The 142,450-nt window shown below is 42.7% G+C and overlaps 11 protein-coding genes, 1 long non-coding RNA gene and 1 pseudogene across 16 annotated transcripts; 2 read left to right on the top strand and 11 right to left on the bottom strand.

The window, feature by feature from the left end:
- Positions 1–32,269: 32,269 nt before the first annotated feature.
- On the bottom strand, positions 32,270–37,826 carry mzt2b (mitotic spindle organizing protein 2B). 5 transcript variants are annotated; one of them, XM_030436186.1, is made up of 5 exons: positions 37,718–37,826; positions 37,288–37,479; positions 35,952–36,115; positions 34,540–34,677; positions 32,270–33,393 (listed from the first exon to the last, which is right to left on the bottom strand). In XM_030436186.1, exons 2-5 carry the CDS (start codon positions 37,461–37,463, stop codon positions 33,245–33,247), a joined length of 627 nt encoding a protein of 208 aa, XP_030292046.1. In that variant the 5' UTR covers positions 37,464–37,479; positions 37,718–37,826; the 3' UTR covers positions 32,270–33,244. The 5 variants fall into 5 exon arrangements, with proteins under 5 accessions (XP_030292046.1, XP_030292047.1, XP_030292048.1 ...); XM_030436187.1 differs by having other exon boundaries at positions 32,270–33,390; XM_030436188.1 differs by having other exon boundaries at positions 34,540–34,674.
- A 16,616-nt stretch (positions 37,827–54,442) lies between these two features.
- On the bottom strand, positions 54,443–57,195 carry LOC115592925 (zinc finger protein 37A-like; the record flags this gene model as incomplete). Its single annotated transcript, XM_030436191.1, has 2 exons — positions 56,704–57,195; positions 54,443–54,495 (listed from the first exon to the last, which is right to left on the bottom strand). Coding segments are annotated over exons 1-2 (363 nt in total), but the record flags the coding sequence as incomplete, so codon positions are not given.
- Positions 57,196–65,482: 8,287 nt separating this feature from the next.
- On the bottom strand, positions 65,483–67,387 carry LOC115593000 (gastrula zinc finger protein XlCGF57.1-like; annotated as a pseudogene).
- Positions 67,388–70,157: 2,770 nt separating this feature from the next.
- On the bottom strand, positions 70,158–76,437 carry LOC115592999 (gastrula zinc finger protein XlCGF28.1-like). The gene is made up of 3 exons (XM_030436316.1): positions 76,334–76,437; positions 75,346–75,833; positions 70,158–71,324 (listed from the first exon to the last, which is right to left on the bottom strand). The coding sequence occupies exons 1-3, from the start codon at positions 76,435–76,437 to the stop codon at positions 70,480–70,482; spliced, it is 1,437 nt and encodes a 478-aa protein (XP_030292176.1). The 3' UTR covers positions 70,158–70,479.
- A 14,086-nt stretch (positions 76,438–90,523) lies between these two features.
- On the bottom strand, positions 90,524–93,928 carry LOC115592998 (gastrula zinc finger protein XlCGF8.2DB-like). Its single transcript, XM_030436315.1, has 2 exons — positions 93,915–93,928; positions 90,524–92,505 (listed from the first exon to the last, which is right to left on the bottom strand). Exons 1-2 carry the CDS (start codon positions 93,926–93,928, stop codon positions 91,608–91,610), a joined length of 912 nt encoding a protein of 303 aa, XP_030292175.1. The 3' UTR covers positions 90,524–91,607.
- Positions 93,371–100,583, bottom strand: LOC115592997 (zinc finger protein 239-like). Its single transcript, XM_030436313.1, has 2 exons — positions 100,540–100,583; positions 93,371–95,313 (listed from the first exon to the last, which is right to left on the bottom strand). The coding sequence occupies exons 1-2, from the start codon at positions 100,581–100,583 to the stop codon at positions 94,215–94,217; spliced, it is 1,143 nt and encodes a 380-aa protein (XP_030292173.1). The 3' UTR covers positions 93,371–94,214.
- LOC115592996 (gastrula zinc finger protein XlCGF8.2DB-like) lies at positions 99,560–102,372 on the bottom strand. The gene is made up of 3 exons (XM_030436312.1): positions 102,345–102,372; positions 100,992–101,760; positions 99,560–100,950 (listed from the first exon to the last, which is right to left on the bottom strand). The coding sequence occupies exons 1-3, from the start codon at positions 102,370–102,372 to the stop codon at positions 100,878–100,880; spliced, it is 870 nt and encodes a 289-aa protein (XP_030292172.1). The 3' UTR covers positions 99,560–100,877.
- Positions 102,373–103,170: 798 nt separating this feature from the next.
- Positions 103,171–109,614, bottom strand: LOC115592917 (uncharacterized). The gene is made up of 3 exons (XM_030436180.1): positions 108,454–109,614; positions 106,313–106,381; positions 103,171–105,888 (listed from the first exon to the last, which is right to left on the bottom strand). Exons 1-3 carry the CDS (start codon positions 108,680–108,682, stop codon positions 105,029–105,031), a joined length of 1,158 nt encoding a protein of 385 aa, XP_030292040.1. The 5' UTR covers positions 108,683–109,614; the 3' UTR covers positions 103,171–105,028.
- Positions 109,615–113,202: 3,588 nt separating this feature from the next.
- On the top strand, positions 113,203–118,683 carry LOC115592913 (uncharacterized). Its single transcript, XM_030436175.1, has 7 exons — positions 113,203–113,494; positions 114,115–114,528; positions 117,273–117,535; positions 117,708–117,769; positions 117,862–117,959; positions 118,052–118,170; positions 118,276–118,683. Exons 1-7 carry the CDS (start codon positions 113,305–113,307, stop codon positions 118,582–118,584), a joined length of 1,455 nt encoding a protein of 484 aa, XP_030292035.1. The 5' UTR covers positions 113,203–113,304; the 3' UTR covers positions 118,585–118,683.
- Positions 115,123–117,276, bottom strand: LOC115592930 (uncharacterized). The gene is made up of 2 exons (XR_003986240.1): positions 116,521–117,276; positions 115,123–116,009 (listed from the first exon to the last, which is right to left on the bottom strand). It is a non-coding gene; the product is annotated as an uncharacterized LOC115592930 (long non-coding RNA).
- A 1,765-nt stretch (positions 118,684–120,448) lies between the features above and the next one.
- LOC115592995 (zinc finger protein 30-like) lies at positions 120,449–125,867 on the top strand. Its single transcript, XM_030436311.1, has 2 exons — positions 120,449–121,113; positions 125,125–125,867. The coding sequence occupies exons 1-2, from the start codon at positions 120,668–120,670 to the stop codon at positions 125,516–125,518; spliced, it is 840 nt and encodes a 279-aa protein (XP_030292171.1). The 5' UTR covers positions 120,449–120,667; the 3' UTR covers positions 125,519–125,867.
- Positions 125,868–127,886: 2,019 nt separating this feature from the next.
- LOC115592922 (zinc finger protein 37-like) lies at positions 127,887–129,367 on the bottom strand. Its single transcript, XM_030436185.1, has one exon. The coding sequence runs from the start codon at positions 129,250–129,252 to the stop codon at positions 128,509–128,511; it is 744 nt and encodes a 247-aa protein (XP_030292045.1). The 5' UTR covers positions 129,253–129,367; the 3' UTR covers positions 127,887–128,508.
- A 3,408-nt stretch (positions 129,368–132,775) lies between these two features.
- LOC115592927 (gastrula zinc finger protein XlCGF57.1-like) lies at positions 132,776–141,788 on the bottom strand. The gene is made up of 2 exons (XM_030436193.1): positions 140,763–141,788; positions 132,776–134,235 (listed from the first exon to the last, which is right to left on the bottom strand). Exons 1-2 carry the CDS (start codon positions 141,651–141,653, stop codon positions 133,141–133,143), a joined length of 1,986 nt encoding a protein of 661 aa, XP_030292053.1. The 5' UTR covers positions 141,654–141,788; the 3' UTR covers positions 132,776–133,140.
- Positions 141,789–142,450: the final 662 nt, after the last annotated feature.

Raw genomic sequence — 142,450 nt, 5'->3', positions numbered from 1 at the left:
TAAACTAAATTAAACACGTTCCAGATTAAATCATGGTTTCAAAATGGGTGTTTTGTTCATGTAGATATCTTCTGTTTCCTCAAACAGACGTTGTGAAATAGAAAGTAGCTTCATAAAATACATTCAGACGCATTAACTGGAAAAAAAAAAAAAAAAGGAACTCTGCTGATTGACAATTTTCTCCAGTTGCCCATTTAGCCGGCTGAAGTGTGGAGGGGCCTCGGCTCGGGGTGAGTGATGGCTTCCTTGCCCCCGTCTCTTCTCGCGGCTCACCACTGATGGATTAAAGCTCTGGACAGGTTTCAGCCCTATTGATCTCACCTGCCACGGCTGCTCACATCAGTCGGCGCGAGGGGGGATAAGATGGGATAGCGAGCGCGAGGGAGGGGACAAGAGGGGAGGAGGGGTTAAGGATGTTTTCACCCGTGGCCGGTTTCAACTTTTTTTTTTTTTAAGTGAACTCGAGGTGATTAATCTGCATGTTTATCAGCTTTAATTGTTCAGAAGAACCCTGAACTCTGCAAAACAATCAAAAATCTGAAAACGAGATTGAAAATGGAGAACTTGATGTTAATTACCTCACTGTTTGTAGAGCGAGTGGGTGTGAGCTATTTACTGCTAATTAAACGAGTCAAACTATTTCCACACGAAATTAAAAAACATCTTGTTTGCGTGTGTTTTAAACAAGCAGAGGAGGACTCAATTTAAACTTAATGAGTCTGTTTATCAGCATGATTATCTGCTGCTCTTTGAATCTAATAAAGAAAAAAAAGTCAAACTCTTTATTTAGATGAAGACTTAAAGCTGAATGCTAACAGCACAAAGCTAAAATTCAACACGCTGACATGCTAAAATGCTCAATATGACAATGCTAACATGCTGATGTTTACATGATATAATGTTCATCATGTTAACTATTTTAATTTAGCACATGGTAATGTTTGCGTATCAGCAGGCTAGCATTGGTGATTAGCAGCTAACGCAGAGGCTGATGGGAACTTGGATCAAAGCTCTGGACAAACTAAACTTTAACCTTAAAATAGCGAAAACAAGACGAGTTAAAAGATCCAGAAATGAAAATAAAAGACAATTAATGAATCAAATTTCAGATGTTAGAGTCGCTCGCTGCTGTTTCTGACAGGATCTGTTAGCATGCTAACAGTTAGCTGTTATCCGAAGAGAAAGGAAGGAGTGAGCAACAAAAATGCTGCGTTCAGTGTTTACTAAGAGCTGAAATAATCATCAGCCTTTGTGTTTGTTGTATTAGCTCGTTAACGTGGTCGTACCATGAAACCATGAAAGCAGGTTATCAAAAGCGTTGGTATTTCTTGTTAAGCAGCGCCCTCTGGTGGTCGTCGTAATTATCATGGCGTTAAAGGAGGAAATCAGGTGAAGAAGCATGAAGAGGAAACAGTTTCAGGGTGGACGGTCGGGTTAGATCGCCCTTCATATCGAGTCAACAACAAGTTATTTCAAATCAGAAATGTAGAGAAGTTACGTCACATATGTGCGTCGGACGGTTGCCTTCGCGAAGTCCATTAACTCCTGTTTATGGACACCTCGAAGGGCATTATCCCGCTTATACTGTGGTCACTTGCCAAAGAAAAGAAATTCGGACCATTAATTTACATTTTCATGCGTTTTACAATCAAAATATAAAGTTTTTCACAAGCCATAACTTAGTTTCCCTGGTAACGCCTGAGGGTTTGACTAATACCTGGAACAATCATTAATCTCCCGTAAGATTCTTATGCAACGGAGACGTTGTTCACTCCTCCAGTAAATAGGACGGATCATAGATGCGACTTGGCAACGGGAGATATTCTAGTCCGCTCAGCTGTTAGCCAGAAAGCTAACGCTATGCTAGCAAGATTCAAAGTCAATAACATTGCATACGGTTGACAAACAGTAAATATAATTTGACAGTATGCTAGCTAACACGATTAGCTACCTAACCAGTCAGGTTATTGTCCTCAAATCAATAGCTAGATTTTCACGAACAAATGACCGGCCGTGTGTAACGTCACTGTGGCCGCAGCCTGAAGCAGAGAGCTGAACAGCGAACGGGAGGTGAGATTATTCGTGTATCAGTAAGTTTAGAGGGGAAGTGAACTTTCTGCAGCTTGTGTGTTACAGTCGCCACCCTGTGGTGTTCAGAGGATAAGACACTGAAGGACTGACGGACTGAACTCAGTGCTGGAAATAAAATATTCAGATTTGATACACCAGCTAGTGCATTGATTTACAGTGGTGAACAGTCAATTTGACTGGAACTACTTAGTAGGTGTCCATATATCAGGGGTTAATGTACACCCTGCAGCCAATCAGAATCGAGTATTCCCCCAGACCATGGTATAAGTGCATTTACGTACGTTAATGTAACTTCACCAAACTGTGAGCGCACGACGAAGGTTTCTCAGCAACATGTCGTCATGTTGTTCTGGTGAAGGTGATCCAGGCGTGAGGATCCGCCGCAGTAACCATCTAATTAAAGGATCACTAACAAAAAATGACAATTAATATGTGAACCAAATGTCTGAACCACAGTCTAGGACCGCCAAAACACATCCCAGAAGAACAGAGACGTCACGAGAAGTGAAAACACTCTCAGTCCTCCTCAAAGACGACTTATTTTGTCTGTGCTTGGTGTGTTTCCACAGCTCTCGTAGATAAACCCAGCGTGGTGAGCACGTGAAAAACACCCGGGGGGGATTTTTTTTTGCGTTTGTCACCGTAGGCTCACTTATCGAGACTCATTTTCACGTGGTGGACTATCACCGTCCTGCACGCCGCCTTATCTAACTAACTGATAAATAACACAGTCTGTCACAATGATAACAAGGTCAATTCAATGGGCTGACCAACAGCAATGTTTTCCCTAAAGCGTTGAACAGCCACATCTGACGCCCGCGCTGACCTCCATGCTAATGAACAAAACACAGGGCGAGCGACACAGAGAGAGAGAGAGAGAGAGAGAGAGCAAATGAATATGAATGAAAGGCAAATCTATCAGAAACACGCCTCCTTTAAATAACCCCCTCCCTCGTTCCCCTCCTCCACTCCTTTCCTCACGCTGCCACCCTCCTCCTCCTCCTCCTCCTCCACCCTGTTATATTTTATTCTCCAACGCGTGGTGAATTTAATAAATATATGCAAATGTGTGCTGTGGAACATGACGAGTGTAAATCAGGCGAGGATGTTCTTTGAGCGCTGCCGAGATTGAGGCTGAGAGCTGACCCCGGGTTAATCATTTTTCACTTCCCTATCGCATTCAATTCTGCTGCCTGTGTGTGTGTGTGTGTGTACATATGTGTACTACTATGTGGCACGCGTGTGTGTGTGTGTGTGTGTGTGTGTGTGGAGGCAATACACAATTCATTACAAACTTTTGTACGCGTGATGAGGACAATATTTATTTCACATTTATGCTAAATGTGATGTCTTCACTTCTTTTTTTTAGTTTTTTTACAGAAGTCTGAATTTTGTTTGGTATTTCAGTTTCGCTGCGGATTTATTTATTTTTTCTTCAGCGGTTTTTATTTGCACATTTTAATTGAAGCAACAGCAGGTCTCCTTTAACTGCACTTTGAATTTGATTTTTAAAGCGTCGCGATCAAAGGTTAGGAGATCTGACAGAGTGTGTGTTTGTGTGTGTGTGTGTGTGTGTGTGTGTGTGCCCTCCTTCTAAAAGCTAGAGAAGAAGAAGAAGAAGATGTTTTCGTCGCTGCCTCTGAGCCGGACGTCCTTGCTACAGGTCAGATTCAGAAGCGTGTTGCTCTGATTAAAAACTGTCAGATTTGTTTCGTCCGTCTCTGCTTCCACCCCGTCGCTGCGATTGTTGATTGTGGCGTAAACAATGCTAACACGCTAACAATGCTCTAAATGGTGCAGGTGTGTAATGACGGTGGCCTCCTGCACTAGTGCATAATTACATGTCTTACAGTCTGTAAAATGTTCACACACCAGCGGCCGGTCTGACAGAGCGGCGTGTTAAAGGTATTTCACGCCGCTGCTGCATCAACCTGTTTATGTACGCGTGTTTTAAAAAGCAGCAGCTGGTTCATCATTCGTCTTTATAAATCTAACGACGCAGGATGGAACTCTGACTGTTGCTATGCAGGTCAGAAAATAGCTTTTTAGCACGGCACAGTTTAGCATGCTTTAGCTGCTCATTAATGGTAAGAAAACTGAAATGAAGCTAACGGGAAACCACCGGAGAAGCTGCAGACGGTGATGCTAACACTGCTAACATTAGCCTGCTGCTGACTTGTGTATACGCGGCGCTACAGGCTGATCTACATCTGTAGGCCCGGTTTAATGTGCAACAGAATTTTATACGATATACGTTGTACGGGGTCCCCGGCCTGAAGACCCCTGACAGCAATCATTATTTACAGATTTTAACGTAATTCAGATTCACACGTTTGGAATCTTTTACAATTTTGAGGTCAGGATTGAATTACAAAGCGTCGCTGGTGTTTTTGAGGCTTCAGAGAGGTTTGAAAGACGTGTTGTGTTCAGGTGTCAGTAGTTTTAGTTGTCGCTGAGCGCAGGTCGCTTCCATCTGGGATCCTGCTGCAAATGAATTCCTGTTTTTGCCTTTTCAACTCGATGAAAACATCCGTGAATACCTCACAGACGGACGCCTCGCCGCCGCCTGATCTCTGTCCTGCTTTTTAGCAATTAAAAGAAATGTTTCACGAGTCAACACTTGGTCGACTTTTATTAAGCGATACGTTACTTTGTTGTGGAGCTAACTTTGACACTTAATCTGCAGTTAGCGCTCTTCAGTCGTCGCTCTTTTAAACTATACTTTAACTTGATTTTTAATTGTTGCAGTGAGGTGTCATCGGCTGCACGGCTTCATGTCTTTGCTAAGCTTTTTCTTTTTTTCTTTTACAAAATGTTATCCAGTCCTGACAAATGTTCAACTTTAAATCCTTATTTTGCATTCAAGGCTTCTGACCTGACAGGCCAGTGAGGAACACGGAGCCGTTTCTATTCATCCTCTGTGAAAGATTAGTGGAGTGAATCGACTGGCTGCTCCTTTTAGTTGACTTGTGTGGCATAAAGCTGAGAAACGATGACAACAGCATCATTGTGGGGCTTCAGAAGTAGCACATTACTGTCTGAATTAAAAATGTCCCGCGCTCGTCCCACATATCATGCGTGCAGCATTGTGCGGTCCTTTAAAATGAACATATTTAAGATGGTGTAATACCATTACTGCCTGCTGACGTGCAGGAATGAGCAGCTCGCTCATTCGGTCACATTTCACCGTGGCCGTCCTCGTTTATGGTCTATGACTAAACCAGAACTTCATCAACATTTCAACACGTCGATGCAACACAACCGGAGCTGCTGAAGGATCGGGGAGGACGCAGCTCACAAGATAATCTATTGTTTCCTTGTCTCACAGTCGTCGGTCCAAAACAATTGTGAGTTTGGCTGCATCCAAATGTCCCAAACTTCCAGACTCTGGGATTTTGCGGTCACGTTCACGGGAAGTCTTATTATGAATGTGTTAAACCTTGTATCATGTCGGCTAGAAACATTAGCTGTTTTCACTGGGCAGCAAGCCGCCAATGTGGCGTCCTTTTTGTGGCTAGATCCGTGGTTTTAGACAGAAGGAGGTATATTGGGGGTCTGTTTTGGTCCGCCAATTTGACTCCTCGGAGGGTACACTTATTTCCACCTCCACTGCGATCTAAATCCGAGAAGGTGATGTACCGGCAATCACGTGAGATGGGCGGAGGTGTCGATGACCTGCACTGTTGTGCGACCCACAGCCGGGGAGTTTTAAACCAGGAAACAGCTGATCACAGCAGTCAGTCCATCACTTCATCCGCAGACATCAAGATGAGCAACTGGACAGCCGCTGAGATCCAGGAGATGCTAGCGTCTCCTCGGTCTCTGTAGCTGTCTTCGCTGTCCGCTTGTTGTTGTAGCAGCCAGCTAAGAACGGTCGCTACTTTCAAATTAAAAGCCCCCCGCTAAGAACCCAGCTCTAAACTCCAGTGGGGTGCAATGTAAAGCTCTTATTTTGAAGACAAATTCGACCTGCTTCATTGTTCACGCCCAACTTCTAAACCGCCTACCCCAGTGGCGTTTTTTTGGAAAAGAAGGAATATTACACCTCCCTTTTAAAAAGCCTTTTCCTTGCTGCAAATGTGCCGCTTTTTCTATCTAAAAGGGTCTAATATTCAACCACGTGATGATACAGAAACATGTAGACATGCAGACTGTGACACGCCGTCTCACGCACTCGTACTCGTGAACACGTCACGGTACATATGAGTGAAGCCCACGAGGGCTCCGTCCACGAGTCCAGAGGGCGGAAATTTAGATTCAGCCTTCATCCTGATGACAAATATCCTCAGCCTGATACGTCTTCCTCCTGTGTGCCACGCTGTCGTAACAAAGACCATTAAAAACCCCTGAGTGAGCCGCTGTGATGACATGTTCCTTCATCATGATGAGCAGGACTCTGTAGTTTACCTTGAGTCTGTCCCACATTCACCTTCCTGCCGCCGTGAATGCTCAACAGAAAACACTCGGCTGAAAATAACCCAACAGAAGAACTGATTACATCTTTCTGATTAACATTTACTCTCAGTCTTTTTCAAAACTGAGATAATATATTACATGACCAGTTATGAAAGATGTATTATGTGTTACAGGCAGAGACACTTTATTAAAAATATAACATTTTACCGGCCTCACGCTGAACCTCCTCAGACTCCAGCTGAACAGAATCAAAGAAAACTAAGCAGCATTTTTGAACAAAAAGTAATTTTCTGAAAATAAAAATGATGTCCTCATATGTGGACGATGAAAACAAAGTATAAAACTGTTAAATGAAAGAGAAATATGCCCCGAAACTACATGAAAAAACAACTATTATACCTTTGTACCCTGCTGACTTCTTCCCAGATGTTCCCAAGCTGTCATCTTACTTCTCACCATCACCTGGAGCTGCTTTACTTCATGAACGTAACGTTACGGAGAGGAAACACAGAACCAGAACCAGAACCAGAGTCTCTGCTGAGTGCTGAGTTCAGTCAGAGCTTCACCTCAATTTAAAAACCCATTCAGACACAAACACCCTCAGTGCTGCCAGCTGACGTTACGTTACTTTGTAATAATGTAAGAACACAATACAACAAAATACAATTATTATTTAGAGATATTGCTGCAGAAATGTTCCTTATTTTACCTGTGAAGCATCGACGTGGGCTCTGTGTTTATATTCACGACAGCTTGAAAACATATTTCATACGTACGTTGTCACCTGAGCTAATGTGATAGCACAGCTGCACTTTGAGCGCCATCAGAACCGCGGGCTGTTTGTTATGTGTGACCCGACGCGGGCTGCAGCGGCCCGTGTGTCGCAGTGAAGCGGCTTCCTGTCGAGCTCTCCTCGTCACCTCCGTGTTACGGCGGCGGCACATTTCCTCCTCTCGCCGGCCGCTCGGTGCGTCATCGCCGCTCTTTTCTCCGCTTTTCTCAAATGACTGTGCTTCTAATCAAACATCATTTACTCGCTATCTCGGCCCTCTCTGCAGCCCCTTTCTCACCCGCGCTCGCTCACCCCCTCACCCATCCTCACCCCATCCCGTTAGCCCCCCCGCCCCAGCCCAGGGCCTGTTGCCAAGGCAACCAGCATCTCATTTCTAAAGTGTCAGTTTGCATTATTGTCTTCACGCTTTCCAGCAGCAACCCCTCTCTCTCCCTCTCTCCCTCTCTCTCTCTCTCTCTGGTGTGTCTGTCCCTCGCTCAAAAATACACACAAAAATACTTATACACCACACACACACACACACACACACACACACACCCTCTCCAGCTCTTATTGTGCACACTGCCTCTCCTCCCTCGCTGCCCCCCTGTTCTTTATCCTTTATATTTTCCAGAGCCATCCACTTGTATTTCCCCTCTCTCTCTCTCTCACATACATCACATACATAATGCAACATAAACACAAACAATATCATACACAGTGTATGTCAGTGTGTCTGCTGAACACACAACACACACACACACACACACACACAGCGAGCATGTGTATGTTTTTCCAGGAACACGACAGAGAACTGGAGATGGAATCAGTTTTCTTTTCTCCTGGTTTATATGTTTATTTCTCTGAAGGGGATGGAGCGCACGTCATCTTCAATTTCATTTTCAGTCTTCATCGAACACACGAGCATTTCAAACATGCAACCTTAACCTTTCACTTCTTTACGTATCATATAGGCAGATCGTCTGCACACAAACATAGCTAGCATCTCGTCCACGAGAAGTTGCACTCTTCCCAGAGAGAAAATAGTTCCTCTGTGAAACTGCTCACGACGAGCTCTGTGGATTATCTTCAGTAACCAGGTCAGGATTTCTACTGTCGAGTTTTTCAAATGTATTTTTTTTTTTTTTTTGCCACTTGGAGCACCTCAAGCTGAGTGCTGTCTAGTTTCATTATAATGGAGAGAAAAAGGCCGACATCTGTAAAACTCTGCAACTCACACCGAAACAATCCAGACGGATAAATAACACGACGGGTCAGAGGAAGAATACGTGTTTGACTCCGGGGATGAACTGTCCCGTTTTTTTAAAAATGTGGATGATTTCAAACTGAAGTGGTGCAGCAGCTCAGTCCATGCAGAGACCAGAGGGGTGGCCGGTACAAAGCCCAGCATGCACACAGTGAGGCGAGCGCTGCCCTTGAGCAAAGCACTGAACCTCTAACTACTGCAGGTGCTACGCTGTTTATAGCTCATATGAAATAAGCTAAAAACTGGACTTTATGCACGTAAAATTACAGTTTTATTTTGTCTTCTGAAGCCCAGATTTTCTTGTTTTTACAGCGCAATGTTGTTTTTTAGTTTCGTACTACAGATGCATTCACAAAGAAGCAGCAGAGAAACAATGTTTGCATCTAATTAAACAATTAAAGGACACACACAAGCAATTCAGCGCAATAAAAAAATTACTAAATATAATAATTATGAGAAGAATACGTGTTTGACTCCGGGGATGAACTGTCCCTTTTTTTAAAAATGTGGATGATTTCAAACTGAAGTGGTGCAGCAGCTCAGTCCATGCAGAGACCAGAGGGGTGGCCGGTACAAAGCCCAGCATGCACACAGTGAGGTGAGCGCTGCCCTTGAGCAAAGCACTGAACCTCTAACTGCTGCAGGTGCGACGCTGTTTATAGCTCATATAAAATAAGCTAAAAACTGGACTTTATGCACGTAAAATTACAGTTTTATTAAATTAACGTGTATTATTTTGTCTTCTTGTTTTTACAGCGCGATGTTGTTTTTAGTTTCTTACTACAGATGCATTCACAAGAAGCAGCAGAGAAACATTGGGCCTCATTCATGAACCGTTCTTACGAACAAATTTGTTCTCAAGTCCCACTTCCGAAGATTTTACGAAGATTGTGGCATTCATGAATTTTTTCTTATCTAGGATTTTTTCTTAGGCAAGAACAAATCCTACGAACACTCAGGAGTACTCTTACGCACATTTCAGTGCCGACATGTTGGCATGGTTGTGTTTTCTTCTCTTGTGTAGTTCAATAAAATGCAATATTACAGTGATAATTCTGTCATATTTATTCATTTATTTGTTTATTTCATATTTTTGGTAATTTACAAAGAATTTAAATTCTAAAATAAATTAAATGTGCCAATGATTTAAGATAAATCAAGTAAATTGGAAACATGCCATCAATTAGTGACCCCCCCACCCTATTTATACGTGGCATTTCTCCATCCAAGGACCGCAAAACAATGGCAGATATATTGCTGCTACGGCTTTCATCAATGTAAGAACACAGCTGCGAACAATTCTGAGGCTTACGAACGAGTTGGTGAATCTGACGTAGGGTTTTCTTAAGGAACCTCTTAAGAACAACTTAAGAAAGAATCTAAGAAGATTCTTAAGAAGATATTGGTGAATGAGGCCCAATGTTTGCATCCAATTAAACAATTAAATGATACACACAAGCAATTCGTGAGGTGAGCGCTGCCCTTGAGCAAAGCACTGAACCTCTAACTGCTGCAGGTGCGACGCTGCAGCAGACCCCATCCCCATCATCGCTCTGACGTCTCTCCACACGCTGCATTAATTAGACTGAAACGATGAATTAAAGGATTAATAAAGTAGTTATTACTGTAAACAGGTTCATGGCAGAGAAATGCCAAAAATGCAGGTATGAGCTGAAGTCACGCAGCCGTCGTGTGTAAGTGTCAGCGATGGTAATGATCGAGCGCTCCCCGGGTGGGTGCTTCAACATCCTGAGGTGCTTCCACAAAGTGAGCACCGGTTCATAAAACAGTTATGTAAAGTGGAGTGTTTTTGAAGGTCTTAAGTGAACATTACCTGTGATCTCATTCTCATTAGAAACTGAGAACACTGTGAAGTGTTGATAGTCCCCGCAGTCTGAAGATGTGTGTGAGTACGTGAGAACGCGTCTGATGTCGAGAGAGAAGAAAACCCGTTTCCCCCAAAACATCAGCTGACGGGAGCTGACGGGAGCTGACGGAGCTGACGGATGAGAGGAGGAGCTGCTGGATGAACGACGTGTGAAGCCGCAGATGAACCTCACGTGTTCAGAGAGGGTTGGGAAGTTATACTTACACCTCCGTACCCGCCTGAAGAAGCTTTATATGTTGGAGTTTTCGCTGACTGATTGGCAGCAAGTGTCTAAACACACGAGTGCTTCGACAGACAGCTCGGCGTGACTGTCGACCTTCTCGAGGAAGAACGAAAACTAAAAGTTGACTAAAAAACAAAAACCCTCCATACTTCATGTTATTATTATCTGCAGTGACACAAAAGTCAGACGTGAGAAAAAGTAAAGATATCGTGTTCAAATATTACGTTGGTGACAGTGAAAGTCACACATATAGTAAGAAGTAAAAGTTATTAAATGTACTTAATTATCAAAAGTACATGTCAGAGTGAATTAAACACACATTAACATTAAACTTTATACTCATCGAGCTTGTTGATTGATCAGATCTGGTGTTTTCGCATCATTAGAATCAATGTTTTTTCATCCGATTGAGGATTAATTGAATGTATTTTAAAATGTGCGACTTTGGCTCTTGCAGTGTCAGGGTTCGTACGGGTGCTTGAAATCCTTGAAAGTACTTGAATTTCGATGTTGTGTTTTCAAGGTCTGAAAAGTGCTTGGATTTTAGTTTAAGTGCTTGAAAGTGCTTGACATTATAACTCTCTGTCTTTCACAAAATTGGGATCAGACTGGATAATTAATTTCTGAAGTTTTTGTTATTATGAAACATCATTTTAGATGTTCACAGCATAATACAGCGTACATAATTGTGATAAAAAGTGAAGAAAAAATAATGAGTTTATATATTCCTGTAGATACGTATTTTACCCCAGCAATAAGGTGCTGGAAAATCTTAAAAATGACCCTTAAAAGTGCTTGAAAAGTGCTTGAATTTGACCTTGAAAAATGTGTACGAACCCTGAGTGTGTAATCTGCAAAACAACTAGTAACTAAAGTTATCAAAAAAAACAAGTAGTAGACATTTTCCTCCTGAATACAGAAGAGTGGAAGAATGAAGTAGCAGAAAATTTAAATTATCAAGTAAAGTACCTGAAAGTTGTACTTGCAATAATTGAGTAATTATACTTTATTTTATTATTTGTCACTTTTTCTTCGACTACTTGGAGGAACGAGGTACAAACATCGTTCCTGTGACATGTTTCAGGTATCTGAACTTTCTCCTCCTCACAGCTTCAGAACAGCCTCGTTACTTTAGTTTGATGCATCTGAGGTGAATTATGGATTATTGTTATTTCCCAACATCAGCAGACTGATTTTAAAAGCCGTAAGAAGGCGTAAACAGACAGAGAGGGAGACTGGAATGTGGAGAAAAGGCGTGTTAGTGTCTCGTATCTGCAGAGAGTTTCTGATTTTCTCTCTTTGTTGCTGCTCGGGACGCTTTACCAACCCAACATGTGTCTATTTGACGTCCTGGGAATGAGACTCAACAATCAACTGTCTTTGTGGTGCGTTCAGGAACAGCTGGGACAAATCCTACTGATTCTACCTTTAACTTTAATAGTCTTTGAATTCTATTAATATGACGTGAGCTTCAGTTAGCTTTGAGCACAAATGTCCTTCAGAGGGAGACTTTTTACTCTGATACTCTGAGTACATGTCAGAGCCTGTAATCTATTACTTTACTGGAGTAAACAAGCTGAGTCAGTACTTCTGTTTTTTACATATCTGATATCTGAACTGCAGAATTTGGATTTCAGCACATTTTCTTACTTCTACTTTAACTTGAGTGCTTCTAATTTGAGTTCATCTGCTCCTGTGGATGCATGTTGTGTCCGATCAATAGAAATAATAAATCCACATATTAATGGCAGCAGCTCTGAGCCGGGCCTGACGGTTCTGTATCGTCATTTCCTCTACGAGCTGAGCTCTGCTGGCCCGTCCAGCCCACAGTGCGGCGCTGAGTCGTCCGAGGCCTCCCAGGACCTGGAAGGTTAATATTTGAAGGAAGGATGGCCCATAAATATGAGCAAAGGGACTTTTAATTAAATAAGCACTTCTTAAATATTCTCCTGGGCCTGCTGCTTTTGTTTAAACATGATTGATTGACTACTATCTCTCCAGGCAGGACCATTAGTTTCGCCACTCCCCGCCATACTCCATCCCTCCCCATCTCCTCTCTGTTTCTCCAGCTCTGCCAACATCTCTCCTCCCTTCCTCTCTCAATTACCCTCCTCCTCCTCCTCCTCCTCCTCCCTCCTCTCACTTCTCTTTTTCCTCCCTCCTTTTTCTCTCTCATTCGTCCCTCCTCCTCCCTCCCTCCCTTTCTTTCTCTTTGCGTTCTCCACGCGTCTGCTGTCAGCTCCCCTTCCTTTTCTCTTTCCATCAGTCCACGTCCCTGAGCCTCTCTCAGGAGGCCCATATTTCTCCAAACTCATGACAAGGTAATGAGGCCATGCTAAATCCTACCACACCCTGGAGCTACATCAGAAGGTGGAGGGGCAGGTCGGCGCCCGGCCGGCCCGGCTGCCTCCACGTCTGTTTCAGCCGCGCTGTGATGCATCTGTCGTCGACTGGACTCTAAATAAAACTTTCTCATCTGCAGAGCGACGCGAGCAAAGACGGGAGAGGAAAAAAAAAAGAAAAGAAAAACACTAAAACGTCCCGTTCGTCTGTTTTTATATTCGTCTTCACCTCCTTCAGCTCTTTCTTTCTCTTCCTCTTCCTCCTCTCCCTCCTTCCTCTGTGCTGTAGCAGCAGTCTGCCATGCTCTGCTGATTTCTAGCTGGAAGATGGGGATCGGCAGGGGAGCTCAGTCTGGCTGTGGGCAGCTGAGCCAGGCACAACACACACACACACACACACGCACACACACACACACACACACACACACACACACACTCACACACACACACACACACACAGGTAGAAAGTCTTTGTGAGGTCCAGGTGTGTGAGTGTCGTGCGATTGTGGACATTTGCACATTTAAATGACAGGTGCTGCTCGTGTTTGTGTGAATGAACGCTGTGTAATTACATTACATTATCGCTCTGTGCAACTACTTATTCCACATTTTTAACAAATTTTCAATTTCTCAATGCTGTTTTTTTTCTGTTTGTTTTGTTTCTGTAAAGAGACGCTGCGCCGTCCTCAAAGTCGTCACCTTGAGGTGAAAGAGCGGCTCGCTTTGGTATTCATTCAACACACTTTCATTCAAAACAGAACGTCACATTTATTATATATTTTGTTCTGAAAAGAAAAATACAATCATCAGCGATGTGAAGAGACCTTATGTTTTACCCAAACAGGAACTCTGTGCTGATGAAATGCACACTGTAAAACTAAAATCTGTTCTTTTACAGATCGAATACGTACGGAAGCCCTGAAGGTTTCTTTTCTAATTCTGATCTCATTTATTTTCCCTCCTGTGTTCATCTTCCTTAGTTGGCTATTTTTATTTTCCGTCTGTGAAAACTACAGATTTTTTATGTTTTTTTTAAGATTAAAATTGTCAAATTCAGTCTATTTTTGTAATATTATGGATATTATCATGTATTTATTGAAGACATGAGGGAGATTTTCAGGAGAAATGTTTTCTTCCCACCAGAAATGAAAATAAAAAAAATGCTCTCCTACTTTTTGCTTCCATAAATACACAATAACATCCATAAAATTACAAAAATGAATATTGAATTTAAATGTCTAATAATCTGTAGCTGTGAATAAACATAAACATTTATCTCCTTACATTGAAAATGTTATTCTCAAGTTTAACACTTTAATTACATTTATTAAGATAATATAATAAAACCAAACTAATAACAACATTCTTGTGCAACTTTAAAGTCCAGATATACAATTTTTTAATTCGTCCCTCCTTGTATTTCTCACAGACGGCGTTAGCATCATGGCTACAGCTAGCAGCCTGGTTACTGTCCAAAGCAAAACAACAACCGTAAGAATCCGAGTGCGATCTATAAAACACGATCTCAGCCGGCAGGTTTTGCAGAAAAAATAGCGGTGAGAGGAAACAATGAGGGAACAGACTTTGACGTAACACCGGAGCTTCTCTACATCCACCTTCTTCACCTCCTCCATCAGCTGCTTTGTTTTCTCTCACAGTGTAGAGTTTCCACCGTTACCTGAGGATGGTGACCGGGGAAAACGATGCCTCTTCCTGTTTTGGTTGCTTCCTTTTTGCCATAATTCGACTTTCATTTTCCAGGGAGAATCCAGCCCGGCGGCAAACCGAACAGCATCATGAAAATGACTTTTACAGGGATAAAATCTCTACGCGGACGGTGTCATTTACTCCAGTCGTTGCACTGTGACATCAGTATTTACCTCAGAATGATGAGATAAGGCAAAACAAGTTGTCTGAGGCAAGTTTAAGCCTGAATATTTGTGTTCAGCATCATTTAAAGGTCATTTAAACGTGTAAATATAAAAATAAGAACAAAAAATAAACAGGATCTCATAAAAACTGGATTTTATGCACATAAACTTCCAGTTTTATTAAAGTAACGTGTATTATTTTGTCTTCTGAAGCCCAGATTTTCTTGTTTTTACAGTGCAATGTTCACAAAGAAGCAGCAGAGAAACAATGTTTGCTTCTAATTAAACAATTAAATGATACACACAAGCAATTCAGCGCAATAAAAAAATTTACAAAATACAACAATTATGAGGAGAAAACACGACAGGCGGGAAGCTGAAATCTTCCAACCTGCCACAGGAGCTCATAAAGCTCATTTTCATTAGCGCGTATCGATCGTGCGAGCCGGACAACGTGTTTACCAAACACTTTAATGATACCAACTGCAGACCTGAAATGCAAACAGGGAGATTGACATGGATTGGTCTGTGTGTGGGATGGAGTGACACTCCACAGAGAGGAGGAGAGCAGGGAGAGGAGGCAGGAGAGGTGATGGTGTGATAATGGAGGCGGTGGAGAGAAAACACTCGGAGGGTGCACGGGAGGATATAGAGACGATGGTCGCTCTCCAAGTATCGGACAGAGAAGCAGGTAAAGTAGGCTGCAGGTGAATGGAAGAGGGGGAATGTGTGTGTGTGTGAGAGAGGGAGTGGGGGGGTGGGCAGGCATATTAAAAATGCAGCAGTGGGGAGCAGGCCGGGGATTCACAGTAATTAGATGACAAAACGGCGGCGGGCTGGAGATGAGAGAGAGGGGTCACACACAATGCCACTGCCGCCGGGTAATTTGTAAGTGTCAATCACCAGCCTGCCAGGGGAAAAGCGAGAGGGAGAGAGGGAGTGGGAGGGAGAGGAGAGGAGGGAGGAGAGGAGGGAGGAGGGGGAAGTGTATATAGAGGGAGGGAGGGAGGGAGAATATGAGGGTGCTAGCAGGCTGCAAGAGACGAGAGGGAAGGAAAGTCAGAGGAGACAGGAAGAGAAACTGGAGACAAAGAGGAGAAGTGACGTTTTGTTTCAACATCAAAGATTTGGTTTGATAAATGATGCCACACACACACACACACACACACACACACACCAGGTGTATATGGATTAAAGGGTCAGTTCACCCACAAGGTTTCAGGAAATAGTATGTTTGAAAAACAAAACAATATTCAATGTAGGAATTTAAAATTAAACAAAATGTCTGCGGCCTCGTCGTTGTGCACGCTGGTGTTTCTCTCCACAAAGCGTTTTTTTACAGAGGAGGATTTGGAGCGCTGAAAAAAAAAAAAAAAAAAAAAGGGATTCTGAGTTGTGTCTTTTTTCTTCACAGAATAGAAATGCAGAAAGAAAAGTCAGAATTGTTGGAGACGGTCGGCCACGGAGGACGCGAGGGTCGTAATCTTCACGGCTCGAGATACGAAGGTCGCGTTCGAAAGGAGCCTTTCGAAAACGGGACAACCTTGAATTCTGAGTTTAAAGTCCTGACGCTGTGTCTCAATTCGAGCTCCGCATACCGTCAAAGCTGCGAGGCGCGACAAGGCCGTCCCATTTAAGGCTCCTTCGAACGTGGCCTTCGTTTCCCGCGCTGTGGGACGAGAGGGATGCGACCTCAGCCGGGTTCACTACGGCGGACGCAGCAGCTGAATATGCGTTTAAAAGTACGGAGTTTAAAGTCGCTCGTATAATTAACGATACACATTTTTTTCAAACACACAATGAACCCCAATATCGTGGAGGTTGATGCGTGACCTTTGTGATGTGAGGGAGCCGACGACGTGTTCAGGAAACAGAACTCAGCTCGGCCTTAGTGGTCGAGGAGCTCCGGAAATGAGACGCAGCTTGAGAACAAAGTGACAGTGACCATCATCATCCACATCCTCCGTATGTGTCTACGGATTTTTATAAACGATGACGAGAACACACGGTAATCAGTGTTTGTAGCATTAGCGGCTAACGTGAACTCGGAGTACGTGTGATGATATTGTTTCGTGTAAGAATGTTAGTTTATACGTCGACAGATAACGTTATATTCAGACGGCGAGTGATGGAATCCAAGAAGGTTCTGTGAGGACTCGGTCACGTTTCATCGCCTCCTTCAGAGTATTTTCTGAGGATACAATCAGCTTCCTGTTCAGAGCAGGTGAAAGGTCATGACATGTGTTTTCAGGTGTGTTCGTATGGACGGAGATTTTCCTGCTGGCTATGTCAGGTATCGCAGTTTGGGTGATCAGAATGATCAATAAACAGATCTGTGGTCATTGTTAGGTTTGGCTCTTCTTTCCTTCCCTCACAGGTCAGAACATTTCTCTGTGATATCATCCACAGCTCTGTGTTTTCACAGCGACACACCCCGAGGCTGCGTGTCTGTCTTTGTTTGCCGACCGTCTCCGCAGAATAAAACATGTCGCTGTGATTGAGAGTTGAGATTGAAAGAGTTTGATTTCCTCTTTTGGTTTCGTGGTTTATTCCTGACTGTTAATTAAAATGCAGCTGCCTTCAGTCGAAGCTGATTTGAGGTTTATGGATCCTTTTATACTCCTACAACTTTTTTTAGGCTTTGATTATCTTTGACATCATCAGAAAATGCCCTGAAGGCTGAGTTCAGGTATAAATGGAGAGATATTTGTATGAATGAGGCCTCAGAGGATTGTTTCTGTTTGTCTGACCATCATAAACTAAATTCCTTTCAGCTCCATCTCTCTGGAGAAGAAGCAGAAACCTCAGAGAAACACCGTCAGGGTTTCAGATCTTCACTACACGATTACCTCAAGAATTCACCGTAATAATATCATAGCAATATCTTTAAAAATATGATGCTGTGTGTAACTTAAATAATAACACATGAAATATGAGCAAAACTGTAAGAAAAGATCAGTGGCACTTATGTTCCCTTTGATGGCAGCTTTAAGGTGAGTGACCATCACCTGCGAGGACAGGAAACAGAGATGATGTATCATCAACACAATGTCATTATTGCATTGTCAAATATTATGATAACGATCAGCGCCGGTGTATATAGTGAAACCTCTCGGTCTGATGAAGAGGCAGGAGAGACGAGAGGACGAGTTGCACCGAAGGTCCCTCTACGCTGCAGCTACATTGTTCCTCCCGCGACGCCCTCACCTTCATTAATAAACTGTCAAGGCCCGAATTAATTGCAAACTTCTAAATTCAGGTGCAGCGGCGTGGACACATTCAGATCAGTGAGGCACAAAAGGAGCTGAATGAAAACGGCATTAACCTTAACAGGATCAGCAGTGTATGTAAATATTCATCATGTTATAGGGTAATTGTACGGCGGGTTTGACAGACAGGTGAATGTGTGTGTGCGTGTGTGTGTGTGTGTGTGTGTGAGAGAGAGCTCTTTCATTCTTTTCAGAGTGGGTACAATGGGGGCAGTTGTTGGCATTAATCCAGCGAACCAGTGTGCGAGGAGCCGACACAATGGGCGAGCAGCGCAGCAGTCGGCTGGGTGCACGGCCAACACATGCACAGGAGGACACCAGACAGCGTAACACACACACACACACACACATGCACACACACGGACCAACGCATGTGGCTGAAAAATGTACATAATCTGCCTTTACACATGCAAAATACTCCTGTCAGCGAGTCAGGGCAGTGACACGACACAACATAACGCCGCTGACATGTAATAGATTCATCGGGGGGGCGTCCTGCACGACCACCTTTATCTGTCGTCATGCACACACCTGGAGACAGATACACATCCTACAAACATGCAGGTGCACGATGACACCATCAGATCCCAGGAAAATATGAATAAAAAAGGATGAAGTACACGTTTACATTTTTGTTTACAGGTGTACTTGTAATGTGTAATGCATAATTCTGCGGTAAATAAAGGGGTATTTCAGTGTACTGCCATGAGGATATGTTTTTGTAAGTGTATTAAAGTATACAGGTGTAAAAAATATACTTAAATGCTTATATTGGAAATGTAGAGAAAGTATATTGATTTAGCACACTTTCATAAACAGTGGACTTAAATTGTACATTTGAAAAGAATACTTAATTACAAATACTTACAGCAGTCAGTTAGTTAGTCTGCTCTTGAAAAGTACAATTATTTTCAGATCCCTTGAAAATAAGGATATAAATAAAACTGTTAGTTTACTTTAGTTTCACACCATTGTAAGTGTTTTTAAGTAAACGTACAAACACTTTAACGTTTGTTTAGTAATTAATACTTCTGTAATACAAGTTTATCTTCTCCTTATTTTAAGTGTTTTTAAGTTTTAATGTTTGTTAATTTTAAAAAGTGTACGAATTGCAATTAGTGGCAGGTTATATTATTCTTGAAGAGTTTAATTATATTCAAATCACTGGTGACACGCTGATAATCTGCTTTAGTAAAGTGTGCTTTAACATCACTTCATTATAAGTGTATTGGAGTATACTTACAGAGTGCACTTTGACATTTGTTCATATGAAGCTGTACTTCAGTGTACTTTTTAAAAAATGGCTCCAAATTGCAAATACATATAGAAATCATTTAGTATACTTAATATTTCATGTAATTTGTAGTATGCTTAAATAAAGTGAGCTTTAATTTCACTTCATTTTAAGTGTATTTAAAGCAACATTACGTAGGAGTTCCTATTTTGTGCGATTTGGCAATTTTGCAACAAAACTGTCGGAAATGCAGATTCCAGGTTTCAGCACTGTAATGTTAGATGCTACATGCTACATGCTAACAACAAACAAAACTCAGCACGTTACAACAGTGTTACATCTGGGAAATGACTGTCTTGGATTAAACATGGCGGTTAAAGTTAAGTTCATACAAACGCTGCACACAACTCAAGCAAACGTAACCTGAACCAGAGACGTTAGCACCGGTCCGTAACGTGCTACCAGCGACAGCTCTGTCCAAACGGGCCGACCCGGTTCACCTTCGTTGACAACTTCGCTAACAGCACGACGCCTTCAGGAAACTCTGTAACTCACAGAGAGTCGAGGCAGAGCAGCCGGAGCACATCAGAGAGAAAAACCAGAAAACAGTTTCTCCATAACAAAATATGATCCAGTTCCACCGAAGAATCCCTGACAGCCGGCGCCGTGTGTGATGTGATGATGTGCTGCTGCGCGTTTCATGTGGCATTACTTTCATTCTGTCACATTTCTGAATCGCAGCTGTTCAGAAACTTTTAACTTATTTACATAAACATAAAACATGTTTAAAATATGTCAGACAAATAAGCTCTTAAATACAAAATGCTGCTTCATCGCACACACACACACACGAAGCTAAAGTATCAAAGAAAGTAAGAACAAAACTTCCAGCAGTCGTTCTCAGTCAACAAACAATTAAAAGGAGCACAAAAGAAGAACTAATACATAACAAAGAAAACTTATACGAAGCTCTTAATTGTTGTTTGTTCCTCTAAAACGATTGATTTCCGTCCGACGAGCAAACAAAAGCACAAAAGAAGAAAGAAAAAAGTGAGAAACCGATTTAAACTCAACAGGTTTGAGAGTCTCTAAACTGTAAAACTGAAGGTGTATTAATTAAATACGCATAATTAAAGGCAATTAAAATCTTCACAGTTGAAATACGCAGAATAGAAAAATTCATGAAATACAACCGAGACAAAGATAGACTTGTAACCTCTGTGTCTGCCTTAATTAAAAGGAATTTGGAGCACCGTAACACACACATGCACACAAAACACCTTTGGAAGTGTCTTAATTGGGAAATGATTAAACTCCTTATTTCTCTCCTGTTTATTCTTTAGTCAACAATTAGCAGCTCATAATCCGCGGCGCACTGATTGTTTCTCCTCCTCGCTCTCGCACTTCTTCTTCTTCCTGTTCTAACAAACATTTCAAAAAGGACTTCGTCAAGTAAGCCGCAAACTCCAGAACGAACGGCATGACAGGGTCGGGTTTGGTTTCAGAAGTACTGATGTGTCGTTTTTTAAACAATGTACACGAGCCCAGATGAGGAGACCAGGATGTGTCCATGATTGTTTTTAAAAGACGTGATTTACGTCAGACACGGTTTGCTAGCTCTTGTAGCTCTGCAGGAAAGATTTCATCTTAAAAAAAGGGTGTAAATGAAGTCTGAGGGATCCTGGAGACGAGGAGCCATGTTGTTTGTCACATTTTAAATCAACGCCGTGTTCCGATATCCATACATCCCGTACTTACTATACTTGGTTTGAGTACGTAGGGTGTTCCGATATCGATCGCTGCAAAAATACGTGTACCTAAAGGACCAGATGTTGCCCTTAACGGCAAAAATGTTGAGTGTGCAACGACGTACACTTTACTCACTCGACGGCCGCCATCTTGTCTACGTAGCGGAAAAAGCGGAGCCAGGCAGAGGCGCTCAGCTCGAAAACATTTTTTTTAAATGGCTACTGAGACGACAGCGCCTGTAATTGTTAAAAAGTAAAGTTGCAGATGTCTTTTGTTCACCGGTCAAAGCGGGATGTTTTTGGTGGGTGACGCGATCGTAATTTCCGGTAAGTGCACCACGGAGTATTAGATTTGGAACTGGAGGAGGAGAGGAGGACTTTATATCATCAGGAGGAGGAGAGGAGGACTTTATATCATCAGGAGGAGGAGAGGAGGACTTTATATCATCAGGAGGAGGAGAGGAGGACTTTATATCATCAGGAGGAGGAGAGGAGGACTTTATATCATCAGGAGGAGGAGAGGAGGACTTTATATCATCAGGAGGAGGAGAGGAGACTTTATATCATCAGGAGGAGGAGAGGAGGACTTTATATCATCAGGAGGAGAGGAGGACTTTATATCATCAGGAGGAGGAGGAGGACTTATATCATCAGGAGGAGGAGAGGAGGACTTTATATCATCAGGAGGATGAGAGGAGGACTTATATCATCAGGAGGAGGAGAGGAGGACTTTATATCATCAGGAGAGGAGAGAGGACTTTATATCATCAGGAGGAGGAGGAGGACTTTATATCATCAGGAGGAGGAGAGGAGGACTTTATATCATCAGGAGGAGAGGAGGACTTTATATCATCAGGAGGAGGAGAGGAGGACTTTATATCATCAGGAGAGGAGAGGAGGACTTTATATCATCAGGAGGAGGAGAGATGACTTTATATCATCAGGAGGAGGAGAGGAGGACTTTATATCATCAGGAGGAGGAGGAGGAGGACTTTATTCATCAGGAGTAGGAGAGGAGGACTTTATATCATCAGGAGGAGAGAGGAGGACTTTATATCATCAGGAGGGAGAGGAGGACTTTATATCATCGAGGAGAGGAGGACTTTATAGCATCGGAGGAGGAGAGGAGGACTTTATATCATCAGGAGGAGGAGAGGAGGACTTTATATCATCAGGAGGAGGAGAGGAGGACTTTATATCATCAGGAGGAGGAGAGGAGGACTTTATATCATCAGGAGGAGGAGAGGAGGACTTTATATCATCAGGAGGAGGAGAGGAGAGTTTATATCATCAGGGAGGAGAGGAGAGAGTAGGACTTATATCATCAGGAGGAGAGGAGGACTTTATATCATCAGGAGGAGAGGAGGACTTTATATCATCAGGAGGAGAGGAGGACTTATATCATCAGGAGGAGGAGAGGACTTTATATCATCAGGAGGAGGAGAGGAGGACTTTATATCATCAGGAGGAGAGGAGGAGGACTTTATATCATCAGGAGGAGGAGAGGAGGACTTTATATCATCAGGAGGAGGAAGAGGGAGACTTTATATCATCAGGAGGAGGAGAGGACTTTATATCATCAGGAGGAGAGGAGGACTTTATATCATCAGGAGGAGGAGAGGAGGACTTTATATCATCAGGAGGAGGAGAGGGAGGACTTTATATCATCAGGAGGAGGAGAGGAGGACTTTATATCATCAGGAGGAGGAGAGGAGGACTTTATATCATCAGGAGGAGGAGGGAGGACTTATATCATCAGGAGGAGGAGAGGAGGACTTTATATCATCAGGAGGAGGAGAGGAGGACTTTATATCATCAGGAGGAGGAGAGGAGGACTTTATATCATCAGGAGGAGGAGAGGAGGCTTTATTCATCAGGAGGAGGACGTTATATCATCAGGAGGAGGAGATGAGGAGGACTTTATATCATCAGGAGGACGGAGAGGAGGACTTTATATCATCCGGCGGAGAAGCGGGAGGACTTTATGATCATCAGGAGGAGGTGAGAGGAGGACTTTATCTCCTCAGGCGGAGAGGAGGAGGACTAAGAGTGGAGGCAGGACTTTATCTCATCAGGAGGAGGCGAGGAGGACTTTTCTATCATCAGGAGGAGGAGAGGAGGACTTTATATCATCAGGAGGAGGAGAGGAGGACTGTTATATCATTCAGGAGGAGGAGAGGAGGAACTTTATATCATCAGGAGGAGGAGGTCGGAGGACCTTTATATCAATCAGGAGGAGGAGAGGAGGACTTTATTAATTCATCAGGAGGAGGAGGAGGACTTTTATCATAATCAGGCGGAGGAGAGGAGGACTTTATATCTCAGGAGGAGGAGAGGAGGACTTATATCATCAGGAGGCGAGGAGGGACTTTATCTCATCAGGCGGCGGAGATGCGAGGACTTTATATCATCAGGAGGATGAGAGGGAGGACTTTATATTCATCAGGAGGAGGAGGAGGGGACTTTATATCATCAGGAGGAGAGGAGGACTTTATATCATCAGGAGGAGGAGAGGAGGACTTTATACCATCAGGAGGAGGAGAGGAGGACTTTATATCATCAGGAGGAGGAGAGGAGGACTTTATATCATCAGGAGGAGGAGAGGAGGACTTTATATCATCAGGAGGAGGAGAGGAGGAGTGGATGCTCATTTAGCTCCACTAGGCTCCACAACACAGCCAGTCAAGATTCGGTGAAAAACAACTGCATGAAACAAAATCTGACAGCTGATTCAGAGTCAGGTAAACAGCCGCGTCACACCTCAGAATCAGACAGGTGACGTGACGCAGCTTTCTACTGTAACTCAACGAATCCAGAAAAACTGTTAACTTAAGACACAACTCGCAGGCAGCTGTGCAGAGTGTGGTGCCTTTTGTGTACAAGTGTGTGTGTGTGTGTGTGTGTGTGTAACCTGACAGCCTGCCACACAATAGGAGTCCAAGTGAGTGTGAACTCTATTCGTTCCCACAGCTGCCATTAACAGACGGAATGAACAGCCTCGCGCTAATAAAGTGAATAAATAAATATCGTTTAAGAGGCCATGTTTACCTCCGCCGTGTGTGTCGATCAGAGCCGCTCGACTAAAAGCAGGACGAGCTTTGGCTTTCTGATTCTGCTTTATCCCGTCAGCACAGATAACGTGTATATCATGTTTATGTACTGCGTCTTTGACCTACTTATATACACTCTATTATAGTGATTTTATTATATACACACTTTCTTCTCACTGGCTGGGGTCCCGACCATTCACTCAGTCTTTATTCTTTATTTGTCTGTGTTGTTCTTGTTTCTATCTGTATGTCTATTCATGTGTAAGAGTCCTTGAACTTGCACATATACCTCGCCGACAAAACTGATTCTGGGTCTGATTATACTTTTACCTCGGTGATTCCAGTCTGACACTCAGGCTGTTCAGATGATGGTTAATCTGAATACCTTGAATTAATCAACAGTACAGTGTTTGTTCTTTGAGGCTGAGCAAAAAAAAAAAAAAACATGAACTCTGGTCAGTGTTTAAGCAACAAAATGTAATTTTCTGGAGAAAGATAGTCGGGTCGTCAAACACGAGCACTTCAGGATGAAACTCAACAATCAGCTAACTTTTAAAAGTTAAATAATGTTCGACACGATCGCCAGAATAAATGTTGACAGTGAACATTCCTGCAAACTACAGATATGTTGAAACTTGACATTTCTTTAAAGTTGAATTCAACTTTTATGTCACAGGTACGTCGTGTTCATGGTCTGCTTGGTCAGGAGTTAAATTCCTGCTTCTGTCGGCACAAACGCGGCTTGAAATTGTCCCGACGTCGTTTAAAAAACACCCAGTGGTTTCACTCTTTCAACAAACGTTGAGACAAAGTCCTGAACAGCGGTCTCTGGCTCCCCTCCACTTCAGCTCATATTCAGGAACAAACGACGGCAACATTTTATTAACAAATCAAAACTGACAACGTGTTTCTAACTATGAATAATTTTTGACTTTGTGTGTTTGCGGTCGTGAAGGACGATCATCTGCTGTGTTTACACGCACACAACATTCTGGTTGCTGCTCTTATTCTGAAAAAAAGACAATATTCCAACTAATTTACGGCAAATGAAATGAATATTCCATGTTTACGTGCATCTCTGCATCATCCTGTTTAAACGCAATGGAGTTTAAATTGAATTGACTTCCTTTATAAACCGTCATCATGTTGCTGTTGCCGTCTGTGAGTTTAACAAAACAGCAGAGTCGACTTTGTGTCCTGCGAACGATCCTGAAACACCAGCATGTCTTCATCTGACCAACGCTACATTCACAATAAAGATCAATTATCAAAATGCAAACAGAATATGTGAATGATATCTGAATATTGTCGTTTTATACATGTCAAGAAGATAAATCAGCTGTGAAACACACAACACATTATCTGAGATGGTTATAACTGAAAATGTAACACGTCATCATTTAGAAGCTTCTTCTGAAAACGTTTCTCGTGTGTAACCTCGTTTTTAAACAAATAATAATATAATAACAAAAACACATTTTATTCAGCTTCTGATTTTCATCCACCGGTCGAGACAGACGTCTTTAAAGGAGCAGTTCAGCCCAAAAATAATAAATAATTTATCTCTTACTTGGATATCGTTTTGTGTTTTAGAACGAGACACTGAGATTCTTTCTCTCTTCCAAAATAAAAGAGGTGATTACAGCTATAACTGAGAACACAGGTCATGTCCTCCGTCCTATTTCTTGGAGTTTGGAGCTTCTAGAGAACAGAAATCTGCATCATTGATTACATTCACTCTCAATCATTTTGTTGATTATTCTCTCGATTGATCAGTTTGTTGTTTTCTCTACAGAATGTCAGAAAAAGGTGAAAAGTGTCAATCAGTGTTTTCTCTAAGATGTCTTGTTCAACCACAATTTCATTTTCATTGTTGATTCTTTTTTACCTAAATCAGATTGTTGGTGATTCATTTCATCATCGACATAATTTATTCATCTTCTGCAGCTCTCACGGTGTCTTTTATCTTTTCTCGGCATCACTTCATTTACACGTTTGTAAATTCCTGATAATTTCCGAGGAAGTTACCTGGAGGGAAGAATTCAGTCTATTAATTAAACTAATTGCAGGAAAAAGAGACACAAAGGCATTTTTTCTCCTTTATAATTGGCTGACTTGTGTGTTGTAGTTGATTCATCGATTTAGTTTTTGTATTTATTTCTAAGGACAGCACAGTGTAAATGACCACGTCTGTAAATGTGTCAGTGTTGCAGCTGGAACATTTCTTACTGATGTTTTGAAACCTATACAGTCATAAAATAACACAATAAAGATGACGAGACACAACAAAGACAGAGGGGGAGCTGTGCAGAGCGACAGGAAGCAACACAACAACACAAGAAACAACAACACAAGAAACAACAAGAAGCATCAACACAGCCGAGCAACACGACAACAACAGTGTGTCGACACATGCAGAGCGACAACATGAATCTTTGTGTTCCAATGAAAGATGCATTTATGAGTTAGTAAAACCTAACGTGAATTTAAGACCAGATCAATTTAAATAAAACAGAAAGATCTGTGCAGAATTCATAACAAATAATAAACAAAATATAAACAAATTTAGAGGATTTCTTTGTGGGGATTCTGACTCATGCCCTCAGACTTTAACCCTAAAAACGCTGATTATAGTCCTGCTCACAGATTAAAACTAAAGATATCGTGTTAAAATATGACTTTAGTAAAAGTAATAGACACCCATACAAATAGTACTTGAGTAAAAGTCTTTAAATATCGGATATTAAATGTAATTAAATATCAAAATGCAAGTAAAAGTAAATCACGCACAGAGTCTGATGTGCGTGCAGTATATAATGTATACTAGAGGTCAATATTCAGCATCTTTCCAGTTATCAGAGTCGGTGTTTTGTTTTCAAATGCCTAAATAAATAAAGTAATTAAATTATGTGCAACTTTGGCTCAGATGCATCATGTAATCTGCAAAGTAACTAGTAACTGAAGTTAGCAAATAAGTGTAATGGAGTAAAAAAAAAAAGCGTTATATTCTCCAAAACGTGGTGCAGTGGAAGCAGCAGAAAATGGAAATCCTCGAGTAAAAATATACAAATGTTCTGTTAGTTACATTCCAGTCGTCACAAGTGAATCATCTCAGACGGTTATTTAAAAACCTCACAAGATAAAAACCAGTAAATTCTGATTGGCTTGACACCAGGAACAGTAAGACGGACAACAAAAGAAGACATCTTTTTGTAATTTGAGTGAACTGACCCTTTAACAAACCCACAGTGATGATTCAAAACACTTCTTCTGTCCAACAAACAGTCCAGAAACCTAAAGACTTGTCGTTTACCGTCAAATATGACAGAAAAGAAGCAAATCTTCTCATTTTGATCATTATTTTAAGATAAAAAAAAAGTGATATTTCAAATTTTTGTCCTGTGAAAATACTCAGACCGACCATGTGTTTGTCTGTGGATCAATACTTCCTGACTTCTGTCTGCAGCTCTCAGCTCTCAGCATTCATTCCTACTGAAGATGCAATTAATTAAAAACGAGGTCACAAAAATATAGTTTCTTTTCTCGTTTTAAAGGCCTTATAATTTCCTAAAATAGGAGGTCGCTGTTGTTTTCAATAAATGGTTCTGTTCTTCTATTGAACTGGCAGCAGAAACCTTGAACAAACAGCTGTATTTTTGTAATTTCAGTGAACTGACCCTTTAAAAAAAAATGCTCGCTCCATTATTGCTTTAGAAAGAAATAACAAATATGAAATAAAGTGACAGTTATGGTGTCGGAGATGCTGATCCAGCTGCACGAGGAAGAATGATGGAGGAGGAGGATCAGCGTGAAAGTGTTTAGCTGCCTGGTGGCTGAAAGACTACAGTGTGTAGCAGAGAGTGAATGGAGATGGAGACAGAGGAGGGAGGGAGGGAGGGAGGGTGGAGGAGGAGGAGGAGGAGGTGGTGGAGGGAATGAGGGAAGGAGGAGGGGTGCAACAAGATGGAGAGAGACTGCCTGCACATACTGTCAAGGCAGTTAATATAAGGTGTGGAGATAAGGCCCCACAGACAAACACTGACCAAATCAGGCATTTCAGCAGCGCCGCCCGAACTGTCAGTCAGCCTGAGAGACAGACCAACAATCAGCACTCTACGCCTGATAAGGGCTCTACTGGGCGCGTGCAGGAAATAGCCAATCTGCAGCCGGGCCTGGCAAGGAGGGTGATGGTGGGGAAGTGGAGAGGGGAGGAGGAGGGCGGCGGGCGTGATGATGGAGTGTGAAGGGGTTAGAGGAGAGAGTGAATGTAGAGAGACAACAAGTGAGGCGAAAGTGGCCTATAAACGCAGAGAGAACCGCGGACCGAGAGTTCACAGCCGAGGATGATCCACCGCTCGCACAGTCGAGCGTGACGTAAATCCGCTTCACGTCAAATCTAAAGTGTCGTTACTTTCAACCGCAGTGACGTTAAGTTACTTCACTTCTCAGTTAGCTTTGTGCATATTGATAATATTATTAAATGACAATCAGCCCAGTGTCTTGGATAACTGTCACAACATCAGTGAGTCACCTGAGCAGCAGTTTTCAGAGCTCAGCTAACGCTAGGTCGCTGAGCTGCCAGAAATTAAAGCGACTGAGTGAAGACGGACAGAAGACAAACGTGTAGCTCGTGAAACAAACACGTCACACTTGCCTGCATCGTGCAAGTAGAGAATAATGTGTTAAAAATACAGAAAAGACCTACCGTTACCGTTAGCTAAGATAAGTGGCTAACTAGCTTAGTGTTGCTAGCGGTTATCTAGGATCTGATCACAATGATCAGTTTATACTAAAGCAAAGAGCAAATACTTTTAACAATACGTACACAGTTAACTGTGAAGGTAAATTAACAATAGATGAAAAAGTGCTGATGATTATGAGGGTGGACTTGAAAATAACGTGACGCGCTGGTTATTTTTCACACTTGCTGCTCAGTACGGCTGCCAGAAATTCAGATCAGATACGTTAATATCTCTTTATTCAAAAACAAACTGTAGATAACGTTAACAAAATGTGTAAAGGCTCAGTTATGCTCTTTGTTACATACGTAGGCAGATATGAACGGAGCCCGCTGTGTTCATTTCATTCAGATTTGTGCATGTTTTCTAAAAGCTTTCAGATCAGGACGACTGCAGGGTCACCACAAAGAAAAGACGTTCGTCATCAAATCTTTCTTGTAGGTAGGGTGAAAAGAATTCTTCGTCCACATGTCGCGATGTATTTAATGGCCTCACAGTCCACCGCCATCTCAACACTGCCTCTGCGTTTGCCTCTTTCTTAACATCATCACAACCTTCTCGATCATCTGCCTGCTGGTAGATGCCAACGTGAAGGACACGTGGAAGTCACAGCTACATCATTTGAGATGGATTTATTAATTTTCATACTCACAGGCGACATAAATGGGGCTTAAAGCAAACTTAAGGATGAAAAGGCGCTGTAATCTCTGCAGTTGAAGGTACACATTATGTCAGAGTCGACACAGGAAGTAAACACACCTGCAGAACATACAACAGATGTATGTCACACCGCGTTGTAAAAGTAGCGAATGCCCGAGAGGACGAGGAAAGACGGCGAGAAGGGAAAGACAACACCCCACCCAGGCACTCGCACAGAGAGGAAGAGAGAGATTCAGGATGGAATATAAGTGATGGGGGTAAAAAAAAATAAAGAAAAAAGGAAAGAAAGGTGTGATATCAGCTCCTAAAATAGTGTCTCCCCCCAGTTTTTTGTCACCTGGGAACAGCTTGCACAGAGAGAGTGTGAGAACCAGGTTTAGACCAACACCTTACATTAATGATTTGCCAACAGCTCTGACTAGCTCATTATTCAATGTGCCGTTCGCCTTGCCTCGCACACAATAGCATCATTTCATCGTCTCTATTGATTAATGGTGCATATAGTGTGTGCATGCGCGCGCACACAAATTCTCATGCCTGAGTGTGTGTGTGTGCTGCGCCTGAGTGAAGGATAACACTCTCTATTTAATGGAGGAGTCTTGCAACTGGCTATGAAATTCCCTCATAACAAAATAAACACATCCAAAACGCAGGAGTGGATGCCTATGGAAATCCAAGGTAGAGGAAGGGAGGCCACGCCGGTACCTTGGATCCACACTGGCCCCTGTAGGTCACCTCGGGAAGTGCAGCCTGGCAGCAAGTTTGAGGGAATAAATTCCCAGCCGTTTACCTTTGTCAAACACATTTAGGTTCCTCCAAGCAAAACAGTGGAGAGCACCAACAGCTGGCGAGTATTTATTTTCGGAAGTGGAGTCAGAGGGGTGTCTGAGCTTCCTTGATCATGAACCAAACTGCCATCACCATGACCAGTGATAACAGTAGGAGCCGTAAACAAGCTAATCACCGAGGGCCTATTTGTATTCTCATTTGTATTTGCATGCTGGGGGGGAGGAGGGAGGATGCTGAGACCAGGGAATCAGGCGAGGGTGGGGAGGGACGCGGGCGGAGGGTTGGGGTTTGTGAGCGAAAGGGTTAAGTTCCCTCCCTGGTTGCATGCTGCTTTCCCTTGCTCTGTCAAGCCCCATTAAACCTGCTACACCACAGCAATAAGGTGCCATCAATTACAGGCACGCTGCCATCAATGCAGAGCGCAGAGGAGAGGAGAGGAGAGGCAGGAACACATAAACAGGACAAACGGCCACATAAAAGCGCCTGCAGCGACATAAAGCCCTGCAGCCGGCCTCGCAGACAGCACCACACACACACAGGATGTGTCTCTGTGCATCACCTCTGAGGTGTTTGTGAATGAGAGGATGCTTTGTTTCAGATACGCACAGAATGCATTCATTTCACATTCACTTTCCCATTCATGATGGGGAGCAGCATTTAAGAAAAAAGCTTTGAAAAAAACAAGAAGAAGTGGGCTCTCTGGGTGACGACACTAATTGTGTGCTTCTACTGCCCCCGTGTGACGGCGCCGACACCGCTCAGAACAACACAGCTTCCTAAACTTTTAATAATATATGTTACACCAGCTCTTCTCCTCACAGTCACAGGACAGAACAGAGGAAAAAGAAGAAAATCAATTAGACTATAGCAGGTAGAGCGAGATGAATAGCGGTGAGCATTCTTGAAAATGACGTTCACAAATCTGTGTTTCATCTCCATCACAGAGTAACCTGCACTCCTCAAGGTTTCTGGCTGTATTATCAAGCATTCAGCGAGAGAAAAGACAGGACAGCTGTTCTCCTTCAGCGCCAGACAAAGACGGAACACAGACCAACACTACACTCAGATCTCTGCAGGTAATTGTTGCAAACCTGCGAAGAGAGAGAGAGAGAGAGAAAACGATCTGTCTGTGCCTTTTGCCGTTGCAGCGTCTTTAAAGATCATTGTGTGTGATATCGACTGCAGCAGGATGACGGAGATTCTCTGTGGAAGTCATGAAATAAAAGAAAATCAAACCTGGTTATTTAAAAAAAAAATATTCAGGTCCTATCAGAGTGAATTTTCAGTCTCGTTAGCCATATTTAAATGATTAGAATTAAAGATTTAACTGTTTTCTTCTGTGAAACATCTAATCTGCCAAAGCACATCAGCTGATAAGGCACAGGCATCTTTAAAATGACAGATTTTTGAATGGAGTCTGGTTTGCTCTGTTCTGTGGGGTGTTGCTCGGCTAAATGCCCTTTAAAAGTGTCTTAATCTTAAATATTTCATTGCTTATCAGTAAATGTAGACAGCTAACAGTTTGTTATACATGATGACTTCCTGTTCAGCATGAAATTCTTGTTAATTCAGCATATTCCCTTCTGACAAAGCACATTATTTTGATAAAATGTCTCACATCTTTAAAGTGGAGGATTTTTGAATGGACTTTGGTTTGCTCTGTTCAGCTAAATGCCCTTTAAAAGTAATCATAATTTTATATTTCATTGCTTATCAGTAACAGTTTGTAAAAACATGATGACTCAGCATTAATTTTTGCAAACTCAGCATTTTCTTGTCGGACAGAGCGCCCGTTATTTTAACAAAATATCAACTTTTATGCAAACTTCTAGCCAAACTTGCCTTTTATTCCAACCAGAGAGGAAATCTGACGAGTAATCTGAGCAGGAAAAAGGGTCAGACATGAAGGATGGATTGTTATCAGATTTATTCAAGAATATTTTATAAAAAGATGCACATTGAATACAGACATTTTCATTTTCCAGTTAAAAAAATCTATATTTTTATTTCTTGGCACCCAAACAAAAGGCTTCACTCACTCACAGTCACACCTGGAGACACTTTCTAACATCATGTTAGAATTTTAAAAAGGTTGGTTCACCGAACTTATGATGACACAAACAAAAATACACATTTTCTCACGTAATAGCAGTTTTATCTCCTTAGTCATGCAAATAGCTTTTAGATTTTATTTGCTACTGTTCTGATATCTGTGTCTCATCACAGACCTCATATTGAAACTTTGTGAGGAACAAATAAACTTTAACTTGTCAGACGAACGTCCATTAATCTGCCTTGAGTCATCGAAAGATAGGAGCGTCTCGTAACTGCAGAACTTGCCTGAGAAGCATCATGTTTTTATGTTTTCCTCAGTTTCAGAGTGATTCAGTGATACCTGACTGCATGTCCACGAGCACAGTGTGAGCAGGAAGTGCTAATAGTGAATTCGGCTCACTTTAAACCAAGCAAATATTTTAAAAAAGGGCTCAAGTTGTACAACAAGGAACAATTACTCAAGTAGCATAACAGAGAGTATAATATTTTTTCGCCTCCTGTTCATAAATCAGATATATCAACATATTTTTTTCAGGTTGCACTTTGAGTAAACTGGGTTGTTGCAGTTGAAACCCTCTGATCTAGAGTTACTTAGACATGTTTTTTTGGAATTTTCAGTATGTTGTTTTTCAGTGCTTTCTCTTCCCCTCCATCGTATCGAGATATAATCATTAGTTGTCTCAAAACCAGAGCAAATAAAACCAAAATTCCAGTCATGAGAAAATGTATTTTTGTGTGTAGTTAACGTGAACCAACCCTTTAAAACAAAAAGATAAATTAAGTGTAAAGAAAACAAGATATTTACAGACAGTCTGGTGTTGACCGGAGTCTCATGTGGAGTTGATCTGTGAGGAGGAGCTGCTGCTGCCGGAGCTCTTAGTCTTCTGCCCTCTGGTGGCGCTGGGCTGCCGCTGCACCCGCTGGCTGGACGCCTCGCGGCTCTTCTCGCTGTGGCTCGCTCCGGCTTTACTGCGCACTGCTGACACAAAGCAGCAAAACACACAGAGGTAAAAGACCAGCCAGAAGTTCTTATGATTGTTGCTTCTCATGCTCCAAACGTGAAAAATGGAAATGGGCCATGAGAAGGGACGGATACAGATGAAGGACTGCAGTCACAAACAGAAGAACACCCGGTGTCAGACTTACCTGCTTTGAATTAGTTTACAGCACTTCACACTCAAGAAAGAACCACAGAGTGGCTAGAAAAGAGCTTTTAGCGGCGCGCTGGAGATGCTACTGCTAACATGAGTTGTTCAAAAAGCTTCTTTTTAGTAAACTCTGTGTACACAAACAATGTTCTCAATGCTCGTGTTCATGTGTAGAGACCCTGGTGATGCTACCAGCAAAGTTTCATGTTGTGTCGAGTCTTATTAGTGCTTTAAATATAGAGATTTTTTCCATTGGAAATTAGCTTGCCCGAAAACGAAACTACAGTAAATATTAAAAGTGCCTCTTTCTTCATAATTATACTTTGACACGAAGGTTTGACTCATATTCAAATCACAAATAAAGCCTCGGTTGCTTTTTTGTTTGAGTTTAACTTTAATACCATGTTATGAGGAGAAGAAGAAGAAGAAGATAAATCTTATTAGAGCTATGAAATATCAAATAATCCGTCTTTGTTTTCCTACCCTCAAGTGTGCACAGACGACACGTTAAAAAACTCTTACTATCGTCTATCTTATCGGTATTTGCCATGAGAAGCAGGTAATTAAAGACTATTAAAGGTTACAGGTGATCTAATTTGTATTCCTAATTTCATCACATCAGCATTTCATCTCAAGGTTCACTGGAAAAAAACTGACTCAAAGATCAGTTTGATGTGACATTTGTTGGTTTCTGTACCAAACAAACATGTTTTTTCTTCCGTCTGAAGAAGATGCAGTCGGTCAGGACACTCTGCAGCTCAGCAGGCTTCTTTATAATGCTGTTTGTAGCTTCTATGATGTGGTTATTGCACTTGCATGACACTCACATGCATGACACACACATGCATGCACTTAGTTTCATATTAAAGAACAGAGTTTCCAGTCTGCATAATCATGAAATGAGGGAGGAACAGAATGTTGTTGAACGCAAGCAAGTGCACAGATGGAGGTGAAGGATGAGGTGCAGCAGAGGGGACCTTGAGAGTGAGGAGAGCTAGCGTCTTGGGGGCCGTAGACCACGATCTTAGTGCTGACCCTGGTGGCTCTGGGCCCAGACGCTGAGGGGGGAGCAGCAGGAGGCTTAGGGCTCTTTCCAGAGACCAAAGAGTCTTCTTCTTTGCAGACAAAAACGAATTCAAGGGGGACAGAGAAGAAATTAGACAGGACTGAGACGTGCACACAGTGAAGATCAGCTTCTGTCATCTACTGTAGATTCATCCTCAGTTCACCTCCATCACAGAGCCACAACCTCACTATGGGGTGGAGTGAAGAGTTAGTGAGGGGGTTTATGTGGTGCATGGGGCAGGAAAGAACCTCTGCCACAGTCCGTGCACTTCTTAACTGAAGGAATGTGAAGATTTCACATGCTTTTAAAAGGGATGTGTGAATCAAAGAGCACAGGGAGAATACTGAGAGCAGACCGAAGGCTACAGTCAGTCAGAGAAAAGGGAAAGAACATTTTTTAAATTCTGAAAGTCGTCGCCTTCTCTACACTTTGATCTAAAAACCCGGGAGCCTGTTCTCTGCAGACCTTGAGCTCTCTGAACTTTCACTCTGTAGAAAGGAATCCACACACACAAACACACACACACACACACACACACACACACACACACACACACACACACACACACACTCAGACTCTCCGGCACAAATCTAGTGGCGTTTCCGACCAGACACGGACCTTCATCTCTGCCATAGTTTGTGTTTCATCTCCTGCTTTTTCACATCTTGTAACCAAACATTTCAGAACTCTGACACAGCACGCCGACGGGGTTTATCTGATGCGGCGTTTCAGGTGAGAAGTGTTGTTTGGCCAAATGAATGCAAAAGTCACGGAGTTGCACATCGTTGGTGTAGCAGGTCTAAAAATGTTCTCACACCAGACATTTTCCTAAAGTATAGTTTTAAAGCAGATACTCCAGCGCCTGAACGGAATGCATTTATTATTTAACCTTGTGTAATAAAAGACACAGTTCATCCCAAAAACAAAAACAGATTATTTTTCTTTCCCCTGCAGTTCTATTTCTCCATCTAGATAGGTTGGTGTGCCTTTTTTCGCAGTATAACGGAACCGGACGGCGCTGAGCTTGTGGTGATCAAACCCCTGAAGGAGCTTTCACTGGTTTTACCTGATAAACCTTTTTCACAGCAGATATTCTGACAAGTCATAGCAGGAAAGATCAGAGTTCAGAAAGATAATTTAGCTGCTTCTGATTCAGAGTCCTGATACTGTGCGTGTTAGCTCACTGTCACTCTGTCAGGGGACACCTGAACACAACGTAACCAATATTAATGTTATTATAAAGATAAATAATGGCCTGTTGGACCTCTGCTGTGTGTGTGTATCTGTGATTTAAATCTCATTGTCGGCGCTACAGACACTGACCTCTGGCCTCTGTCGGCGCTGTGGTGATGCTGGTCGTGTGGGAGACGGTTGCAGACTCGGCGGCGCCGCAGCTCTCAGCTACTCTCTGACCTGCACACATCGCCTTCAGAGTCTGGAAGACAGCTTGAGGAGCCACGTTCATCTTTAACAGGTCCACTATGATCCTGGGAGGGCGGGAAGAGGATGTGGAAGAAGTAAAAATACAAATATAATAATGTAAAAGTGCCTAATACAGGTTAAAGTCCTGAATTCATAATCCAACTTAGCTAGAGAAGCGTTGTTCACTAAATATACTCAAAGATTAAAAACTATAAGCACTCATTCTGCAGGAAAATGGCCCTTTAACTGACGTGTTATTATATTTTCATATATTATTACATTGTAAAACTGATGCATCATTGTTTAAGCAGCATTTTACAGATGTAGCTGCTCGTGTGGGGTTATTTATAGCTGCTTTATATTCAGTTAGCTAGTTTAGTCTGATGGTCCAGAGGGTCGGGGCCCTCCTGAAGGAAAACAGGATAAATCTGAATGGTCTTGAGAATATTTATGGTGTAGAAAAGAACAAAAAACAAAGTTCTTCAAGACAGATATTCTTCTTCTGAAGTGTTCTCACATGGGGGAAACAGAGTTTTAATTCCTGTTGTGAGGTTTAGATGCAGTAGCGCAAATAAACGTAAAATCAACATAAAACTACACAAATGGCTCCTTTTTACTACATTCAGTAAGCTTCATCACTTTCTTTGGGTGCTATTAATTATCTGCTTTTCTACTTTTTGTACACACACATGGTTATAATAATGGTCTAAAATTGTGTTTGTTTCTTAAAATAGAAACATGTAAAAAGTCCTCCCAAATCCAGCCAGTGTAGGAAAAAATCAGCTAATGGAGATCTTTCTCTTTCCGATTAACATTTCTTCTACAAAACAGAGTTTACAAAGTGAAGACAAAATAATAAAGTAAACGCTCAACAGTTGAGTCAAACACAAGAGGCTCAGAAAGAGGCGACAGTAACACAAGACGGCCAATAAAACACCAAATATATGTTCATAAACACAAGTGAAAGAATATTAGAAGATGAAACAAACGCAGGTTGATAAAAGTGAGATTTTAAAAGTGATTTAAAGGAAGAGACTGATTCTGAAAGCCTCATCAAGACATTTTCCCCCGGTTCAATTCTTAAATTGTGATTAATCAAGTTTTAATCCTAATGTGATGATAGCTTCCACCTGTATTTCTCCCTCAGGTGAGGTGGAGGAGAAGTATAGAGCAGCATCATAAGGAACAACTCTGAAAACAGTACTTGAGTAAATGTTCTCAGTTACATTGCACTCACTTGAAGACCTCCTGGTCCACGGTGATGCCCGCAGCCTGGGTCAGCTCGAACAGCTCGCTCTCTTCCGCACTCAGCACTTTCTTCTTCTTTATCGCATATTTCTGCACGTTGCTGGTGACCACCAGGGCGGGGGAGTCCGGGGCGGAGGGCACCGTCTGCTGCGGGGGTTGAGACATCACTGATGGAGGACACCTGAAGAAGGACGAGGACGAACCAGAAGACATGAGCTACAGTAAAAAACTGACTCCATCACACAGGCTGTGATGTCCCAACAGCTAGCTAACATCAGTGAAAACATGACCAGAGCTCCTCTCAAGACGTTAGCAAACACAACAGGACTCACACGGACTCACACGGACTCACAAACACAACAGGACTCACGCTGACTTACAAACAACACGACTGTTTGATTAAAATAATAAAAACACACCGTTAAGTTGGCTGCGAAGAGTGTTTGGACGACCGTTAACCACAACAGCTCGGAAGAGGCGAGACGCGCCAAATATACGTCATCGCTATGAGACAACCGTGAACTCGCACGGGATTTGTAGTCTGCGAGAGTGGATTTTCCTTCTACTTGTATTAAACAGAGGGTTTGCTGAAATTAATCCATATATTCAGCGATTCAAATGGTAAAAAGACATTATATGGAAACATTACATGGACTGAAGAACTATAAAGCACTAAAAACTTCAGAAACTTGTAAAGATCTAGGTATTTTTCTTTAATTGTTGCATATATTCTTTAATGTATGTCTAATGTATGTTTTGTATTTCGTATGCTACTGGACACTTCAATTTCCCTCGGGATAAATAAAGTCTCTATCTATCTATCTATCTATCTGAGACATGATACTCCAGTGTTCTGATACGCAGTTTCATATTATTACACTTTTTCTCTCATTGTTATTTGTTCCTATATAGCAGAAGAATTAATACAGTTAAGCAAAATGAAAAAAAAATGCTATCTTTCTAAGGTCTTAGATTAAAGGCATGATAGTCGTAAAATGCATCCAAACTATGTGATTCCTCAAATATATGACACAACATTACATAGTTATTCAAATGAATTAAGTTTTTCTTTGTTTAATTAGTTTATGTTCTGTCTTCATCTCGCAGGCCCAGACTGTTAACGTGTATTCTGGAGAGGGCAAAATATCAGTAACACTGATGAATATAATGCACCGCAGCACAGCAGCATCATGATCACCTTTTTGACAATGTCAGCTAAAACTAGAAATATATACGTTTTATAAATTAAGCATGTATGGCAGAGCAGTTGAACTGGATTGTCTTAGATTTCACAAGTGCGCCTTATGACATGGGTGATGAGTCTATGTATATTAGTAACTGTAATGAATATATAGTTAATTAATAATTTATGTAATAATTTAATTTGATGACAAGGATGTTACATGTCTCTTGTTAATGATTGTTGTTAGCAGAACAGTGATGTTTGCCAGATACAGGTAGGTGGAGGCAGTGGTGTACATGGAGGGGGGGGCAGGCCACGGACGCTGCCCTTCATGGCCCAATTGTTGAAAAATGCGTGCTAAAGTGCCCTCTGGGGAGCCGAAGCGTGTGCGCTAAAGTGCCCTCTTGTGAGCCAAAACGCATGCAAAGTGCCCTCTTAGGAGCCAATGCGTGTGCACTAAAGTGCCCTCTTGTGAGCCAAAATGCATGCTAAAGTGCCCTTTTATGAGCCAAAATGCATGCTAAAGTGCCCTTTTGGGAGCCAAAACGCATGCTAACATGCCCTCTTGGTTGGCAAAACGCAATAAACTGCCCCCTTGGCTGGTTAAAACATGATAAACTGCCCTCTTGGGTGGCAAAAATGCGCCCTAAAGTGCCCTTTTGTGAGCCAAATCGCATGCTAAAGTGCCCTCCTGGGAGCCAAAATGCATACTAACATGCCCTCTTGGTTGGCAAAACGCACTAAACTGCCCCCTTGGCTGGTAAAAACATGATAAACTGCCCTCTGTGGTGACAAAAACGCGCCCTAAAGGGCCCTCTTTGGACCCAAAATGCTCACTAAAGTACCCTATATGCGCTGTATTTTCGCCCCTGCCCTTCAAAAAGTCTGTGCACACCACTCGGTGGAGGGTTAGTTACATTGGCTGGGGAGGAGCAGTGATATAGCCGGGGGCTGGTAGCTGGTGGAGGGGCACAGAAGCCTCAACCTAATAAATCTCCTGATGATCTTTTCTTTTACTCCACAGCATGATGGAAGCCTGCTGGAGAGTGCCAGAGCTTCCTTCTCCAACACCAACTTTTCACCCACTGTGTTTAGAAGCTCCATGAGGGAGGAACCAGTCTTTGTCCTTCATGTGGTGAATGACATGACTTCTTGGGAGAGTTGGCAATTTGCAACTTAACTTCCCTTAGTTTTTGCATTTTTCTTCCTGTTCTGTTCTCTGTTTTTAATGTAAGAAAATCTTTGGCATTTGAAAGTGTCCTAAAGTGCAAATGCATTGTTTGAATGTGATTACCTTACACATGTTTTTGTTGTTAAAATCTTTGTAGGTGGTTAATATGCACCTTCTGACTTTAGCCAGCCATGCTTTTCACCTGTCTCTGTCTTTGGGGAAGCCATACATGTGCACACCTTTCTCTGTGCGATTGTAGCATCCCCATGCAGCAAAGCACACCAAGGTGAAGACTGTATTCAAGGACAACATAGCAAAAAGGACACAAGCAGCTTGACAGGCTGATCTGTTTGACTTCTTTAGATATTGTTTTTGAGGAATTCATTGTGGTATCACTGTGCGATTTGTTAGTTAGCATTAGCATTGATTGATTGATTAGCATCAATGGGTAAAGTAAGTTTGCGATAAGTAAGAATTGTTGACAAATAGTGATAGAATTTCATTTATTTGCAAAGAATTCAAATCAAAATTTAATTAATTTGCCATGGGTTTCCTATTAGAACAGTTATCATCATAATGTTGCTGTGAGCCCAGACTTATTTTTGTAGTCAATTGGCAAATCATTGTTAGTCACCTGTTAGTCTGCCTCACTCAAGTCTGAAAGTAACAAAAACAACAACAAAAACCAGAGAAAATATTACGATTTTATTGTTGTCAACGACCGTACAGGTTTAGCAAAGTTAACAGAGTTCAAAGCAATTAACAAAAGCATATAAATGTGGCAAAGCGAAACCATTACCGTGTATATGTGTGTGCGCAACACGCTTAATCACTTATTAACGGCAACACAAACCTATTTACAGCAGAAATCTCTCCAACACCTCACAGTTATATCAACACTAAACCACACAACATTGAGTAGCACAATATATTAAAGGAAACACAAAACTTTCCAGCAGATTTTTCAACAGTTACCACGCTTAGAAACGACTAACTTGGTAAAATCACATACATTACTTCTCACTTTATTAAACCCCATAAGAATGTTTGAACATTTATGATTGGTTTTACTGAAAGTGTTTTGGCTGGTATTAGTTTTTTGTTAACAACTAACTTTAATTGTTGTTTATTTCGGTTCAAATTGTTCCTTCCTGCAGTTTGACTATCACATGCGTTTTTTACTCTAAGTTCTCTTTGATCTTTTTACCTTAATTCACCTTGATTTTGGCTTATTTATCCAATATTTGCCATCCATGGACTTCAGGCTTTATTTTAACCTCTGTCTCTGTCTTAAAAAACCCTTCTTTAGCCTGAATTGTCTTTAATTTTACAGTCCATGGACTCAAACTTTTACTCTTTTACTTTCCCCGTCTTAGAGCACCTTTTTACTTTAATTATCTCTAATTTGTTCTCTTTTAGAGCTTCAAACCTTTTGTCTTTACACTACTTTCACAGCCTCGGCTCAAAGTTTTCTGCTCTCTCTTACGAGCTCCTTTTCTCTGTCTTAGAGTGTTAAAGAGACAGTTAGTAAGAGTTTTATCTTTAAAGTACTTCTCTCTTTTCCCTTCGCCTTATTCTCACATTTACCTTTTTTGATTCTGATTGTGTGTGATTTGATTCTGGAATTTGCTAAAAAATACAAAAGAACTTCTCTCCCAACTTTTCCTCTCGCTTGGGAGCTTACCTCTCGGGGGAGGCTGTTTGTGTGAGTGAGCCCCCCTCAGCAAACCTCTCTCCAATGACACTTTAATAACAAAAATATACAGCTCCTTTTATGGAGAAATTGTGGAAGCTTACTCACTGCTCTTAGGCGTAGGTGAAATTGGAATTTTTGGAAATACGCTTTGCAATGTCGCCCAGCCCAAGATGCAGATTGTAGAGCTGTCCTTTTCTGCCAATCTTGTTCGTGACACCAATCATGTTGTGGAGAAAAGTCTCAGAAGAATCACCTGGAGACGAGACTTGCAGATAGTAGGTCCCGTTTATTTCTGGACTGACCAAACATTTCATACATCAAATTCTGTCCATCTGGTTTTACAGCGTGTGTGTCCTAAGTCAATATGATGGATTATATTGTTGAAAAACGCACGCTAAAGTGCCCTCCTGGTATGTGTCCTTTTTTTATTTTCGCCCCTGCCCTTCAAAAACTCTGTGCATGCCACTGACTTCCAACATATTTTGCTGATACAAGGCTACTCACCTGTACATGTCATCAAATGTCTCATCAAAGCAGACTGATCAGACCATCTTTCCCCAGGCAAAACTATTGTTTCTCACCTGTGTGAGTTCTCATGTGATATGTCAAGCCACTGGTTTGGTTAAAAGTCTTCCCACATGTTTCGCAAGTAAACAGTTTCTCACCTGTGTGAGTTCTCATGTGAACTATTAAGTGACTGTTTTTAGTAAAAGTCTTCCCACATAGCTTGCAAGTAAACGGTTTCTCACCTGTGTGAGTTCTCATGTGCCTTTTCAAAGCAGATAATTCAGAGAATGTCTTCCCACAGGTGTTGCAAGAATACGGCTTCTCACCTGTGTGAGTTCTCATGTGTTGTTTAAAGGAAGGACGAAATCTGAAATCTTTCCCACATGTTTTGCAGGAATACGGTTTCTCACCTGTGTGGATTCTCATATGTTGTATTAAGTGACTAGAAGACCTGAAAGTCTTCCCACATGTTTTGCAAGGATACGGCTTCTCACCTGTGTGGATTCTCATGTGAGATGTTAAATTAGTACGACTACTGAAATCTTTCCCACATGTTTTACAAGTATAAGGCTTCTCACTGGTGTGGGTTCTCTTGTGTCTACTCAATTGACTATGAGTCTTGAAAGTGTTCCCACATGTGTTGCAAGTAAACGGCCTCTCACCTGTGTGGACTCTCAAATGCTTTTTCAAAGCATAATGAAAAGAGAATGTCTTCTCACATGTGTTGCAAGTAAATGGCCTCTCACCTGTGTGGATTTTCATGTGTTGATTCAATTCGCCAATAGACTTGAAAGCTTTCCCACATGTGTTGCAAGTAAACGGCCTCTCATCTGTGTGGACTCTCATGTGCTTTTTCAAAGCAGACTGAAAACAGAATGTCTTCTCACATGCGTTGCAAGGAAATGACCCCTCCCCCGTGTGGGTATTCATGTGGACACTTAAGTTGCTAATAGTCCTGAAATCTTTCCCACATGTTTGGCAAGAATATGGTTTCATACCTGTGTGGGTTCTCATGTGAGCTGTTAAGTGTGCACGTTTTTTGAAAGCTTTCCCACAGTTTTGGCAAGTGAACGGTCTCTCATTTGTGTGGCTTCTCATGTGTTCATTCAATTCAACATGAGACATGAAAGCTTTCCCACACGTGTTGCAAGTAAACGGTTTCTCACCTGTGTGGATTCTCATGTGATAAGTTAATAGATCACGACGCCTGAAAGCCTTCCCACAAATTTCACAGGAAAAAGGTTTCTCACCTGTGTGGATCATCATGTGTTTCACTTTGTATGAATGTTGGCTGAATGTTTTCCCACATGTGTTGCAAGTAAACGGTTTCTCACCTGTGTGGGTTCTCATGTGAGTTGTTAAGTTTCCACGTTTGCTGAAAGCTTTCCCACAGTCTTTGCAAGTAAATGGCCTCTCACCTTTGTGGGTTCTCATGTGAACTCTTAAGGTACTAATTAGCCTGAAAGTGTTCCCACATGTTTTGCAAGAATACGGTTTCTCACCTGTGTGGGTTCTCATGTGAACTTTTAAGGTACTGTTTAGCGTAAAAGTCTTCCCACATGTTTTGCAAGAATACGGTTTCTCACCTGTGTGGATTTTCATATGACGTGTTAAGTTTGTACTGAAGCTGAAAGCTCTCCCACAGAATTTACAGGTAAAAGGTTTCTCACCTGTGTGGATTCTTATGTGTTTATCAAAAACGGACTTAAACTTAAAAGTCTTTCCACATGTGTCACAGTGGAAAGACTTCTCACCTGGGTGAGTGTCATGTTGAATGTCTGTTGAGGTAGAGTTTTTATTTTTTCCGTGATGTCTTTTCTTTTTCTTCGGCTCTCCATCTCCAGCTGATCCTGAGTCTCCATGTTTTCCTCCTTTCTGGTCTCGGCTCTCAGCTACATGAGAGTTGTTAGAGAGGAGCTGGTGGTCACTTGTTGGTTCTGCTTCACTGTGGTCACTTTCCTCATAAGTTGGAGTCAACATGACGGTATCCGTCTCCACCTTCAGTACAAGCTGCTCTCCCTCCTGACTGGTGCAGAGTTCCTCCTGTTCGTCTTTAATCTCTGGAGGCTCTGGGTCCTCTTGGTCCAGACTGGAGTTCCTCTCCTGGTTACAGAACTGCTGGTCAGCAAGAACCTCCTCCTCCTTACAGACATGTTGCTGTGGGAGCTCTGGAGGGACAGAGAACAAAAGACAGAGAATTAATCATATAAACCACATATGCGATATATATTATCAGTGTTGGGAATGTTCACTTTCTACATGGACTAGTTCAAAGTTCAGTTCACAAATTTTAAAATGAACTAGTTCAGTTCATATTTAAAAATTTTGAACGAAGTTCACAGTTCCAAAAATGAACTAATTCCTTGTTCTTTTTTTTCCACTATGTTGCTACGAGCTATTAATTTTCAAAATGATTGCCACAGCCCATAAAGAACCACAGACAGCTGTGTATTTTTATTTTTTATTCACTCACACATACCTTGAAAGACTAGCCGTTGCTTTAGTTCAATGTGCTGTTTCAGGTTTGGGAAGGGAAGTTTACACAAAAATGTCAGATTTTTCCCACCTGGATCATCACTGACCTTTTCATAAAATTGTTTTAAGTAATCATACATATCATCAGTCTGGGGTATTGCTGCTGCATTCATTTGTTTTTGCTTCCATGTTCTGCATGTTGATGACGCATGTGGCAGTGTGACTCTGTAGTGGCTGGTGTTGTTAGCGTTATGTCCGTTCAGGACAAATTAATCTGTGTTCGTTTGGTAATGCCTCACTGCATGTTTAGTATGCAGCTGTTTCGATCATTGAACGATCGTTCATTGAACGCGTTCAGGCACAACACTGTATATTATATATGGCTAACATCGGTAGTAGGTTCTCTGGGGGACAACAGAGCCTACAGAGAACTTATAAAAGGACTTTGTGGACTGGTGCCATTTTCTAGGGGTGCACGACAATTATCGGGCCAATGACAGGAAATTATTCAAAATTGTTCAATATCATGAGGAATAGCCAATAACATATAAAATTTTGTCAGCACGGCAGAGCCCCACTCCCACTAAGAGACCTGAATGGCCTGCATTGAATGCTGCATTCAAGTGACGTTGGCATAATCAGAGAAACTCTGACTGGGAAAATTCAAGAATACCCCCTCATATCGGAAAAGAACTCGTAAACTAGGTCATAATTTTGGTAGTTGCTGACTTAAATTGATATCCCCAGTATTTTTCCACATGTTACACATAATCAACAGAAACATGAACATAAAAAGGCCAAAAGAACAACTAGCAAATGTGGCAACAGGTAATTTCCATCACACCGTAAATGCAGCACAGCGTGCTTATGTTTAAAAACAGACAACATGGCATTGATTGTGTGGAACTTTTTTAAAGTTTCTGAAGAAGACAGGTCACTTGTTATTTGTAACAAATGTTCCAAGCAAGTCCCACGAGGAGGTAAAAGTAGCACGAGCTTCAATATCTCAAATCTTATAAGTCACCTGAAACATAGCCAACACTTAGACAAGGTTTTCAAAGCATATGAGGATGCCCGGGCTGCTAAAGATGCGAGCAACTTAAAGCCAGCAGCAAAGAAGCCACAGGGACTTACACACATCGGCGAGGCTTTCGAAAAATCCTCGAAAAAAAGAAATGAACCATGGGCTAAAGCTATTGAAGACTTAATCATGGAAATGATGGCACTTGACGACCAGCCCTTCACCTTTGTTGAGGACAGAGGCTTTTCTCTACTTTTATCACTTGGAGCCACGGGTCACATTGTCGAGCCGCCGCCACTTTTCTGATGTGTGCCTTCCAGTCAAGTATGATGTGATCGCCAAATGTATTCCCACTTTGATTGATAACAACATGAAAGACATGAGCTTCACCATGGATATATGGACTTGTGATGTCAGCCCTGTAAGCATGATGAGTCTGACCGCACAGTGGTTAAATACAGACTCTCAACCAAACAGAGTGGTGTTGCAGTCCCAGGAGCTGCCCGGCTCACACACAGGTACAATGATTCACCAGACTTTTGAAGCTATGCTACAGCGGTGGAATATTAAGAAGGAGATGGTGCATGTTGTCTTAGGAGATAATGTGCATAATATGGAAAAGGCAATGAAAGAGTGCAGTGTTGCAAGTCTCGGCTGAATAGCCTACTCTTTACAACTTGCTGTGAACGAGGCTGTGTGCAGTCAAAGAGCTGTGTCTGACTGTGTTGCCATTGGACTCAAGATTGTTGGACATTTTAAACAGTCTGGTCGAAAACATGCTGACCATCCTCGATCCATGTGAACAGCTGACCAGAAACATCAGCAAGACCACAGCCACAGCTGCAGACATTATCCCCTCCATCCAAGCCTTGATGCGTCTGCTTAAGCAAACTGTCCCAACAGACCACGGAGTAAAGACATCAAAGGACACCCTGTTAAAAGCAGTGCAATCACGTTTTGGCCACGTCGAGGAGGAGCCCCTGTACTATCTGGCAACATAACTAGACCCGAGATATAAGGGCCGCTACTTCACCCTCACATCAAAACGGCAAGCAACAAGTATGCTGTGGGAAAAGTTGCTGGAGAATGATGGTGCTGTAGTTAATGACCCTGTGGTCGGGAAGATTGAGTGAGTGATTGTGCGGAGATAATTGAGGTGAGTGACTGCACCTGTGAGGGGAGTGTTTTAGAGGTAAAGGAGTATTGAAAGGAAGAGAGTTTGCGGCTGCTGGTGCGGTTTGCGGCTGCTGGTGTGGGAGCGGAGCTTAGTGAGTGTTACAGGGTGAAAGCCCAGCCGAGCATTGGTTGTTGCACTCGGGATCGGGGGGTGGCCGTTCACATGCCGTTTAAGGCTGCCGGCAGCGAAGATAGGCAGCGGGTTTGGGGATAGGTTCTGGTGTGAGGCAGGGCTGAGATAGCGTCAGGGGGAAACGTAGGAGTACTTTTGTCCGCTCTCCAGCTTGATGGCGAGGCTCTCCTGCTGCTTGTGGAGACGCCTCACTGCGCTGTCCCACAACTGACTCTGACTGAAGCCGGCCACCACCAAAGCTCAGACCCTAAGGGAGGGTCTTGGACCCAGGGATAGTTAAGTGGTTTTAAGATTTATCCATTTTGAGCTGTCTTATTTCGGTGTGCTTTACAGTAAAGAATTTTAATAGAGCAGTGTAGCCACAGTACCGGGATGGGAGGGGCAGCTGGGGATGATAGACAGTTTCCATATTGCCCCAGCGTGTGTGCCCTTATCACGTGTTATTGGAGAATGAGTTTGGTTGCAGTGTAATCCTGTGTGTTGTGCCCTGTGGGGTGTCTAGAGTGTTTTGCTTCGCAGTGTTTGCAGTGTCCTAGGCGGGTGTAATTCCAGTGAGGTGTGGTTTATATTGGCAGTGCCTCGACACCTGTTTTCGGCCCATGAGAGGCATAGAGGGGAGTAGGCTATATGACTCATGCTGTGTCCCATACCTGTGTGCATGGCTATGCACTGTATTTATGAATTTGTGTCAATAAAGATTATTACTTTCTGTATCTTCGGGTTTCCGCCTCCTTAATTGTGTGCACAGTAGAAACATTCTGTGTACTGGCTCTCTACATCTCTTACGACAGAAACAAGGTTTATTACAGTGCCACAGCTGGCACTCCGCAGCCAGAGGAGCCAAGAGGGGCAGGGAAGACAGGAATAACTCATTGTTGGGAATGTTTGAGGCAATATAGAAAACACTGAAGCTGCCATTCACTAGGAAAACAGCAGAGTGGATGCAGAAGTGAGTGTAAGATTTATTTAACATTTTCTAAAGACACAAGCTATAACTCGCGTTAATGGTCAGAACGACATCATAATTAGATTGTATTTTTCTGCTGTGTTTTGTTAACTTTTAGCTCCAGTCATATCTGTCGGAGCCAACACTTCACGTGAGCCTTTGTCCACTGGAATACTGAAGGAGCAACCAGTCCCGTTTTGAGTGCATGGCCCAGCTTGCTTGGAAATATCTGTCAGCGCCTTGTACTAGCATCGACAGCGAGCGCTTGTTTTCTGCTGCTGGACACGTGATAACGTGGGAAAGAAACAGACTTTCATGTGAAAAGGCAGAGATGCTGCTCTTCATTGAGTGTTGAGAATACAGTGCTATATCAGGTCAGAACATGTGGCACCTTTTGAAGTATTTTTTTAATTATATTGTTTATTTTTGCTTTTGGTTTTGTCTTTTGAAATATTCTATTGTTTGGCTGCTGGGACAGACACATTTCCCCACCAACAGGAAATGAAAGGATTTCTGATTATGATTATGATCTGACAAACTTTGCCAAGGTGAACTTGTGGTTTCTCACCTGTGGGTTCTCATGTGAACTGTTAAGGCACTGGTTTGATTAAAAGTCTTCCTACATGTTTTGCAAGAATACGGCCTCTCACCTGTATGGTCACTTGTTGGTTCTGCTTCACTGTGGTCACTTTCCTCATAAGTTGGAGTCAACATGACGGTATCTGTCTCCACCTTCAGTACAAGCAGCTCTCCCTCCCGACTGGTGCAGAGTTCCTCCTGTTCCTCTTTAATCTCTGGAGGCTCTGGGTCCTCCTGGTCCAGACTGGAGTTCCTCTCCTGGTTACAGAGCTGCTGGTCAGTGAGATCCTCCTCCTCCTTACAGACATTTTGCTGTGGGAGCTCTGAAGGAACAGAGAACAAAAGACAGAGAATTAAGAATATAAATCCACACTGCTAGCTAGCTAGCTAGCAGATAGATAGATAGATAGATAGATAAAAGTTTGGACACACCTCATTTAATGGTAAAATATATATTTTTTCCAATAGTTTCCATCTCATCTGATCCACTGATCCAAAATCAATGCCGAAATATCTTCCTAACAGGTTGAATGAGACACACCTCTTTCTGTTGAGTTTTAGAGCTCCTCACATCTTTCGGAACGTTTTGTGTGCGAAATCATCATTTCGCCGCGGTCTTCTATGGAACGGAGCCGAGCCGTGCAGTGGACACTCAGAACCTCCGGAGTCCCGGAGTGGAATGAACCAAAACGAGGGAAACACTTGTATGTTCGCTCCATGCAGGGGCAGAGCTATGGGTGGGCCTGGATGTGCACAGGCCCACCCAGTGAGATTTCTGAAAAAAAAAGAAAAGAAATAAAAGAGGCCTATATTTTTTTTCTCCTCCTTGAACCGGCACATTATCGTGGTGGAGGGGTTTGAGCACCCGAATGATCCTAGGAGCTATGTTGTCTGGGGCTTAATGCCCCTGGTAGGGTCTCCCAAGGCAAACAGGTCCTAGGTGACGGGTCAGACTAAGATCAGTTCAAAAACCCTAATGAAAGACAGAACACCGAGGACGTTCACGTCGCCCGGATTGGCGTCACTGGGGCCCCACCCTGGGGCCAGGCCTGGGGTTGGGGCTCGCAGGTGAGCGCCTGGTGGCCGGGTCTTTGCTCATGGGACGACATGGGCCCGCCCTCCAATGGGCTCACCACTCGCAGGTGGGTTCAGAAGGGTCCAGTGCAATGTGATTTGGGTAGCAGTCGTGGGCGGGGGCCCCGGCGACCCAATCCCTGGACGGTGACTCTAGCCATGGGGACATGGAATGTCACCTCATTGGGGGGGAAAGAGCTGGTGCAGGAGGTTGAGCGGTACCGGCTAGAAATAGTCAGGCTCACCTCCACGCACAGTCTGGGCTCTGGAACCCAACTCCTTGAGAGAGGCTGGACTCTCTTCTACTCTGGAGTTGCCCGCAGTGAGAGGCGGCAAGCTGGTGTGGGCTTGCTTATAGCTCCTCAGCTCAGTTGGACTAAACTTACCCCTGTGGACGAGAGGGTCGCTTCCCTGCGCCTTTGGGTCAGGGATAGGACTCTCACTGTTGTCTCGGCTTATGGGCCGAACAGCAGTGCAGAGTACCCGGCCTTCTTGGAGTCCCTGGGAGGGGTGCTGGAGAGTGCTTCAACTGGGGACTCTGTCGTTCTACTGGGGGACTTCAACACCCATGTGGGCAGCGACAGTGTTACCTGGAGGGGTGTGATTGGGGGGAACGGCCTCCCCAATCTGAACCGGAGTGGTGTTTTGTTACTGGACTTCTGTGCTAGTCACAGTTTGTCCATAACAATCACCATGTTCAAGCATAAAGGTGTCCATATGACACCCTAGGCCGGAGGTCAATGATCGACTTGTGGTCGTGTCATCTGACCTCCGGCCATATGTCTTGGACACTCGGGTGAAGAGAGGGGTTGAGCTGTCAACTGATCACCACCTGGTGGTGAGTCGGATCCGCTGGCAGGGGAGGAAGCTGGACAGACCTGGCAGACCCAAACATATTGTGAGGGTCTGCTGGGAATGTCTGGCGGAACCCTCTGTCAGGGAGATCTTTAACTCCCACCTCCGGGAGAGCTTTGACCAGATCCAGAGGGAGGCTGGGGACATTGAGTCCGAATGGACCATGTTCTCCACTTCCATTGTTGACGCGGCTATCCGGAGCTGTGGCTGTGAGGTCTGTGGGGAGCTGTTGACTTCAACTGGGGACATCGTTGGGTGGTGGAAGGAATACTTCGAGGATGTCCTCAATCCCACTGGCACGCCTTCCATAGAGGAAGCAGAGGCTTGGGACTCATAGGTGGATTCATTCATCACCCAAGCCGAAGTCACTGAGGTAGTCCAGAAGCTCCTCAGTGGCAAAGCACCGGGGGTGGATGAGATCCGCCCTGAGTACCTCAAGTCTCTGGATGTCGTGGGGCTGTCTTGGTTGACACGTCGGCAGCATCGCGTGGCAGTCGGGGACAGTGCCTCTGGACTGGCAGACCGGGGTGGTGGTCCCCCTATTCAAAAAGGGGGACCAGAGGGTGTTCAGGAGGAACAATGTGGTTTTTGTCCGGGCCGCGGAACACTGGACCAGCTTTATACCCTCCGCAGGGTGCTCGAGGGTTCATGGGAGTTTGCCCAACCAGTCCACATGTGTTTTGTGGACTTGGAGAAAGCATTCGTCCGTGTCCCTCATGGCATTCTGTGGGAGGTGCTGCAGGAGTACGGGGTCGGAGGCCCTCTGTTAAGGGCTGTACGGCCCTTGTACGACCGGAGCAGGAGCTTGGCTTGCATTGCCGACAGTAAGTCAGACCTGTTCCCGGTGCATGTTGGACTCTGGCAGGGCTGCCCTTTGTCACCGGTTCTGTTCATTACTTTTATGGACAGAATTTCTAGGCGCAGCCACGGGCAGGAGGGGGTCTGGTTTGGGAGCGACTTGATTTCATCTCTGCTTTTCGCGGATGATGTGATCTTGTTGGCTCCTTCGAGCCAGGACTTCCAGCATGTCCTGGGGTGGTTTGCAACCGAGTGTGAAGCGGCTGGGATGAGAATCAGCACCTCCAAATCTGAGGCCATGATTCTCGACCGGAAAAAGGTGGCTTGCTCCCTCCGGGTAGGGGAAGAGTCCCTGCCTCAAGTGGAGAAGTTTAAGTATCTTGGGGTCTTGTTCACGAGTGAAGGGTGGATGGAACGGGAGATTGACAGGCGGATCGGTGCAGCGGCAGCAGTAACGCGGTCGTTGTATCGGTCTGTCGTGATGAAGAGAGAGCTGTGTCGAAAGGGCGAAGCTCTCTATTTATCGGTCAATCTACGTTCCTACCCTCACCTATGGCCATGAACTTTGGGTCATGACCAAAAGAATAAGATCCCAGATACAAGCGGCTGAAATGAGTTTCCTCCGCAGGGTGGCGGGGTGCTCCCTTAGAGATAGGGTGAGGAGCTCAGAGTAGAGCCGCTGCTCATCCCCGCATGTTTATCTCAGGCTCCTCGCTAGCCTTCTTCCTCCGTCCACCAGGCAGCCTGGCCCTGTTGATGTCCTCCTTGGACAGACGCTGACGCTCAGTTTCTCTCACTCTCTTCTGGTGGACAAAGAAACATCGAGCAGCTGCTTCTCTCGAGTTTTCCTCTGCATATTTTAAGACAGAAAGTTTGAATTTCAAGTGGTACTTTTTTTTTTTTCTGCACCGGAGCAATGGCGATCATTAATGTGATACTGACTGACAGAAAGCAGCACAACATGTGAAAAAGGCGAAGAAGAAAAACGTGCAGTGTCGGTGGCCACGTCTTCTTCCTTGATTTAAATAAATAAATAAAATGCTGGGCATTTATTCGGAACCGGTGGTTATTTACCAAAATATACACCTGCACCTGGCGTTTAAAGGGGGGACCCTGTGGTTAATTGAAACCCGACTATTATTTGGTAATTTACGGTATTCAACTTGTCACACATTTAAATACCTGTGCGCTGATTGTGCGCAGTGAACTGTCCACGGTGCTTAACCCGGAGCAGCGCATGCGCTCTGTCTCCCATGTACAGTAGTGTGAAGTTTTGTGCTATTAACAGAGTAAACAGAGAAAAACATGTCTCTCGTTTCATTGAATAGCAGCAAAACATTAAAGCTAAATCAAACAGCCCACTTAAACTCGATCTCTCTCGTTCTCTCCCTCTTTTTCCCCTTTGTATCTTAACAGTGAAATTTAACGGAACAGTCCAGTTGTGGAGTAGCGGTCTCTACTGTATATCCATAGGTATATTATTCGCACCATAGGCGAATTTACAGTGGCCCGGCAGATTTTACTATAGCCTATCATAAATCGTTTACATACATCTCATATTAGCTTTAATCAGGCCCATTCTGATTTTTCCAGGCCCACCCATTAGCGACGTTCTGGCTCCATGTAGTGAAACGTGGCTGTAATGCATATGTCCCCGTCTGTGGCCACTCCAGGGTTCTGAACATTAGTGTTATTAGAATAAGAAACTTTTACTCACCTATCCTGTGTAACTTTACTTGGGGTTTCCAGCAGATATCCAGCATGACGCGCTGCCGATCGATCTCTTCCTCGTACTGGACGATAGTTGTTTTAAAAACTCTGAATATTTCTTCAGCAGCAGCAGTTAGTCGCTCGTTGACAAACTCTCTCAAACTCTCAACTGAGCTCATTGTTCTTTAATTACTCATTCAATAATGAGCTGCGCTGTGACTCAGTACCGTTTTCACTTCGTTCATTACACACAGCCAGCTAATGCTACTAGCTGCTTCTGTTTACTTCCGCTGGGTGCCACGGTCTAAAGCTCCGACAGGGGACGTGCGGAGGCTTTTAGTTCCGCTTCAGACTGAAGACATTTAATTCAAAACTTGTTTAAAACATATCTAAATACAGTTTTAAAATTGAACAAAATAATTGGAAACAAAAAATGTTTTCCATTTCCTTTACAGACATATATAGACATTTATTTTTTCTATTTCTTACATGTTATTTTAATTCATTTAATTAACCATGTTTAACACCATTTTCATACTCTTTTCACACAGTGTGTTTACACTATGTTTGTGTACTCCTTGTATTAAGGTGTAGATCTACTCTGCTTAATTCCACAAAGAAATGTGGTACTCTTTTCTAAACTGCTACTTTGAACTAACAGCTAACTTTTTGGTTACATACATGGAAGCTACTGTAAAAACTACAAGTATTTAACATATAACTGCATATAAAAGCAGGAAACGAGGAGCGATAATAAGTGGGACACATGAGACAGATTCACTCGACTTTTTAATCATCATGTTAACAAATATGGGCAAATCAGCATGAAGATAGACACAAACATATTTTGACATCTTCTCAAGGGGAAATTGTACACATTTAGCTCAGCTCATCATTTCTCCTGTGTATATTGATCCTCTGAGGATTCTTCAAGTGTGTCATTTAAAGTTATTTCAAAGTCATTTAAAGGTTCTGCAAGTATGCATGAAACACTAGAACTGAACCATCTCCAACATATTTTGCAAATACAAGGCTACTCGCCTGTACGTGTCATCAAATGTCTCATCAAAGCAGACTGATCAGACCATCTTTCCCCAGGTCTTGCAAGGTTACGACTTCTCACCTGTGTGAGTTCTCATGTGATGTGTTAAGGAAGAATAAAACCTAAAATCTTTCCCACATGTTTTGCAAGAATAAGGCTTCTCACCTGTGTGAGTTCTCATGTGATGTGTTAAGGAAGAATGAAACCCAAAATCTTTTCCACATGTTTTGCAAGAATACGGCCTCTCACCTGTGTGGGTCCTCATGTGAGGTGTTAAGTTTGTACGGAGGCAGAATGCTCTCCCACAAATTTCACAGGTAAAAGGTTTCTCACCTGTGTGGGTTCTTAGGTGTGACTTCAATAGGGACTTGCACTTAAAAGTCTTTCCACATGTGTCACATTTTAAAGACTTTTCACTTGGGTGAGTGTCATGTTGAATGTCTGTTGAGGTAGAGTTTTTATTTTTTCTGTGATGTCTTTTCTTTTTCTTCGGCTCTCCACCTCCAGCTGATCCTGAGTCTCCATGTTTTCCTCCTTTCTGGTCTCGGCTCTCAGCTACATGAGAGTTGTTAGAGAGGAGCTGGTGGTCACTTGTTGGTTCTGCTTCACTGTGGTCACTTTCCTCATAAGCTGGAGTCAACATGAAGGTATCCGTCTCCACCTTCAGTACAAGCTGCTCTCCCTCCCGACTGGTGCAGAGTTCCTCCTGTTCCTCTTTAATCTCTGGAGGCTCTGGGTCCTCTTGGTCCAGACTGGAGTTCCTCTCCTGGTTACAGAGCTGCTGGTCAGCGAGAACCTCCTCCTCCTTACAGACATGTTGCTGTCGGAGCTCTGGAGGGACAGAGGACACTGCTGCTTCAGGATGGGTTGCGAGGAGATACACTACTTAATAATAAATGTAATTAATCACTGGCGATTAATATTGCAATTGTAAATGGGGCACCACCTCCATCTATTTGACTAATCCAGAAGAAATCAATCAAATGCAACTGGTCAAGTTTAGCTTGAACAGTTCTAATCAATTCCAAATCAATTTATTCAATTTCAAAATCTATATTCAATCTCATATTCTTAAGCAGTGATTTCTTTACACAGATCTATCAGTTCTCCACATTAGAAGTGACTTGCACAGACAATGACAAACGATAATATATGTTTATTAACTGAAAGATTCAGGGCAAAATAAATGAACTGACAATTTAGTCGAACAACAACAGATAAAAGAAAATGTAGAGATGGTAATGAGTAAAGTAATAAGTTAATGTGATCCTGGGCAGATGGTGAAATTATGGGTCGACTTTTAGATATTAAATAGTACCAGAATAATTTTTAATACTTACGAGACCCTAATCGCAATTCTCCTAAGTTTATGATATAAAAGTCAGAAGTTAAGGCAGGAAGACACTGGCCCAACCGTTGGATGACTGAAGCATTTGGGGAGACTCGGATGAGGTCGGGAACAAATCTGTTCGGTATGTTCAGCTGTGTTGGAAGCTTTCATAGCGGCACGGACACTGTCTGCTCCGATTCAACATGCGAAGTATGAGAAGGTGTGCTGTCGGCCATCTGAGCTATTGGATTCTCTGGTTGGTTGTGTGCCAGCTGTATGACCATTCTGATTGGCGGTGTGCCCAGCGAATCAGCGCGGTGTGTGGGAGGGGCGGAATACTGTGTGGGCTTTGTTTTTCTATGCACTCTGTTCCGTCGTTGCCTGTTTTCATGTAGCACCACCTGCTTATTGCATCTCACGCAAGCACAGAACGTACACGCTACTGTGGAGCTGGCAGCTGACAGCATTCACTTCTTAGATGACATTATAAGTCTAAATTCCTTAAACTTAATTTGGACTAAATTATAGATTTGATGTTTCGAGATTGTGTTTCACCTTTCCCACAATTTCACCATGGCTTAATAGTGGGACTTCGTCTACATGAAGGTATATGACACGATTAAGATCACTAATCATTCAAAAAGAATTCAAACATGATTAAGGCATAAACACACTTGAATATACAATAGACAGGACCAAGGACCTCTTACATATTCCTTGTAGTTCTACTTTAATACCTGTTAATAAAACATGTCAGAGACATTTTACTGTTTACGGCTTCTCTCCTGTGTGGGTTCTCATGTGAACTGTTAAGTTACTGTTTTGTGTGAAAGTCTTCCCACATGTTTTGCAAGTAAACGGCTTCTCACCTGTGTGGGTTCTCATGTGAACTCTTAGGTTCGTGAGTTGGCTGAAAGCCTTCCCACATATCGTGCAGGAATACGGCTTCTCACCTGTGTGGATTCTAATGTGGTGATTCAATTCACCATGAGACTTGAAATCTTTCCCACATGTTTTGCAAAAATAGGGTTTCTCACCTGTGTGGGTTCTCATGTGTGCTGCCAAGTGTGCGTGTTGGTTGAAATCTTTCCCACATGTTTTGCAAGAATACGGTTTCTCACCTGTGTGGGTTCTCATGTGAGCTGCTAAGTGTGCATGTTGGCTGAAAGCTTTCCCACAAATTTCACAGGTAAAAGGCTTCTCACCTGTGTGGGTTCTGATGTGAGCTGTTAAGTTACTGTTTTTATTAAAATTATTCCCACATATTTTGCAAGTATACGTCTTTTCACCTGTGTGGCTTCTCATGTGGACTTTCAAACTGGATGAATCACATAATGTTTTCCCACATGTTTTGCAAGAATAAGGTTTCTCACCTGTGTGGGTCACCATGTGAGCTGTTAAGCTTGTACGATGGCTGAAACCTTTCACACAAATTTCACAGGTAAAAGGTGTCTCACCGGTGTGAGTTCTGATGTGGGCCGCTATGTGTGCATGTTGGCTGAAAGCTTTCCCACATGTTTTGCAAGAATACGGTTTCTTACCTGTGTGGGTTCTCATGTGATCAGTTAATAGAGGATGACTCCCAAAAGCTTTCAGACAAATTTCACAGGTAAAAGGCTTCTCACCTGTGTGGGTTCTAATGTGAACTTTTAAGATACTGTTGAGCGTGAAAGCTTTCCCACATGTTTTGCAAGAATAAGGCCTCTCACCTGTGTGGGTTCTTAGGTGTGGATTCAATTGGGACTTAAACTTAAAAGTCTTTCCACATGTGTCACACTTGAAAGACTTTTCACCTGAGTGAGTGTTATGTTGAATGTCTGATGAGGTAGAATTTTTATTTTTTCTGTGATGTCTTTTCTTTTTCTTCGGCTCTCCATCTCCAGCTGATCCCGAGTCTCCATGTTTTCCTCCTTTCTGGTCTCGGCTCACAGCTACATGAGAGTTGTTAGAGAGGAGCTGGTGGTCACTTGTTGGTTCTGCTTCTCTGTGGTCACTTTGCTCATGAGTTGGACTCAACATGAAGCTATCCGTCTCCACCTTCAATACAAGCTGCTCTAGCTTCTGACTGGTGCAAAGTTCCTCCTGTTCCTCTTTAATCTCTGGAGGCTCTGGGTCCTCTTGGTCCAGACTGGAGTTCCTCTCCTGGTTACAGAGCTGCTGGTCAGTGAGAACCTCCTCCTCCTTACAGACATGTTGCTGTGGGAGCTCTGGAGGGACACACAACAAAAGACGGACCATATTTAGGGGGCCAAGCCCGAGGGGCCGAGGGAACTCGTATGCAAGCATTTACACCAGCGGTGCTAGGAACCCTATTGTAATTGTAAAGATGTTTATTTTTATTTTTCTCCGGCTAAAAGTGGTGCTGCATGCTAAACCGTGCAAGGGAGGGTGGTGCAATTTGGAGGGTTGGTCCGGACACCTGAACGTACCTCAGACACAACAAACTACATATATCTGCCTGCAGGGGGCGCTATAACCTAGGCCAACACGTTTTTGCCTATAACTCCCACACCGTATGTCACACATTCAAAAACCTTGTATCCCCAGATTCCCTGAATAGAGCTGAATCACTTTTCCATGACCACACCCACTTCCGCCTGAATGTTTTTTCGCAAATTCGCAAAAACTGAAAAACCCACTTTTTCGAACTCCTCCTTGGGATTTTGTTTGATCTGCATGAAACTTGGCACGTACACTCTTCCACTGGACCTGATCTAAAGTTACCAAAAGAATTTTGCTCGGTCAAAAAATGCGCAAATTATTAACGAACATATTTCTGTAGCTAGCTATAATAAAGTAAACTGTTTGATATCTCGGTCAAACTAAATGCTGTGAACACCAAATTTGAGATCCTTGGTTGTCATGACACTGGGAAGGGATGAGCCGAATTTGTCGAATTTTGGCCACTGGGGGGTGCTACAAATATGGGAAGTTTATATCTCTTGAACGGCTACACCAATTTTTACGAAATTTGGTCGGTATGATGTAGGGCCAATCCTGACGCCATATCTTGAAGGTGGTCATTACTGGTAATAACCCAAAAGACCTATGAGATTAAATGTAATTCCATAGGTTGAACTTCAACATATACATTAGTGACACTGAAACTCAAAGTTGCACTCTGACTCATTGAGTCATTAACAAAGTTTATTCCACCATTTTAAAAGCTAAATAGTAACAGTCCTTTCGCCTTGGTCACAATTCACAGGCATTCTTACTGGTACCAGACTATGGACACCAAACTAAAAAATATGAAAAATAAAATACATTTAAAAAAAATGAATCAATAAATACATTTATTAAATGGATGAACAATACAATTACATCAGCTGAGAGGAAAGGTTATACTCAAGCCACATCACGCATATGTCTCATGTAAGATCTTGTCCTTGAAGTCTAATAAAGTCAGTCCACCTCAACTATATATTGGTAAATTTATCTTGGTGTGCCATGAGGGAGTATGTCAATTTTTCCATGGCGTATATTTGATGGACTATGTCTATCCAGTCCTTATTTGAGGGAGATTGGGGCTTCAACCACATGCGGGTTATAGCTTTTTTACCTGCAGCCAGCAGAGTTATCATAAGGTACCTGTCCTTCGAGTTTATCCCTTGTGGAATATTACACAGATACAAGACATCAAATCTAAAGGGAACAGAAAAAGGGAAGTTTGATGAATATTCTTCCAGAAAGCGTCCAGCACCGGACAAGACCAAAATATATGATAGTGATATGCGTTGTTGGCCCGACATTGCCTCCAGCAGCCTAAATAAGAAATTCTATGTCGTTCCTGAAAAAGAAACAGACCAGACTCTTTCAACAGAATTCCCTCCAAATGAGGGGACTTATGGTTTTCCACTGTATCTGAAAGATCACACTCCACTCCTCTCCAGAGAGAACCCCATTACTCTCCCCATCCCATTTCTCTTTAATATATAGAGCCCCTTCTGACCTTCTATTTGAGAGACAGCTGTATATCCTAGGAACAATTTTAGCATTGCAGTCAGAGTCATAGGCAGATTTAAAAATGTTCATTATTCCATCCTCCAAGTTTGCCAAGTTCACATCTCTCATGATTGTTCCTAAATAGTGTCGCATTTGGAGGAATCTGTAAAAATCTTGTTGCTCCAAATTAAACTCTTCCCTCAAGGTCTGAAAGCTCAGTTTTGATATTCTCTGTAGATTACACAGTTTTTGAGTGGCCTTCCACATTTTCAGGGACAAAATGATAGATGGGTTCTCTCTGTCCAACAGGTATTTGACTAATGTTTCATCAGAAATAATAGCTTGGAGTGGGATCTTATCAGTCATTGCCAGCTCTACTTCCTTCCAACTAGCCGAGTAGCTTGGGTCACACCAGCATTAAAGAGACCTCAGCTGTGCTGCATAATGATACTACAACAAGCATGGGAGCCCCATACCTCCGTCTTCTTTCTTGAGTTTTAGAGTTTTATATTCAACTCTTGGCTTCTTGCCATTCCATATATATCTGGATAGAAGTCTATCCCACTCCACAACTGTTGAGACTATTTAATAAACCAATCGACCTTTATTTATCCTCCAGAGATCATTGATAGGCAACCCTCATTTATAAGGGCATCAAGGCACACAGAACAAAGGCTGAATAACAACAGGTAGAAATACTCAGAAGGTTTCAATAGCTTCCAGGTTATGTGACCCATTGACTCCAAACCGAAGCCTATTTTTATTAATACACTGGGTGATGAGGACACACCTTGTTATATGGACTTTAGTGCTCCTCATGTTTGTTATTGATGTTTTTAATATAAAATGGGTTTTTTCCAATAGCTTCCATCTCATCTGACCCACTGACCCAAAATCAGTGCCGAAATGTCTTCCCAACAGGTTGAATGAGACACACCTCTTTCTGTTGAGTTTTACATCTCCTCACATTTTCCGGAACGTTTTGTGTGTAAAATCATCATTTTCTGAGCGGAGTTTCGCCGCGGTCTTTAATAGAACGGAGCCCAGCCGTGCAGCGGACACTCAGAACCTCCGGAGTCCCGGAGTGGAATGAACCAAAACGAGGGAAACACTCGTATGTTCGCTCCATGTAGTGAAACGTGGCTGCGATGCATAGGCCTATGTCCCCCTCTGTGGCCACTCCAGGGCTCTGAACATTAGTGTTATTAAAATAAGACACTTTTACTCACCTATCCTGTGTAACTTTACTTGGGGTTTCCAGCAGATATCCAGCATGACGCGCTGCCGATCGATCTCTTCTTCGTACTGGACGATAGTTGTTTTAAAAACTCTGAATATTTCTTCAGCAGCAGCAGTTAGTCGCTCGTTGACAAACTCTCTCAAACTCTCAACTGAACTCATTGTTCTTTAATTACTCATTCAATAATGAGATGCGCTGTGACTCAGTACCGTCTTCACTTCATTCATTACACACAGCCAGCTAATGCTGCTAGCTGCTACTGTTTACTTCCGCTGGGTGTCACGCTCTAAAGCTCCGACAGGGGAAGTGCGGAGGCTTTTCTTCTTCCGCTTCAAACTTACATTTAATTCAGAACTTGTTTAAAACATATCTGACTAGTTTTAAACTTGAACAAAAGAATTTCCAGTTGCTAAACAGTCTCTCATTTCTTACATGTTATTTAAATTAATTTAACTATATTTAACACCATTTATCCTCTTTTCACACACTGTTTACACTATGTTTGTGTACTCCTTGTATTAAGGTGTAGATCTACTCTGCTTAATTCCACAAAGAAATGTGGTACTCTTTTCTAAACTGCTACTTTGAACTAACTTTTGAAGCTAACTTTTTGGTTACACACATGGAAACTACTGTAAAAACTACAAGTATTTAACATATAATTGTTTATATAAAAGCAGGACACGAGGAGCGATAATAAGTGAGACACATGAGACCGATTAACTCAACTTTTTAATCGTCATGTTAACAAATATGATCAAATCAGCATGAAGATAGACACATAAACATATTTTGACATTTTCTCAAGGGGAAATTTTTACACGTTAAGCGTCAGCTCATCATTTCTCCTGTGTATATTGAACCTCTGAGGATTCTTCAAGTATGTCATTTCAAGTTAAAGTTCTGCAATTATCCATGAAACACTAGAACTAGAACTTGGTATGGGGTGGCTGTAGCTCAGTGGGTAGAGCGGGTCAACCAGAAACCAGAAGGTCAGATCCGACCCCGGCTCCCCTGGGGCGGAACTGAGCTACATGTCTAAGTATCCTAAGTATCCTTGAGCAAGACACTGAATCCCAAAATTGCTCATGATGTGCAGTTGGCCCCTTGTGTGGTGGCCTCTGCCATCAGTAAGGGCCCTGCGACGAGCTGGCGACTCATCCAGGGTATACCCTGGCCTTCGCCAATAGAGATAACTGGGATTGGCTCCAGTAACCCCCGCGACCCCTTGAAAAAGGGGGGATAAAGCGGTAACGAGACCCTCACGTATAAATGGAAGAAAATGAGATGAGGGGCACTCCTGACCTCTTTCTATGACTCTGTGGAATCTCATTTTCTATGGAGTAGTCTGCTGGAGCAGCAGCATCTAGCAGCAGACAGGAGGAGATAAACTTATCAGGAAGGCCAGCTCCATCCTGGGATGCCCTCTTGACCCAGTGCAGGTGGTGGGAGAGAGCAGGATGATGCAGGCTCTCATCGCTGCAAATCCCGCCCCCTGCAGGTCACTGTCTCAGCACTGGGCAGCTCCTTCAGCAACAGATTGATAAACCCCAAGTGTGTGAAGGAGAGGTGCTGCTGTGAGACTGTACAACCAGCACTGCTCCCTATAGACGTTTAGAAGTTTTTGCACTATCTGGTCATTTTTATTAACACCCATATTTACTATTTATATTTGGGAATAAATATGTGCTGTTAATTTTGTACTATATCATGTTTATATGTTTATACATCTATTGTATTTCTTACCTTTTTAATGATGTTGTTTATTTTTGCTATTGGTTTTGTCTTTTGAAATATTCTGTCATTTGGCTGCTGGGACAAACAAATTTCCCCACCTGCAGGACATTGAAGGATTTCTGATTCTGCTCAGACAAACTTTGCCCAGGCAAAATTATGGTTTCTCACCTGTGGGTTCTCATGTGAACTGTTAAGGCACTGGGTTGATTAAAAGTCTTCCCACATGTTTTGCGAGAATACGGCCTCTCACCTCTGTGGACTCTCATGTGGCAAGTTAATCGAGTACGACGCCCGAAAGCCTTCCGACATATGTTGCAAGTAAACGGCTTCTCACCTGTGTGGGTTCTCATGTGAACTTTTAAGGTACTGTTGAGCTTAAAAGTATTGCCACATGTTTTACAAGAATACGGTTTCTCACCTGTGTGGACTTTCATGTGACGTGTTAAGTTTGTACAGAGGCTGAAAGCTTTCCCACAAATTTCACAGGTAAAAGGTTTCTCACCTGTGTGGGTTCTTAGGTGTATATTCAATTGAGACTTAAACTTAAAACTCTTTCCACATGTGTCACATTTGAAAGACTTTTCACCTGGGTGAGTGTTATGTTGAATGTCTGTTGAGGTAGAGTTTTTGTTTTTTCCGTGATGTCTTTTCTTTTTCTTCGGCTCTCCATCTCCAGCTGATCCTGAGTCTCCATGTTTTCCTCCTTTCTGGTCTCGGCTCTCAGCTACATGAGAGTTGTTAGAGAGGAGCTGGTGGTCACTTGTTGGTTCTGCTTCACTGTGGTCACTTTCCTCATAAGTTGGAGTCAACATGACGGTATCCATCTCCACCTTCAGTACAAGCTGCTCTCCCTCCTGACTGGTGCAGAGTTCCTCCTGTTCCTCTTTAATCTCTGGAGGCTCTGGGTCCTCTTGGTCCAGACTGGAGTTCCTCTCCTGGTTACAGAGCTGCTGGTCAGTGAGAACCTCCTCCTCCTTACAGACATGTTGCTGTGGAAGCTCTGGAGGGACAGACAACAAAAGACAGAGAATTAATAATATGAACCAATGCACCAAAGATATGTGTGTGGCTATCACTGGCTAACATCTGGAGGTGGTTCTCGGCCTGACAGATGCTGCCCACTGCTGCCTCAGGATGGGTTGAATGCAGAGTACCAACTTCACCTTGTTGTATATTGTATGATACTTGATCAAATAAATACTGAGAAAGTAAAAGCAGTCCCACAACAGGCTGGTAACAAAAGCCATAGCCATTAAAACAAGTTGGGTCACTTGATAAAAACATAAAGTTGAATAATATTCAGCTCCATAAAACAAATCCAATAACACTTTGCAGTGAAGCCAGTTGATTTAATGAATAAAATTAAAAACTCGACAAAAATAAAACCACATCCCGTGTTGGCAGTAAGAGGAAACTCAGGGGTTTCATTTAGGAACATCAATAAATTACTGTCTGACTCAAAAAAACAACAACTATTATTTAACCCATTGACTCCAAACTGATGCCGAATTGTATTAATACACTGGGTGATTAGGACACACCTTGTTATAACGACTTTATTGCTCGTCTTATTTGTTATTAATGATTTTAATGTGAAATGTAATTTTTTTCCAATAGCTTCCATCTCATCTGACCCACTGACTCAAAATCAATGCCGAAATATCTTCCTAACAGGTTGAATGAGACACACCTGTTTCTGTTGAGTTTTAGAGCTCCTCACATCTTTCGGAACGTTTTGTGTGTAAAATCATAATTTTCTGAGCGGAGTTTCGCCGCGGTCTTCTATAGAACGGAGCCCAGCCGTGCAGCGGACACTCAGAACCTCCGGAGTCCCGGAGTGGAATGAACCAAAACGAGGGAAACACTCGTATGTTCGCTCCATGTAGTGAAACGTGGCTGCGATGCATATGTCCCCCTCTGTGGCCACTCCAGGGCTCTGAACATTAGTGTTATTAAAATAAGACACTTTTACTCACCTATCCTGTGTAACTTTACTTGGGGTTTCCAGCAGATATCCAGCATGGCGCGCTGCCGATCGATCTCTTCTTCGTACTGGACGATAGTTGTTTTAAAAACTCTGAATATTTCTTCAGCAGCAGCAGTTAGTCGCTCGTTGACAAACTCTCTCAAACTCACAACTGAACTCATTGTTCTTTAATTACTCACTCAATAATGAGTTGTGCTGTGACTCAGTACCGTCTTCACTTCATTCATTACACACAGCCAGCTAATGCTGCTAGCTGCTACTGTTTACTTCTTCTTCTTCTTCTTCTTCTTCTGGATTTGATTGGCGGCTGGCATCCAGCTTATAGATGCATTGCCGCCACCTACCGGACTGGAGTGTGGAACATTAGATGACAGAGAAGAAAAAAAAACCAAACCAAAACAAAACAAAACCTTATACCCTATCCATTAAGCCTGTTTCCCTCAAGTATTTACACACATACCTCCTAATGCTCTCTGATCTTTGCAACATGTTCTCTACCGTGACGCTCACTTTTTCCCTTTGCAGTGCTGATTTTAGATCTGCTGTTGACTTCCACTGCGTTCCACGTTTTAAAGCTCCGACGGGGGAAGTGTGGAGGCTTTTAGTTCCGCTTCAGACTGAAACCATTTAATTCAGACCTTGTTTAAACATATCTGACTACAGTTTTAAAATTTAACAAAAGAATTTCCAGTTGATAAACAGTCTCATAAAGACATTTATTAATTGTTTCCATTTCTTACATGTGATTTAAAGGTTGAATATGTAATATGCGTATTAAAGCTATATTTTTTCAAAAATAATACATCCACGGGGCGTTTAGAGGGGCGCAGATTGAAAAGTAATGCGTTTCCTTGAAAAATTATATTTAGTCTGAAATAAATAATTTAAGAAATTTTGACTCCTCTGCTATACTTATTTTCATTATATCACGTTGATCCTAGATATGAGAATACTGATCGTGACCCATCGACCTCCACACCCAGTAAACGGAGGATGTCAGAGATTAAAAGAATAAATGATAGTAGGTTAACGATAGCTAGCCTAAATAGGACTGTCAGAGACTTCATGCATCTAATAGATAATGAATAGCGAGGTTAACATTAAATACTGTTGTAAAATGAATTGATTAGTCGAAATTAGTACTTACCCTGTGCGATTCATCACTTGACATGATGCTGGCTGATCCTGACACACTCGGCATCAAACCTGGCAACCCGACCGCTGGAATTACTTTTTTGTTGTCGCGACTACGATCTTGAGATACTAGATGGCGGCATTCAGCTCATATTCCAAATTGTACCTTTAAATTCATTTAATTAACTATATTTAACATAATTTTCATACTCTTTTCACACAGTTTGTTTACACTATGTTTATGTATTCCTTGTATTAACATGTAGATCTACTCTGCTTAACTCCACAAAGAAATGGGGTACTCTTTTTCTAAACTGCTACTGTGAACTAACAGCTAACTTTTTGGTTACATACATGGAAGCTACTGTAAAAACTACAAGTATTGAACATATAACTGTTTATATAAAAGCAGAACATGAGGAGCGATAATAAGTGGGACACATGAGACTGATTCACTCGACTTTTTAATCATGTTGGCAAATATGGGCAAATCAGCATGAAGATAGACACATAAACATATTTTGACATTTTCTCAAGGGGAAATTTTTACACATTTAGCGTCAGCTCATCATTTCTCCTGTGTATATTGATCCTCTGAGTATTCTTCAAGTGTGTCATTTAAAGTTAAAGTTCTGCAATTATGCATGAAACACTAGAACTGAACCATCTCCAAAATACAAGGCTATTCGCCTGTACGTGTTATCAAATGCCTCATCTAAGGAAACTGATCAGACCATCTTTCCACAGGTCTTGCAAGTTTACGGCTTCTCACCTGTGGGTTCGCATGTGAGCTGTTAAGTTACTGTTTTGCTTGAACGTCTTCCCACATTTTTTGCAGATAAATGGTTTCTCACCTGTGTGAATTCTCCTGAAAACTGTTAAGTTTGCACTTTGGCTGAAAGCTTTCCCACATGTTTTGCAAGTAAATGGCTTCTTACCTGTGTGGGTTCTCATGTGTTGATTCAATTGACCACAAGACTTGAAATGTTTTTCATGTTTTGCAAGAATACGGTTTCTCAACTGTGTGGTTTCTCATGTGAACTGTTAAGTTTGCACGTTGGCTGAAAGCTTTCCCACATTTTTTGCAAGTAAACGGCTTCTCACCTGTGTGGATTCTCATGTGTTGATTCAAGTCACCATGAGACTTGAAATCTTTCCCACATGTTGGGCAAGAATACGGTCTCTCACCTATGTGAACTTTCCTGTGACGTGTTAAGATTGAACTGACACTGAAAGCTTTCCCACAAATTTCACAGGTAAAAGGTTTCTCACCTGTGTGGGCCATCATGTGGATAGCTATGGTTGCACATTTTCTGAATGTTTTCCCACATGTTTTACAAGTAAACGGCTTCACACCTGTGTGGATTCTCATGTGTTGATTCAAGTCACCATGAGACTTGAAATCTTTCCCACATGTTGGGCAAGAATATGGTCTCTCACCTGTGTGGGTTCTCATGTGAACTTTTAAGGTATTGTTTAGCCTGAAAGTCTTCCCACATGTGTTGCAAGTAAACGGTTTCTCATCTGTGTGGGTTCTCATGTGAGCTGCTAAGTGTGCAAGTTGGTTGAAATCTTTCCCACATGTTTTGCAAGAATACGGTTTCTCACCTGTGTGGACTTTCATGTGACGTGTTAAGTTTGGACCGAGGCTGAAAGCTTTCCCACAAATTTCACAAATAAAAGGTTTCTCACCTGTGTGGGTTCTTAGGTGTGAATTCAATAGGTACTTAAACTTAAAAGCCTTACCACACGTGTCACATTTGAAAGACTTTTCACCTGGGTGAGTGTTAAGTTGAATGTCTGATGAGGTAGAGTTTTTATTTTTTCCATGATGTCTTTTCTTTTTCTTCGGCTCTCCTTCTCCAGCTGATCCTGAGTCTCCATGTTTTCCTCCTTTCTGGTCTCGGCTCTCAGCTACATGAAAGTTGTTAGAGAGGAGCTGGTGGTCACTTGTTGGTTCTGCTTCTCTGTGGTCACTTTCCTCATAAGCTGGAGTCAACATGACGGTATCCGTCTCCACCTTCAGTACAAGCTGCTCTCCCTCCTGACTGGTGCAGAGTTCCTCCTGTTCCTCTTTAATCTCTGGAGGCTCTGGGTCCTCTTGGTCCAGACTGGAGTTCCTCTCCTGGTTACAGAGCTGCTGGTCAGCGAGAACCTCCTCCTTACAGACATGTTGCTGTGGAAGCTCTGAAGGGACAGACAACAAAAGACAGAAAATTAATAATATAAACCCACACATCTCTCTCTCTCTATTTATACTTATGTCAAAGGCTACTTAGGGAATTTCATTTTTTTTTCTCTGGTTACAATGCTCTAACACAGCCATCAGGAACTCCACCCATCCATCCATTTCCGTCCGCTTATCCGGGGCCGGGTCGCGGGGGCAGCTGCCTGAGCAGGGACACCCAGACTTCCCTCTCCCCGGACACTGCCTCCAGCTCTTCCAGGAGGATCCCAAGGCGTTCCCAGGCCAGCTGGGTGACATACTCACACCAGCGTGTCCTGGGTCTTCCTGGACACGCTTCAGGAACTCTTATATTGTAAAGAAATACTATTTTTATTATTAGTTTCAAGAGAGGAGTTATCTAAGTCAGAGTCCTAGACAGGTGAAAAATAATGTACTGTGTCGGACACAGATGCGGATCGGGTCGGACGCCTGGAGAGGCGGGTCGGGTTTTACGATTGCAATTTTCAAGGTGTCACTTATCATCAGTCATTAATAGCGACACAAATGGTAAGCATTTATATTTCATATGAGCTCATTCATGCGTGCTTACACCCTCCCAGAACTCCCATTCCGCACGCTATCTTACTTTCACTTTTAAAAATTGCATCCGTCCAATTTTCCTTCGGGCGTCGGTATCAATTTATAGCGGGTCGGCTCGGGTACGGAATGTAACTTGTGCTACTGTCGGAAAAAAGGGTCGAATGCGGTGACCGTGCAGGACTCTGCTCTAATTTTGAATTGGATTTATTTATGCCTGAATTTTTAAGGTGTGGCGTATCATCTCAATGCAAAACATGTATTTGTTTTGGGTTCAACCTCATCAGTTGCACCACCTGGCTGGTGGCAGACCACCCTCACCGAACACAGGGCATTAAGTAAGTATACGTCCGTAGACAGATTAATATTGTCAAGGACACAAGCTGCACAGAAGTTCTGAAAGTTGCACCTCTCGATGTGTTCTGCAAGCCACCGTCAAGAAGCACAGGAATGACTAAAATCCACAAACTCTATGGGTGCGATCAGCTTTACATTCAGAAAATGTTAACCAGTTAGTTTGCCTCAGCAACTGGATAAAAGAAGAATAGGTAAAGGGGCCACATTTAATTATGTGAAAGTGGAGTTGTTCATTCAAAAACAGAAAAAAGTTTCATCCATCCTATATTTGGTGAAAAAAAAAAAAAAAGCGCAATGGCTAAGATGCCCAAATTGGAATTTAGAATGAAGGTTATCTTTGAGTTTGACTCAAAAAAAAAATCTGAGTAACACATCCTGTATTCGCTGAGTGAGGAAGTATGAGTTATTTTTCAAAGTCAGTAATAACATAATTTGGATTTGTCATGAATAAAAAGCAAATGTTAACATATATCTGCTTCCTGCCATTTATCATTCCATTCCAACAACAATATACAGGCAAAATTTGAAAACTTCGCTCATATTTAGGAATGTTGATTAATCGTAATTAATCAACAGAGACCCTGCGATTAATCAGATTATATTTTTTTAATCGTTTTATATCGCATGTGTGGGTTTCCCTCCAGGTTCTCTGGTTCCCCCACCATCAATAACATGTACATTAGGTGGATTCTCCAGTCCGTGTCCTTGACAGAGGCACTGGCAAACATCTGGAGTTGGTTCTCGGCCTGACACACGCTGCCCACTGCTGCCTCAGGATGGGTTGAATGCAGAGTACCAACTTCACCTTGTTGTATATTGTATGATACGTGATCAAATAAATACTGAGAAAGTAAAAGAAGTCCTACAACGGGCTGGTAACACAAGCCATAACCATTAAAACAAGTTGGGTTATCTGATAAAAACTAGTGGTGGGACTCGATTTAAAAAATGTATCTAATTAATTAGAGTTTTTGTAATTAATTAATCTCAATTCATCGCATATCTGATCCACTGACCCAAATCAATGCCGAAATGTCTTCCTAACAGGTTAAATGAGACACACCTCTTTCTGTTGAGTTTTAGTGCTCCTTACATCTTTCGGACCGTTTTGTGTGTAAAATCATCATTTTCTGAGCGGAGTTTCGTCGCGGTCTACGAGGGAAACACCCGTGGCTGCGATGCATATGTCCCCCTCTGTGGCCACTCCAGGGCTCTGAACATTAGTGTTATTAAAATAAGAAACTTTTACTCACCTATCCTGTGTAACTTTACTTGGGGTTTCCAGCAGATATCCAGCATGACGCGCTGCCGATCGATCTCTTCCTCGTACTGGACGATAGTTGTTTTAAAAACTCTGAATATTTCTTCAGCAGCAGCAGTTAGTCGCTCGTTGACAAACTCTCTCAAACTCTCAACTGAACTCATTGTTCTTTAATTACTCATTCAATAATGAGCTGCGCTGTGACTCATTACCGTCTTCACTTCATTCATTACATACAGCCAGCTAATGCTGCTAGCTGCTACTGTTTACTTCCGCTGGGTGCCACGCTCTAAAACTCCGACAGGGGAAGGGTGGAGGCTTTTAGTTCCGCTTCAGACTGAAGACATTTAATTCAGAACTTGTTTAAAATACTGTATATCTGACTAGTTTTAAAATTGAACAAAAGAATTTCCAGTTGCTAAACAGTCTCATAAAGACATTTAATTATTTTTTCCATTTCTTACATGTTATTTAAATTAATTTAATTAACTATATTTAACACCATTTTTATACTCTTTTCACAGTGTGTTTACACTATGTTTGTGTACTCCTTGTATTAACGTGTAGATCTTCTCTGCTTAATTCCACTAAGAAATGTGGTACTCTTTTCTAAACTGCTACTTTGAACTAACAGCTAACTTTTTGGTTACATACATGGAAGCTACTGTAAAAACTACAAGTATTTAACATATAACTGTTTATATAAAAGCAGGAAATGAGGAACAATAATAATTGGGACACATTTCACTCAACTTTTTAATCATCATGTTGGCAAATATGGGCAAATCAGCATGAAGATAGACACAAACATATTTTGACATTTTCTCAAGGGGAAATTGTACACATTCAGCGTCAGCTCGTCATTTCTCCTGTGTATATTGATCCTCTGAGGATTCTTCAAGTGTGTCATTTAAAGTTAAAGTTCTGCAATTATGCATGAAAAACTAGAACTGAACCATCTCCAACATACAAGGCTACTCGCCTGAACGTGTTATCAAATGTCTCATCTAAGCAGACTGATCAGACCATCTTTCCACAGGTCTTGCAAGGTTACAGCTTCTCACCTGTGTGTTTGCATGTGAGCTATTAAGTTACACTTTTGCGTGAACTTCTTCCCACATTTTTTGCAAGTAAACGGCTTCTCACCTGTGTGAATTCTCCTGTGAACTGTTAAGTTTGCACGTCGCCTGAAAGCTTTCCCACATGTTTTGCAAGTAAATGGCTTCTCGCCTGTGTGGATTCTCATGTGTTCATCCACGTGACCATGAGACTTGAAAGCTTTCCCACATGTTTGGCAAGAATACGGTTTCTCACCTGTATGGGTTCTCATGTGTTGCTTCAATTCACCATGAGACTTGAAATCCTTCCCACATGTTTGGCAAGAATACGGTTTCTCACCTGTGTGGGATCTTATGTGAACTGTTAAGTTTGAACATTGGCTGAAAGCCTTCCCACATGTTTTGCATGAATAAGGCTTCTCACCTGTGTGTCTTCTCATGTGTTGATTCAATTCACGATGAGTCCTGAAATCTTTCCCACATGCGTTGCAAGAATGTGGTTTCTCACCTGTGTGTGTTCTCATGTGTTGATTACAATCACCACAAGTCCTGAAAGCTTTTTCACATGTTTTGCATGAATAAGGCTTCTCACCTGTGTGGATTCTCATGTGAACTGTTAAGTTTGAACTTTGGCTGAAAGCTTTCCCACATGTTTTGCATGAATAAGGCCTCTCACCTGTGTGGGTTCTTAGGTGTGTCTTCAACAGGGACTTGCACTTAAAAGTCTTTCCACATGTGTCACAGCTGAAAGACTTTTCACCTGAGTGAGTGTTATGTTGAATGTCTGTTGAGGTAGAGTTTTTATTTTTTCGGCAATGTCCTTTCTTTTTCTTCGGCTCTCCATCTCCAGCTGATCCTGAGTCTCCATGTTTTCCTCCTTTCTGGTCTCGGCTCTCAGCTACATGAGAGTTGTTAGAGAGGAGCTGGTGGTCATTTGTTGGTTCTGCTTGACTGTGGTCACTTTCCTCATAAGTTGGCAGCAACATGACGGTATCCGTCTCCACCTTCAGTACAAGCTGCTCTCCCTCCGGACTGGTGCAGAGTTCCTCCTGTTCCTCTTGAATCTCTGGAGGCTCTGGGTCCTCTTGGTCCGGACTGGAGTTCCTCTCCTGATTACAGACCTGCTGGTCAGTGAGAACCTCCTCCTCCTTACAGACATGTTGCTGTGGGAGCTCTGGAGGGATGGAGAACAAAAGACAGAGAATTAATAATAATAATAACAATATAAACCTACACACGATCGGCACACACTGCAGGAAGGAGTTTTCGTTTCACCGAAGCACCTCAAGCTCCAAGTATCATCTCAACGCAAAGCATGTATGTGTCAGGGCTTCAACCTCAGGTGTTACACCTGGCTGGCGGCAGACCACCCTCACCGAACGCAGGGCATTAAGTAAGTTCACGTCCGTAGACAGATTAATATTGTTGAGGACACGGACTGTAGAGAATTTCTGAAAGTTGCACCTCTCGACGTGTTCTGCAAGCCACCGTCAAGAGCACAGTATCCACAAACTCTATGGGTACGATCAGCTTTATATTCAGAAAATGTTAACCAGTTAGTTTGCCTCAGCAACTGACTAAAAGAAGAATAGATAAAAGGGCTAACTGGAAGCTAGCATACAGCAGGTGGCTAAGAACCTAGATGCTGTGCAGACAGAGCTCACTTCACTGACCACGAGGATTGTTATGGCTGAAGGTGAGCTTCCTACTCTGAAAAAGGACACTAAGAAAGTCTCTGTCGGGATCTCCAACACTCAAGAGAAGCTGCAGAGTTACCAACGGAAGTTTGCAAACTTGGAGGACCGTAGTAGGAGATGCAACATTCGGGGCCACGGCATGCCAGAGAGCGCAGAGGAGGATGCCCCAGTGCAGTTCCCAGAAAGGATGATCCCGGTGTGGTTCCCCACAGTAAAGCACCTGAAACCCGAAATAGAGCGCGCCCACAGGATTAACAGCCAGAGCTCACCGAAGGAAGGAGACCGATAACAAGCGCTCATCTTTTGCTGCCTTTGCTTCTGTGGCAGTCCATCCTACGGGAGGTGAGGAAACATCCACCCTAAGTTGGCAACCAAGTGCTCCGGTTCGCCGCTGACTTCAGCCATTACACAGCTAAATGCCACAGATCATTCTCAAGGGCAAAGGCTATTGCACGCGAAATGGGCATCAAGGCATTCCTACTTTACTCTGCCACTCTCAAGATTAGATCTGGACAGTCCACTCATCTTTTTTCCTCACCGGTTTCTGGACCGGGACCGCCCAAATGATGCTACTGGAGATGAGCCGGTTGTTGAGCGCTCTCCAGCGTTCACGGCCCCCCGGACGACTAACCCAAGAGTGGCGACGGTTAACAAGTTTGAGCCTCCCAGCTGGACAGCCAAAATTGCCAAAAATGAATGTTGCAACAGGAAAATTGCCTTGATTAAGATTTCTATAGTGTGCTCACTGACATTATGCTACAGCTTGCAGACTACATGTTTATAGTTTATAGTATGGGATCCAGCCATAGACAGATCAGGTGCTTCGGAAACACAGGACCAGAGACAGGCCTCAGCTGCTCTGCAGTCTTGGGCTCGCGTTACTGGTCTTGTTGATTCTGTGGCACACGGTCAACCCCTCTCTGAGAGATTTTTCCTTCTTTTCTTCAAGACATAAGACCTTCTCTAGAATCGCCTACCTGTTTGCCTCCACCCCATCTTTTTGATAGCTGTGATGCGTCCATGTTACCCATAGCTTTATCTGACCATTATGACTTCTGCTTTCAATTTAGGGAGAAATACGCAGAGCTATTAATATGGGTTAAGTGGAAGACCCCAGTATATTGTGGGATTCAGTTGAGTGTTTGATCTGGAGCCACGCTACACTATTTAATAATAATAAATAATAAATCCATCCATCCATCCATCCATTTTCGTCCGCTTATCCGGGACCGGGTCGCGGGGGCAGCTGCCTGAGCAGGGACACCCAGATTTCCCTCTCCCCAGACACTTCCTCCAGCTCTTCCGGGAGGATTCCAAGGCGTTCCCAGGCCAGCTGGGTGACACAGTCACACCAGCGTGTCCTGGGTCTTCCTCGGGGTCTCCTCCCGAGGGAGGCGTCCCGGGGGCATCCGAAACAGATGCCCAAGCCACCTCAGCTGGCTCCTCTCGATGTGGAGGAGAAGCGGCTCTACTCCGAGCTCCTCCCGGGTGACAGAGCTTCTCACCCCATTTCTAAGGGAGCGCCCTGCCACCCTGCGGAGGAAACTCATTTCAGTATCCGGGATCTTATTCTTTCGGTCATGACCCAAAGTTCATGGCCATAGGTGAGGGTAGGAACGTAGATTGACTGGTAAATTGAGAGCTTCGCCTTTCGACTCAGCTCTCTCTTCACCACGACAGACCGATACAACGACCGCATTACTGCGGCCGCTGCACCGATCCGCCTGTCAATCTCCCGTTCCATCCTTCCCTCACTCGTGAACAAGACCCCAAGGTACTTAAACTCCTCCACTTGAGGCAGGAACTCTCCCCCAACCCGGAGGGAGCAAGCCACCTTTTTCCGGTCAAGAACCATGGCCTCGGATTTGGAGGTGCTGATTCTCATCCCAGCCGCTTCACACTCGGCTGCAAACTGCCCCAGGACATGCTGAAGGTCCTGGCTCGAAGGAGCCAACAAGACCACATCATCCGCGAAAAGCAGAGATGAAATCAAGTGGCTCCCGAACCAGACCCCCTCCGGCCCGTGGCTGCGCCTAGAAATTCTGTCCATAAAAATAATGAACAGAACCGGTGACAAAGGGCAGCCCTGCCAGAGTCCAACATGTACTGGGAACAGGTCTGACTTATTGCCGGCAATGCGAACCAAGCTCCTGCTCCGGTCGTACAGGGACCGTACAGCCCTTAACAGAGGGCCTCCGACCCTGTACTCCCGGAGCACGTCCCACAGAATGCCACGAGGGACACGGTCGAATGCTTTCTCCAAGTCCACAAAACACATGTGGACTGGTTGGGCAAACTCCCATGAACCCTCGAGCACCCTGCAGAGGGTATAGAGCTGGCCCAGTGTACCGCGGCCCGGATGAAAACCGCATTGTTCCTCCTGAATCTGAGGTTCGACTATCAGCCGAATTCTCCTCTCCAGTACCCTGGAATAGACTTTCCTGTGGAAACAGTGTTGGTGGAGGACTGCTTCCCCCTCCTGAGGCGCCGGATGGTTTGCCAGAATTTCTTCGAGGCCGACCGGTAGTCCTCCTCCATGAACTTTTCCCAGGCCCGAGTTTTTGCTGCCGCGACTGCCTGTGCTGCCGGTACCCATCAGCTGCCTCAGGAGTCCCCCGGGCCAACCAGGCTCGATAGGACTCCTTCTTCAGCTTGACTGCATCTCTTACTTCTGGGGTCCACCACCGGGTTCGGGGATTGCCGCCACGACAGGCACCGGAGACCTTACGGCCACAGCTCCGGACAGCCGTGCCAACAATGGAAGTGGAGAAAAATGGTTAAATAAATAATTCATTTAATTTATATAGCGCTTTTCAAGGACCCAAAGTCGCTTACAGATATATAGCAGACAAAGATAATACACCAATAGCAAACAAAGATAACAGAAGACAAAGCACGACAGGTAAACAAAAGCAATGGTGGGGCGTGGAGTAGAGAACGCTGGTACAGACAAACAGACAGAAACAGGTACAACAATAGTCAAGGGGGGGGGGGGGTGGATTGAAGTGCGGTGGGGGGCTGATGAGTGAGGAGAGTGGAAGGAGAGTGTGGGGGGGGCGTCAGGGGGAGAGGGCAAGAATGAATGTAGTTATGGGTAGGGGAGATCGCAGGCTTGTGAGAAGAGGTAGGTTTTTAGGCGGGATTTAAATGTGGTAAGTGAGGGAGAGTCACGGATGGGTTGGGGCTGAGAGTTCCAAAGTCGGGGTGCAGCTCTGGAGAAGGCTCTGTGTCCGAAGGTTTTGAGTTTGAATGGTGGTATAGTCAGAGTGAGAGAGGAGGAGGATCGGAGGGCTCGGGAGGGGCGGTGGGGGATAAGGAGGTCAGACAAGTAGGGTGGGGCCAGGTGATGGAGAGCTTTGAAGGTCAGGAGGAGTATTTTGAAGTCAATGCGTTGTTTGATAGGGAGCCAGTGGAGGGTGTAGAGAACGGCGGTGATGTGTTCACAGGACTGGGTGTGAGTGAGGAGGCGAGCAGCAGAGTTTTGGGCCGTTTGAAGTCTATGGAGGGAATGAGAGGCGATGCCAGTAAGGAGGGAGTTGCAGTAGTCGAGACATGAGGAGATGAAGGCGTAGATGAGGGATTCAGCAGCAGGGGGGGAGAGGCAGCGTCTGATTTTGGCAATGCGGCAGAGGTGGAAGTAGGAGGTGTTGACGGTGGAGCTGACATGGGGATCAAAGGAGAGGGTGGGGTCCAGGATAACGCCAAGGTTGAGTGCCAGGGGGGAGAGGGAGAGATGATCGATTGCATCTAATTTACGTGAAGTGCGCCTCTCAAAATATGAAAAATTGGAAGGTTTATATGCTAAACTGAATGATTCACTTCAGTCTGGTTACAATGAACAATTGGACTTGCAGGTGAAAGTAGTTAAAAAATATATTAATTCTATATTCAGACAGCGCTCAAAATTTTTGTTGCACAGAGCAAGACAACACTATTGTTTCCATGGTTTTAGACCTAGCCACTTGCTTGCTATGCAAATTCGTGCTCCAGCCATTAAGACCCATTTAATCTCTGGAGGCTCTGGGTCCTCTTGGTCCAGACTGGAGTTCCTCTCCTGGTTACAGAGCTGCTGGTTTCCTCCATGTTCTCTGGTACCCCCCACCATCAAAAACATTGGTTGATTCTCCAGTCCGTGTCCTTGACCGAGGCACTGGCTAACATCTGGAGTTGGTTCTCGGTCCTGCCACACGCTGCCCACTGCTGCCTCAGGATGGGCTGAATGCAGAGTACCAACTTCACCTTGTTGTATATTGTATGATACATGATCAAATAAATACTGACAAAATAAAAGCAGTCCTACAACGGAATGGTAAAAAACAAAAAAGCCATCACCATTAAAACAAGTTGGGTCATTTGATAAAAACATCAAGTTAAATAATATTCAGTTCCATAAAACGAAACGGATAACATTTTGCAGTGAAGCCAGTTGATTTAATGAATAAAATTAAACACTCTGAGTCAAAATAAACCGACACCCCGTGTTGGCAGTAAGAGGAAAGAGGACACACCTTGTTATATGGACTTTAGTGCTCCTCATATTTGTTACTTATCTTTTAATGTAAAATAAATAAATAAAAAATTCCACTAGTCTCCATTTCATCTGATCCACTGACCCAAACTCAATGCCGAAATGTCTTGGTAATAGGTTTAATGAGACACAACTCTTTCTGTTGAGTTTTAGTGCTCCTCACATGTTTCGGAACGTTTTGTGTGTAAAATCATCATTTTCTGAGCGGAGTTTCACCGCGGTCTTCTATAGAACGGAGCCCAGCCGTGCAGCGGACACTCAGAACCTCCGGAGTCCCGGAGTGGAATGAACCAAAACGAGGGAAACACTCGTATGTTCGCTCCATGTAGTGAAACGTGGCTGCGATGCATATGTCCCCCTCTGTGGCCACTCCAGGGCTCTGAACATTAGTGTTATTAAAATAAGAAACTTTTACTCACCTATCCTGTGTAACTTTACTTGGGGTTTCCAGCAGATATCCAGCATGACGCGCTGCCGATCGATTTCTTCCTCGTACTGGACGATAGTTGTTTTAAAAACTCTGAATATTTCTTCAGCAGCAGCAGTTAGTCGCTCGTTGACAAACTCTCTCAAACTCTCAACTGAACTCATTGTTCTTTAATTACTCATTCAATAATGAGCTGCGCTGTCACTCAGTACCGTCTTCACTTCATTCATTACACACAGCCAGCTAATGCTGCTAGCTGCTACTGTTTACTTCCGCTGGGTGTCACGCTCTAAAGCTCCGACAGGGGAAGTGCGGAATCTTTCAGTTCCGCTTCAGACTAAAGACATTTAATTCAGAGGTTGATTAAAACACATCTGACTAAAGTTTTAAAGTTGAACAAAATAATTGGGTCAACAAAATTCTCCAGTTACTAAGCAGACTCAAAAAAACTTTTAATAATTTTTTCCATTTCTTACATGTTATTTAAATTCATTTAATTGTAGTTTTTACCTGTGAAATTTGTGGGAAAGCTTTCAGCCTCGGTCCAAACTTAACACGTCACATGAAAGTCCACACAACCTGTGTGGGTCATCATGTGTTTCGCTTTGTGTGAATGTCGGCTGAATGTTTTCCCACATGTGTTGCAAGTAAACAGTTTCTCACCTGTGTGGACTCTCATGTGACGTGTTAAGTTTGGACCGAGGCTGAAAGCTTTACCACAAATTTCACAGGTAAAAGGTTTCTCACCTGTGTGGGTTCTTAGGTGTGTATTCAATTGGGACTTAATCTTAAAACTCTTTCCACATGTGTCACAGTTGAAAGACTTTTCACTTGGGTGAGTGTTATGTTGAATGTCTGTTGAGGTAAAGTTTTTGTTCTTTCGGCAATGCCTTTTCTTTTTCTTTGGCTCTCCACCTCCAGCTGATCCTGAGTCTCCATGTTTTCCTCCTTTCTGGTCTCGGCTCTCAGCTACATGAGAGTTGTTAGAGAGGAGCTGGTGGTCACTTGTTGGTTCGCTTCACTGTGGTCACTTTCCTCATAAGCTGGAGTCCATTTCTTACATGTTATTTAAATGCATTTAATTAACTGTATTTAACACCATTTTCATACTCTTTTCACACAGTGTGTTTAGATAGATAGATAGATAGATAGATAGATAGATAGATAGATAGATAGATAGATAGATAGATAGATAGATAGAATTACTTTAATCATCCCAGACTGGGAAATTATTTTGTTACAGCAGTGGTGGGTCCGCAAATAAAACACTTTGTACATAACATAAACAGAAGGCCTTCCGGAGAAGGTGCTCTGCTTTCTGACCAGTGTGAGTTAGAGAGGGTGGAGAGGATTATCCATGATGGCTAACAGTTTTTTCAGTGTCCTACTCTTCACCAAAAGCTTTCAGAGTGTCCTGTTTGCAGCCAATCACAGAGCCATCCTTCCTGATCAGTTTGTTGAGTCTGTTGGTGTCGCTGGCTCCGATGCTGCTTTCCCAACAAACCACAGCAAAGAAAAGTACACTGGCCACCACAGACTGATAAAAGATCTCCAACATCTTGCTGCACACGTTGAAGGATCTCAGCTTCCTCAGGAAGTAAAGTCTGCTCATCCCCTTCTTGTAAACAGCTTCAGTGTTAGATCTCCAGTCCAGTCTGTGGTTGATGGTAACACCAAGGTACTTGTAATCCTCCACCGCCTCCACATCCTTTCCCAGAATGCGCAGTGGTTGGAAAGCCGTCTTCCTCTTCTTCCTGAAATCTATCACCATCTCTCTGGTCTTGCTGATGTTTAGCCGCAGGTGATTCTGTCCAGTCCACTCCAGAAAGTTGTCCACCAGTGCCCTGTACTCCTCATCCTGTCCTTCACTTATACACCCAACAACAGCCGAGTCGTCAGAAAACTTCTGCAGGTGACACAACCCGGTGTTGTACTGAAAGTCAGTGGTGTATAAGGTGAACAGGAAAGGAGACAGTACAGTCCACTGTGGAACTCCTGTATCACTGACCACCGCATAAGACAGAACACTGCCCATACGGACAAACTGTGGCCTGCCTGTCAGGTAGTCAGTAATCCAGGAGATCATTGTGGCGTCTACACCCATCACCCGCAGCTTCTCCCCCAGTAGCAGTGGCTGAATGGTGTTAAAAGCACTAGAGAAATCAAAGAATGTGATTCTCTCAGTGCCTCCTCCACCATCCAGGTGCGAATGGGCTCGTTGCAGCAGGTAGATGACAGCGTCATCAACTCCCAAGTGGGGCTGGTAAGCAAATTGCAGAGGGTCTAGCAGGGCTCTCATCTGCGGCCTCAGGTTGGCCAAGACCAGTCAAGCACCTTCATGACGTAAGATGTGAGGGCCACTGGTAGATAATCATTGAGGTCTGATGGTGTCGACTTCTTTGGAACAGGAACCAGGCAGGAAGTCTTCCAAAGCACCGGTATTCTCTCCTGACCCAGGCTCAGGTTGTAGAGGTGTTGTAGGACAGGAGACAGCTGGCTGGCACATGTCTTCAGGATCCTGGGGCTGATACCGTCAGGGCCTGCAGCCTTCTGCTGGTGGAGTCTCTCCAGCTGTCTCCTAACCTGGCCTGCAGTCACAGTCATGGGGAGGAAGGCTGCTGATGTCTTCAGTGGAGGACGAGGAGGTGGAGGAGGAGGTGAAGGTGGAGGAGGAAGAGGTGGAGGAGGAGGAGGAGGAGGAGGAGGAAGAGGCGGAGGAGGAGGAGGAGGAGGAGGAGGAGAGGTGCTGCACAGGAGAGCTCACAGCAGGGGAGTGAGGGGGGAGGGGAGGAAGCATTTGGGGCAGTGAGGGTGTGTGGGGGTCTGGAGGTGTCAGGGAGACGACGAAGGCTATAAGCTGAACCTATTGAAGAATCTGTTCAGCTCGTTTGCCCTCTCCAGGCTGCCCTATGACTGCCTGCCGCTCACCTTACACCCAGTGATCTGCTTCATACCAGTCCACACATCCCTCACATTGTTCTGCTGGAGTTTGGCCTCCAGCTTCCTCCTGTAGGCGTCTTTACAGGCCCTCAGCATATCCCTAAGTTCATGCTGCACTCTCCTCAGTTCTTCCCTGTCTCCAGACCTGAACGCCCTCTTCTTCTTGTTAAGAAGGGCTTTCAGGTTGTTGGTGATCCACGGCTTATTGTTAGGGAAGCAGCGTACAGTCCGGGTTGGCATGGTGGTGTGGTCACAGAACCTGATGTATTCTGTGATGCAGTCGGTCATGCTGTCGAGATCCTCTCCATGTGGCTCAACGAGTGCATCCCAGTCTGTCGACTCAAAGCAGTCCTGTAGTGCATTTACACTATGTTTGTGTACTTCTTGTATTAAGGTGTAGATCTACTCTGCTTAATTCCACAAAGAAATGCGGTACTCTTTATTAAACTGCCACTTTGAATTAATAGTTAACTTTTTGGTTACATACATGGAAGCTACTGTAAAAACTACAAGTATTTAACATATAACTGTTTATACAAAAAGGAGGACACGAGGAGCGTTAATAAGTGAGACACATGAGACGGATTCACCCAACATTTTAATCAACATGTTAACAAATATGGGCAAATCAGCATGAAGATAGACACAAACATATTTTGACATCTTCTCAAGGGAATTTGTACACATTCAGCGTCAGCACATTATTTCTCCTGTGTATATTGATCCTCTGAGGATTCTTCAAGTATGTCATTTCAAGTTAAAGTTCTGCAATTATGCATGAAACACTAGAACTGAATCACCTCAAACATATTTCGCAAATACAAGGCAACTGAAAGCTCAGGTCCTTTAGAGTGCAGTGGGCACTCCTGTCCTCTTTCTATGACTCTGTGGTGGCATCAGCCATTTTCTATGAGCAGTCTGCTGGAGCAGCAGCATCTCTGCAGCAGACAGGAGGAGACTTGATAAACTTATCAAGAAGGCCAGCTCCATCCTGGGATGCCCTCTTGACCCAGTGCAGGTGATGGGAGAGAGCAGGATGATGGACAAGCTGTCATCACTGCTGGTGCAGGAGTCCCACCTCCTGCAGGTCACTGTCTCAGCACTGTGCAGCTCCTTCAGCAACAGACTGATACACCCTACGTGTGTGAAGGAGAGGTGCTGCTGTGAGACTGTACAACCAGCACTGCTCCCTATAGATGTTTAGAAGTTTTTGCACCGTCTGGTCAATTTTTCTTGGCACCCATATCTATTATTTGTATTTGTGAATAAAAATGTGTTGTTAATTTTGTAATATATCATGTTTGTATGTACATCTATTGTACAGGCATGAAAACGGGTCAGGGGTGAAAAAGGTGAAAAGGATACAACCCCTCTCGGGGGGTCCGGGGTCATGCTCCCCCGGATGAAAATTTTGAATATTTCATATTTAAAACATCAATCTGATGCATTTTGAGAGAAAAATCAAGCAGAATTACAAGACAGAGTGAATGTATGCTAAACTATCTATCTATAGGCTACATTGTCACATTATGCTATATAAGAAATGAGACTGACAACTTCTCTCATGACATGCGCAACAGCACAACTTTAATAGCGCAATCTGCCACAAAGTGTGTTTTGACAAGACCAGCATGGGTTTTGAAAAAGTTGCTGTCTCTCTGCTTGGAAGAAAGGTGCTGGCAACACGTGTTGATGCTGTGACCTGCACCTTCTTCCTGTTTGACAGTGTGCCTGCAGTGCATGGCTGCCATTGTTTGCATAGTTAATAGCTGTTTTTATACTGGGCAGCAAGCTGGCTGTCCTTTTTGTAGCTAGGTCCACGGATTTAGACAGAATCAGGCGGTATATTGGAGGTCTGTTCTGGTCCGCCAATTTGTAGCCTCAGAGGGTACACCTCGGATGCTATCTAAATCCGAGACGTCGATGTGCCAGCTATTGCGTGAGATGGGCGGAGGTGTCGATGACATGCACTGTTGTGCGACCCACAGCCGAGGAGTTTTAAAACCAGAAAACAGCTGATCACAGCAGTCAGTCCATCACTTCATCTGCGGACGTCAAGATGAGTGACTGGAAAGCCGCTGAGATCCAAGAGATGTCTTTTGAAATATTCTGTCGTTTGACGGCTGGGACAAACAAATTCCCCCCCTGCTGGACATTAAAGGAATTCTGATTCTGATTCTGATCAGACAAATTATGGTTTCTCACCTGTGTGGGTTCTCATGTGAAAAGTTAATCGAGAACGACTCCTGAAAGCCTTCCAACAAATTTCACAAGTAAAAGGTTTCTCACCTGTGTGGGTCATCAAGTGTTTCGCTTTGTGTGAATGTTGGCTGAATGTTTTCCCACATGTGTTGCAAGTAAACGGTTTCTCACCTGTGTGGGTTCTCATGTGAATTCTTAAGGTACAGTTTAGCTTGAAAGTCTTCCCACATGTTTTGCAAGAATATGGTTTCTCACCTGTGTGGACTGTCATGTGACGTTTTAAGTTTGGACCGAGGCTGAAAGCTTTCCCACAAATTTCACAGGTAAAAGGTTTCTCACCTGTGTGGGTTCTTAGGTGTGCATTCAATTGGGACATAAACCTAAAAGTCCGTCTACATGTGTCACATTTGAAAGGCCTTTCACCTGGGTGAGTGTTATGTTGAATGTCTGATGAGGTAGAGTTTTTTGCATTATCACTGTGACTTTTGCTTTCATGATGTATTTTCTTTTTCTTCGGCTCTCCATCGCCAGCTGATCCTGAGTCTCCATGTTTTCCTCCTTTCTGGTCTCGGCTCTCAGCTACTTGAGAGTTGTTAGAGAGGAGCTGGTGGTCACTTGTTGGTTCTGCTTCACTGTGGTCACTTTCCTCATAAGTTGGAGTCAACATGTCGGGATCTGTCTCCACCTTCAGCACAAGCTGCTCTCCCTCCTGACTGGTGCAGAGTTCCTCCTGTTCCTCTTTAATCTCTGGAGGCTCTGGGTCCTCTTGGTCCAGACTGGAGTTCCTCTCCTGTTTACAGAGCTGCTGGTCAGCAAGAACCTCCTCCTTACAGACATGTTGCTGTGGGGGCTCTGGAGGGACAGAGAACAACAGACCGAGAATTAACAATATAAACCCACACACGTAGGATTGGTTCTCGGTGGGACGACAGAGCCTACACAGAAACTTATTAAGGACTTTGTCGACTGGTGCCGCTTCCGCTTCAAACTGAAGACATTTAATTCAGAACTTGTTTAAAACATATCTGACTACAGTTTTAATCTTACACTTAAAAAACTTTTCATTCTTTTTTCCATGTCTTACATGTCATTTAAATTCATTCATTAACTATATTTAACGCCATTTTCATACTCTTTTCACACAGTGTATTAACACTATGTTTGTGTACTCCTTGTATTAATGTGTAGATCTACTCTGCTTAATTCCACAAAGAAATGTGGTACTCTTTTCTAAATTGCCACTTTGAACTAACAGGTAACTTTTTGGTTACATACATGGAAGCTACTGTAAAAACTACAAGTAATTGACATATAATTGTTTATATAAAAGCAGGACAAGAGGAGCGATAATAAGTGAGACACATGAGACCGATTCACTCGTCTTTTTAATCATTATATTAACAAATATGGGCAAATCAGCATGAAGATAGACACATAAACATATTTTGACATCTTCTCAAGGGGAAATTGTACACATTCAGCGTCAGCTCATCATTTCTCCTGTGTATATTGATCCACTGAGGATTCTTCAACTATGTCATTAAAAGTTAAAGTTTTGCAATTATGCATGAAACACTAGAACTGAACCACCTCCAACAAATTTTGCAAATACAAGGCTACTCGCCTGTACGTGTCTCTTCAAACCGAATTGACAAGATGGTGCCACGTGAGTGGCAGCCTGATGCAGCAGCTCTCGCTCACTTTTGAGCTTTTTCCTCTTTTTATATTTCCTTTTGTATTTTTTAACTTTTCTTTATTACTTCTCTTTGAAGTGCTCTCTCCAGGCAGAAATTGCACACATTCAGCATTAGCTCATCATTTCTCCTGTGTATATTGATCCTCTTAAGATTCTTCAAGTATCTCATTTAAAGTTAAAGTTTTGCAATTATGCATGAAACACTAGAACTGAACCGCCTCCAACATATTTTGCAAATACAAGGCTACTCGCCTGTACATGTCATCAAATGTCTCGTCAAAGCAGACTGATCAGACCGTCTTTCCCCAGGTCTTGCAAGGTTACGATTTCTCACCTGTGTGGGATCTAATGTGAAATGTTAAGTTTGATTGGTGGCTGAAAGCTTTCCCACAGGTCTTGCAAATAAACGGCTTCTCACCTGTGTGGGTTCTCATGTGAACTGTTAAGTTTGCGCGTAGGCTGAAAGCTTTCCCACAACCTTCACAGGTAAAAGGCTTCTAACCTGTGTGAGTTCTCATGTGACGTGTTAAGCTTTGAAGGTGGCTGACAGCTTTTCCACATGTTTTGCAAGAATACGGTTTCTCACCTGTGTGCGTTCTTAGGTGTGAATTCAATTGGGACTTAAACTTAAAACTCTTTCCACATGTGCCACACTTGAAAGACTTTTCACCTGAGTGAGTTTTATGTTGAATGTCTGTTGAGGTAGAGTTTTTGTTTTTTCCGTGATGTCTTTTCTTTTTCTTTGGCTCTCCATCTCCAGCTGATCCTGAGTCTCCATGTTTTCCTCCTTTCTGGTCTCGGCTTTCAGCTTCATGAGAGTTGTTAGAGAGGAGCTGGTGGTCATTTGTTGGTTCTGCTTCACTGTGGTCACTTTCCTCACAAGTTGGAGTCAACATGACGGGATCCGTATCCACCTGCAGTACAAGCAGCTCTCCCTCCTGACTGGTGCAGAGTTCCTCCTGTTCCTCTTTAATCTCTGGAGGCTCTGGGTCCTCTTGGTCCAGACTGGAGTTCCTCTCCTGTTTACAGAGCTGCTGGTCAGCAAGAACCTCCTCCTTACAGACATGTTGCTGTGGGGGCTCTGGAGGGACAGAGAACAACAGACCGAGAATTAACAATATAAACCCACACACGTAGGATTGGTTCTCGGTGGGACGACAGAGCCTACACAGAAACTTATTAAGGACTTTGTCGACTGGTGCCGCTTCCGCTTCAAACTGAAGACATTTAATTCAGAACTTGTTTAAAACATATCTGACTACAGTTTTAATCTTACACTTAAAAAACTTTTCATTCTTTTTTCCATGTCTTACATGTCATTTAAATTCATTCATTAACTATATTTAACGCCATTTTCATACTCTTTTCACACAGTGTATTAACACTATGTTTGTGTACTCCTTGTATTAATGTGTAGATCTACTCTGCTTAATTCCACAAAGAAATGTGGTACTCTTTTCTAAATTGCCACTTTGAACTAACAGGTAACTTTTTGGTTACATACATGGAAGCTACTGTAAAAACTACAAGTAATTGACATATAATTGTTTATATAAAAGCAGGACAAGAGGAGCGATAATAAGTGAGACACATGAGACCGATTCACTCGTCTTTTTAATCATTATATTAACAAATATGGGCAAATCAGCATGAAGATAGACACATAAACATATTTTGACATCTTCTCAAGGGGAAATTGTACACATTCAGCGTCAGCTCATCATTTCTCCTGTGTATATTGATCCACTGAGGATTCTTCAACTATGTCATTTAAAGTTAAAGTTTTGCAATTATGCATGAAACACTAGAACTGAACCACCTCCAACAAATTTTGCAAATACAAGGCTACTCGCCTGTACGTGTCTCTTCAAACCGAATTGACAAGATGGTGCCACGTGAGTGGCAGCCTGATGCAGCAGCTCTCGCTCACTTTTGAGCTTTTTCCTCTTTTTATATTTCCTTTTGTATTTTTTAACTTTTCTTTATTACTTCTCTTTGAAGTGCTCTCTCCAGGCAGAAATTGCACACATTCAGCATTAGCTCATCATTTCTCCTGTGTATATTGATCCTCTTAAGATTCTTCAAGTATCTCATTTAAAGTTAAAGTTTTGCAATTATGCATGAAACACTAGAACTGAACCGCCTCCAACATATTTTGCAAATACAAGGCTACTCGCCTGTACATGTCATCAAATGTCTCGTCAAAGCAGACTGATCAGACCGTCTTTCCCCAGGTCTTGCAAGGTTACGATTTCTCACCTGTGTGGGATCTAATGTGAAATGTTAAGTTTGATTGGTGGCTGAAAGCTTTCCCACAGGTCTTGCAAATAAACGGCTTCTCACCTGTGTGGGTTCTCATGTGAACTGTTAAGTTTGCGCGTAGGCTGAAAGCTTTCCCACAACCTTCACAGGTAAAAGGCTTCTAACCTGTGTGAGTTCTCATGTGACGTGTTAAGCTTTGAAGGTGGCTGACAGCTTTTCCACATGTTTTGCAAGAATACGGTTTCTCACCTGTGTGCGTTCTTAGGTGTGAATTCAATTGGGACTTAAACTTAAAACTCTTTCCACATGTGCCACACTTGAAAGACTTTTCACCTGAGTGAGTTTTATGTTGAATGTCTGTTGAGGTAGAGTTTTTGTTTTTTCCGTGATGTCTTTTCTTTTTCTTTGGCTCTCCATCTCCAGCTGATCCTGAGTCTCCATGTTTTCCTCCTTTCTGGTCTCGGCTTTCAGCTTCATGAGAGTTGTTAGAGAGGAGCTGGTGGTCATTTGTTGGTTCTGCTTCACTGTGGTCACTTTCCTCACAAGTTGGAGTCAACATGACGGGATCCGTATCCACCTGCAGTACAAGCAGCTCTCCCTCCTGACTGGTGCAGAGTTCCTCCTGTTCCTCTTTAATCTCTGGAGGCTCTGGGTCCTCTTGGTCCGGACTGGAGTTCCTCTCCTGGTTACAGAGCTGCTGGTCAGCCAGAACCTCCTCTTCCTTACAGACATGTTGCTGTGGGAGCTCTTGAGGGACAGAGAACAAAAGACAGAGAATGAATAATAATAATAATAATAATATAAACCTTCACACACGATCGGCACACACTGCAGGAAGGAGTTTTCGTTTCACCAAAGCACCTCAAGCTCCAAATATCATCTCAACGCAAAGCATGTATGTGTCAGGGCTTCAACCTCAGGTGTTACACCTGGCTGGCGGCAGACCACCCTCACCGAACGCAGGGCATTAAGTAAGTTCACGTCCGTGGACAGATTAATATTGTCGAGGACACGGACTGTCGAGAATTTCTGAAAGTTGCACCTCTCGACGTGTTCTGCAAGCCACCGTCAAGAGCACAGTATCCACAAACTCTACGGGTACGATCAGCTTTATATTCAGAAAATGTTAACTAGTTAGCTTGCCTCAGTAACTGGCTAAAAGAACAATAGCTAAAAGGGCTAGCTGGAAGCTAGCATACAGCAGGTGGCTAAGAGCCTAGATGCTGTGCAGACAGAGCTCACTTTACTGACCATGAGGATTGTTATGGCTGAAGGTGAGCTTCCTACTCTGAAAAAGGACACTAAGAAAGTCTCTGTCGGGATCTCCAACACACAAGAGAAGCTGCAGAGTTACCAACGGAAATTTGCGAACTTGGAGGACCGTAGTAGGAGATGCAACATTCGGGGCTACGGCATGCCGGAGAGCGCAGAGCGGGACTCCCCAGTGCAGTTCCCAGAAAAGAAGGTCCCGGTGTGGTTCCCCACAGTAAAGCACCTGAAACCCGAAATGGAGCCCACCCACAGGATCCACAGCCAGAGCTCACCGAAGGAAGGAGACCGACAACAAGCGCTCATCTTTTGCTTCCTTTGCTTCTGCGGCAGTCCATCCTACAGAAGGTGAGGAAACATCCACCCTCAGTGGTGGCATGCAACCAGCTATCCCATTGAAGTGGGCTGCCGCGGGTTTCCAGCAAAATCGGTGAGCTACTTCCTGCAGAGGGTGGGGTTGGAACCTAAACAGTTGAAGAAAGCCACCAGGGACATAGCTGCAGCAGCCGAGTCCAGCTCAAGATGGCTGTGGCTGAAGAGAGCCGACAGTTGGAACCCTTCTGCAGGTGAAGGCTAGTCAGTCTTTGCTGCCCCACTCAGGCGAGGTGTTCAGGTTAAGTGGCGAAACAACTGAGACCCTGAGATCCCTGCTGACAGTGCAGAAGGGTTCCAACAATGTGGATGCTTAGAGGAGTTCCATCCTGGAAGAAGATCTGCATCACCGTATTTTAGCGTAGTTCCTAGTTGTAGCTCGTGGCAAAGCATCTTTGATGTTTGCTTCACCCAATGTTCTCACAGGAAAATTGCCTTGTTTCAAATTTCTATAGTGTGCTCACTGACATTATGCTACAGCTTGCAGACTACATGTTTATAGTTTATAGTATGGGATCCAGCCGTAGACAGATCAGGTGCTTCAGAAGCACGGGACCAGAGACAGGCCTCAGCTGCTCTGCAGTCTTGGGCTCGCGATACTGGTCATGTTGATATGTAGCGCACGGTCAACCCCTCTCTGAGAGATTTTTCCTTCTTTTCTTCAAGACATAAGATCTTCTCTAGAATCACCTACTTGTTTGTCTACCCCCATCTTTTTGATAGCTGTATCTGACCATAATGACTTCTGCTTTCAATTTAGGGAGAAGTTTGCAGAGTTATTAATGTGGGTTCAGTGGAAGACCCCAGAATATTGTAGGATTTGCTATGCAAATTCATGCTAATGAACAATTTGCAGATATTCCAGCCATTCAGACCCATTTAATATCTGGAGGCTCTGGGTCCTCTTGGTCCAGACTGGAGTTCCTCTCCTGGTTACAGAGCTGCTGGTTTCCTCCAGGTTCACTGGTTCCCCCCACCATCAAAAACACAGGTTGATCTCCAGTCCGTGTCCTTGACAGAGGCACTGGCTAACATCTGGAGTTGGTTCTCGGGCCTGACACACGCTGCCCACTGCTGCCTCAGGATGGGTTGAATGCAGAGTACCAACTTCATCTTGTTGTATATTGTATGATATGTGATCAAATAAATACTGAGAAAGTAAAAGCAGTCCTACAACAGGCTGGTAACAAAAGCCATAGCCATTAAGACAAGTTGGGTCATTTTATAAAAACATAAAGTTAAATCATCTTCAGTTCCATAAATCGAAACCAATAACACTTTGCAGTGAAGCCAATTGATTTAATGAATAAAATTAAACACTCTGAGGCAAAATAAACCGACACCCCGTGTTGGCAGAAAGAGGAAAGAGGACACACCTTGTTATATGGACTTTGCAGATATTCCTTGCAGATATTTAGTGCTCCTCACATTTGTTACTTATGTTTTGATGTAAAAAAGAAAAAAAAAATCCAACAGTTTCCATTTCATCTGAACCACTGACCAGAAATCAATGCCAAAATGTGTTGGTACGGTTGAATGAGACACACCTCTTTCTGTTGAGTTTTAGTGCTCCTCACATCTTTCAGAACGTTTCGTGTGTAAAATCATCATTTTCTGAGCGGAGTTTCGCCGCGGTCTTCTATAGAACGGAGCCCAGCCGTGCAGCGGACACTCAGAACCTCCGGAGTCCCGGAGTGGAATGAACCAAAACGAGGGAAACACTCGTATGTTCGCTCCATGTAGTGAAACGTGGCTGCGATGCATATGTCCCCCTCTGTGGCCACTCCAGGGCTCTGAACATTAGTGTTATTAAAATAAGAAACTTCTACTCACCTATCCTGTGTAACTTTACTTGGGGTTTCCAGCAGATATCCAGCATGACGCGCTGCCGATCGATCTCTTCCTCGTACTGGACGATAGTTGTTTTAAAAACTCTGAATATTTCTTCAGCAGCAGCAGTTAGTCGCTCGTTGACAAACTCTCTCAAACTCTCAACTGAACTCATTGTTCTTTAATTACTCATTCAATAATGAGCTGCGCTGAGACTCAGTACCGTCTTCACTTCATTCATTACACACAGCCAGCTAATGCTGCTAGCTGCTACTGTTTACTTCCGCTGGGTGCCACGCTCTAAAGCTCCGACAGTGGAAGTGCGGAGGCTTTTAGTTCCGCTTCTGACTGAAGACATTTAATTCAGAACTTGATTAAAACATATCTGACTACAGTTTTAAAGTTGAACAAAATAATTGGGCCAAAAAATGTTATCCAGTTACCAAGCAATCTCATAAAGACATTTAATTATTTTTTCCATTTCTTACATGTTATTTAAGTTAATTTAATTAACTGTTTTACACAATTTTCGTACTCTTTTCACACAGTGTGTTTACACTATGTTTGTGTACTCCTTGTATTAAGGTGTAGATCTACTCTGCTTAATTCCACAAAGAAATGTGGTACTCTTTTCTAAACTGCTACTTTGAACTAACAGCTAACTTTTTGGTTACTTACATGGAAGCTGATGAAAAAACTACCAATATTTAACATATAACTGTTTATATAAAAGCAGGACACTTGATGATAATAAGTGGGACACATGAGACTGATTCACTCGTCTTTTTAACCAATATGATCAAATCAGCATGAAGAGAGACACAAACATATTTTGACATCTTCTCAAGGGAAATTTTACACATTCAGCATCAGCTCATCATTTCTCCTGTGTATATTGAAACTCTGAGGATTCTTCAAGTATGTCATTTCAAGTTAAAGTTCTGCTATTATTATTATTATTATTATGAAACACTAGAACTAGAACTTGGTATGGGGTGGCTGTAGCTCAGTGGGTAGAGTGGGTCAACCAGAAACCAGAAGGTCAGATCCGACCCCGGCTCCCCTGGGGCGGAACTGAGCTACATGTTGAAGTATCTTTGAGCAAGATACTGAATCCCAAAATTGCTCATGATGTGCAGTTGGCCCCTTGTGTGGTGGCCTCTGCCATCAGTAAGGGCCCTGCGACGAGCTGGCGACTCATCCAGGGTATACCCTGGCCTTCGCCAATAGAGATAACTGGGATTGGCTCCAGTAACCCCCGCGACCCCTGGAAAAGGGGGGATAAAGCGGTAACGAGACCCTCACGTATAAATGGAAGAAAATGAGATGAGGGGCACTCCTAACCTCTTTCTATGACTCTGTAGAATCTCTTTTTCTATGGAGTAGTCTGCTGGAGCAGCAGCATCTCAACAGCAGACAGGAGGAGATAAACTTATCAGGAAGGCCAGCTCCATCCTGGGATGCCCTCTTGACCCAGTGCAGGTGGTGGGAGAGAGCAGGATTATGCAGGCTCTCATTGCTGCGAGTTCCACCCCCTGCAGGTCACTGTCTCAGCACTGGGCAGCTCCTTCAGCAACAGATTGATAAACCCCAAGTGTGTGAAGGAGAGGTGCTGCTGTGAGACTGTACAACCAGCACTGCTCCATGTAGACATTTAGGTTTTGCACTGTTTGGTCAGTTTTTCTTTGTGAATAAAAATGTGCTGTTAATTTTGTACTATATTATGTTTGTATGTACGTCTATTGTGTTTCTTGCATCTTTAATTATATTGTTAATTTTTGCTATTGGTTTTGTCTTTTGAAATATTCTGTCATTTGACCGCTGGGACAAACAAATCCCCCGCCCCCCCACCGGCTGTACATTAAAGGATTTCTGATTCTGATTCTGATCAGATAAATTATGGTTTCTCACGTGTGGGTTCTCATATGATAAGTTAATCGAGGACGACGCCCGAAAGCCTTCCCACAAATTTCACAGGTAAAAGGTTTCTCACCTGTGTGGGTTCTCATGTGCCTTTTCATACTAGATGAATCATGTGATGTTTTCCCACATGTTTTGCAAGTCAATGGTTTCTCACCTGTGTGGAATCTCATGTGATAAGTTAATGGAGCACGATTCCTGAAAGCCTTCCCACAAATTTCACAGGTAAAAGGTTTCTCACCTGTGTGGGTCATCATGTGTTTCGCTTTGTGTGAATGTTGGCTGAAAGCTTTCCCACAAGTGTTGCAAGTAAACGGTTTCTCACCCGTGTGGGTTCTCATGTGATAAGTTAATAGAGCACGACTCCTGAAAGCCTTACCACAAATTTCACAGGTAAAAGGTTTCTCACCTGTGTGGGTCATCATGTGTTTCGCTTTGTGTGAATGTTGGCTGAATGTTTTCCCGCATGTGTTGCAAGTAAACGGTTTCTCACCCGTGTGGGTTCTCATGTGAACTCTTAAGGTACAATTTAGCTTGAAAGTCTTCCCACATGTTTTGCAAGAATATGGTTTCTCACCTGTGTGGACTCTCATGTGAGCTGTTAAGGTACTGTGTAGCTTGAAAGTCTTGCCACATGTTTTGCAAGAATATGGTTTCTCACCTGTGTGGACTTTCATGTGACGTGTTAAGTTTGTACAGAGGCTGAAAGCGTTCCCACAAATTTCACAGGTAAAAGGTTTCTCACCTGTGTGGGTTCTTAGGTGTATATTCAATTGAGACTTAAACTTAAAACTCTTTCCACATGTGTCACATTTTAAAGACTTTTCACTTGGGTGAGTGTTATGTTGAATGTCTGTTGAGGTAGAGTTTTTGTTTTTTCGGCAATGTCTTTTCTTTTTCTTCGGCTCTCCATCTCCAGCTGATCCTGAGTCTCCATGTTTTCCTCCTTTCTGGTCTCGGCTCTCAGCTACATGAGAGTTGTTAGAGAGGAGCTGGTGGTCACTTGTTGGTTCTGCTTCACTGTGGTCACTTTCCTCATAAGTTGGAGTCAACATGACGGTATCTGTCTCCACCTTCAGTACAAGCTGGACTCCCTCCTGACTGGTGCAGAGTTCCTCCTGTTCCTCTTTAATCTCTGGAGGCTCTGGGTCCTCTTGGTCCAGACTGGAGTTCCTCTCCTGGTTGCAGAGCTGCTGGTCAGCAAGAACCTCCTCCTCCTTACAGACATGTTGCTGTGGGAGCTCTGGAGGGACACACAACAAAAGACAGAGAATCAATGATATAAACCCATACACACAGGATACATTATATATATATATATATGGCTAACATCTTAACTTGGTTCTCGGTGGGACGACAGAGCCTACACAGAAATTATTAAGGACTTTGTCAACTGGTGCCACTTCCATATCTGACTACAGTTTTAAACTTAAAACATTTTTCATTCTTTTTTCCATTTCTTACATGTCATTTAAATTCATTCATCAACTATATTTAACGCCATTTTCATACTCTTTTCACACAGTGTGTGTACTCCCTTGTTTGAAGGTGTAGAGTTACTCTGCTTAATTCCACAAAGAAATGTGGTACTCTTTTCTAAATTGCCACTTCGAACTAAAAGCTTACTTTTTGGTGACATAAATGGAAGCTACTGTAAAAACTACAAGTATTTAACATAACTGTTATAAATGTATAATGTATATAAAAGCGGGACAAGAGGAGCGATAATAAGTGGGACACATGAGACCGATTCACTCAACTTTTTAATGATCATGTTAACAAATATGGGCAAATCAGCATGAAGATAGACACACAAACATATTTTGACATCTTCTCAAGGGGAACTGAACCACCTCCAACACATTTTGCAAATACAAGGCTACTCGCCTGTACGTGTCATCAAATGTCTCATCAAAGCAGACTGATCAGACCATCTTTCCCCAGGTCTTGCAAGGTTAAAATCAAAGCACCTCTGCTTTCAACGTCAGAGTTGAGCCACAGTTGGTTTGAATGTCACTTAAGTGCGAGAAGGCAGAGGCAGCGCAGAGTTCAGGTCAAGCAGAATCGGATGAACTTGGAACGGGAAATGGTGACAAAGGCGTACAAAAGTGTGGGATAGCTCGACTTCGCTGGGGACTTTTAGACGTTAACTGGTGTTTTTCTGATTTTGTGTGAGACACCAGCGCTTTCACACCAAGTGTGCCTGAGTTGAGGGTCCTCTTGCAGAGCGTACACTGGGCTTCTTATTCATCATGAAGTACAAATGTAACCAACTGAATTCTGGTTGTTCATACCAACACTTTCCCATAGTTGTAACAGATTCCACAGTCGAAGTCTTGCTGGAACTGGTGACGTGTGCAGTGATGAATTCCGACCAGGCTGTTGACAAAATGCCACTTACGTTCCTGGATACTTCAGTAAGAAGTACAACACACGGGGCCGACTGTAAATCTCACCAGCAAATTTCCCCAAAACAAAACAAAAAAAGGTGACAACGAAAGCAGTAAATGAACATACATATTTACTTAAGACCTATGTGGAAAATATGGATGTATTTAAGACTTTTTAAGACTCAAGACCCCACAGAAACCCTGTTATGGCTTCTCACCTGTGTGTGTTCTCATGTGATGTGTTAAGGAAGTACGAAACATGAAATCTTTCCCACATGTTTTGCAAGAATACGGTTTCTCACCTGTGTGGATTCTCATGTGTTGAATCAATTCACTATGAGACTTGAAATCTTTCCCACATGTTTGGCAAGAATACGGTTTATCACCTGTGTGGGTTCTCATGTGAACTGTTAAGATACTGTTTAGCGCGAAAGTCTTCCCACATGTTTCACAGGTAAAAGGCTTCTCACCTGTGTGGGTTCTCATGTGATGTGTTAAGTTTGCACGTTGGCTGAAAGCTTTCCCACAGTTGTTGCACGTAAACGGTTTCTCACCTGTGTGAATTCTCATGTGCTGATTCAATTGACCGTGAGACTTGAAATCACTCCCACATGTTTGGCAAGAAAATGGCTTCTCACCTGTGTGAGTTCTCATGTGAACTATAAAGGAACTCTGATATATGAAAGTCTTCCCACATGTTTTACAAGAATACGGTTTCTCACCTGTGTGGACTCTCATGTGATCTTTTAAACTGTTCGAAAATCGAAAGTCTTTCCCACATATTTTGCAAGAATACGGCTTTTCACCTGTGTGGGTTCTCATGTGCCTTTTCAAACTACCTGAATCACTTAATGTTTTCCCACATGTTTGGCATCTAAGATCTAATGGCCTCTCATCTCTGTGGGTTCTCACGTGAACTTTTAAGGTAGTGTTTTGATTAAAAGTCTTCCCACATATTTGGCAAGAATACGGTTTCTCACCTGGGTGGGTTCTCATGTGGCTTACTCTATGTGCAAGTTGGCTGAAAGCTTTCCCACAAATTTCACAGGTAAAAGGTTTCTCACCTGTGTGAATTCTCATGTGAACTGTTAAGTTTGGTTGGAGACTAAAAGCTTTCCCACATGTGTTGCAAGAAAACGGTTTCTCACCTCTGTGGGCTCTTAGGTGGACATTCAATTGGGACTTAAACTTAAAAGTCTTTCCACATGTGTCACAGTTGAAAGATTTTTCACTTGGGTGAGTGTTATGTTGAATGTCTGATGAGGTAGAGTTTTTATTTTTTCTGCGATGTCTTTTCTTTTTCTTCTGCTCTCCATCTCCAGCTGATCCTGAGTCTCCATGTTTTCCTCTTTTCTGGTCTCGGCTCTCAGCTACATGAGAGTTGTTAGCGAGGAGCTGGTGGTCACTTGTTGGTTCTACTTCACTGTGGTCACTTTCCTCATAAGCTGGAGTCAACATGACGGTATCCGTCTCCACCTTCAGTACAAGCTGCTCTCCCTCCCGACTGGTGCAGAGTTCCTCCTGTTCCTCTTTAATCTCTGGAGGCTCTGGGCCCTCTTGGTCCAGACTGGAGTTCCTCTCCTGGTTACAGAGCTGCTGGTCAGCGAGAACCTCCTCCTCCTTACAGACATGTTGCTGTGCAAGCTCTGGAGGGACAGAGAACAGACAGAGAATTAATAATATAAACCCACACACGAAAGATATATGTGTGGCTATCTATGGCTAACATCTGGAGTTGGTTCTCGGGCCTGACACACGCTGCCCACTGCTGCCTCAGGATGGGTTGAATGCAGAGTACCAACTTCATCTTGTTGTATATTTTATGATACGTGATCAAATAAATACTGAGAAAGTTAAAGCAGTCCTACAACAGGCTGGTAACAAAAGCCATAGCCATTAAAACAAGTTGGGTCATTTGATAAAAACATAAAGTTAAATCATATTCAGTTCCATAAGACAAAACACTTTGCAGTAAACCCAGTTGATTTAATAAATAAAATCAAAAATTCGACACAAAAAGAAAACGACACCCCGTGTTTGCAGTAAGAGGGAACAGAGGTTTCACCAGTGGCGGCTGGTGAAAAGTATTCTAGGTGGGGCTGTGCCATATTCAGTCAGTTTCACTAACCATCATAATACAATTGAACACAAACTACAGGAAACCAGTGCTCTGTGAAATAGAGCACTGGATTTGTCTTTGAACTCGCAAACAAATTTCTACACATATTTCTGGAAAGGCAGTTTACTTACACTAGTGCCCCCTTGTGGCGGATAACTGCGCTGTTGAGCACATGTAACCGTGCCAATAGTAGAAATTAGGCAACGCAAGAGGCACTCCATGAGAACAGAGTGGAAAGTGTACTGTGTACACAATAACTTGAAATTATATGGACAATTATATTCACATGCTACATTATATTCACATTTTTCGGAACGTTCTGTGTGTAAAATCTTCATTTCCTGAGCGGAGTTTCGCCGCGGTCTTCTATAGAACGGAGCCCAGCCGTGCAGCGGACACTCAGAACCTCCGGAGTCCCGGAGTGGAATGAACCAAAACGAGGGAAACACTCGTATGTTCGCTCCATGCAGTGAAACGTTGCTGCGATGCATATGTCCCCCTCTGTGGCCACTCCAGGGCTCTGAACATTAGTGTTATTAAAATAAGAAACTTTTACTCACCTATCCTGTGTAACTTTACTTGGGGTTTCCAGCAGATATCCAGCATGACGCGCTGCCGATCGATCTCTTCTTCGTACTGGACGATAGTTGTATTAAAAACTCTGAATATTTCTTCAGCAGCAGCAGTTAGTCGCTCGTTGACAAACTCTCTCAAACTCTCAACTGAACTCATTGTTCTTTAATTACTCATTCAATAATGAGCTGCGCTGTGACTCAGTACCGTCTTCACTTCATTCATTACACACAGCCAGCTAATGCTGCTAGCTGCTACTGTTTACTTCCGCTGGGTGTCAAGCTCTAAAGCTCCGACAGGAGGAGTGCGGAGGCTTTTAGTTCCGCTTCAGACTGAAGACATTTAATTCAGAACTTGTTAAAACATATCTGACTACAGTTTTAAAATTGAACAAAAATAATTAGGCCAAGTGTAGTTAGTGTAGTTACAGGTAATATACACTCTCCTCCGCAGGGAGATCTGATTACATCAATGTTGTTTATATTATCCTTGGAGCCTTTGGCACAGGCTATTAGATTATCTCCAAACATTACACCAATAAAAATAAAATCCACTCTGCATCATATATCTTTATTTGCTGATGGCGTCCTTTCATTTTTTTCAGATATTAAGTACTCTCTTCCAAACATCCTTAATACATTTGAACAGTTCAGTTATGTCTCCAGCTATAAGATAAACTGGTCTAAGTCCTCCCTTTTACCATTGAACCCTGCGAGCAAGGAGGAATGTACATATTTCAATATCCCAGTAGTATCTCACTTTAAATACTTTGGAGTTAATGTATTTACATCATTACAAAAAACATTCACTAAGAATTATAATAACACCCTTAGTATGGTCAAACAAAACCTGGAAAGATGGCAGAAGCTACCTATATTTCTGTCTGGTAGAATTTCAATAATTAAAATGAATGTACTTCCTAGAGTTAATTTCTGTAGCTATATGCTACCTATGGCACCTCCTCCAAGGTATTGGGAGAAAATACATAGCATTATTACTAGATGTTTATGGAGAGGCAGACAACCAAAAATAAAATTAACTAATGTGCAAAGAAAGAACGAGTTGGGAGGTTTATCAGTCCCTAATTTCAAACTTTACTTCCATGCCCTTACTATTCGTCCTTTGTTAAACTGGTTTAGTGAGAAAACTTCACCTCCATGGCTTAACATTGAGAAGAATCTGGTGGCACCTGCTTCTTTAAATGATTGTTTGTTTACAGGTCTCTCTCTCAATAAATACAAACTTGAGTATGGTTCAGTAATAGCCAGTGCAATTCAAAATTTCAGGAAAATTGAAAAGATATACAATTGGACACCCAAATGGCATGCAAGTACTCCAGTATTCCATGACAGCCTTCTTAAGTCTGGTGGGGAGCACTTTATCTCACCTCAGTGATCTAAAGCAGGAATCCACAGTTTAGGAGACATTATGAATGACGATGGATTAAGAAGTTTTCAGGATTTGAGTGAAACATTTAAACTGTCATCAAATTCCTTCTTTTTATATTTACGATTACGTTCTGCCTGAAGAGCAGCAGGTATTTTGGCTGATAGGAAACCTCTTAATCATCCAATAATGGAATTATTTAAGAAAATATCAGGGCTACCTAAAGGACACGTTTCTGTAATTTATAATAGTTTGTTGGAACATATGCAGACCACCTTAACGATAACAAATGTGTGGAATAAGGACTGCCCTGAATCATCTATAGACTGGCATAGAGTTTGGAGGAATTATGCTTATTCCTCACAAAACCTAAATAATAAGTTAACCAATCTCAACTTTCTATATCGCACTTATTTCACACCAAAACGGCGTTTCATGATTAAGTTATCTCCTTCTCCAAATTGTAATCTATGTGACTTGAATCAAATAGGGACCTTCTTGCATATCATGTGGGAGTGTCCATCAGTTCAAAACCTTTGGCAACAAATAAGTAAAACATCTCTACAATGCACTCGGCTTAGAGATTGACCTCTCTCCAAAATTTATGCTCTTAAATGATGATTCTGGGCAAAACCTTAACCATATGCAAAGGCTGCTGTGGCTTTCTGCATGTACAGCGGCTAAAAAGATGTTAGCGGTTAGGTGGCAACCACAGCACTCGCTTTCTATGCTTCAATGGACTTACTCTTTAATAGAGTTGTTATCCCCGGAGGTCTCTGTTGCCAAGATGAATGGAGCAGGTCAGAGGGTGCTCAATGCAAGGAAGGAGGCACTCGAGGTAGCTCGAGCTATGATTTAACCTTTTATTATTACACAACATTCATGTATTTACCTGAAATATCCAGCATGATCTGAAAATTAGAGAAAGATCTGTGCGAGGGCGTTGGGGAGGGTCAAGGGACTATAAAATGTGCAGGTGTTGTGTGTTATATATTTATTTATTTAATTTGATTTTACTTTAATTTTTTTTCATTGTTTTAGTTATGAGTTGTCTCTGCCAATTGTACATAGTAATGATATCAATTTGTCTAATGGTTGGAGTGTGTTCATGTGCTTATATGTATAATTATTGTTATCTAGCTATATATGTACATACAGTATATATATCGTTTTGGGTTTTTTTGTTCTTTTTTTCTCTTTGTTTCTGTGATCTATTTCTTGGTATATGTATGTGTGTATGTCTATATTCCTTGTCTGCGATGTTGATTTGCACCTGTATTAATAAAAACAAACAAAACAAAAAAAAAAAAAAAGTTGGAAATCAAAAACAATAAATATTTACAAACTTTCAAAATAAATAAATAATTAGGCCAACAAGTGTTTTCCAGTTGCAGTCTCATAAAGACATTTAATTGTTAGGGTTACATGTTATTTAAAATCATTAATTTAACTATATCTAACACCATTTTCATCCTCTTTTCACACAGTGTATTTACACTATGTTTGTGTACTCCTTATATTAAGGAGTAGATCTACTCTGCTTAATTCCACAAAGAAATGTGGTACTCTTTTCTTAAACTGCTACCTTGAACTAACAGTTAACTTTTTAGTTACATACATGGAAGCTACTGTAAAAACTACAAGTATTTAACATATAACTGTTTATATAAAAGCAGGGAACGAGGAGCGATAATAAGTGGAACACATGAGACTGATTCACTCGACTTTTTAATCATCATGTTAACAAATATGGGCAAATCAGCATGAAGATAGACACAAACATATTTTGACATCTTCTCAAGGGGAAATTGTACACATTCAGCAGCAGCACATCATTTCTCCTGTGTATATTGATCCACTGAGGATTCTTCAAGTGTGTCATTTAAAGTTAAGTTTTGCAATTATGCTGTTACGCTTGGTCTAGGGAGCGGAGCCCAACACGGTGTAAATTAAGAGGAAAAAATTACAATTTATTACAATAATCCAAGAAACACAGAATACCAATATGTACAGTGATAGGTGTGAAATATAAAAGTGATGAAGTGTGGCTTCAGGGTGAGCCCTGGCCTAAAATAACCAATCTAAACTCTGGAGTCCGAAACTTCCTAATCCCTACAGAAAAGAAAAGAAACAAAAAGACAAATGCTGAACCTAACTCCCTTACCTAATAAAAAACAGAAGAAAACAGAAGCAAAGTAAAAGGCAGCTCACCCCTACTGCTTCCCTAAGCACAAACACACTTGCCCTGGTTTCACCGAGTGCACACGCACACTCACAAACAGTTTTGCACTCAGGCCAACAAACACACTCCAACTTAGTCAAACACTAATTTATCACAGTACACTTCCACAGTTATCATCTAGGTATATGCCTTTGCAATAGCGAACCACAACGTCATCTGGCATCACCGGCTTTTATAGTCCCCGCTTCCTGTATTGGCCAATCCCTCACTGCCACACCAGGGGTGCAGAGCCAATGAGGTGCGGGAGCCACATGATCTTGGGAGAGAACAGTAGTGTTCACCTCTGCTGAAAGAAAACACACACACTACACAAAATGCCAGCGGAAGCCGTAACATATGCATGAAAACTAGAACTGAACCACCTCAAACAGATTTTACAAATACAAGTCTACGCGCCTGCACGTGTCACCAAATGTCTCATTGAAGCAGACTCATCAGACCATCTCCCCCAGGTCTTGCAAGGTTATGACTTCTCCCCTGTGTGAGTTCTCATGTGTTTTGTTAAGGAAGAATGAAACCTAAAATCTTTCCCACATGTTTTGCAAGATTATGGCCTCTCATCTGTGTGGGTTCTCATGTGAGCTGTTAGGTGACTGTTTTGCGTGAACGTCTTCCCACATTTTTTGCAAGTAAACTGTTTTGCGTGAACGTCTTCCCACATTTTTTGCAAGTAAACAGTTTCTCACCTGTGTGGATGCTCATGTGAACTGTTAAGCTTTCACGTCGGCTGAAAGCTTTCCCACATGTTTTGCAATGAAATGGTTTCTCACCTGTGTGGGTTCTCATGTGAACTGTTAAGTGTGCATGTTGGCTGAAAGCTTTCCCACATGTTTTGCAATGAAATGGCTTCTCACCTGTGTGGGTTCTCATGTGAACTTTTAAGTCACTGTTTTGATTAAAAGTCTTCCCACATCTTTGGCAACAACACAGTTTCACACCTGTGTGGCCTCTCATGTGATGTGTTAACTTTGTTTGTTGCCTGAACGCTTTCCCACATGATTCGCAAGAATAAGGCTTCTCACCTGTGTGGATTCTCATGTGGACTGTTAAGGAACTGTTTAGCGTGAAAGCTTTCTCACAAATTTCACAGGTAAACGGTTTCTCACCTGTGTGGATTCTCATGTGACCTGTTAGGTTTGTACGGTAGCCGAAAGCTTTCCCACATGTTTTGCATGAAAAAGGCTTCTCACCTGTGTGGATTCTCATGTGGTCATTCAATTCACCATGAGACTTGAAAGCTTTTCCACATGTTTGGCAAGAATATGGCCTCTCATCTGTGTGGGTTCTTATGTGTCTATCCAATACGGACTTAAACTTAAAAGTCTTTCCACATGTGTCACAGTTGAAAGACTTTTCACCTGGGTGAGTGTTATGCTGAATGTCTGATGAGGTAGAGTTTTTATTTTTTCCGTGATGTCTTTTCTTTTTCTTCGGCTCTCCATCTCCAGCTGATCCTGAGTCTCCATGTTCTCCTCCTTTCTGGTCTCGGCTCTCAGCTACATGAGAGTTGTTAGAGAGGAGCTGGTGGTCACTTGTTGGTTCTGCTTCACTGTGGTCACTTTCCTCATAAGTTGGAGTCAACATGACGGTATCCGTCTCCACCTTCAGTACAAGCTGCTCTCCCTCCTGACTGGTGCAGAGTTCCTCCTGTTCCTCTTTAATCTCTGGAGGCTCTGGGTCCTCTTGGTCCAGACTGGAGTTCCTCTCCTGGTTACAGAGCTGCTGGTCAGTGAGAACCTCCTCCTCCTTACAGACATGTTGCTGTGGGAGCTCTGGAGGGACAGAGAACAAAAAACAGAGAATTAATAATATAAACCCACACACGCAATATATACTATCGTCGCTGTCCAATGAAAAACATGTATCTCCAAAAATCGTTTTTTTCTAGGAGCATGAAAAAAGTATTTTTCTCATAAACTAACATACAGAATAAACCTAACACACTGTAAGTTGAAATGAAAATATATCTTTACACAGTCATCAGTGACCCATTTAATATTTTAAAGGGACTTACGTGGATTGTTGTGAGCGAAAATGGACATACGCCTTTTTTTATAATGGGTTCCAATTAGTTCCAAGTCTGGTGTCTCCTGGTTATGTCCGACTCGGTAACGTTCGTTACCTTGTCCTAATGTTGCAACACTTATGTCTCAGTATTTTAGATTGAAATAAAAAAATCCATCGGCTAATAGGAAATATAGTCCAGTGTAGTGTTTAAACCATCTTAAACACTTATTAAAGTGACAGAATTAGACTGATGCACGTACATGACAGAAGGTCAGCTGAAATCAATAAGCCACAGCTAGTCTGATGATAAAGCTCTGTGATTTAATTAGCTCAAAACTTAACGTTATTTATTTAAAGCTATCATTCTGGACTCCTAGCATAATTTCTCAATTTCTCCACAACACTACACTGTACAAGTTACTACAAAAACTTACCTTTTGGCCAAAACACATGCGTTGGCTATTAAGATGCTTTGATAAAAGAAACTGCAGTGTTTGCCTCCTAAAGTTACTGGTAGTTTCTACCCTGGTCCTGGGGACCCACTGCCCTGCATGTTTTAGAAGTTTCCCCGCTCCAGCACAGTTGAGTCAAAAGAATAGGTCATTATCAAGCTTCTGCAGAGCTTGATGATAAGCTTATCATCTGAATCAGGTAAACATCTCACACATGCAGGGCAGTGGGTCCCCAGGACCAGGATTGAGAAACACTATTCAACAGCATATCTTCTGATGCTATCCAAGCTAAATGATAAGCTATTGCATGTTTTAAAAATCATGTTAATCATTTAACAATCTTTACATTGTGAATAATGTTAGCAGACAGTGATGACCAAATAAAGTAAAATCAATTTAATCAACATTCAATATAGGCTAAATGTAGAGACATGACAAAAATCTGAACAATTAGTACAATAAAATTATGGTCACAACCTATTGTCCATGCACAATCTGGAAAAATTAACAATTAGATATCAATTATCAATTATAATACTTTTTACTTTTATAAAAAATATCATTTAAAATCAGTAAAGCCATCACAAAATCATGTTAAAATACAATTACACTTAACCACCAATAACCTCAAACAAACTGTAACCAATTGGGCCTATGTACATTTGTGTTAGGGGTGGAACGGTTCATTAAAAAAATCCGTCCCTTTCGGTACGCTAGTCACGGTTCGGGGCGCGTGTGTACCGTTCGGTTCATAGGCACGCGCAACTTCTTTTTCTCATTTACTAACGAGGCGAAGCGTGTACACTCCAGAGCAGTAGGTGGTGGTACTGAGCTGGATGCCAACCGCCAGTAGACAAGAAGAAGAAGCGAAGCGGTGTAGCAGATAGTAATAGAGTACCTTTGGGTCAGCTGTGGAGACATGTGTCGGCATGGTGAGTGGGAAAGAGTCGGAGCTACAAGATGCGCCAGCAGCACTGTATAGGACAGCTGTATGGGATCACTTTGCATTTAGAGTGACCTATGATGACGGCGGTACGAAAGTTGTTGACAAAAGTGCGACAGTGTGCAAGCATTGTGCAATACATGTTGTTTATGCTAACAATAACACCTCCAGGGCTACTGAGAGTTTCCTGACTGTGGCTGCCCATTACATTACATTAGTGACAGTGAATAACTATTTGTTCTTGGCATTTGTTAACCTCTTAATGAACGCCCCCATTTTAAGGTTCTTTTTCCAAAATGACGTACCGAAATTAAAAGCATGACAGCTCCCACATAGTTTGAGACTCAGGGATAAGAGGTGATAACACCCTCAAGTTTTTTCTAGAAGTGATTCTATGACATACTGACACAGAGTTACAGAGGTTTGAACACAGGTTTTGGTTTCCGTCTAAACACAAGGGTGTTCTTATGTAGGAACGGTGTTCCTTAAGGGGTTAAAGATAACTTTCTTTGCCAAATAAATGAAAAGCATGTTGGAACTAGCAATGTCTCCTCTCTTGCAGTGCCAGAATCTTACCTACTTTTAACCTAAGACTATCACAATGATGTATCAAATATCAGACTGCCTCATTCTTCCAGTTTTAAACTGACAATACAAGACATAATTGATTTTCCTAACGATCAGCGTATACTGAACTGAACCGAAAACCGTGACCACAAAACCATGATATGAACCAAACCGTGGATTTTGTGAACCGTTCCACCCCTAATTTGTGTGTGTGCGTGAGTGCGGGATTCCAGCTGGTGATGGGCATCACTCATGGTCGAGTCCATCATAGAAGCCGTGGAAGTCCTTGAGCAACACCTTCTTCAGTTCTTGCAGGTGTTTGAACTTCAGCTCTCTAATGATCTGGCTGGATATGTACAGTGGGGACACTGTGGTGACTCTGATGTTCTTCAGTAGCAAACTTAAGGACGGCATTGCTTAAGAGCAGGTTTTGGTTCTGGTAGCCACATCCATCATTCCATAGGATGTACTCTTCATACGAGGGGGTTGCTTCAAGAAAGTTCTCGATGCATGAAGCAAACTCGTTGGCAGAGAGATCAGCTTCACCCTCATACTACAAGTAATTTGTCGCATCATGTGATGTCATGTCAAAGATGGTGAAGTTATGGACACTGAGCTTAGTCTTATAATAGAGGGCGGATGCTTGCAGCTTGGGGCAGAGCAGGAGCCCCTCTAGATCCATGCATGCCACCAAGGTCTTCTCACCTGCCTCTTCTTTGTCCTTTTGTGTCATAGCTCATGCAGTGTCTTTTTTAATGCAGTGCTCCTCCCATGTCGCAGCTTCGATGTTCCCAGCCTTGAATGCACAGCAGGTATCGCACTGGTTTTCTTTGGGTGAAAAAGGGACAGATTTAAGTCATTAAAAACATTGGAAAAGACTTTCCTTGACAGAGGCTGGATGCCACGTTCTGCACTAGAGCGCTTGTACTCCGTGTGGAGCTGACTGATGGACTTGAAAACAGGCTCCAGGTACATCTTAGATGACGAGGACCTACAGTAGTGAGATGGAACTTTTGGAAGGTCCAGAAGGAAGGTCTTCAGGAAGTCTTGCTGTTCTATCCTCACCCTCACTCTCTCAGTTTTTTCAGGACTTTCCCCTCTTCTTCCTATCCACTTCAAAAAAGACCACTGCTTTATGCCGAGGGTTGACAGGAACATGCGTTGGCATACTCGCAGTCTTCTACCATCCACGACAAGGTGACAAAAAATGGATGTTGACCTCCTGGATTCCTCTGCTCCTGTCCGCCGCCGCTTAACACTGCACATCTCTACTGAAGACTTAACAAATATTTTCCTCTCTTTCCAGTCTAATTTCCCCCAGAAGTACTTAAAGATCTTCTCCCTCTTCAATTCCTCTACTTCTCTGCAGTGCAGTTTAGTGGACTTTTGACAAGCTGCAGACTGGCATGGCTTCCCCATTTGTTTTTCTTCCTTCAACACTGGCTCTTGATTCTTCCTCCCCTGATAGGATTGGCCCCTCATTCTCCTTCTTTTGTGGATGTTCACCCTCCAGTTCTCTGGATTTGCCCTCTTCCTCGGCCTTCCCAGACGAGCCTCATCAGCTGAGGAGTCCTCCTCAACTCCTTCTCCTGTTTACAAGAAAAACAGAGAAAATAAATATTCTGTAAATGGACATTGTTCTCTGTGTGTCTCTGTGCCTCAGAGTGTGTCTATGTTATTTAGTGCCATTTTACTTCTTACTCCATTATGATCTGTGAAGCCCTTTGAGTTGCATTTTTTGTATGAAAGTTTCTCCAGTGTTTCTCAATCCTGGTCCTGGGGACCCACTGCCCTGCATGTTTTAGAGGTTTACCTGCTCCAACACACTTGATTCAAAAGAATGGGTCATTGTCAGGCTTCTGCAGAGCTTGATGATAAGCTGATCATCTGAATCAGGTGTGTTGAATCTAAAACATGCAGGGCAGTGGGTCCACAGGACCAGGATTGAGAAACACTGTACAGAAATAAAACAATTGTTAATGATAATAAAAATAATAATAATAATAATAATACCTTCATTTCCAGATTCGTCAGGGACAAAATCATCATCAGGAGAATCAACCTGGTCACATTCAACTTCATCTTGAAAAGAAAGAGGAACACATTTAGTACACACTGAACGCAATGTTGACATAATTCAATGTTGCTAGTAGCTTCCTAGTTAATCCTAGTTTTCCACAAACCTTCTTCCTCACTGCTGTCTACCACCGCCCCTGTCTCTGCCTCAAGTTCCCTATCTTACTTTACATTGATCAACACACAAAGCTCCTCTAAAGAAAAAGACATGTCTATCCTGAAAAAGAGAAAACAGAATGCACAGTGCTAGGGCATCAATCAAAAAATTTCTTTACCGGTACCAATACTGATACCTTCACTTTAATACCGCTTCCTGAACGATTATTTTTTCGATACCAATTTTATAATATCAATTCCAACAAAAAGAAAATTAGATAACACATTACAGTACAAATCTTGAGTTTTACTTTTCAGCTTTGGTATTTTTCCACTCCAAGCAGTTTTCTTACAGAAAAAAAAAAATGCTAACAGTTTGATTGTGTCTACTGTGAGGAGAAGATAAACTTAACAGTGAACGTTAGGCGAGCCGTTTAACCAGCCAACCCTGATTAGCACATCTTTACAAGCTAAGCTTTATCTGTTACTGTCAATCTCTAGTTAGTCGTGTTGCTGGCCCGAGCAACAGTGACTTTTCATCAATCTTGCTAAAATGGAGCCATGCTTTTGACCTCAGTTTTTTAACCAGTTTGATGACACACACAACTACAGTTCACAACACTGCTACACTTGAACCCCGTCTGTGGGCGTAACCGTCTCTGGTAACCACGTTTGTATTTTTCCTGCATGCCGCAATCACATGTAACGTACAGCCAATCACAGGCAGTATGATCAAATCTTGATCACTTGATTAACCTCTGGGGACCGAAACTTGGCACCGAAAGACGAGGCAATTTTTGACACCTGGTACGACTGAAAGCCTTTCAGTCAGTGCCATAAAAGAACCGAAGTTCGGTACGCAGCCCTACACAGTACATGCAACAGTCTACATCATTTTAAGGTACTAAATTGGAGAAATGACACATTTATGAACACATCTCGGTAAGTAATGAAATGTATAAGTAAATAACACATGATAACGATGGGCTGCTGACACACTACATAGGGCCAGTAATATTAAGTAAACTGAGGGGTCACTCGATGCAGCGACATTAGCCTAGATGCTTTAAGTTTGAAGTCTGCCAGATATACATGGTATAAAAAGTTTAAGAACATGGTAAATAGTCCGGTGGATAGCGTTAACTTAGCTTAGTTTGACGGCGGAAAACCCCATGTTTGATTTTAAGCAAATATCTGTCTAATCACAATACAGATCAAGGCACCATTTATTAGCAAGCTAGTTAGCATGCTATCAAGAGTTACACCCTATCCATTAGCATTGAGTGGTAAAGAATTACCAATATAAAGTAATCCATACAAATGTCAACGTGAATGAATGTTAACTAAAGTTAGTACAAACTTGAATACAGTCATCAAACAAGAGGCTTATGGTGATACTTTACCTTGACTGCACGAAGAAAGTGACGAGTGGCGACTAGCTGATGTCGCTGATGCAATTCCAAAGGGGCGTGGAGATACGCAGTTTGATGGACACTTCTGACATCCAATGGAAATACGCGGTATAAATGAAACACCTAATAAAACCTCTTCTTATTGGTCATTTAGATGTTGAACACTAACAGTAGACAGAGGAGAAGGGGTGCATTCCATAAATGATAAGAAGTCAAAATCCTAAAAAGTGGAGATACGCGGTTTTCATCGGACATCGACGATATGGGTAACATCTGGAGTTAGTTCTCGGGGGGAATACAAAGTCTACAGAGAGCCTATTAAGGACTTTGTGGACTGGTGCCAGCGGAACCACCTCCAGCTCAAAACCAGGAAGACCAGAGAGTTGTTCGTGGAGTTCCGCAGGCAAAGACAACCCTGCACACAGGTGAACATCCAGGTCTGATTCTGATCAGACAAACTTTGCCCAGGCAAAATTATGGTTTCTCACCTGTGGCTTCTCATGTGAACTGTTAAGGCACTGGGTTGATTAAAAGTCTTCCTACATGTTTTGCAAGAATACGGCCTCTCACCTGTGTGGTCACTTGTTGGTTCTGCCTCACTGTGGTCACTTTCCTCATAAGTTGGCGGCAACATGACGGTATACGTCTCCACCTTCAGTACAAGCTGCTCTCCCTCCTGACTGGTGCAGAGTTCCTCCTGTTCCTCTTTAATCTCTGGAGGCTCTGGGTCCTCTTGGTCCAGACTGGATTTCCTCTCCTGGTTACAGAGCTGCTGGTCAGTGAGAACCTCCTCCTCCATACAGACATGTTGCTGTGGGAGCTCTGGAGGAACAGAGAACAAAAGACAGAGAATTAATGATATCTCTGGTTTCCCCCACCATCAAAAACATGTACATGAGGTTGATTCTCCAGTCCGTGTCCTTGACAGAGACACTGGCTCACATCTGGAGTTGGTTCTCGGGCCTGACACACGCTGCTCACTGCTGCCTCAGGATGGGTTGAATGCAAAGTACTAACTTCACCTTGTTGTATATTGTATGAAATGTGATCAAATAAATACTGAGAAAGTAAAAGCAGTCCTACAACGGAATGGTAACAAACGCAATAGCCAAGTTGGGACATTTGATAAAAACATAAAGTGAAATACCATAAAACAAAACCGATAACACTTTGCAGTGAAGCCAGTTGATTTAATGAATAAAATTAAATACTTGACAAAAAAATAAAACGACACCTGTGTTGGCAGTAAAAGGAAACTCAGGGGTTTCACTTAGAAACCATCAATAAATTACTGTCTGACACAAACAAAAACAATTATGATTTAACCCATTGACTCCAAACCGATGCTGAATTGTATTAATACACTGGGTGATGAGGACACACCTTGTTATATTGACTTCAGTGCTCCTCATATTTGTTATTAATATTTTTTAAGGTAAAACGTATTTTTGTTCGAATAGCTTCCATCTCATCTGATCCACTGACCAAAAATCAATGCCGAAATGTCTTCCTAACAGGTTGAATGAGACACACCTCTTTCTGTTTAATTTTAGAGCTCCTCACATGTTTCGGAACGTTTTGTGTGTAAAATCATCATTTTCTGAGCGGAGTTTCGCCGCGGTCTTCTATAGAACGGAGCCCAGCCGTGCAGAGAACACTCAGAACCTCCGGAGTCCCGGAGTGGAATGAACCAAAACGAGGGAAACACTCGTATGTTCGCTCCATGTAGTGAAACGTGGCTGCGATGCATATGTCCCCCTCTGTGGCTACTCCAGGGCTCTGAACATTAGTGTTATTAAAATAAGAAACTTTTACTCACCTATCCTGTGTAACCTTACTTGGGGTTTCCAGCAGATATCCAGCATGACGCGCTGCCGATCGATCTCTTCTTCGTACTGGACGATAGTTGTTTTAAAAACGCTGAATATTTCTTCAGCAGCAGCAGTTAGTCGCTCGTTGACAAACTCTCTCAAACTCTCAACTGAACTCATTGTTCTTTAATTACTCATTCAATAATGAGCTGCGCTGTGACTCAGTAACGTCTTCACTTCATTCATTACACACAGCCAGCTAATGCTGCTAGCTGCTACTGTTTACTTCCGCTGGGTGCCACGCTCTAAAGCTCCGACAGAGGAAGTGCGGAGGCTTTTAGTTCCGCTTCAGACTGAAAACATTTAATTCAGAACTTGTTTAAAACATATCTGACTACAGTTTTAAACTTGAAGAAAATAACTGGGTCAACAAATGTTCTCCAGTTGCTAAGCAGACTCAAAAAGACTTTTCATTCTTTTTCCAATTTCTTACATGTTATTTGAATTAATTGAATTAACTATATTTAACACCATTTTCATACTCTTTTCACAAAGTATGTTTACATTATGTTTGTGTTTTGAAGTGGGGTCATTTAAAGAACATATCTATAGTCGGTCTGTTCCCTACGGTAATTGCCGATCAGCGCAGCCTCAGTTTGGAGAAGCAGAGAGTCGCTCCAGGCGCTCAGCTTTGAACAGAAGTGAACAGAGTCCAGTTACAAAGCAAATTTTAACCACCTAAAACAAGGCCTACCTTAAACAATCTATATCAGTTCAAATGCACGTAGTATTGAGAAAATTCACACATCGACATCAGACCGCCATTTCTTTTGCCACTACATTTTGTCAACCGCAGAACCAGCTGTATCCCTACGCAACTAGCAACCCAGCAGCAAATGGGCCTCGCCTCACTGTAGTTCATATTCCAGGCATATAGGTTCTGCTTGACATTCACCAAAAATTGAGAAGAAGAGATGGAACATGCACTTAAAGCTTGCGCGCTGTGAACAGACAGACAGCAGATGGAGAAACCAAACACAACAAGAAGAAGATGAAAATGGCTAGTACAAGGTCACCAGAATCGTTTGTGTGGACCATTAATGAGGTCGAACTGCTGCTGTGACTCACACTCAACTACAAGGCGAGAAGGTTGCAAGAAAGGCTCAATATCTTCTGTGGCACAAACATGGGCATGTGGTCCGCCCCCTGTTGTTGTTGTTGTTGTTGTGAGAGGTCATGGGGTTCAGAGGTCGAAGGCAAGAGGTCGAGGGGTGGGGCAGTGGCGTCATCTTTTTAGAAAGTATGCGGATTCGCTGTCCATGCGAAAACGGCAGGGCGGCATTTTCCGACATTTTCCAGCCTGAGACCCATTTTCAAAAAAGTGCGTTTTTCTGGCCAAAATTATGCAATACATGTGCATTTTCACAAAAGAGCATTCTCGTCTGAATGGCCAGTCGTTAACTCTCTTCACACCCTCCCCCTCTATGCTGGTCCTAGCTTTGTGGCTTGTGATGGTTCTGACACCTTCCCAGACCACCCTCATGTTGTTCTCCCTCAGCTTCTGCTCCACTTTTCTCCCTGTAGGATTTTTTTGCCTCCCTCAGGAAGCATTTCGCCTCCCACTGTGCTGCCTTCATCTTCTCTTTGTCCTTTGTCCTGAAGGCCTTTTTCTTCTTGTTGAGGACAGCCTTAACTCTCTGTGTTACCCATGGTTTGTTATTTGAGTAACACTGAACAGTCTTGGTGGGGGCAACCAGATCTGCACAGAAGTTGAGTTAGTCTGTGAGACAGTGAGTTATCCCCTCGATATCCTCATCATCATGTGCACCCAGCAGCACATCCCAGTCCGTGGTGGTGTTTACCCTTTAATGAGCGTAGAAAAACAATGTGCACACAGTTTTCCGCACCTCCCACACACCGCGCTGATTAGCCAGCACACCGCCAATCAGAGTATCCAATGGCTCAGACGGCCAACAGCCAACCTCCTCAGACTTGGCATGTTGAATCGGAGCAGACACCGTCTGCACGGTTCCAGAAGTTTCCAACGCAGCTGAACTCACTGAACAGATTTGTTCCCGTCCTCGTCCAAATCTCCCCAAATGCTTCAGACATCCAACGGTTGGGCTGGTGTGTTCCTTTCTTTACAGCTGTGGTATCTCCTCCGCAGCTTCGTTGGGATGTTGTGTCTCTGTCCAGGTGTGCTCGTCCTAAGAGCCAGCAACTCCTCTCCAGAATAAACGAGAGAGCTGACTCCTGTATGTTTTGAGTCCGCTGTATCCATGGGATACATGTAAAATCCTTTGTGAAGAAGTAAAATATATCTAAAAAATGCAAATCAGATGACGGGACTCTGGGTCACTTTTTCTGTTCCTGCTCTAAGCTTAGGATTTTTTGGGATGACATTTTCCACTTGTACAGTGTTATATATAGTAAACAGTTGATCCCTGACAGTCTTCTGATAATATTGGGCTGTTCCAACTTTCCTCATCACTACAACAAGCCCTCATGTTTGGTATGGTCGTAGCAAAACGATTTATTCGTAGAGATTGGAAATCAGTTTCTCCTCCTTGTTTTAAGAAATGGTTGAATGATATGGTTTCCTGTATCTACCTGGAAGAAATTCAATATACTCTGTCAGACACTCACTACAAGTTCCTTGCAGTCTGGGGACCCTTTAATGAGTACATTCAAACTGATAAAGTTCTTCCCCTGGACTAGTTACATTGGACTATATTCTTCTGTCTCATTTTGTTTTATACTGATTGCATTGTGCTTTGTAAAACCAAGCCTCTCCTTTTGATCCTGGCTCTCTGGACTCTGTGTTGGACTTTAACATCTACCTCTGTACTCTATATTCAGTACATGGACTGACATGTATAACACATTTTCTCATGTTTATATTACTGTGGGCTGGCAGTTTGTTTTGTCTAATTTTGCTTTGTTTCGTCTTGTTTTGTTCTGTTTATTTTGTTGTACATCGTCTGTTTTTTTCTGTGGTTTGAACTTAAAAAACTACTTAAATAAAGTGTTAAAATCAGTCTCATGTGTCCCACTTATTATCGCTCCTCGTGTCCTGCTTTTATCTAAACAGTTCTATGTTAAATACTTTGTTTTTACAGTAGCTTCCATGTATGAAACCAAAAAGTTAGCGGTTAGTTCAAAGTAGCAGTTTAGAATAGAGTACCACATTTCTTTGTGGAATTAAGCAGAGTAGATCTACACCTTAATACAAGGAGTACACAAACATAGTGTGAACACAGTGTGTGAAAAGAGGATGAAAATGGTGTTTAATATTGTTAATTACATGAATTTGAATAACATGTAAGAAATGGAAAAATAATTAAACGTCTCTTTGAGTCTGCTTGGCAACTGGAGAACTTTTGTTGGCCTAATCATTTTCTTCAAGTTTAAAACTGTAGTCAGAAAAGTTTTAAACAAGTTCTAAATTAAATGTCTTCAGGCGGAACTAAAAAGACTCCGCACTTTCCCTGTCGGAGCTTTAGAGCGTGGGACCCAGTGGAAGTAAATAGTAGCACCTAGTAACGTTAGCTTCTTTTGTGTGATGAACGAAGTGAAGACGGTACTGAGTCACAGCGCAGCTCATTATTGAATGAGTAATCAAAGAACAATGAGTTCAGTTGAGAGTTTGAGAGAGTTTGTCAACGAGCGACTAACTGCTGCTGCTGAAGAAATATTCAGAGTTTTTAAAACAACTATCGTCCAGTACGAGGAAGAGATCGATCGGCAGCGCGCCATGCTGGATATCTGCTGGAAACCCCAAGTAAAGTTACACAGGATAGGTGAGTAAAAGTTTCTTATTTTAATAACACTAATGTTCAGAGCCCTGGAGTGGCCACAGAGGGGGACATATGCATCGCAGCCACGTTTCACTGCATGGAGCGAACATACGAGTGTTTCCCTCGTTTTGGTTCATTCCACTCCGGGACTCCGGAGGTTCTGAGTGTCCGCTGCACGGCTGGGCTCCGTTCTATAGAAGACCGCGGCGAAACTCCGCTCAGAAAATGATGATTTTACACACAAAACGTTCCAAAACATGTGAGGAGCTCTAAAACTCAACAGAAAGAGTTGTGAATATTATTTAACTTGATGTTTTTATCAAATGACCAACTTGTTTTAATGGCTATGGCTTTTGTTACCAGTCTGTTGTAGGACTGCTTTTACTTTCTCAGTATTTATTCGATCACGCATCATACAATATACAACAAGGTGAAGTTGGTACTCTGCATTCAACCCATCCTGAGGCAGCAGTGTGTGTCAGGCCCGAGAACCAACTCCAGATGTTTGCCAGTGCCTCGGTCAAGAACACGGACTGGAGAATCAACCTAATGTACATGTTTTTGATGGTGGGGGAAACCAGAGATATTATTAATTCTCTGTCTTTTGTTCTCTGTCCCTCCAGAGCCCCCACAGCAACATGTCTGTAAGGAGGAGGAGGTTCTCACTGACCAGCAGCTCTGTAACCAGGAGAGGAACTCCAGTCTGGACCAAAAGGACCCAGAGCCTCCAGAGATTAAAGAGGAACAGGAGGAACTCTGCACCAGTCAGGAGGGAGAGCAGCTTGTACTGAAGGTGGAGACAGATACCGTCATGTTGACTCCAACTTATGAGGAAAGTGACCACAGAGAAGCAGAACCAACAAGTGACCACCAGCTCCTCTCTAACAACTCTCATGTAGCTGAGAGCCGAGACCAGAAAGGAGGAAAACATGGAGACTCAGGATCAGCTGGAGATGGAGAGCCGAAGAAAAAGAAAAGACGTCACGGAAAAGATAAAAACTCTACCTCATCAGACATTCAACATAACACTCATCCAGGTGAGAATTCTTTCAAATGTGACACATGTGGAAAGATTTTTAAATTTAAGTCCCTATTAAGTTCACACCTAAGAACCCACACAGGTGAGAAACCGTATACTTGCAAAACGTGTGGGAAAATATTCAGCCAACATGCAGGCATATCAACCCACATGATGACCCAGACAGAGGAGAAACTTTTACCTGTGAAATTTGTGGGAAGGTGGTCAGGTATTGTGCTCGATTAACTTATCACATGAAAGCTGTGAAAAGGGCGGTAGAGGTGAGAATGGAGCAGTAAACAGTGGGGGTGGAAGAGGTGGTGGGGGGCAGCAGAGATGACTGGGACGTGGAGGGGTGGGTGACTGGTCAAACCTATTGAATGATAGGTTTCATTGTTCACCCATGTCTGATCCCCCGCAGCCTGGGAGTCTGGTTTCTTCTGGCCTGAGATGCAGATTTTCCAGACTCCACTCCAAATCTCTGGTATAAATAGAATTATAGACTCTTAAATTTTTACTTGAATTGATTTATTTAATGACAGTATGCTCGATTTATTACTGTGTATGTCATTAGCAATGGCCAATGTTATGTAATAAAAGATACACAAAACAATTTATTTCAACAATTAGTTTTAATCAGGCTTTGCCACAAAGGTAAAATGTGCATTCCATGTAAACATCACAGTCTCCTAGAGCTCAACCACTCTGCATAGTGGCATGACTACAGCGACCTTTTCTTTGGTCTTGCTTCTCCCAGCAATGCGCCCAACAGGCAGAAATGATGCTGGGTATAACGTGTCTGTTCCCTGCAAGCTCCAAACTTCTATTGGCTCTCCATAAAAATGTCTGTCAGGATGGGGATCTAGCCAGGAAACTTGTGCAGTAACATGTTTGATTGCAGTACCTTTTGACACAACATTAACAACTACAAACTGCTTTATAATGGCTGGTCGTAGTTCTGCTAGAGGGTCAAGGATGGGTTCCTCAGAACTGTTAGTGTTTCCACACCACTTACCAAGCTGATCTTTCTGCTCTAGATCCATCGATTGAATAAGTTGCATTCAGATATGTCACCTGTTTACACATTGCATGTCTGTCAGGCTCCTCCAAGATTGTCTGGTGGAATGGAGATAGAAGCACCACTGTACAGTTTTCTAAGAGAAGTCTTTCTGCTGACACCAAAACACTGTGCTTCACTTACAGCATATCAGCTGTTGCATTGCATGACATAGTCCCAACCATTTGTCTTCCTAAAATACTGTCAAATTCAGCACCATATTCACATGTCCAGGGCATATGAAGCCAAACAGTTCAACAAATTTTGAGAGAAATGAATGCAGGTATCCATCTGCTACTTCCAGGCTATTAATGGAGTATGAGTATGATACAGGCCTGCACAAAGTCAAACCACATGTCATAGTGTATGTTGTTGATAAGCCCCTTCAGACAAAATGGTGAGTAAATGGTTGTCCGGTTTTTTCCACTGATCTGCTGTAAATCCTGTAAAGCCAGATGAAATCCGTAAGGGAATTCTTCCAACCTCGTATGGTCACATACTCATCCTATGTAAATGTTAAGTACACATTTAAAATGCATGCAATACCCATACTCGGCACCTCAAACGACCATACTCAGCCCATGAATGTGTCCATTTGAGAGTAAAAAGACAATCATTACGATGGCCATTTGAGTATGAAAAGATTTTAAAACTGTAGTTTGAAGATCATGTGCATCTCAAACAGCTAGCTTTAGTGCAATGAACCTGTTAAAATTACTCTGTGGGAACTTCATTCATGGGATTTTTGGATTTGTTTATAATTCAATTGTTTATTTTAGTTACTTTCATAGTTTCCTAACAGAAATGTAAACTATACACTGAGAGTAACAGTAGTAGTACTGAGAGTGGAAAACAATAATGTGGGTGAAACATTTTGGGTTTTCCCATTTTGAGCTCGGGATTGGCATGTATGGAACTTTATGCAAGTATATTCAAAGGGAATTTCATGCTTACCACATAACAGGAAAAGATGAATGCTTTGGTCATCTGCTGTTTCATCTGTGCAGAAGATACAGTTATGCATTATAATGCGATATTCATAATTGATTATTATTATTATTACAATAAACACAACGGTGAAAGCAACCACATTTTAACTAGACAATTTAAAGGGGGGATCAGGTACAGCTACAATATCTGTAGCCCACAGCTGTACAGGTGTAACAGTTAAATTGTGGCGCTCCCTGTTGTCTGAACTGTCAGTCGCTGGGTGCATTTCTTCAGATTCTTTCATCACTTCTTTTTCTGGGTCCTCGGAGTGCATTTCACTTTCATCAATCTCTTCAACTCCAACTTATCTTCGAGGTCTTTACACATCAACGGTACATAACTCCCGCCTGTTGGGTCATGTCTGGACAGCAGCAGGCTCTGTACATTTCTCCTAAACTCCATTTTCATTTTTGAAATGGCACTTTCTGTGGTCAAAATGCTGTGTCTGACAGAGTTCAGTGTTGCTATGTACACAGAAGCGCCAAGGTCTTTTCTTCAGTCTTTGGACTTTCATCTTTCAACTGACGTCACACGGTGTTTATATCCGAAGCTTCATAGGTGCCCGACGAGCCTTCTAGCTCGCGTCCAATCACGGGCATGACTCATACAGTAGTACTTGCAAGACGAGCATATAAACAGACATGTTTTTATTCCTGTACTCAGACCTTCTCCCCATTTCCTGTGTTTTTGCTGCTTCGCTGTTTCGTGATCTACAGTGGCCGGACAGCATCTCGCCTTCAACTCCCCTTCAACTCCTCTGCATGGACGTGATCAACCCCTTTCATCCAGTCTGCAGACCGACGAGAAGAAACTGCTGAACGCTATCAGTGGGCTGTCTCGTCAGCTTACTCTGCTTGCTGCTGATGTAAATGAGCAGGTCACCGTAGTAAACTCCAGGTTGCTGACCATAGAGTCGAAAAACTGTGTGGAAGAGACTAACTCTAAGAAGAGAAGACGGGTGCACAATCCTAAGATTGCGGTAAGAATATGTTTGGTGACTGCTAGCTAAGCTAAAAGTAGCCTAAAAGCAAAGCTTTTTTTTTAAGTAGCCCAAGCTAAAAGTAGTCTAGTAGCCTTGTAAAAGAACATGTGAGCAGAACCAGTGTAAGTTTCTTTATAAAAGTGTATTTTTTTGGTCTTGTAATTTACAGGAAGCAGTACGCCGTCTTCACAACTCGCAGGCAAATTGTAGGCGCTACAAACCGGAGCAGGGGTAAGATTTAAAGAATGTGCTTTCATTCTGCTGTATAAGGAAATAGATACGTTAATAGATACCGATCTTAACCGTACATTTTATTTTCACAGACTATCCTCGTCTCATAACGAGGCCGTGACCTCCTGTTTGCTCAGAGCTATGTCTGCAAGTCCAGATTTACATGATGCTGATAATGACGCCATTGTGTGTAAGTAACTTTTACTGTTTCCTCCTTCCCTGTTTAATTTTACTGTGACTTGTGTTTTTTATTCGAACCACTCTCATTTAATTGTTTTCCAGCTGCCTGTAAGACATATTACGAGACAGTACGCAGGAGCTTCAGGTACAAACAACCAGATCTTGCATCGCAGGCGGAAGCTGCAAAGAGTTCAGCTCGGAGTCGATCGAGGAGAAAGAGGGTAAGACTGATTAGATTAGATCCGTTTTTGGTCAATGTGACTATTGTTCAGGTGATTTGCAGTGCATCCCGCAGTACTGATTGTCTTTATTGATTGTTTTTACAGCTGCTGGAAGCGAGACAGAGTGTGCTAGCTGAGGATGAGGTGGACCTTTGGAAGTGCGCCACCATAGACCTGATGTCTGATGAAGAAGACGGCATCGTTGACGGCGTGTCTGGATGGATTGTGCGACCTCCGTCCTTTCGCAGCCGGGAGCTGACCAAGCTCTGTGCCACGCTGCAGTCGAGATTAGAGGCGATACCGAAGTACAGGGCAACGCACCACAGACGTCTACAAAATGGACCTTATTCAGACAGAATGCCGCCAGTTACCTACAGCTCCGAGGTGGCAAACAATGGCTTCACGGTGCTGTAGGATTTTGGGCATCTCGTGAGCTTCCAATCTGTTGTGTGGAAAGATCTCCTATGCTTTGTACATAGTTGTGTTTTTGTGCTAATAAAGCTCTTTCTTTGAATAAACAACACGTTCCTGGCAAATTTTCCTTTGCTCAATAAATTCATTCCCTTGATGGTAATAATAGTGTAGTCCATAGGATAACAATAACATGAATATACAACATAATAGCATATCATATATATATATATAATTATTATTTGGTTTTACATTTATAATGACCCAGGGTGACCAATAGTGACACATCTGCCAACCATTCACAAGTGATTTTTCTTGTTGTGAGTGAGGAAATTCAAGCCAGGCCAGACATTCTCTGGCCAGGTGTGGTTTCGCTGCTATTCATACACTAATTACAGTCATTAGCACCTCCGCAAGCTCCACATACATCATGGTTAGTTTCCGTCAATATGTGGCACGGACCATTGGAAATTGTCGTTAACTGCCGAAAATTAGGGAGATTTCTGGGCGCTTATGGGGACGAAAATCCCACTTTTCACGCAGTGTTCTGCACACCCTTCAGCTCATCCTACTCGCCTGACCTAAAGGCCCTCTTTTCTCCTTAAATAGGGCCTTTATGTCAGGATTAATCCAGGGTTTGCTGTTAGAAAAACACTGTATAGTCCTGGTGGGTACAGTGTTATAAACACAGAAGTTTATAAAGTTCGTTATGCAGCCTGTTAAATGATGTCCTCCCCATGAGAAACACACAGTTCTTCCCACACTGTTGAGTCAAAGCAGTTTCTCAGAGCCTCGTCAGTCTCCTCAGTCCATGTCTTCCGTGTGGGTTTCCACTGGTTGCCTGTTAACAAGGGGCTTGTAAACAGGCAGGAGATGCACCAGGTTGTGCTCAGATCTTCCCAGGGGAGGGAGGGGGGATGAGTTGTATGCCTCCTTGCTGTTGGCATAAAATAGGTCCACTGTTTTATTGTCTCTGGTGTGGCAGGTGACATATTATGTGAATGTGGGAAGGTTTGAGGACAGAGAGGCATGATTGAAGTCCCCAGAGATGAGGAAGAGGGCCTGTGGGTGCTGTGTCTGCAGTGAGCTTGTGACTGAGTGGAGGACGTCACAAGCATCAGCATTAGCAGAGGGGGGATATACACAGCTTTATATACACCTTTGTGAACTCCCTCAGGAGGTAGTACGTCGTGATGCTAACCGCTAAAAGTTCGATGTCTGTACTACACACCTGTTCTTTAACAGTGATGTGCCCAGGGTTACACCATCTGTCCCAAACACAGCCAGCCCTCCTCCTTTCCTCTTACCGCTCTCTGTCGTCCTGTCTGCTCGCCGCATTTGAAAACCATCCTGAGTTAACAGTTGGCAGCGTGTGTCAGGCCCAAGAACCAACTCCAGATTTTAGCCAGTGTTTCAGTCAAGGACACGGACTGGAGAATCAACCTAATGCACATGTTTTTGATGGTGGGGGAAACCAGAGATATAATTAATTCTCTGTCTTTTGTTCTCTGTACCTCCAGAGCTCCCACAGCAACATGTCTGTAAGGAGGAGGAGGTTCTCACTGACCAGCAGCTCTGTAACCAGGAGAGGAACTCCAGTCTGGACCAAGAGGACCCAGAGCCTCCAGAGATTAAAGAGGAACAGGAGGAACTCTGCACCAGTCAGGAGGGAGAGCTGCTTGTACTGAAGGTGGAGACAGATACCGTCATGTTGACTCCAACTTATGAGGAAAGTGACCACAGTGAAGCAGAACCAACAAGTGACCACCAGCTCCTCTCTAACAACTCTCATGTAGCTGAGAGCCGAGACCGGAAAGGAGGAAAACATGGAGACTCAGGATCAGCTGGAGATGGAGAGCCGAAGAAAAAGAAAAGACATCACGGAAAAAATAAAAACTCTACCTCATCAGACATTCAACATAACACTCACCCAGGTGAGAATTCTTTCAAATGTGACACATGTGGAAAGACTTTTAAGTTTAAGTCCCGATTGAATTCACACCTAAGAACCCACAGAGGTGAGAGGCCTTATTCTTGCAAAATATGTGGGAAAGCTTTCAGACACCGTACAAACTTAACACATCACATGAGAACTCACACAGGTGAGAAGCCTTTTGCCTGTGAAACATGTGGGAAAGCTTTCAGCCACCTTACAAACTTCAAACGTCACATGAGCGTCCACACAGGTGAGAAACTGTTTTCTTGCAAAACGTGTGGGAAAGCTTTCAGCCAACATGCACACATATCAAACCACATGAAGATCCACACAGGTGAGAAACCTTTTACTTGTGAAATTTGTGGGAAAGCTTTCAGCCAACGTTCACACATAGCACCTCACATGAGAACCCACACAGATGAGAAACCGTTTTCTTGCAAGACCTGTGGGAAAGCTTTCAGGCGACGTCCAGGCTTAACAGCTCACATGAGAACTCACACAGATGAGAAAGCATATTCTTGCAAAACATGTGGTGAATATTTCAAGACTCATGGTCAGTTGAATCAACACATGAGAATTTATACAGGAGAGAAGCCGTAACTTTGCATGAACTGGGGAAAGATGGTCTGATCAGTCTGCTTTGATGAGACATTTGGTGACACGTACAGGCGCGTAGCCTTGTATTTGTAAAATATGTTTGAGGTGGTTCAGTTCTATTTTTCATGCATATGTTACGGCTCCCAACGTCATTTTCTGTAGTGTGTGTGTTTTCTTTCAGCAGAGTGAACACTACTGTCCTCCCATAAGATCGTGTGGCTCCCTCCGACGGGACCTGCTCCTAGAAATTCTGTCCATAAAAATAATGAACAGTACCAGTGACAAAGGGCAGCCCTGCCGGAGTCCAACATGCACTGGGAACAGGTCTCACTTACTGCTGGCAATGCGAACCAAGCTCCTGCTCTGTTCTGTGGAAGGTGTACTGTGACAAATTAGTGTTTGACTAAGTTAGAGTGTGTTTGTTGGCCTGAGTGCAAGACTGTTTGTGAGTGTGCGTGTGCACTCGGTGAAACCAGGGCAAGTGTGTTTGTGCTTAGGGAAGCAGTAGGGGTGAGCTGCCTTTTACTTTACTTCTGTTTTCTTCTGTTTTTTATTAGGTAAGGGAGTTAGGTTCAGCATTTGTCTTTTTGTTTCTTTTCTTTTCTGTAGGGATTAGGAAGTTTTGGACTCCAGAGTTTAGATTGGTTATTTTAGGCCAGGGCTCACCCTGAAGCCACACTTCATCACTTTTATATTTCGCACCTATCACTATACATATTGGTATTCTGTGTGTGTTGGATTATTGTAATAAATTGTATTTTTTTCCTCTTAACTTACACTGTGTTGGGCTCGGCTCCCTAGACCGAGCGTAACAGCATAATTGAAAAACTTAACTTTAAATTACATACTTGAAGAATCCTCAGAGGTTCAATTTACACAGGAGAAATGATGAGCTGATGCTGAATGTGTACAATTTCCCCTTGAGAAAATATGTTTATGTATCTATCTTCATGCTGATTTGCCCATATTTGTTAAAAAGATGATTAAAAAGTCCAGTGAATCGGTCTCATGTGTCCCACTTCTTATCACTCCTCATGTCCTGCTTTTATAATAACAGTTATATGTTAAATACTAGTTTTTACAGTAGCTTCCATGTGTGTACAAAAAGTTAGCTGTTAGTTCAAAGTAGCAGTTTAAGAAAAGAGTACCACATTTCTTTGTGGAATTAAGCAGAGTAGATCTACATCTTAATACAAGGAGTACACAAACATAGTGGGAACACACTGTGTGAAAAGAGTATGAAAATGGTGTTAAATATTGTTAATTACATGAATTTAAATAACATGTAAGAAATGGAAAAAAATAATTAAACGTCTCTTTGAGTCTGCTTGGCAACTGGAGAACTTTTGTTGGCCTAATCATTTTCTTCAAGTTCAAAACTGTAGTTAGAAAAGTTTTAAACAAGTTCTAAATTAAATGTCTTCAGTCTGAGGCGGAACTAAACGACTCCGCACTTTCCATGTCGGAGCTTTAGAGCGTGGGACCCAGTGGATCTAAATAGTAGCACCTAGTAGCGTTGGCTGCCTTTGTGTGATGAACGAAGTGAAGACGGTACTGAGTCACAGCGCAGCTCATTATTGAATGAGTAATTAAAGAACAATGAGTTCAGCTGAGAGTTTGAGAGAGTTTGTCAACGAGCGACTAACTGCTGCTACTGAAGAAATATTCAGAGTTTTTAAAACAACTATCGTCCAGTACGAGGAAGAGATCGATCGGCAGCGCGTCATGCTGGATATCTGCTGGAAACCCCAAGTAAAGTTACACAGGATAGGTGAGTAAAAGTTTCTTATTTTAATAACACTAATGTTCAGAGCCCTGGAGTGGCCACAGAGGGGGACATATGCATCGCAGCCACGTTTCACTACATGGAGCGAACAAACGAGTGTTTCCCTCGTTTTGGTTCATTCCACTCCGGGACTCCGGAGGTTCTGAGTGTCAGCTGCACGGCTGGGCTCCGTTCTATAGAAGACCGCGGCGAAACTCCGCTCAGAAAATGATGATTTTACACACAAAACGTTCCGAAAGATGTGAGGAGCACTAAAACTCAACAGAAAGAGGTGTGTCTCATTCAACCTGTTAGGAAGACATTTCGGCATTGATTTTAGGTCAGTTGATCAGATGAGATGGAAGCTATTGGAAAAAAAAAAATACATTTCACATTAAAATCATTAATAACAAACATGAGGAGCACTGAAGTCAATATAACAAGGTGTGTCCTAATCACCCAGTCTATTAATACAATTCGGCATCGGTTTGGAGTCAGTGGGTCACATGACCTGGAAGCTATTGAAACTTTCTTAGTATTTCTACTTGTTGTTATTCGGTCTTTGTTCTGTGTGGCGCGATGCCCTTGTAAATGAGGGTTGCCTCTCAATGTTCTCTGGAGGATAAATAAAGGTTGATTGGTTGATTAAGTATTGTCTGTCTTTTGTTCTCTGTCCCTCCAGACCCCCCACAGCAACATGTCTGTAAGGAGGAGGAGGTTCTCACTGACCAGCAGCTCTGTAACCAGGAGAGGAACTCCAGTCTGGACCAAGAGGACCCAGAGCCTCCAGAGATTAAAGAGGAACAGGAGGAACTCTGCACCAGTCAGGAGGGAGAGCAGCTTGTACTGAAGGTGGAGACGGATACCGTCATGTTGACTCCAACTTATGAGGAAAGTGACCACAGAGAAGCAGAACCAACAAGTGACCACCAGCTCCTCTCTAACAACTCTCATGTAACTGAGAGCCGAGACCAGAAAGGAGGAAAACATGGAGACTCAGGATCAGCTGGAGATGGTGAGCCGAAGAAAAAGAAAAGACGTCACGGAAAAAATTTAAACTCTACCTCATCAGAAATTCAACATGACACTCACCCAGGTGAAAAGCCTTTCAACTGTGACACATGTGGAAAGACTTTCAAGTATAAATCCAAATTGAATGTCCACCTAAGAACCCACACAGGTGAGAGACCTTTTATCTGTGAAATTTGTGGGAAGGCTTTCAAGAGTAGTAGTGGATTAATGTATCACGTGACAATCCACACAGGGGAGAAACGGTATTCCTGCAAAACATGTGGGAAAGATTTCGTGTCTAATGATAAATTGAAACAACACATGAAAATCCACACAGGTGAGAGAGCTTTTACCTGTGAAATTTGTGGGAATGCTTTCAAGAGTCGTACTGGATTAATTTATCACATGACAATCCACACAGGTGAGAAACGGTATTCCTGCAAAACATGTGGTAAAGATTTCAGCGGAAGTAGTAACTTAATAGTTCACATGAGAACCCACACAGGTGAGAAACCATATTCTTGCCAAACATGTGGAAAGGCTTTTGGTCAAAGCAGTTGCTTAACTAATCACATGAGAATTCACACAGGTGATAAACCACATTCTTGCAAAACATGTGGGAAGACTTTTTGTAAAAACAGTGACTTAACTTATCACATGAGAATCCACACAGGTGAGAAGCCATTTGCTTGCAAAACATGTGGGAAAGCTTTCATACTAAACAGTATCTTAAGAATTCACATGAGAAGTCACACAGGTGAGAAGCCGTTTACTTGCAAAACATGTGGGAAAGCTTTCAGCCAACATTCACACAAAGCGAAACACATGAGAACTCACACAAGTGAGAACCCATAATTTTGCCTGGGGAAAGTTTATCTGATCAGTCTGCGTTGACGAGACATTTGATGACATGTACAGGTGAGTAGCCTTGATTTACAAAATATGTTGGAGGTGTTTCAATTCTAGTCAGTACATTTACATGCACAGCTTAGTCGGATTACAGCCATAGTTCGACTATGCTACTCAGTCAGACAACTGCAATTGTCCGAGTATACATGTCAGTGAGAAATCTCATTATTGGCCATAGTATGTCATACCCTGTACGCTAGGTGGCGCTGTACCCATTTCAGCTCGTGGTAACAGAGCCACCTACGGCTGACCTCTTTATGTCACCAGCAACAACAAACTCTGCCTTGGCATTCGAGGAAGATGACGTACGAAGAGCGAGATGAAGCTACATCTTTGTAAAAGATGAAAGACATCACGGAAAAAATAAAAACTCTACCTCAACAGACATTCAACATAACACTGACCCAAGTAAAAAGTCTTTAAAATGTGACACATGTGGAAAGACATTTAAGTGCAAGTCACTATTGAAGTCACACCTGAGAACCCACACAGGTGAGAAACCATATTCTTGCAAAACATGTGGGAAAACATTCAGCCAACATGCAGGCATAACAACCCACATGATGATCCACACAGGTGAGAAACCCTTTACCTGTGAAATTTGTAGGAAAGCTTTCAGGAGTCCTGCTCTCTTAACTTATCACATGAGAACCCACACAGGTGAGAAACCATTGACTTGCAAACATGTGGGAAAGATTTCAGGTTTCGTCCTTGCTTAACATGTCACATGAGAACTCACACAGGTGAGAAGCTGTAACCTTGCAAGACCTGGGGAAAGATGGTCTGATCAGTCTGCGTACAGGCATGTACATGTACACGTACAGGCGAGTAGCCTTGTATTTGCAAAATATGTTGGAGGTGGTTCAGTTCTAGTGTTTCATGTATAATTGCAGAACTTTAACCTTAAATGACATAGTTGAAGAATCCTCAGAGGGTCAATATACACAGGAGAAATGATGAGTTGACTGAATGTGTCCAATTGCCCCTTGAGAAGATGTCAAAATGTTTGTCTATCTTCATGCTGATTTGCTCATATTTGTTAACATGTTGATTAAAAAGTCAAGTGAATCGGTCTCACGTGTCCCACTTATTATTGCTCCTCATGTCCTGCTTTTATATAAACAGTTATATGTTAAATACTTGTAGTTTTTACAGTAGCTTCCATGTATGTAACCAAAAAGTTAGCTGTTAGTTCAAAGTAGCAGTTTAGAAAAAAGGACTGCATTTCTTTGTGGAATTAAGCAGAGTAGATCTACACCTTAATACAAGGAGTACACAAACAGTGTACTGTAAACTATGCACTGTGTGAAAAGAGTATGAAAATTGTGTTAAATATAGTTAATTAAATTAATTTAAATTACGTAAGAAATGGAAAAAAGAATCAAAAGTCATTTTGAGTCTGCTTAGCAAATGGAGAAAAATTTTTTTGGCCAATTATTTTGTTCAAGTTTAAAACTACTCAGGTATGTGTTAATAGCTGCCTGTGTGTAATGAATGAAGTAGAAATTGTTGTGGCAAGATAGCGCCAGTGTGTGAGGCGGGCCGTCAGCTGCTCCGACTGTTGTGTTTGTCTGTTGCTTGTAACACTTGTGTCACATACCGTGAACACTTTGCTGGTGTATGATCGCCAAACGCTGCTAGATCTGAGAATCTTCGCCAAAAATCTTGTCAACTTTGATTATTATGGACAAAAAACTGTGCTTCCTTTCCTGTCAGACTCCCCGACATACCTCTGCCGCACTCCATGGAGTGGGGCCTCGCCTTTGTATTTCTCAACGTTCGCTGGACATTGTCGCTGCCTGGTTGGTACAAAGCAAATGTAACCCACACACTAAAAATAATTATAATTTCACTGAACTCCGTTACAAAACAGGTGATCTGCGTCTGCGAGCAGCAAAATACAGTGCGAGGCCCAGTTACTGGACAGAGGTTTATCCACGCAGCTCTGTTTACTCTGGATCAAAACGAAATTTCAACCGTAGAACCTCTGTATCTCTGTATTGCATTAGTGCAACAGCCCAGTTGCTGCCCATGTGTATGTGTTTGATAGAGTTGTTTAGGAAAGCATAAAGCATAAAAATTATCTCATGTTTGTACAAGGGTCTGTTAAATCTTAAAACGCACTCAACCTTGTATATTAAAACAGTGGGAAAAGGAAGGAGGAACTATTATATCTGATGAAGATTCGACAAGAATGTGGAGATACCAGTGGAAGTGCACCAGTTCACAGAAAAGAAGGGAATTTGGGTGGAAAAATCTCATAAGATATTTTATTACACCCTCACAGAAATCTCACTATGACAATAATCCCCATTTACCAAAACGTGAACCATCATCACATCTTCTGGGATTGCTCTGTTATTAAAGAGACAGTGTAACGTTTTAAGTAATTTATTAACTCAAATCATGTCTTCGTTCATAAGTAAGTCCTCATTGGTGTACAATGCCAACAATCTGACTTATCCTCCTGAGTGAAGAATTACATATCTGAATATACATAGCATGGGCAAGCTCTATGGAGGCCGCCATGTCTTTCTGGTTTTAAAAAACTATGGACTGCCGAGAGGGACACAAAGCACTACGTGGTACTACGTAGTACGGTGAAACACATTTTCTCTCAGAGCTAGCTTGACTGCGGAACTGAGAGGGAGCTCAGCGAAAGCGCTCGTCACTAAAAATAACAATAACTAACGACATCTTTACCTCATTACTTGAATCAGTAGAAATACTCTACGCTGTTGGGAAAGAGTCCATATTTTGAAAAAGAGTTTCTTGTCCGTCAGGGCCACCGTAGCTTCTGGAACGCCTCCAACGTCTTCAGAACGGGAGGGGTGAGCAAAGGAGTGTTGCAATGTAGAACCTCACAGCTAGATGGTGCTAAATACTTGATATATTACACACAGTCCCTTTAAAGACTATTGGAGGGGAATACACAAGGCCCTACAAGACATTTTTAAATGTGAATTACCTTTTACAAGTAAAACCATATATTCTAGATATATACCTCAAGACTGGTCAAAAGGAGATATCTCCTAATGAATGCACTGCTGGCAGCTGGTAAAAAAATCTCTAACCAGGAAACGGTTATCTCAGTAGAGCCAAACTTTATATTCATGGATGGAAATTACAATGGACATTTATAAAATGGAGAGGATAACAGCATTTGTCAACTATGAACCAGAACAATTTGCTTCCTGCCGGCAGAAATGGGTCTTGAACGCAACGCCTCTTAGGCCTGATTTTACTTTTAAGAACCAATGATGAGGTAACACAGAAAATGTCGCTCCCTAAAGGTTTATGTTTTTTTCTCTGTTTGTTCATTATGTGTATATACACAAACAAAAAGACTGAGTTGTAGCAAACATGACTATATGAAGAATACATATGATATTTGAGATATTTTTAAGCATGTTTGTCTTGATGATGAAAAGTCAACACTCTACTTTTTAATCATCATGTTAACAAACATCGGCAAATCAGCATGAAGATAGACACATACATATATTTTGACATCTCAGAAAGTTGTACACATTCAGCATCAGCTCATCATTTCTCCTGTGTATATTGATCCTCTGTAATTACGCATGAAACACTAGAACTGAACCACCTCCAACATATTTTGCAAATACAAGTCTACTCGCCTGGTCGTGTCATCAAATGTCTCGTCAAAGCAGACTGATCAGACCATCTTTCCCCAGGTCTTGCAAGGTTACGATTTCTCACCTGTGTGGGTTCTCATGTGATGTGTTAAGTTGATGTTTGACGAGAAAGCTTTCCCACATGTTTTGCAAGGAAACGGTTTCTCACCTGTGTGGACTCTCATGTGAGATGCTATGTATGAACGTTGGCTGAAAGCTCTCCCACATTTTTGGCAAATAAACGGCTTCTCACCTGTGTGAGTTCTCATGTGTCGATTCAATTCACTCTGAGACTTGAAATCTTTCCCACATGTTTTACAAGAATACGGTTTCTCACCTGTGTGGATTCTCATGTGATGTGTTAAGTTTGCACGTTGGCTGAATGTTTTCCCACAGGTTTTGCAAGTAAAAGGTTTCTCACCTGTGTGGATTCTCAAGTGTCGATTCAATTCACCACGAGACATGAAATCTTTTCCACATGTTTTACAAGAATAAGGCCTCTCACCTGTGTGGGTTCTTAGGTGTGACTTCAATTGGGACTTAAACTTAAAAGTCTTTCCACATGTGTCACATTTGAAAGACTTTTCACCTGGGTGAGTGTTATGTAGAATGTCTGATGAGGTAGAGTTTTCAATTTTTCCGTGATGTCTTTTCTTTTTATTCGGCTCTCCATCTCCAGCTGATCCTGAGTCTCCATGTTTTCCTCCTTTCTGGTCTGGGCTCTCAGCTACATGAGAGTTGTTAGAGAGGAGCTGGTGGTCACTTGTTGGTTCTGCTTCACTGTGGTCACTTTCCTCATAAGTTGGAGTCATCATGACGGTATCTGTCTCCACCTTCAGTACAAGCTGCTCTCCCTCCTGACTGGTGCAGAGTTCCTCCTGTTCCTCTTTAATCTCTGGAGGCTCTGGGTCCTCTTGGTCCAGACTGGAGTTCCTCTCCTGGTTACAGAGCTGCTGGTCAGCGAGAACCTCCTCCTCCTTACAGACATGTTGCTGTGGGGGGTCTGGAGGGACAGAGAACAAAAGACAGACAATATTAATTTTATTTTTATTAATTTAGCTATTTATTGGCAGCCATAGTGTACAAAAGAAAGCAAAACCTGTACTTTTATGCCTGTTACTAATCTCTGAAGGAAGAAGCAGGTAAATAATAACCCAAAAGACCTATGAGATCAAATGAAATTCCATAGGTTGCACTCTTACTCATTGAGTCATTAATAAAGTATATTTCTCCATTTTAAAAGCAAAATAGTAACAGTCCTTTCACCTTGGTCACAATTCACAGGCATTCTTACTGGTACCAGACTATGGACACCAACCTAAAAAATATGAAAAATAAAATACATTTTAAAAATCAATGAATAAATAAATGTATTAAATGGATGAACAATACAATTACATCAGCTGAGAGGAAAGGTTATACTCAAGCCACATGACACATATGTCTCATGTAAGATCTTGTCCTTGAAGTCTAATAAAGTCTTTCCACCTCGACCATCCATCCATCCATTTTCGTTCGCTTATCCGGGGCCGGGTCGCGGGGGCAGCTGCCTTAGCAGGGACACCCAGACTTCCCTCTCCTCGGACACTTCCTCCAGCTCCTCTGGGAGGATCCCAAGGCGTTCCCAGGCCAGCTGGGTGACATAGTCACACCAGCGTGTCCTGGGTCTTCCTCGGGGTCTCCTCCCGGCGGGACATGCCAGGAACACCTCCCGAGGGAGGCGTCCCGGGGGCATCCGAAACAAATGCCCGAGCCACCTCAGCTGGCTCCTCTCGATGTGGAGATCTTGACTTGAAGTCTAATAAAGTCAGTCCACCTCAACCATATATTGGTAAATTTATCTTGGTGTGTCCTGAGGGAGTATGTCAATTTTTTCATGGCGTATATTTGATGGACTATGTCTATCCAGTCCTTGTTTGAGGGAGATTCGGGCTTCAACCACATGCGGGTTATAGCTTTTTTACCTGCAGCCAGCAGAGTTATCATAAGGTACCTGTCCTTCGGGTTTATCCCTTGTGGAATAGCTATTACATAGATGCAAGACATCAAATCTAAAGGGAACAGCATACTTAAATACTTCCTATGAAGTTTGATGAATATTCTTCCAAAAAGCGTCCAGCACCGGACAAGACCAAAATATATGATAGTGATATGCGTTGTTGGCCTGACATTGCCTCCAGCAGCCTAAATAAGAAATTCTATGTCGTTCCTGACAAAGAAACAGACCAGACTCTTTCAACAGAATTCCCTCCAAATGAGGGGACTTATGGTTTTCCACTGTATCTGAAAGATCACACTCCACTCCTCTCCAGAGAGAACCCCATTACTCTCCCCATCCCAATTCTCTTTAATATATAGAGCCCCTTCTGACCTTCTGTTTGAGAGACAGCTGTATATCCCAAGAACAGTTTTAGCATTGCAGTCAGAGTCATAGCAGATTTAAAAATGTTCATTATTCCATCCTCCAAGTTTGCCAAGTTCACATCTCTCATGATTGTTCCTAAATAGTGTCGCATTTGGAGGAATCTGTAAAAATCTTGTTGCTCCAAATTATACTCTTATAATTTATGCTCTTATGCTATCAGCTATGTTATTATATGTGATTAATATTAAAAAATAATATATTTAATTTAAACTTGTATGTTCAATATCAATTAAGTGATCCTTCACATTTTGTGAGTGATGGCACTGTGTGCAATAAAAAATAATAATCACAAAATAACACTGGTTAAACAAGGCGTATAGTGAAGGGATTTGAACTGTGATTTTCTCATCCTCCCATAGTCAGGCTGTAACCACTAACCAGCTAGGGATGGTATGTTAGGATTTTATCTTTATCTTATCCACACTCTTAACAGTCCTGTTCTTTATCACTACCAAAGAAGGGTTTGTTTTTTAATGATCTTTTTTTAAAAGAATAAATTCAGAACAGGAATTAATTTATATTTCAAATATAACTACATATTGTTTCCACTGCAGCAATGCATTTTCACAAATAGAATAAAGGTTTCACAGATCAGAAACTGTGTAATAATGAATGTTTTGCCTCTGTAGGATAATTTAGGCCACATTTGAGAAGTCTAGGCATAGTGGATTTTGACCTGGACCAGGTCTAATGTGGTCTATATGATGAGAAAACGGCAAAATCTGCCTTTAATGCATTTTCACAAATGGAATAAAGGTTTCACAGATCAGAAACTGTGTCTGAATGAATCTTCAGGGCCTGTAGATTAATCTAGTCCAGATCTGAGAAGTCTGGGTACAGTGGTTTTTGATCTGGACCTGGTCTAATGAGGTCTGTGGGTATCAAACAAAAAGGGTGAGATCTCCCCTTTAGCATTTTCACAAATAACATAAACGTTTCACAAATACAACAGCGGGTGTCAGGCAAAGTTAATGTCTTACCTAAAATGTCTAAAATGTTTTTACATCAAGAAGTGTCACAAAAACCAGACAATCAGTGTACAAACAGTCGCACTGCACGTTACGTTAATTTCCCCACAACTTTCCCCTAAAGTGCCGAATCGGAAGCTGGCGAATCGGAGGCTAACTTCAGCGTCGTGGAGTGGACTGCGATGCATATGTCCCCCTCTGTGGCCACTCCAGGGCTCTGAACATCAGTGTTATTAAAATAAGAAACTTTTACTCACCTATCCTGTGTAACTTTACTTGGGGTTTCCAGCAGATATCCAGCATGACGCGCTGTCGATCGATCTCTTCCTCGTACTGGACGATAGTTGTTTTAAAAACTCTGAATATTTCTTCAGCAGCAGCAGTTAGTCGCTCGTTGACAAACTCTCTCAAACTCTCAGCTGAACTCATTGTTCTTTAATTACTCATTCAATAATGAGCTGCGCTGTGACTCAGTACCGTCTTCACTTCATTCATTACACACAACCAGCTAATGCTGCTAGCTGCTACTGTTTACTTCCGCTGGGTGCCACGCTCTAAAGCTCCGACAGGGGAAGTGCGGAGGCTTTCAGTTCCGTTTCAGACTGAAGACATTTAATTCAGAAATTCTTTAAAACATATCTGAATACAGTTTTAAACTTGAAGAAAAATGATTAGGCTAACAAAAGTTTTCCAGTTGTTAAGCAGACTCAAAAAGACTTTTAATTCTTTATCAATTTCTTTCATGTAATTTAAACTCATTTAATTAACCATATTTCATACTCTTTTTACACAGCGTGTTTACAAAGAAATGTGGTACTCTATTCTAAACTGCTACTTTGAACTAACAGCTAACTTTTTGGTTACATACATGGAAGCAATTGTAAAACCTACAAGTATTTAACATATAACTGTTTATATAAAAGCAGGACACATGGAGTGATAATATGTGGGACACATGAGACCGATTCACTCAACTTTTTATTCATCATGTTAACGAATATGGGCAATTCAGCATGAAGATAGACACATAAACATATTTTGACATCTTCTCAAGGGGAAATTGTAAACATTCAGCGTCAGCTCATCATTTCTCCTGTCAGGGTTCTCCCCAGAAATTTTTAGTGTAGCGGCGCACCGTCAGCCGGGGGACGGACGGACGCTCATCACCGTCAGACGGGAGTTCCTAGCCGTCAACCGGGGGACGGACGGACGGACACTCGTCATCGTCACAAGGCTACTCGCCTGTACGTGTCATGAAAAGTCTCGTCAGAGCAGACTGATCAGACCATGTTTCCCCAGGTCTTACGAGGTTACAACTTCTCACCTGTGTGAGTTCTCATGCGATGTGTTAACTTTGTAAAGAGGCTGAAAGCTTTCCCACATATTTTGCAAGTAAACGGTTTCTCACCTGTGTGGGTTCTCCTGTGACGTGATAAGGTTGAACTGTGCCTGAAAGCTTTCCCACATGGTTTGCAAGTAAAAGGTTTCTCACCTGTGTGGGTTCTTATGTGAGATATTTTGTCTGCACGTTGGCAGAAAGCTATCCCACAAATTTCACAGGTAAAAGGTTTCTCACCTGTGTGGGTTCTCCTGTGACGTGATAAGGTTGAACTGTGCCTGAAAGCTTTCCCACATGTTTTGCAAGGAAAAGGTTTCTCACCTGTGTGGGTTCTTATGTGAGATGCCATGTTTTCACGTAGGCTGAAAGCTTTCCCACAAATTTCACAGGTAAAAGGTTTCTCACCTGTGTGGATTCTCGTGTGGATTCTCCTGTGACGTGATAAGGTTGAACCGTGGCTGAAAGCTTTCCCACATGTTTTGCAAGGAAAAGGTTTCTCACCTGTGTGGGTTCTTATGTGAGATGCCATGTTTTCACGTAGGCTGAAAGCTTTCCCACAAATTTCACAGGTAAAAGGTTTCTCACTTGTGAGATTTCTCGTGTGGATTCTTGTGTGACGTGATAAGGTTGAACCGCGGCTGAAAGCTTTCCCACATATTTTGCAAGTAAACAGTTTCTCATCTGTGTGGGTTCTCATGTGACCTTCCATGTGTGCACGTTGGCTGAAAGCTTTCCCACAAATTTCACAGGTAAAAGGTTTCTCACCTGTGTGGGTTCTCATATGACGTGATAAGGTTGAACTGTGCCTGAAAGCTTTCCCACATGTTTTGCAAGTAAAAGGTTTCTCACCTGTGTGGGTTCTTATGTGAGATGCCATGTTTTCACGTAGGCTGAAAGCTTTCCCACAGATTTCACAGGTAAAAGGTTTCTCACCTGTGTGGGTTCTCATGTGACGTGTTAAGCGTGTACATTGGTTAAAGGCTTTCCCACATGTTTTGCAAGTAAACGGTTTCTCACCTGTGTGGATTCTTAGGTGTGAATTCCATAGGTTCTTAAACTTAAAAGTCTTTCCACATGTGTCATAGTTGAAAGACTTTTCACCTGGGTGAGTGTTATGTTGAATGTCTGATGAGGTAGAGTTTTTTGCATTATGACTGTGACTTTTTCTTCCGTGATGTCTTTTCTTTTTCTTCGGCTTTCCATCTCCAGCTGATCCTGAGTCATCATGTTTTCCTCCTTTCTGGTCTCGGCTCTCAGCTACATGAGAGTTGTTAGAGAGGAGCTGGTAGTCACTTGTTGGTTCTGCTTCACTGTGGTCACTTTCCTCATAAGTTGGAGTCAACGTGACGGTATCCGTCTCCACCTTCAGTACAAGCTGCTCTCCCTCCCAACCTGTGCAGAGTTCCTCCTGTTCCTCTTTAATCTCTGGAGGCTCTGGGTCCTCTTGGTCCAGACTGGAGTTCCTCTCTTGGTTACAGAGCTGCTGGTCAGTGAGAACCTCCTCCTCCTTACATACATGTTGCTGTGGGAGCTCTGGAGGGACAGAGAACAAAAGACAGAGAATTAATAATATAAACTCTATCGCTCTCTCTTTCTTTTATGAGAGAGATGCTATAATTATATACAGTGGCAATCAAAATGATTCAACCCCTACTGCAAATTAGGTTTATCCGCAAAAGTACAAACTAGCAGCTGTTTGCAATAAACAAAACAAGAACAACTTAAATAGCTCAAAACAACTAATATTACAATTACTAATATTACTATTATTAAGTGGTTTCTCCAAATTCAACACAAAAAATGACACTTTAAATGAATACTACAATCTCAAAATTATTAAACCCCTTCATGACAAGCATCTTTAGTACTTAGCAGAGCACTCTTTTGCTGTTATGACCTGCTGCAAACGTGATGCATAGCCAGACACCAGCTTCTGGCAGCGTTCCTGAGGAATCGTAGCCCATTCCTCATGGGCAAAGGCCTTCAGTTCACTAATATTCTTGGGTTTGCGTGCTGCAACTGCCTTTTCTAAATCTCATCAGAGATTTTCAATAGGGTTCAAGTCAGGCGACTGTGATGGCCACTCTAGTATCTTCCAGGACTTCTTCTGAAACCAAAAAGTTCTAGTTTTGTTTCATTGCTCCACAGAACTGAATCCCAAAACATTTTTTGGGCTCATTTATATGGTTTTTTGCATATTGGAGCTGACCTGTCTTTGCTTTGGGTCAGTAGGGGTGTACGTCTTGGGGTTCAGGCATGGAGCCCTTCAGCATTTAGTATGCACCTCACTGTGGAAACTGAAACCTCAGTGCCTGCTGCCACCAAGTTTTGCTGCAGGTATTTAGTGGCCAGTCAAGGGTTTTAGACCACCTGCCACTTAAGGACTCTGGTGGCAGCCGTTGATAGCTTCCTCTTTCTACCATGTCCAGGTAGTGTAGCCACCTGTCTTTTAACTTTAAACTTGTGAACTATGCTTCCAACTGTATCTCTAGGAACATTCAGTGCCTTTGCTATCCTTTTTTATAATTTTCTCTTTTTGTGCAAGGCAATGATCTCTTCTCTGAACATTTTGGACAATTCTCTTGACTGCGCCATATTTCTAACATGCAATGAAACATCACCGTCAACAGTCAAGGCAATTTGAGGTGTTCTCTCTCAAGCACACTCAATGCATATGGTGTTATAGACCACATCATGTGTGTGTGTGGGTTTCCTCCAGGTTCTCCTCACCATCAAAAACATGAAAAACATGTACATTAGGTTGATTCTCCAGTCGGTGTCCTTGACAACGGTTTTCTAATAGCTTCCATCTCATCTGATCCACTGACCCAAAATCAATGCCGAAATGTCTTGCTAATAGGTTGAATGAGACACACCTCTTTCTGTTGAGTTTTAGTGCTCCTCACAATTTCAGAACCTCCGGAGTCCCGGAGTGGAATTAACCAAAACGAGGGAAACACTTGTATGTTCGCCCCATGTAGTGAAACGTGGCTGCGATGCATATGTCCCCCTCTGTGGCCGCTCCAAAAGCTTGAAAAGTTCGTCCTGCCCACTGTTGACAGCATTCTGCATAAACTAGCTGTAAGCTCAGTGTACACCAATCTGGATGTAGCCAGCGGCTTTAGGCAAATAGCCCTAGATGAAGAAAGCTCAAAGCTGACCACATTCATGACTCCAAATGGCTCCCTTTTGGAATAACATCCACCCCAGAGATATTCCAGAGAAAAATGCAGGGGCTGTTGCAGCACCACGAAGGAACAGTGGTCTATATGGACGATATTTTAGTGTTCGGAGCCACACTGGAAGAACACGTCCGCCATCCAGACAAGGTCACAGAAACCATAAACAGGTCTGGCCTGAAGCTTAACCGTCTGAAGTGTAAGATCAGATAGAGATCTATTCACTTTTTAGGCCACATGATCAGCCAGGATGGCATCGCTCCATGCCCACAGGGAGTGTCCACCATCACCGCACTGCAAACACCCAAAATGTGACTGAATTGTGGCGACTGCTTGGTATGGTGAACTATGTTGGCAGATACATATCTCACTTGTCCGATACGCTGCATCCTCTTAATGAACTGCTAAACAAGTGTGACATGGATGTGGGGCCCTCAACAGGAAGAAGCCTTCAGGAAGGATTAAAACACTCATAACCTCTGCTCCTGTGCTCCAGTACTATGACCCAAAGCGGCCCACTGTAGTAGGCACTGACGCATCCAGTAATGGATTTGGTGGCGTACTGCTGCAGGATCATGGGGGAACGCTTAAACCAGTAGCTTACTGCTCTCGCACACTCACTGAAGCGGAAAAGAGACACGCACAAACAGAAAAGAAATGTCTTGCGGGCGTATGGGCTTCAAAGAAATGTTATCTGTATTTGTGTGTTCTGGAGAGTTATAAACTATTGACTGATCATAAACCGCTGGGGACACTCACCAACCACAGAGACCTTGATAGAACTCCCTTAAGATGTCAGCGACTCCTCATCCGTCTTATGAAGTTCAACCCCGTCACTGAGTGTGTACCGAAAGAACGCAAGAACTGCAAGAACCTGATTGTGCCCAACTCGCTGTAAAGGCATCCAGAATCCAAAGTGGACGACACTGGATTAAATGAGGATGTCCAAGAGAGATTTGCTAGAGCGCATAAAAAATGGAAAAAGATTATTCCCTGCAGCTTGTCTGACACTAGATCAGGTCAGGATGGCCACAAAATGAGAGAGGAACGTCACCAGGCCTGCCATGGACTATTACTGGGAGGGAGGCAGTCTGAGTGAATAAAGCAGACTGCTGAAAAGAGCAAAGCAAATTGTGACTCCACAAACCTTAAGATCAGAGATGCTTGAAAGAATCCACCACAGGCATATGGGTCTGAACAAATGTCGAGAAAGATACAGAGATGCAATCTGGTGGCCAAAGATCAGCCAAGCAGTAACGAATAAGATGCTGTCATGCTCTCATTGCAACAAACACACACAGAGCCAGCACCGGGAACCACTCATCACTACACCTCTGCCAGAGCTCCCTTGGAAAAAACTTGCAGCTGACTTGTGTGAATCTAAAAGGAAAAAACTTAGTAGTTGTGGACTACTATTCAAGGTGGCTGGACATATTGAGTCTCACCAGGACCACAAGTGAGGCTGTGATGAGCAAGCTGCTGGGCATATTTGCACAGTCTGGAATACCTAAAGTATTATTTTTAAACAGAAGCGAGAGGAGCACAATGAGAAGGAAGAATCGGTAGATAAGTCGAGAGAAAAAGCGGAGGAAACGATAAAGTGGAAAGTTGTAAGTGATGCGACGGAAGTTGTGGAGGGTAGTGCTAGCCTTGATCTTGACGCCATGGCGACTACCGAAGACCCTGTCCCCGCTGCCCCACCGACTAGAGGAAGAACCTACAAATTCAACATAAACTGGTTCAAAACTTTCTCGTGGCTTCAATATGAGAACCAAGTACTGCAAATACTGCAGGGGCCAGAAGCTGGTGGGAAACTCAGTGTTTTTGTCGGGAAACCTGCACATTTAAAAGGATAGCCTCACAAAACACAACAAATCGTGGGGGCACATTCAGTGTCAAGACATTTTTTTGACAATGAGAAGGGTTAGGCATGTCTTTCTGGGAGACGAAGAAAAAAAAGAGACAGTTAAAGATCAAGATGAACATTGCTTACTTCATCACGAAGGAAGGGGAGCCTTTTGTGAAATTTGGACCGCTGATCAGACTCCACAAAAAATACGGCATCAACATGAGATGCACTGAAATGATGGGTGAGATGGCCGACCTCATGAAACACAGCCTGTCGTTGAAGCTGAAGGCAGCAATCTATTTGGCCATGCTGACTGATGGAAACACTGACATATCCAACACAAAGTGTGAAATTGTTTATGTACGTCTTTTGGAGAATGGGAAGCCAGTCACTCTCCTGGTCAGACAACAGCTTCTGAAGCACTCCAATGCCATTGATGAGTTTTTTCTAGATTTTGTACTTTATTATGCAATTCATATTTCTTCTTTATTAAGAATGTAAAGTTGCATCATAGTTGTGAGAGTAAAGATTATATTCTCTTGCTGCTCTGCTGCTGTCGTAACCTTTTTATGAGTTCTCTCGTTTCCATGACACCAAGTACAATACCCATGAGCCTCAGTGATCTTCAACCAATCAAAAACAACAACAACAACAACAACAACAACAACTGACTTTCGCGTTGTAGTAGTCAGTGATATGCAGAGTTTATGGTTCAGGTTTATGTGCACCCAAACCAATTTGGGCACTACCTAAACTAAACAAATGTAAAATCAATGTGTAGAGCATCAAACAACGAAATGACTGCTTTTATCAATTTTATCATTTTTCATCATTATTCAATTTGAAGGGTAGAATTTGATTTGTTAGACATAAGTTATGATGTTAAGTATCCTCTGTTTGGTTTAAGAACGTTGGTGGTGAGAGTTTAAATGAAATTGAAAGATGTTTTAACAGAGAACATCCTGGAGTTGGTGCAGATGATGCTGGTGCTGCCCATCTCAGCTGCCCAGTGTGAAAAGTGGGTTTTCTTCCCAAAAACGGATAAAAAAAACTACACAAGAAGATCCCTTGGAGTCTCCACTACAGAACTTGCTAAGGATAAGCCTGCATGGCCCCTCCATTGTTTGATCCTACTCCTGCAGTGGAAAGCTGGCTGAGTTCAACATCCAAGGCGGCCAATATACAAAAGCACTTAGAAAACTGGAATCCTTTGTGTTAGTTTTTTGTTATCCCATATATATCTTTGAGCTCCCAGATATTTTACTGTAGGAGCACACGCAAAACGCTGTTGAGCTTTGTTAACCAGAGTTAAAATAAAGAACATGGCTGCTGCCAAGATTACGCTCTTCTCTCTCGTCTGTTTAGCTTCTTCAAAGTTTCGTTAACCACTTCAGAGTGGCTGCGATGCATATGTCCCCCTCTGTGGCCACTCCAGGGCTCTGAACATTAGTGTTATTAAAATAAGAAACTTTTACTCACCTATCCTGTGTAACTTTACTTGGGGTTTCAAGCAGATATCCAGCATGACGCGCTGCCGATCGATCTCTTCCTCGTACTGGACGATAGTTGTTTTAAAAACTCTGAATATTTCTTCAGCAGCAGCAGTTAGTCGCTCGTTGACAAACTCTCTCAAACTCTCAACTGAACTCATTGTTCTTTAATTACTCATTCAATAATGAGCTGCGCTGTGACTCAGTACCGTCTTCATTTCATTCATTACACACAGCCAGCTACTGCTACTAGCTGCTAAGGTACTGTACTTCCGCTGGGTGCCACGCTCTAAAGCTCCGACAGGGGAAGTGCGGAGGCTTTCAGTTCCGTTTCAGACTGAAGACATTTAATTCAGAAATTCATATCTGAATACAGTTTTAAACTTGAAGAAAAATGATTAGGCTAACAAAGTTTTCCAGTTGTTAAGCAGACTCAAAAAGACTTTTAATTATCTATCCATTTCTTACATGTAATTTAAATTCATTTAATTAACCATATTGAACACCATTTTCATACTCATTTTACACAGCGTGTTTACAAAGGCATGTGGTACTCTTTTCTAAACTGCTACTTTGAACGAACAGCTAACTTTTTGGTTACACACATGGAAGCAACTGTAAAACCTACAAATATTTAACATATAACTGTTTATATAAAAGCAGGACACAAGAAGCGATAATAAGTGGGACACACGGGACTGATTCACTCGACTTTTTATTCATCATGTTAACAAATATGGGTAAATTAGCATGAAGATAGACACAAACATATTTTGACATCTTCAAGGGGAAATTGGACACATTCAGCGTCAGCTCATCATTTCTCCTGTGTATATTGATCCTCTGAGGATTCTTCAAGTAGGTCATTTAAAGTTCTGCAATTGTGCATACAACACTAGAACTGAACCACCTCCAACATATTTTGCAAATGCAAGGCTACTCGCCTGTACATGTCATCAAATGTCTCATCAGAGCAGACTGATCAGACCATGTTTCCCCAGGTCTTACAAGGTTACAACTTCTCACCTGTGTGAGTTCTCATGTGACGTGTTAACTTTGTAAAGAGGCTGAAAGCTTTACCACAAATTTCACAGGTAAAAGGTTTCTCACCTGTGTGGGTTTTCATGTGACGTGATAAGGTTGAACTGTGCCTGAAAGCTTTCCCACATGTTTTGCAAATAAAAGGTTTCTCACCTGTGTGGGTTCTCATGTGAGATGCCAGGTTTACACGTTGGCTGAAAGCTTTCCCACAAATTTCACAGGTAAAAGGTTTCTCATCTGTGTGGATTCTCCTGTGGATTCTCGTGTGACGTGATAAGGTTGAACTGTGGCTGAAAGCTTTCCCACATGTTTTGCAAATAAAAGGTTTCTCACCTGTGTGGGTTCTCATGTGAGATGCCAGGTTTACACGTTGGCTGAAAGCTTTCCCACAAATTTCACAGGTAAAAGGTTTCTCACCTGTGTGGATTCTCGTGTGGATTCTCGTGTGACGTGATAAGGTTGAACTGTGGCTGAAAGCTTTCCCACAAAATTGACAGGTAAAAGGTTTCTCACCTGTGTGAGTTCTCATGTGACGTGTTAAGCGTGTACATTGGTTGAAATCTTTCCCACATGTTTTGCAAGAATACAGTTTCTCACCTGTGTGGGTTCTTAGGTGTGAATTCCATAGGTTCGTAAACTTAAAAGTCTTTCCACATGTGTCATAGTTGAAAGACTTTTCACCTGGGTGAGTGTTATGTTGAATGTCTGATGAGGTAGAGTTTTTTGCATTATCACTGTGACTTTTGCTTCCGTGATGTCTTTTCTTTTTCTTCGGCTCTCCATCTCCAGCTAATCCTAAGTCTCCATGTTTTCCTCCTTTCTGGTCTCGGCTCTCAGCTACTTGAGAGTCGTTAGAGAGGAGCTGGTGGTCACTTGTTGGTTCTGCTTCACTGTGGTCACTTTCCTCATAAGTTGGAGTCAACATGAGGGTATCTGTCTCCACCTTCAGTACAAGCTGCTCTCCCTCCCAACCTGTGCAGAGTTCCTCCTGTTCCTCTTTAATCTCTGGAGGGTCTGGGTCCTCTTGGTCCAGACTGGAGTTCCTCTCTTGGTTACAGAGCTGCTGGTCAGCAAGAACCTCCTCCTCCTTACAGACATGTTGCTGTGGAAGCTCTGAAGGGACAGAGAACAAAAGACAGAGAATTAATAATATAAACTCTATCACTCTCTCTTTCTTTCATGAGAAAGATGCTTTAATTATATACAGTGGCTATCAAAATGATTCAACCCCTACTGCAAATTAGGTTTATCAGCAAAAGTACAAACTAGTAGCTGTTTGCAATAAACAAATCAAACAAGAACAACTTAACTAGACAATTCCCCGCCGGGAAATCGCGAGAGTGGGCTGTGCGCTTTGCCCCGTGACGAAAAAGCAAACATGGCATCAGCAAAGTTTCCTCACCATCAAGCGGGAAAGGCCTTAAGGAACACACACATCAAGTTTTGTGGTCCTAGCTTCAGAAATGTGGAAATGGCAGCGAGTTACAAAAGGGTGCAGCTTTGAGATTCCTCCTCCCGATTTAGATTGGAGTAAATGGAGCATTTGAGAGCTACTCTTGTTGGTTAGCGGTCGATAATTCAAAAACAGTAAATCCTACCGATAAAGTAGACACACTGGGAGAAAGAAGACAAGTGTGGCTACAACTCTGGAAAATGTCACTGTTTTTGAGGCTAATTTGTGGCCAGGATCGTCACGGAAAGAGCAAATTTTTGAGTCTCTCT

This window comes from Sparus aurata, chromosome 12 (assembly GCF_900880675.1).
Source record: "Sparus aurata chromosome 12, fSpaAur1.1, whole genome shotgun sequence".
Lineage (NCBI taxonomy): Eukaryota > Metazoa > Chordata > Actinopteri > Spariformes > Sparidae > Sparus > Sparus aurata.
This window is presented reverse-complemented; position numbering and strand designations above follow the sequence as displayed.

Coding starts and splice junctions, on each gene's coding strand:
- LOC115592922 (XM_030436185.1), bottom strand. CDS start 129,252: ATGATGACTCCAACTTATGAGGAAAGTGACCACAGTGAAGCAGAACCA.
- LOC115592995 (XM_030436311.1), top strand. CDS start 120,668: ATGAGAACTCACACAGGTGAGAAGCCTTTTGCCTGTGAAACATGTGGG. Junction 121,114..125,124: donor ATTTATACAGGAGAGAAGCC/GTAACTTTGCAT, acceptor AGCGAGATGAAG/CTACATCTTTGTAAAAGATG.
- LOC115592999 (XM_030436316.1), bottom strand. CDS start 76,437: ATGTATCATACAATATACAACAAGGTGAAGTTGGTACTCTGCATTCAG. Junction 75,834..76,333: donor ACCGAGAACCAACTCCAGAT/GTTAGCCAGTGC, acceptor TCCCCATGTCAG/CTCCACCGTCAACACCTCCT. Junction 71,325..75,345: donor CTCTCAGCCCCAACCCATCC/GTGACTCTCCCT, acceptor CAGGATCAGCTG/GAGATGGAGAGCCGAAGAAA.
- LOC115592996 (XM_030436312.1), bottom strand. CDS start 102,372: ATGTCCATTTTCGCTCACAACAATCCAC. Junction 101,761..102,344: donor TTTCGCTCACAACAATCCAC/GTAAGTCCCTTT, acceptor ATGGAGAGCCGA/AGAAAAAGAAAAGACATCAC. Junction 100,951..100,991: donor AAACTGTTTACTTGCAAAAA/ATGTGGGAAGAC, acceptor TACTTGCAAAAA/ATGTGGGAAGACGTTCACGC.
- LOC115592927 (XM_030436193.1), bottom strand. CDS start 141,653: ATGTTGACTCCAACTTATGAGGAAAGTGACCACAGTGAAGCAGAACCA. Junction 134,236..140,762: donor CCTGTGAAATTTGTGGTAAA/GCTTTCAGCCTC, acceptor ACATGTGGAAAG/ACTTTTAAGTTTAAGAACCT.
- LOC115592997 (XM_030436313.1), bottom strand. CDS start 100,583: ATGTGGCTCCCGCACCTCATTGGCTCTGCACCCCTGGTGTGGCA. Junction 95,314..100,539: donor TCTGCACCCCTGGTGTGGCA/GTGAGGGATTGG, acceptor TGGAGAGCAGAA/GAAAAAGAAAAGACATCGCA.
- LOC115592913 (XM_030436175.1), top strand. CDS start 113,305: ATGAGTAATCAAAGAACAATGAGTTCAGTTGAGAGTTTGAGAGAGTTT. Junction 113,495..114,114: donor AGTAAAGTTACACAGGATAG/GTGAGTAAAAGT, acceptor CTGTCCCTCCAG/AGCCCCCACAGCAACATGTC. Junction 117,770..117,861: donor CGCTACAAACCGGAGCAGGG/GTAAGATTTAAA, acceptor TTATTTTCACAG/ACTATCCTCGTCTCATAACG.
- mzt2b (XM_030436186.1), bottom strand. CDS start 37,463: ATGTCTCAACCCCCGCAGCAGACGGTGCCCTCCGCCCCGGACTCCCCC. Junction 34,678..35,951: donor AGCGCCGACAGAGGCCAGAG/GTCAGTGTCTGT, acceptor TTGTCTGCAAAG/AAGAAGACTCTTTGGTCTCT. Junction 33,394..34,539: donor TAGCTCTCCTCACTCTCAAG/GTCCCCTCTGCT, acceptor GCTTTGTGTCAG/CAGTGCGCAGTAAAGCCGGA.
- LOC115592917 (XM_030436180.1), bottom strand. CDS start 108,682: ATGGAGGAGGAGGTTCTCACTGACCAGCAGCTCTGTAACCAGGAGAGG. Junction 106,382..108,453: donor ACCAACAAGTGACCACACAG/GTGAGAGGCCGT, acceptor TTTCTTTTCAAG/ATGAAGTTGAATGTGACCAG. Junction 105,889..106,312: donor TGACGAATCTGGAAATGAAG/GTATTATTATTA, acceptor TCTTGTAAACAG/GAGAAGGAGTTGAGGAGGAC.